Source organism: Myodes glareolus, chromosome 20 (genome assembly GCF_982192425.1).
Source record: "Myodes glareolus chromosome 20, mMyoGla1.1, whole genome shotgun sequence".
Taxonomy (NCBI): Eukaryota; Metazoa; Chordata; class Mammalia; order Rodentia; family Cricetidae; genus Myodes; species Myodes glareolus.
Genome location: NC_142045.1, coordinates 9475988 through 9620166, shown reverse-complemented (window position 1 = coordinate 9620166; position 144179 = coordinate 9475988). Strand labels below are relative to the sequence as shown.

Sequence of the window (144179 nt, the reverse complement as noted above, 5' to 3'; positions counted from 1 at the left end):
AGTCCAGCTGGGGCAGAACGGTGAGTCCAGCAGTCAGGCTGTGCTAACTACTAGTTGGGGTGGTGTTCATGAGGAGAAAAGCCAGATGTTTCTGCTGCTACCACCCCACCTTGCCTCCTAGTTCTGAAGTGAAAAGTTGTGTTCTACCATAAGCTCCACAGGCTCAAAGGCAAGGCAACCATGATAAAGGAAAACAATTCTAAACTGTGACAGGAAGTATATTTATTCTCCTTACAGACTGACAGTCTTGGGTGTTTGCTGCTGTAACAGAAGGCTACCCACCACGCTGTTGATATCTATCTAATATACCGAGTTGTCAAGCAGTTCATAGCTATTTTGTATTTATAGCTTTGTCTTCTTTTTAAAAAAGCACTTAGCTTCCATGGAACTGGATCAAGGTCCAGCTTTTGTGGTGGTCTGTCCTGCTTAGGTCAGCAGTCTTCTCCTAGATTTATCAAATTCTTATTGAGTGATCTCTGCTTTACACTGTTTTTTAAAAGTTTCCTCCAATATTGCTAATCTATGTTTCAAGGTGACAGAGTGACACACATGTCCCAACATCTAAACATATATTTTATGACATTGCTATTTCCCTTCAAATTGGATTTTATCTTACTTGTGTGTATTCACATACATACTCATAGTTTAATTTTAAAATTCATAAAATTTCATGTACAACACATGACAAAATATTTCATTATAAAAAGAATGCCAGAACTTTCATGATTATACTGAAATACACTGAACTTATTTGTCATTTATTTAACTGATTCATGATTGGTAAGTAGTTAAATAGTTCTCAAATTTCACTGCAGAAATAAATGGGCATCCTTCACTTGCTTCATCAATTGTGTGTGTGATTTTTCTGAGGATAAATCACTACGAGTGTAGCATCTCCACTGGTGACATAAATGCACATTTGAACAACTTAAAATTTCACCCAACTGGGCATGAGAGGCAGCTACCTACTTCCTCCACACTAGGCTGTTCTGAGAGTCACAATACTGCCGCTTAGAGCAGTGGTTCTCAACCTTCCCCATGCTGTGACCATTTAATACAGTTCCTCATGTTGTGGTGATCCCCAACCATAATATTATTTCGTTGCTACTTCATAACTGTAATTTTCCTACTCTTATGATGATGCGGGAGAATTATCTGTATTCTGTCAATCATATTTTAATAAAACGCTGATTGGCCAGGCAGGCAGTATAGGCGGGAAAGCCAGACAGGAAGTAGGAGTGGAGCAAAGAGACTTGGAGTATTCTGGGACACAGGAAGCTCTCTAGCCACTGCTGCGCAGACCACCGAAGAGGTAGCATGTAACTTGCTCAGCTGAGAAAGGTACGGAGCCATGTGCTAACATAGATAATGATAATGAATTAATGTAAGTTCCAAGGACTAATAAGGAGCCTGACCTAATGGGCCAATCAGCTTTATAACTTATAGAGATCTCTGTGTGATTGATTTTCCTTGGGAGTTGTCGGTTGTGGGGTACTGGGCGGGACAGAAACCCCAACAAGCTGGCCCTCATGTTACATTATGAACCTTAATGTAAATATCTGATACACAGGACATCTGATATGCGACCCTGTGAAAGGGTTGAAATCCACACCTTGAGAACTGCTGACTTGGAGTGTTCCCAAGAAGTTTGCTACACGTGTTTTTCATTATTTAATGTGTTTTGAAGTTTTAAACATTGTATATTGCCTTGTTTGCCTATGAAAGCTCCTCATATGTACTACAGACTATAACCATAAATGTTTTGCCACTTATATTCATGAGAATCATTTATATTACATGGGCATGAATTCTACGTTATTAAATCCATTCATGTTTCCCTTTGTGGCTCTCTGTGCTGTGTGATGTATGTATAAAGAACATCTCCATCCCTGGACTTTAAATATTAATCAACATGTTTTTAAATGTTAGGAATTTGGGAAACTGAAGTGTTTACACATTAATTCCTACATAATTATCTAGTTATGTAGCCCCATCCATTATTACAACTTCCTTCAATCTTAAATCATGTGTTATAAGAAATGTTTTATCTGTCTTCCAAGCAGCAACCCTGGTCAGCTCATAAGCACTGTTCCTCCTATGTTCACGCATTGTAACCCCATGGCTGCCACTGTGAAGAAGAAAAAATCCGAAGCTTTTCTCACAGGGATACTCTTCTGCTGAGCAGATCTGCTTTGAAAGATATCTGGCAAAATTATGGGATTTTAGCCAAGAATATGTACAAGATCTTTTTTTCTCTGATGATCTGCCTTACTTATGGATTCATGTAAGATAAACTTGGTGTCTGTATGGAAGGTTGGAGATGAGGAAGAATCCCGACACAGCACTGACTACAAATTCTGATGCATTTCCTTGTTGAGATCAGTGTTGGAAGTGAGTGTGTGTGTGTGTGTGTGTGTGTGTGTGTGTGTGTGTGTGTGTTCTCTGTGGTGTATATGTGGAAGTCAGTGGACTGCTTCTTTGAGTCAGTTCTTTTCTTCCAGCCTCGGAGTTTGGGGGATTAAATTGAGATCAACAGTAGTGCCCATTCCCATACAGCTGTCTTGCTCAATGACCTCAGTCCAGTTTCTGAAGTCTCATGAGCGGAAAATATTCATCAATTGGGACAGAAGTTTTCAAATATTTGATGATCAATACACTTTTATAACAGTAAAATTATCAACACTCCAAAGAGTAATAAATTATATAAATTATACTTATTTATTACAGTTTAACTTAAGATAAGTAGACTTTAAATGTACTTATTTCACAGAAATATAATAATAGCAATACAGACCACAAGATCTAATACATATAAATAACTTTTGAACTCTGCTCTGATAGAGTCCACTGGCCTATAAACAAGTGGTTCATTAATTTGCACATCTGTTGTATGGTGTATCGGTCATGCGGAAAATATCAATCCCCTGATTATATGGGCCATGAAAAAGCTGGTATGTCTCATCATACACATTTAAGCAAAGAATATAAATAAATTTCCTAAACTTTAAAAATAAACATTACTTGGTGTCTGTATTGTTTTGTCTCTCCCCGCCTCCAAGAGGCCAATACTATAATATTTCTTTCCTGTTGGAGTACCATGTGATAATAGCCTTTAAATGCTTATTGAAGCACTGTATTCTTCCTCTTTCTCTCTGTCTTTGTCTCTGTCTATCTCTCTCTTCCTCTCCCACCTCCACCTTACTCTTCATCTCTGCACCCCCTCTCTCCCTGCCTTATTCCATCTGTCTCAAGGTTCATGAATCAAGTTCCCTGAGGAGGATGCTTAATTCGTGATCAGGTTAAGAGTTACTCTAAATAAGGGGCATGGTAACATTTTCCCTGAATATCAAGTTCATTGCATCACTTTCTTATTTTTGCGGAAGAACTAAAAGATTGTCTTGGTTTAGCCATGACTTTCAATATGGGACTAGAGCTGTTCTTCTGCTTTCATGGACATCTCACCTTTGCCTTCTGGATAGATTTGTGTGTGGTGAGCAGCATCAGGGTCAGAACCACTGTGGATCTTAGCATTACTTTACAAAGACAAGAAAGAAGAGGCTGTATATTTAGTTAGTGTATGCATTGCACAGGGGAGGGAGGACATCCCAGCCCTAGGGTAGCTTTATTTCTTCCAGGATGAATTGGCCCTGCTCCATGTAGCACACTAGGATGCAACAATTATCCTTGTGCCTCGAGTCATGCTCTATACTACGTCCTAGGATTAAAGAGGTAGATAACCTGGTTTAAGTCTAGACCCGTGTCCCTCAGAAAAAATGCTTCAGAATCTTAAAGATGAGTTCCATGTTTCTATTTTTACATTTTGCTAAACATTCTTCCTCCTGAGGGAATATAGTGTCAAAAGTATTAAACTTGTTCATTGAACTTAAAATTTGAGGACTTCAAATATCTATAAACAGAAGGAGAAACATTTTCCCTTGATTTATGAAATGTAACATTTCTTGGCAGGCCCAGGAGCGGATGATCACCAATTCTGAGGGAAGGAGTGGCTGCATAATGGTAGTTTCAAAAATATTCACAGATCATGGAAGTCGGTTTTTTGAAGTATAAGCAATCAATCATTACTTTCACTAAAGTAATGGTCCCACCACAAGCCTTTTGATTATGAGACTCAGGAACCATAAATATTATTTATAGTAAAAACACGTAGGAAATAGAACTCAACATTCACATAGTGGTTCTCTTTGAAGAATTCAAGTCTCCCAGTAAACAGACCAACAGACAATGATTTATATTAGGAATTAATAATTAGGTATATTCTCTGCACCTATAATGAGATCAACTCCGCACTGGTTGGTTCTCCGGGATACATAATACAAGTACTAGGCACTTGGCTATAACTTAGAAAACTATACAGCATCACAGAGTGAGATGAATATCATTCGCAGGCACTTTGCCAGACACACGAATGTTTTGAGTCTGGCATTCTACGTACAAAATCGATTTTTTTTTTTGCAAAAAATTGCTTCCTTTAACTAAACTGCATCATCTTTTGAGATAGATGTCTCCATATGTTGAGTTCATTAAATAAACTCTGCCCAAATTCCTTCCAGCTTGGATAAATGTGCAGTTTCACACAGACATGAACTGTGAAAGTTATGAAATCTCTGAGACGGTGAGGAGCGAATAGCAATACAATGACTCCACTTCCCCCCTTGTATGTGTTTTGTTGACTCTGCTGTCTGACTTCTATATTCTGCTTATACCCACATGTGCACATCCACTCTGGCTTAGAACTCTGAAGTCCCCCTTTAAACTAGCAGTGTACTTTGTCCCCACTGGTTGACAGATCAACATTCTCTATAAGGCCCAGAACTGTCCTCTGTTAGACTTCAGTTAGTAGCCAATTTCATTCTGGAGGAAGTGATCTACTCATGTGGTTTGCTGAAGTTGCCATGAGAGACTGAAGTGGTAATCATGTTATAGAAACAGAATTGAGGCCACCACTTAACTCTCCCCAATCTTTGGACTTTGTGATACTCTCTTCTTTAAATAAGTCCATATATCAAGTAAAATTCTTTACCTAACTTAAGAGTGTCAAGTTAAAGCTAAACCTCTTTTCTTGGCTCTTAAATCTTCCCAGAATCCTAGGGCATTTGCCAGCTTGCTTAATCATGATGATCTCTGCAATTCTAAGCCCACATACTATATATACTCAGAGATATACTGAATTGTGTCTTTAGGCCTTGTATGCGTCTGATTTTTCCTTCATGGTACATTTATAATATGTTGGGAGAAGGTAACTTTGGGTTTTCTTTCCAGAGACAGGTTGGCACAAAGGTAGGCCAGGGAAATCTGCCCAGAAAGGAATGTGCTGATTACAGAAAACCACGCTGTGTTAAGATGTGACAGAATTATCAGTGACAAGTCTCTAGTGCCAGCTAGAGACTTTCTTCTTCATTTAGATAAAGCAAAAGAAAAGAAATAGTCAAGACAAACTCTTCTATCTACTACAGAAAGTAAATTAATTCAACCTCACAAGTCACTTTTGCAAAGGGGCAACTCTCAATTTTTCCAAAATTTAATAAAATAATAAATATAGAAATATAAAAAAGGAGAGACCATTAAAATTCTAAATATTGTAAATGTTATGTTTTCTATGGCACTTGAAACTGTTGAGATAAAAATAGTAACTATTCAACATTGAAAGAGAAAAAAATTGTTCCTTTAAGTTTGGATGTAACCAATAGATAGCATCCTCTTCATTTCAATATAATGCATGCCAGAGGGCCTAAGAGGATGAATGGCCCTTTACTTCTCTTCATGTATGTGAAATTGTACTATGTTGGGAAAGCAAAGAGTATGTGTCCTTTCCCAAAGAGTGAACTGAAGGAAATGAAGTTTAAATAAAGGGAAAAACAAAGTCAGTCAGACATAAGATATCTCGAGGAGAAGAGCCATTCACGGTGACACAGTTGTCATGCGAAGTCTTTTTTTTTTTTTTCTTCCCTGAAGATTGGAAAACTTTGCCTTTGTTTCTTAGCATAATATTCTGGAGCTTTGTCCTAACATTTTGAGGTTCCATTTTGCTTCCCTTGTGTTTTTTAACAACACTTTCTTAAAAATCTTTAAAATTTCCTGTTCTAAGAATTTGATATTTTCTCAAGAAAAAAAATGAATCCTATCTAATGCATAATGTTGCTTTGGGTCATGGCCTTTCATCACAGCAATAGGAACCCGAACACACAGCTTTCATCTGCCTAGGCAAGCATAAGATGCCAGCATCCAACCCTGTATCACAAAGAAGTTCATAATGACCATATTTCCCACATTCATCCCACATAAAGCGAAATTCCAAATTCAAGGAAAGGAATGTATCTTACCATGGTGAAATAATTTTTTCTGACTCTGGATAGTGAGCATGCTTCCTCTCGTTAGACATTTTGGCTGATGTCTGTGCTGCTAAACTGGTCAACTCATATTCCCGACTTTTTCTTCCTTTATTGCTTATATTTCAGCCGTATTATGGATTAACATAATCAAAATAAAAGCTGCTTCCATGGCTGGCGAAGAACTGTGCTCATTTTCCCTGACCATCTTCTCCTATCATCTCGCCCCCTCACCCTGCTAGTTACCAGCGGAGTAAACACATCAAGACTCTCCTCCACTGGAACCTTTGTGTTTCTGGGTATTACAAAGTTCTGCCAGAGATGACCTGTCCCCACTTCTTCATCCATCTTATTGCTTTTTGCTTATTATAGCTCACCTTCATCTAGGTTACTGCCTTGCTCAGTCCACCCATTACGGCATCTATTTCTCATTGCTCTGTCATAGCCCCCTAGGAGTCAGTGCTAACAGACCAATGGATGATTCTGTTCTTTCTTTGATATGTTTGTGGATTGCTGACTCTTTGTTGATGGAAGATTCATAAGGGCAAATATCCTTCCAGTCTCTATCATGATCCTTCCCAGTAGAGTAATAGCTGCGAGTCGGTAAGTATGAACTATTGCAGGACCACAAACCATTGGTTGCCACCTGCCATTTCCACTAAGCAGAGAAACAACTAAATTTGTTTTGCCTCCAATGCTTATCGTGTTAGTTGGAATGCCATCTGACTTTTCTAGAAAGGGGATGTGCAGTAAACATAGAAAAGACAGAAAAAAAAACCCTCAAATTGCACGGCTTATTTTCTCAGAGGACCTTCATGTTTGTGATCTCGACCTTCCTCACATGCAGGACATTCGTTAAAGAAATTTAGAATTTAATAAAATGCGCAGTCCTTCAGCTGTCTGGGTTAAATTTGAATTCGCTAGAACACGCATTTTCATTTCCATTCAATTTCATCGGGTTTTAAAGTCAGATTCATACCCAAATCCTTTCCAATTTAAGGTGCTTTTCCTGTCTTGGAAACTGTAAACCATTCAAAGGGAAATAAAAGAATTCAAGCATCATCAGATTACTATAATAACAATATCGGCATGGACAAATGTGGCTCAAATCAAATGCACTCTATCTTTCTTATTACAGATCCTGTACTTGTGAATCTCGGCACATGAAATTTACCTGCAGCCAGCAAGTCAGTGCTTATAAGCACATCTATGGCTGTTAGCAGATAGAATCAGAGGATAATGAGTTGCCACCCACATGTTTCCAGCTGAACAAGGGATACTCCACCTTTGTCTCTTAGCTCTCCCATCAAAACAAGTGCCGCTTTGGAGCCCTATTGGATACCATTCTTCTTGATAGAGATTTTGCTCTTTACTGTGAAGCTCAAAGGGCTCAAGCGCTCTGGAGCTCTGCTGAGCACAGGAAGGCCTGTGCGTAAAACAACCTATACACGACTGAGGTCGCTCCCTTCAGCCCTTTGTTACAGGGAATTTGGAAGCTGAACATGCTTTCAAGAATGAACTATGTCTGTTTTTTTGCCAAGGGGAAGTTTGAGACAGGGCTTCTCTATGTATCCCAGGTGTCCTGGAATTAGACTTTTAGACCAGGCTGTCCTCAAATTCAGGGATCCACCTGCCCCTGCTTCATGAGTGCTGGGATTAAAGGCATGTGCCACCACATCAGGATAAGAACTAACTATGTATATTCAATTAGGTGTTTGTAGTCAAAACCAAAAACAATTCTCTCTACTGACTGTGAATGAACACACGGCCAGAAGCTCCTGGGAAGCTGTTTCCCCTAAGGGATTATTCATTGTTACCTAAGTTTGTGACTTTAAATTGAGACTCAACTACAGGAAGCTGTTGGGGGACAGGTATTAGACTTCTCTCAACAGTTATGCAAAAACCCTGATCTCACCCATAGCTCTATCATTTGAAAACATACCAACTAATAAACCCCTCTGAATGCCATCAGAAAAATAACTATTTGATTATTATTTTTCTATACTTTCTCATAGACAATGAAGTATCATTTATGTGGCTAGTACCCCTTTGCACTCAGAATGTCTGAGCTGAAAGATACCCTTCATCACCACCAATGCCAAGAATAAGACAATTAAGATATTAAGAAACTAAATCAGATATTAGTGTAAATCTATACTTTTTCCTTCAACAAGTTTTTTGTATTTGCTATTGGGTATTTTTATTTGATCACTGCCCCATACCTGTTAAAGAACCCATGGCAATTTAATCTGTCCTAATTTTAGAACTGAAATGCTAGAAATAAAACTCATAAGTATCTTTACATGGAAAATTCAAAAGTCATATCCCAAATACAAAATATCGTACCCACATATATCATATACAAGCACACAAAAGATGACAAAATGTTGCTGGTCTATATAGTCTCCCAACACAATGAGGTAGCAAAGACTGAAAGCAGTGAATACATGGTTTTATACAACTATTGCAAAAAATGATAAGAAAAATAACCAACCGAAGTAATGACCCAAAAGAACAAAATGAGAATGACAGTGAGTGATGATCAAAAAATCCCGTGTTATTTTTCATATTTTTCTGGACTGTCTGTTGCCTTGTTTTAAAGTTCCATTATTGCTTTCTGTGTTGTTTTCATCACTACTTACAATGACATCTTGCTAAACCCCCAGATCATTACATTGATCACCCCTCATCAGAGAAGCTTTTGCAATAGATGGTAATGAACACAGAGACCCACAAATGCACACTATACAGAGAATGAGAGACTTCAGAATGCACGCTCTGAAAGAGATGTCAATGTCAAACCCCTTCCCTTAAGCCTCGGGATCTATGTGGGGAAGGAAGGGAATAGAAAAAAACATACAAGCCAGAAGTGGTGCATGATTTTATGGCAACAGCATTTTCCCAGATACAACAGGATTGATGAACATGGGAATACACCACTTACAAAGCCATGTTAACCCATTGCATGCAGTTACACACATGTGATAAATATCAGGACTTCAGAGGACAAGAACAGAGCATTGGGAGCCAGCCAGAGATACCCAGCCCGTTCCAGGCCACTGTGAGCTATGCAGTAAGACCCTGTCTCTAAAAACAGTTAGAAAACAGCAATAAAAGTAAGGCTTTGTTCTTCCCAACAGTTTCTCCAGGGTTTTATACTTTAAGATAGTTTTATTTATATACTAATTATGGGAAACACTTCATCCATAAATTCTGTTCTGCAGAAACAATTAAGAACTCTTTTTTCTTTTTAAAGGAAATCACACAATGTATTTAAAAGGCAGCAGAACTCCCCGTTCTGAATCATAGCTGGGCTGTAAAGGGAGGAGAGTTTGTTGGGCCAGGAGTAATAACTTGGAAGTGTGCATTCATCAAAGCAGAAATAATAAGGTAGTACAGCAGCAACATTATTCAATCCCATCCTCAACGTCCACACCTGCCGATCGGAAGGGTGGCAGCAGGTTAGGCAGCCCAACATAATTCAGCTGCAATGCATACAGCTATTACACTACTGAACAGAAATACTAAATCAAAATAAAAGAGATTGAGGTTGTCCTGGGACATGCTAGCACCTTGCAATATCTTCCACCTCAATAACCCTAATAAAGAAACCACCCTACTGCAAGGATACACGCAGGCTGTGCATAGGAAGTCAGTGATGAATATGAAGGAGCTAGAAAAATCAGCTGGCTAAGCTTTTTAAAACTTAACCCTAAATCCAGTATTAGAATTGGTTAAATGTCTATTTATGTAGACAGACGAATGAATGTAACAGAATTTATTCTATTTCACAGTAGTGAAGACATTTGAAGGTATAATATAATCTGATAGATAACTGGTCTTTATTCAATTGTTTCTCTCATAGTAAATACATTGGAAAGGAGGACGAAAATGTTCAACATAGAAAACATAATAATCAAACAAGGAAAATGCACTTGCCCTATGTGAACAATTGCTAAATCTTTCTTAGATATTTCAGGGGGCATTGTTTTCAAACAGAACTCCTACAAAAAAAATGTATTTAAAAAATTCTTGCAAACTGTGAGGAGATAAAAGAGAAAAAAAGCAAAAATCAGAACTGTAGAACATCTGTAAACAGCGGGAAGCAAGTTGTTCTTTTCCAGAGTCTAAGGAGATGGAATTTTAGCCTAGATGTCAAAAACTGGGGAAGTCTTCAATCATGTTCGAAAGATAATAAGACCTGAGGCCCACAGAGCTCAGAACATTTTGTTCATATAAACTCACTTACGGGTGACTTGTACATAAACACATAGAGGAAAAGGGAGGAGGAAAAGGAGGAACAGCAGAAAAAACAACAAACTCTGAAGAAAAGTTTGTAAATCAGAAGAAAAGAATTCTAAGTTGTCCTAGAACACATGGCTCAAAGAATAATAAATTCAAATATTAGGTAACAGAACTCACGGAAATTTTGGTCAGTCATAGACAGATGCAAAGATTTTCTAGAGAACTTCTAAGAGATAAACTCACACAAAGTCAAGAGATCAATAAAATGCCAAGAAACTCTTAGATGTTTTAAAAAAAAATATTGTGGATAGATGTCAAAAAAAGAACTCAGTGGTATTGGTGTTTTTGAAGACTTTTTGTCTCACATTGCTTTGCTTTACTGAGGTCTTGCTTATTTATTGTGGTTTCTGATTTGACACTTTTAGACATTTTTATAGTGCATGTGTGTGTGTTTCTTGTGCTTTTTAAAAATTTTTGTTCTTATTTTTTCTTACTCTTGTTTGTTTGGCTTTTGTTTGTTTGCCTGCTTGTGTTCCAAAGAACTGGAGAAGGAAGCTGTGGAGTCAAGTTGGCGGGGTGGTGGGAAGAATCTGAAAGAAGTTTGAGGAGGGAATACCTTGATCAGAAAATATTTAGAAAAATATTTTCAATTAATAAAATGAAAGAAATGAATTAAAATTTTTGTGAAAATTATAAAACCTATACTAAAGTATAGATAAAAGAAAAAACTATATCCAAATGAACTCTTTCGAATTAGGACATTATTGATCTTGAAGAAAAAAAACTGAACACATTTTATGAAATAAAAATGTCAATGAGTAAGAAGAAAATATAAATGACATCATGAGGAAGATATGTATTGGTGATCTCATTAAAATAATATCTGTATATAACACATATGGTAGAATATACATAGACATACACATGTATAAAATCATTTTAGGCATATTTATTCTGACAAAGAAAACTGAATTTAAAACATACTAAGAAACATTTCAGTAAATAAATGTATTTTCAACAACAGAAAGACCATGTCGCCCATTGGTAGCTATTCACGCACCTGGATTGCATCAGGCACAAATGAAGCTTTCAGAAAAGTAGAGACTGTAAGCCAGCTATGTGAGAAGTGTTCCCATGGGTGAATAGGTGGTAAAACCATATAGTGGATGAAAGGATGTGACAGTTTCGAACATTAGGAAAATGTTGTAAAATCAAGAAACCCAAATATTATGATATTTCTTTCTACAGTGAATAATAACACTGTAGGTATGCGTGATTATAAACAACACTGGTCTCACAGCTGTTGTGTAAGCCTGTAAATAAGATAGGCTCGTATTGAACTGGCTAACCATAAACATGAAGCAGCATAGTCTCAAACTTTACTTTTTAAGTAATATATATATTTACTTAAAGTACTAATCTTTTCGAATAAAGCAAACTTTATTTAAATAATATATCTAAAAACCCCCAAATCCTATCAACTCAGAAAGCACACAATTGTCAGATAATCTACAACTGTAAAACAAGAAATATGGTTTCCAAAATATTATTAACTGTAATAGAAAGCATCAGACAGGACAAAATCAACAATATCATTGTGTTATTATTACCAGCTATTAGACAACTGGGTGAGGAGTTTTCTGTAGTCTCTTTGTTGTGCTTCTAGTTTTAAATAAGTATATAGAATATTAAAGTATATAGTGGAGAATAAAATCTCCACAAGTAAATAAAAGGTGTGCTTCTTTGAAGTAATAACATTGGAAAAGTACTCCAAATCAAAGGAAAAATAGTAAGACCAGAGAAAATTAACGAATAAGTTTTTATTGGCAGGCGAAGATATCTACTGTGGACATCACTGGTGGTCACAAGCACAGAGCTCCCTTCAGGGAATCAGGGTCACTCTTCTCGTCTTTGGAGGGTGAGCGCCTGATTTGAGAAATGACAGGCTGGCTAAACTGATGCTGTCCTCACCGAAGGAAAGCAGTAAATTGCTGAATGTGAAGCTAGCTAGTGCCACATATCCATACTATCTGATATAACTAAGAGGAAATGATACAATAGAAAAATTTCAGGAGTATTAATAAAAATGGGACAAAGACCTTAATAAAATATTTTCTTAAGTATGAATGTGTACTGAGCATGAAAACAATCATGTTGTAAATTAAAATCAGGATTATGAGTTATCAAATATATAAAAGATTCTCTTATTTTAGCAGTGATGTTGATTGAGGATCAAGTAGACCAGTAGTTTTCCAGTCTGTTGGTGGTATCACTGTTGGCAGGATTCCCTGAGTGTGTATCAGAAACCTTTAATAAAACATTTCATGGCTTTTGTTCCAATAACTATAATACACTCATCAGAGTCAGGAAAATACAGAAGAATTTTAATCTGCATCAATATCTTATTCAGATATTCTAAAATATCTGAAGAATGGTAAAGATAAAAATGTTTAAGTCCTTTATCAAGATAAATATTATGAAACAATGAAGATTAAATTTGCAAAAAATTTTAATATCACCAACTGTAGTTCACATATACAGTATGTACAAAAATATCTGGGAAACATTTATCAATAGTTATAAGTAATTCCTCTTTAGGTCAAATTATTCATATTGTTCTCTGTGTGGACAAATTTCCTGTTTAAGATTTTATTATTATAACTAGGCTAGGAAGAATGTTTCAATGAGAACCACAGGAGATTTTCTTTTTTTTTTTCTTTTTTTCTTTCTTTTTTTTTTTTTTTTTGATTTTTCGAGACAGGGTTTCTCTGTAGTTTTTGGTGCCTGTCCTGGAACTAGCTCTTGTAGACCAGGCTGGCCTCGAACTCACAGGGATTCGCCTGCCTCTGCCTCCCGAGTGCTGGGATTTTCATGTCAACTTTGGAATGACCAGTGCTAGAGAGATGGTGCAGCAGTTAAGGGCTCCGATTGCTACTTCAGATGGCCTGGGTTTGATTCCCAGCATCCACATGGCAGTTCACAACCAGATGTAGCTCCAGTTCCAGTGGATCTGCACCTTTAAACCCATCAAGCACCAGGAGCATAAGAGGTAGGCAGACATGCATGTAGGCAAAACAGTCATACACAAAAAAAATTCAACAAATCTTTAAAACTATTTTAATTAAATAGTCTCACTGAGTGGAGGGGGAAATGAAGCCTATTTTGTTCATAAAATATATTGTTCAAGCTTTTGTGTTTCTAACTCTACTGATAAAAGCATATTTTACTCTGCCTTCAGGAAAAACCCTTCCTAGCTCCATAAAACTACGTACTCAAATATAAACAGATGACTACAGCCTTGTGGAAACTGAATGTAATATACTGTTTTAACTTACACTGAAAGAGAAAAATAGTTTTCCATTTTAATGCCCATGGAAAGACAGTACAAAGACTCACTTCCAGACCCTTGCTCACTTTCATCCTGGCCACTAAGGCCACGTGACACTCAGTTCCATAAAACAAAGCAGTTAAAGATTCACAGGTTTTCCTGATATTGGGCCCAAACTACACTCTTCTTGCCAGGAACCATAATATAGGCTGAAGACTTTTACTGCTACACGTAGCAATGTGGCATTTTCTCTAGTGTTCCGGTGGAAATTTCCTTTCTCCAATCTATAGCCCCTTATTGGGACATTTTAGAGAGCGGCGGTTTCGAGACAAAAGGGACAGCAAACTTCACATTCGCGGATGAAGCCGTGAGTTTCTGAGATCATTTCCAATCATTTGTCACATATGCACTGCGCTCTTTAAATATAATATTGTGAGCACATGCAGATCGCTACACTGAATTAACTTCAAAGTGATGCTCAGAAACCAAGTCATAATCACAACCCATTACTTAAACTTGATACGGGTTAGGGAATATGCAAAACCAAGAGCCCATTTAAGTGGTAATGGTTCTGTGACATGAGCCAAAAAACATAATAAAATTTTCTATTTATCCCTCAGGGCTCAACTAATGTTCAAAATGTGACACACTCTTTTATTGATCTGAGACCTTGCAACATAAAAGCCCAATTTATGATAACTGCACTCCTTGGGAAACAAATATCTTGCATAACTTTACATTCCTTTGACTGTAATAGAGCTCTGATCTTGTTTATCTCTCAATTCGACATTTCTTTGCTTTTAACTGTTTGAGAAATTATTTAATTAAGAAGAAAATCTGACAGATTTCAAGTCAAAAATTAGAATTTTTATATGCATGACAATTGTCTAACCTTTTGAGGAACAATGAAGCTGGTTTTTTTTTGTTCTCTATGCATAACAAATAAATTAAAATGATTTGTTTTCAATCAAAAATCCAAATGGGGTGGATAGGAAATAAATGTACAGGCAGTTTTATCTCTTTACACAGCTACAAGTGGGAAAATTCTTTCTAAGCAAAACAGAAAGTCCATATAGAATAGAACAATTTCTAATTCTAATATGTGCAAATTAAAATTAATATACTCATAAAAATTTAAACTAAAATAATGATTCATAAGAAGATTTAAAAACAGAGAGCTAAATAAAAGGATCTCAAAGTGTATTTTACTTTAATGTATGCAATGTAATAAATGGACAGCACACTCCAAGCATACACTGAACAACACTATGATAAGAGGTGTGCATACTTAATAGAAAAACACACATACACCCACACAGAGCAGTGCAAATGAAACCTTCCTGTCTTAAAATAATAATAGACGCGATCTCCTGAGTAAATTGGGATCATGGTGACCACGAGAGAGAGTTGAAGGGGAGGGGAGAGGAAGGGAGAGGAGCAGAGAAAAATGTACAGCTTAATAAAATCAATAAAAATTGTGTAAAGAAACAGCAAAGGTAGCATTTTAAGAGGTTTATCTAAAATACAAAGAGGCAGGAAGTAGAAAGAGAAACCTCTGTACATTGTAGGTAGGGTTCTACATTGATGTCTTATTTTAAAAACTAGCAAAATGCTAATGCTAATCCTATTTGCCTACAATTTTTTATGCTCATAACTGCCTGCAATTCTCTCTGCAGATAATTAAAATAGACAGGGGGATAAGAGAACATAGGTTGGTGGTTGGCATGGGATCACCACACGCAAGACCCTGAGTTCTCCTCTCAGCACACATAAACGATGTCTTTCAAATAACTCGACAGGAAAAGAAGAAGATTCATCAACAAAACACAGGCCGAATAGCATCACTCTGAGCAGTAAGGACAAGGGCAACAAGCTGTGCTACTAAAGAAGAGCTCTGGCGTATGTTGGACAAGACGTGATCAAATTCAGAACGCTGTACCATTTCTTCCTATGTCTAGAAGCTTCTGATAGTGATTACCTCGGACAAGTAGGTGGGTCGGATGGAAGAATCAATATGACTACATCTTTTTTGTAGTGCTCTAAAATTATGCATGAGTAACTTTGAACATAATTTTCAGCATATTTGTAATAATTCTTTGGGCATTTCATATATTCATAGAATATGCTCTGATCATATTCTCCCCCTCCTCCCTCAATTCCTCACAAACTCCACCTGTCTTTTTTTCCATAGGGGCTACACATTTCAGTTTGCATTGCTCTGTAGGGCCACTTCCCCTCACCTTCATTAAAATTCTCTCCTTCTTTCCCTCACAGAGTCAAGTCTGTATTACCCTTAACCTCATGGGTGTGAGCACAACCATTGCAGTGTGTTTGGCAGACCAAGGGCCATAACTTTAAAGAATTTGATCATCCTTCCCCTAGAAGACAAGCACAGCTGGGAATTTATGAGTGCGGCCATCCTGTCATGGCAAGAATACACTGTATATCTTCACTTCTCCTCATCTCTTCCATATTCTCCAAGCCTTGCTGTAAATGCCTATAATATCAAAATTCAAAAGTACTGTATAGCTTAAATTTATCTTGCCGAATACACCAGCCATCAGCATCCTACAGGTTGTGGATTTTTAGGAGAGAACAAAATGAACCTGGCTTGTGACTACTGCCTTTCTGTTAATGGGAATCTAGTTTTTTCATCTTTGGTCCTTAAATGCATTAATGATAGAAGGGTAAGTGAATGGTGCCAACTTATATTTTAAATTATACACAATTTTCAGCTCTTTTTACTTATCTTTTGAACGATAAAGAGAGATGAGGGTGAGGGACATGCCAAAACTTTCCAGAATGTACATAGTCACCAGTTTTCTTAAAAATGTTAAAAAAGAAATAATCTTTGTTTCTGATAAAATGAACTCATTTGTAACAAATTTGTCTGGATATTTATTTTATCCCTGAATATCCCTAATAGTATTATCAGGTATGACAATGGAATTGAACATTATCTTACACAGAATAAGATAATGTAAACGTCATGTATTACACCATGAAACTGCTAATTGCAATGAAGTCTGTTTTTGCCTGAATTCAAAGCCTTTGACTCTTCAAACTGCATTTCATTTAGACAATTTTAATGTAATTTATTTAGTAAGAGAAAGACGAGAAATTGATAATATTCCTGTTTTTGCAAAGGGTTGAGACATCTTAATCTTATGATATATACTAAGAATATGGATTTTTAATATTGTGATGTGTGATATATAATATAGGGATGGGGACAGTCCTCAGTGTCACCAACTCTAATTTGTGATCTCTCTCATCTAATAATAATCTGCCCTTTATTTAAAGTGGTTCCTGGGGTTGATTTTCTTATTTTTCATTGCTGCCAAGTAGCATTTGTTCTGCTTGTGTATCCAAGCTCTATGAAAAAATATCAATACAACATTTTGTGTTTCTAATTAGCAAGTGAGCATCAAAGAGATTCACTACAGGAAGTAATAATAAAACTTTATTATTTTGTGTATATTTTAGACCAAATTCAGCCGTTGAGGTTTTTGAATGAATCTTCAAAGCAGCCCTGTAATGAATGCTCTCCTTGTACAGAAATGGAAACTGAGACACCATCAAGCAACTTGTTTCAGGCACAGAACACGAATGCATTTCCAAGTGTACCTGTGTCTTAAGTTGTGAGGTAAACAAACTAGTGTTTATTACTTAATTATCATGGAAGAAACCCTTTCACATTTTTGTTTAAGATGTTACCCTTGACTTACTTCTCAGATAGAAACCTCAAGATATAATGAACTTTTCTTGCAAATAATTAAAATAATATGCTTTCTTGATAACTCTTGAATTGTAGTTTATAATCCTAAAATATTCTCTGTCTATATAAAATATCTGTAAGGACATATAAACTAAATAATAAAACTTTGAAAAAGAATGAGTTAAATTATGAATTTTGAAATAACTCAGAGGCTGTAAAGCAGTCATCATCATTCACATAAATTAAAAGACTGGAATTTATCATTTTGCAAAATGTCAAATACATTCCACAGAAAGAAGATAATGTTAGTGAAGAAAAATTTAGATATAACAAAAATGTATTTATCAAGAACAGCTAATGAATCTGTCTCTCTGACACACACTCTCTCTCACACACACATGCACACATAAATATATTTCTAAACACACCACTTTTCTTTGTCAGTCTCACATACAAAGAAGTACTATTACAGAAACTATTTCTGTGATAATTGGATTACTGCAAACAAATAGCCCCATTAAATACATGTAATTCCCAGAAAATAACAGACACAAAACTCTTGATAATTACGTCTACATTGTTTCAAATTACCCCTGAGAAATTCTATTTAACAATGTCTCCAGAGTGACCAAATTCTCCCTATAATGTAATCTTATTTTTCATAATGAAATTATTCATTGTATTCTCCTAAAAACTCTCCCTCAAAAAATTTTCTCAAAGTTGGTTTTGTAGCAGTAGAACATCATCTTAATCCTACTACTTCAGAGGCTGAGTCAGGAGGATGTCAAATTTGAGGACAGTCTGGACTTATTATCAAGACAGTGACTTTAATAAAATAATAATTTTTAATGACTCAAAATCTTGGAGAATTATCAACAATTTTTTAAAACATTCTTATGACGTTAGGATTCTAAGTTTTAGGAAAATGATTTAAAATAAATTTCCATTTAAACATTTTCATTGTTAAATTTTGTAATTATTTAAAATTTAAAATACCCTTGTTTATTTATTAGTTAGATTGCTGTTCAGTGAATGTTAATAAACAGAACCACCTCATTAGTGTCAACACAAACTGAAATTTAGACGGTTTCTGGTTCTTTTGAGATAAACCCCACTGTCATTTATCAACCAGCTGTGGAATGTCTGCACCTGACAAGCCCATGATGCCACATTGCCTGAGATATGATTAAAAACTTTTCTGTTGCTATGGTATCTCCAATTTTCAAGGTCATATTTTTCCCATCCAAAGCACCTCACGCTGTGCTTTTCTGAAGAGGTATAACCACTCCCTCCCTTGCCTTATTTTCCTTCTGGACATAGTATGTCATTATTGTGTTATATCAAAATTAGTATTGCAATCATAATTCATGCTTTTGGAGAAGTTCAAGGCCAGTACAGATGATTCATCATGGAAAAGTCCCAAGTGAAGCACACATCAAATCAAAGTAAGGGTTAAAGTAACCACAGAGGGAGGGAAGGAAGAAATGCAGAGAGTTCATCCCTACAGCCCTGCCTGGTAACCAAGTTCTAGTGCACTGAGGTTTGTCTCCTTTCTCATCGTGATCTAGGTTTCTGCACTTTAAATTTGGTATTTGTAATATACATCAGAAGACATATTTATTGCTCTGGAAATGTTTGTTTCATTCTGACTATACTACTCACCTATAAGAAATGAAATCAATATAATCACATGGTTGATGTTGTCCCTGCCACAATGGAAGTCACACCAGAGGAATCAGAACAGATACTAAATTAGAAAGAGAACTCTGGCAAAGGGTTAATTCAGCCAAAAAAAAATATTGGGCTAAAAAAAAACTTATCTAATATCAAATTATATTATCCAAACTTCCATGCTGAACATAGAAATGAATGATGCATTCTTTATTTGTTTATGTAAGTGAAGAATTATATAATAAATATATATAATTTTTATTTAAACCCACAGGTAGCTTTTGGGTTGTTTAAACCTACTTGTCTCATGTCAATCAGTAAAATCCATGTATTTAGAAAGATTAGACTAAATATTTATAGTACAGGGATATTTTCTGAGGCTTGCTGAGATTTTAAATAGAGTAACAGTATCAGAGACTCACAAAAGAAGTGCCACACATTTGAAAGCAATCTTAACAAAGAGAGGAAAGCACCATAACATGAAGGTGCCCTATTCACATTACATTAGGCAGAAAAAATTTAGAATATGCCTCAGTCCTACCTAGTTTGTGCTCATATTTTGAATATTGAAATAACTACAAAGAACAAAGAATTTAATGGTGTGTAGGGCTAAATAGATTGCACAAGACTAAAAATTAAATTTCTGAAGAAGACTCCAAACAGTAAAAATAATAAAAATATGCATTGTTTTGACATAGAGATGACATATTTTTAGACTTCAAGGTATAGAAACATTAAAATATCTTAAGAAAATTTTTATCTTTAAATCTCTTTTAAAAATTACCCTAGTTTTTCCCCAGCTGTAGTGGTTATACTCACCTGGAGACAATTATAAATTTTATCATACTAAATTGTAAAACAGCCCTTAGGTTTAATCTGTACATTAGAAGTAAACACTTTAGACTGTTTGTCTAATTAATATGCTAATGTGAAAAATGAAATACAACAGTAAGTTAATATACACAAAAGAAATATCAATATAAATAAAATAAGAAAAATCAAAATAACTAGAAGCTATCTCAAATATAAACTATATGCACAAAGAAAACAAAAAGTCATATCCACAAAGTGACCACAATATACTCACACAGGTACACACACACACACACACACACACACACACACACACACACAGCTAATAGAGTAATTGGTCTAAAACAAGAAATTATTCCCATAATATCTCATTTCTAGATGTTTTCTAAATGGTACAATTTTTTTAATTCTGAACATTTAACTAAATTTTTTCACTAAAAGAAAGAACACAAAAATTATTCTGTGTAAGAACATAGATATTATAGGAGAAAGAGTTAATGAGATAATGTAAGAATAGCATCCATTTTCTTGAAAATTACTAAACCCTGTCTCAAAAAACTTTGCATTTGCATGAAACTTAAATAATGATCACTTTTGAAATATTATCTTTGAGCTCAAAAATCTCAATTTCCCATTTCCTGAAAGGGACACAACATTATAAGAGGTTCGATAATTATTAAACTTACTGGAGATAATATCAGAAATTTTATCTAAAAATTGTTAGTAAAAATCCTTAATTTTTCAACTGAATTCATAGAAAGAACCAGTATAAGAAAAAATAATAATATTTATTGAGCGACCTATAAACCCCAGTCAATGCTCATCTCTAATACAAGATTAAAAGAAGAGAGAGAGAGAGAGAGAGAGAGAGAGAGAGAGAGAGAGAGAGAGAGAGAGAAAACAAGAACAGTTCCTCATCTTAATTTAGAGTCAATGCCCTTTGTAGAATGTCCCCTGCGATTAGCTGTGTCTGCCGAGCTTTCTTATAGTGTCTGAAACACTGAACTAATTAGCCAATAGCTGCTCTTGCCCTTACAGCTGTCAAGACTACAGGTAGTTAGAAAGTTGGAAGGGCTTCTTACTCCCTAGAAGCCAGAGGACCAGAGAGCTGAATGAATCAGCATCCAGTTGTCACGGTCCCAGTGCAGTGACCTGGCCCTTCACAGGGTAGCTGTGAAACAGAAAAGCTCTCTGAGGCTTGAGTCAGCAGACTGAAGCAGCTAGGTATCAAATGGGAATCAATACAGATGCATGGTACAGTTTCACGCCATGATTTTTTTTTACATATTTATTCTCTGTCAGCCGCCCCAAATATGTCTATTTTGATCAATTACAATCTTATTTCTGGAAATTCCTTTGAAAAGTAAAGTACAAAAGTTTCAATACCAGCAATTCAATAATAAATTAATTATTCTGATATAAATAGGCTACTTCTTTCATCTAATGTTTTAGTTGGATAAAATAGTACTTAAAAGACCAATAATGTGTTGTTCCTAGTTTATGTTCATTTTATTCATACCATAATTTCTTACCATAACAGCATCCAAGTTAGTTCTGGTTTCTTTAAAATCTTTCATATTAAATTTAATGATGCTGTTTTTGTATATTTCTCAAGGCAAATAGATATATGTGATAGTCTGAGTAACTAATTACTATGTACATCCTATAATTAAAATTATATATACACACATATGTCCCAAACACACAGGATTCCTTCTAGGTATAGTGTAATAAAGGCTAGTAAACATTAAACAATTTGATGAACACAGATATACAATCTCAATAATGCAGGACTAAAATCCGGTGATAGAAAAGACACCTCAGAACCAATTTCTTGTAAAATTAAGGCTTAAAATCTAACACACACACACACACACACACACACACACACACACACGCACACACATATGCATGCACACATGTGTGTAGGTGCATGTAAAATGATTTTAGAGTTCTTTCTTTTAAGAGATTTTCTAATTCAGGCAATTCCTAAGTGTCTTTGTGAATCAAGTTTACAAAATATAAAGAATTTTCTTTTTGAAAAATAAGCTCCAAAGCAATCTATTTCTTAAAGCAGGCACCGAATGCTGTTTCCGAGCACAGCATTTCCGTTAGTTATTCCCATTTATATTTTGTTTACATCCTTTTCTGTTTCTCTAAGTAGATTCATCTCTGGGGTCTTGGAAGGTACTCAGTGTGTGCAGCAGGTCTGTGGAGAACAATTTTTTCTCCAACATCTCCATCTGCTGGCTTAGAGAAAAAGTAAAATTTCAATTGCTATTTCTTTAAAGGTGATTTTTAATTTTTTAAAAAATGTATGCTGCTTTATAGTTAAAATATAAAATTCTTAAATTATTGCAGCTATACAAATGCTTATTTACCATAATCATTCATTAAGATAAATAAAAACAGATTATTATGTGTTAATTTAATATTTACTCTTTAATCCCCAAACCCTGGGAGATAAGATAGTCATGTGTATAACCTATTTAGAAAGTTTCTCTTTTAATGTTTTTCTAATTATTGCCACATTAAATTTAGCTAAATTTTACTAAACTCATAATATCTAATTCTTCCCTAAAAATCCCTGTTGTTTTTGTTAGCTATAGAAGTAACAAAATCAACTTATTATTTCCTCTACATCGAGATTTTCTAATATCAAGATGAATTGTTTGTGGCGAATTGCTAGAGTCCCTTTCCATGCACACACTGATCCACTCTGACAAGACTTCAGAGGCTGCTCCCTAAAAAAAGCATAGCATTTCCAAGGCTTCAAAACCTTTACAAAGACCACTGACATCAATGATCAGAAAACAACTGCAATTTGGAACACGTTTTCTGACCACTGAAAGGCACTGGGGACATGGTGCTGGATGAATGAATGAATGAATGAATGAATGAATGACTTTGGAGGGACCTCACTCCTTCCAACCCCTGCTCAGATGATAATCTCAATTTTCTCTCCTCTTTTCACCTTTGCATTTTCTTATAGCAAAGGCCTGTTTAAACATTCATTTGAAAGATTATCTTAGTACCACTTCTAGACAAAAGGAAAGGAAAGAAACGGGGAAAAGAAAGGAAGGGTGTGGGGAAAAGAAAGGAAGGGTGTGAAAAAGAAAGAAAGTGACAGAGAGGGAGAGGAAGGGAAGTGGAAGGGAAGGAGGGAGGAGGAGGAGGAGGCAAGGATGGAGGGAAGGAGGAAAGAAGGAAAGAAAACGAAAAAAAACACCCACAGCTACTGGGAATCTGTCTTGATCTCCTCTGGTATCCATGGAAACCAATGGGAACAAACAGGTACTTCCACTATCCTTCTGTGACTGAAAGGTGTGGGAGCTGAGTGCAGCAGAGCTATTCCTGATCAGAATAAGATGACTTCCTTTCCTTTAACTCAAACCATCCTGAAGACTTAGATCTTTAACACCATGTCAGCCTCAACATTCCTACGTCCACCCACCTCACACAGTTCAGTTGCTAAGCAGATCCTTTTCTCCATCAAAACGGCACCACTAAATGCTAACATTTTGCTTTCTTGACAAATGCATTCAATGGTGTTGGTTATTCTTTTTGCATTGACTAAGATAAAGAATAAGGTAGTGCAGAAGCAGCAATGCATGATACATGTAACACATTGGCATTAGAGACCTCCTTAGGGTTCTGGAGAAAATGGGGACAAGACATTTTGATCTTATTTGTCCATGTCCCTAAAGCTGTTGCATCCTTCCTATGAAGGAACCTGATTAAATACAGCACGCCAGCAAACAGTCTGTATTGGAGTAAAATCCAGAGCAGAATTTTCATGATCATGTTGAGCCTCATACATCCGACAGCAGAGATTCCTATTTATTTAACCGTGGAAGTCATGGTTGTGTGCTTGCACTTCATACATACTCCTCCTATCTCCTTTCCCTTTAAAGGGTTAGTTTTACAATTTCTGTTGTCTTTAACAAAAAAAGGGGGGGAAGAAAATAAAGGAAAAAAAAGAAAAATGTTGAAAATATTGCAGGTTTTGAAATTTTTAAAGGGATAAAATGAATTTTAAAATATGTAAATTGACTTTGTTTGCTCCACTTGTCAATGCGGATTCTAGAAAATTCTGTCTACAGAACTTGGTTTCTGTAATTGTGCCATACGAGTTGTATGTAGCAGTCAGGAAGCTCGCAGCACGGGGGTCACAAAAGTCAAGGTTCTAGATCCTCCCAGTGCTGTCTTTCTACTTGATCCTCCATGTTGTTTTGGTGCCTGGTATAACGATCTGTCTGTAGGGAAGTCTTATGATCTGGGAAAGGACATTTTAAAATTGTTGCTTCGTTTTATTTTTTTTTAAGAAAAAGAAGAAATATATAGAAAAAATAAGACTTGAGTATACTGGATTCTCAGAACTATATGGTCAGATATATGAAATTCAGTAGTTAAATGAAAATCGTGCATTTGTTCCATGTGTATGTACTCTTATCACATCTTATTTCAATTCAATTCATTCTAGAAATAAACCCACTTAACAACATTGGACCTGAGGTACACACCACACAAACTACAATCTCTGACCCTTAAAGAACCCCAGGAGAGTGGCTTAACACCTGTTGGAATTGAGAAACATTAATTTAGTTTGTGGATGTATCTGTTATTTTCCCAATAAGTTTGCCTCTTGATTTTACCAATATTCAGCTTTCTGATTATTAACTATTTTCACAATGTCTTGTCAGTATCTCAGAATCTATGTACACACCTGCTTTGCAATAGGATGTGTCATGATGCTGTGTTAAAATGCTCAACACACGGGCATGTCAAAACTGCAACTCATAAAAAACACACACTTCTTGATAAAACACAAACAACCTGATTCAGTAGATCCATCGGTCAAATATGGACCCCTTCGACATTTGCTTAAACAGTTTCTTTGCAATTGCTATGTAATAACATGTATTAAATTGTGATACCCTTCTATGATATTCTACTACATTTTAATTATTTATTCACTTATTTATTTGGAGGGGGGCATGTTGAGATCAGAAGACAACTTTCAGGTGTCATTTGTCTCCTCTGGTGTCAGGTGCCGAGGGAGTAAACTCAGGTTCTCAGGCTTAATGAAAAAAAAATACAAAACCGCTTTTATCCACTGAGCTACCTGGCGTCCCTGCTATGAGCAAATCCTTCTTCTATCATTTCTATCCGGAACTCTATTTCTCTGTCGTTTCTGTTTCTATCGCTATGTGCCTTTCTTTAATATTAACATTTTAGGAGAACTATCTTCTTAAGTTGATCCTTCAGAAAAGCTAGAATTCTGGTCAAGTAAATGACTACAATCACATTACCCTAAGCTACTATTTATTTATTTATTTCCACTTATCCATGGACAGGAGTTGTGACCTGGCCTGCTAATGTCCCCGGTGTTACAACGCTAAAGCTCAGAATACATGACAGGCTTCTCAGGGGGAGGTGGGTGGGATGGTAACCCGCTGCGGGACTACTGATTTGGGCATTTCCTCTGGTGATTTTCCGCTCTGTCTGTTACATGGGAGTTAAAGTGGGAGGTGAGCCACCTGCAAACCTTCCCCAAATTGATATCTATGGAATAGGAGCTGAGAACATCAAGGCAGGAAACATCTGCCAGCCTGGAGGCCGGAAATGGTGGCGGCTGGGAGCATGCAGGATGCTGCCTCAGCGCAGGGACCCGGCCGCCGGCCTCGGGCGACCTCGCACTTGCCGGACCACTGGGCTCGGATCATTCTGCCCAGAAGCTTTGCCAGAACATCCCCGCGAGTTCCCGAGCCCTGCGCAGAGGACAGGGGCTGATACTGAGAACTGCAAAGGGTAAAATGGCTGATCTGCGACTTCTTCAGATTTTAAAACTCAGCCGGATGCAATCGCTTCCGAGTCATCCTCATTCTCCAGTCGCCTTTGCCCAAGCCTGAAAACCTGGAACAAAGCACGCGCGGCCAGCAAGTGCTCTCACCATCCTGGGTTCCATTTAAGCAGGAGCTTAAGTGAGTTGAGAACGGACCTAGCTTCTGGTTCTCGCCTTCCTCATCCCCATTCTGCTGGCGACCTGGTTGTGGTTTGTATCCCCCAAGCTGGCAGACATCCATCACCATCCTCATCCCCCACTGCCTGCATCCTCATCCCTTCTGGGTCCCTATCCGCTTAGCATCCCTTCCCCTCCTGTTCACACCAACCCAGTCAGGGCCTGCGTCAGCCTCGTGCCCGCGCCCCTCGGGTGGGCGTTATGTAACAGCCCTGGTCCCAACTCCACAACCATTGTAACAACTTGTCCCATGCAATAGAAGGACGTGGTGCTCACGGAGACTGCAGGTCGGAGCTGCCCTGCCAGGCTACAGAACTAAGGCAGTCCCCCCATGGGATCTGTCCAACAGTCCCACAGCACGCCCTGGGGAACAACGTGTTCTCTGTTGGTAGGATGCCAATAGGCGCACAAGAGAGAAGGGGTGGGAGAGTCTCTTTGGAGGCTCCAGAATCAAGCAAGAACCCCCCCTAAACCCGAGAAAGACCGGTAGGAGTCCAACCCCCACCCAACTTCTTAGTGCGCACACTGGTACACTGTTCAGTGCCTTTCTTCCCCTCTCCACTGCCTGCCGGCCAGTGGGGGTCCCCAAGATTACAGTCACCTTCTTTCTGCACCCTCACACGCACGCGCGTGTGCAGTCACTCCCACCCACACATGACATGCCAGCAATACACACACACACACACACACACACACACACCATCCCACACTCGCATTCAGTAGCTTGCTTTCCCTGTGCAGCACTGAAAATACATGAATATTCATTACTTACAAGCATTGGTGACTGCGAAACTGTTGGCTACCTCCAAATTGTCGATATGGGGTGTCAGTCTGAACTCCGAAGTGGAAAACTGAACCATCCCTACCCGAAATGCACTGTATTCTTGATCAGCGCCCCTTGGAAATAGCCCCCCTGCAAAGAATAAACAGCAAGCAAGAGAACCATGTCAGAGCCCTGGAGAGATAAGAGTGGAGCCGCTAGCATCCAGCAACCCTAGAGCCTTTTATTCACGCTACCCGCTGGGATCAACACAATCACTGAGTTGGGCAGCAAGCATTGGACATCCAAAAGGTGTTCAACGCGCCTAGACACGGAGGAGAGTCTGAGGGCCAGAAATGTTCTCCCTCTTCTTAATTGCAAGCTTTGCGTTTGTATCCCCCAGAAAATCTGAGCACTCTACAAGATGCCTTCAAGGCAGAAGTAACGCAGTCCGGGGGTCAGAAATGAGCAGATCTTTCCCTCTATTGTGTCCAAATGCATAATCATTTCTTTTTGCTTCAGCCTAAGAAAATCATGTATATTCTAGGTAGTTTAAATCTGGAATGCAGTCAAGGTATGACATAAGTCTACATGACATGAATTAATTTGCCCACTGTGAACAAAGATTACCAACAAATTATGCACAATTCAAAGGCATAACAAAAAAGGTACCTACCTATCTGTATGCTGTTAGAAGACACACCAAAAATCAGTCCCCATAAAACAGGAGAAAGGAGGACAGAAATATGCATAATCTTTTGCATTTCCAAGAAAAGTAGAGCATCCACAAAATACCCCCTCTTTTCCCTTTTCCTCCTTTTCCTTCTTTTGCCGTTTTCCTTAACAAATTAGATCCTCTGCATTTTGAGATCGAAATTGAGCAAGGAGCTGCTAAAAACACGAAGTGGAGGCAGAAGAATCCTTATTTCCTGGGTCTTGCTGGTGGCTGTTGATGCCTGGCGTCCTGTACCCTCTCCTGAAGTCCCGAGGACTGGCTGAATGCAGTTTTCAGCTGAGCTGCCGCTGTGGTCCCGGTGTCTGGGAATATTCAGCACCCTCCCATGCGCTCACACAATCACCCTCTTTCGAGCTCTCTTCTCCTTCTCTCCTCTCTCTCACACGCGCGCGCGCACACATACACACACATACACACACACATACACACACACACGCACACACACACACAGAGGAAAGTCACAGAGAGGAGCAGGCAGTCCCCGGCGCGCGTGCGCGACTCGTGGCAGGCGGCGGGATCGCGCACCCACCCCTCCCCCGCACAATGCCCCGCACCCCGCACAGCCCTGGCAGCTCCTGCGAGGTGCCTGCCGTGAAAGCGCGGCTCAAAACAGGGCAGCCTGGTGTCTCTTAGAGACCTCCAGTCTCGCGCATCTGAATTTTAGCACCGAGGACAGCGCTTCTGTCTGCGCCTTGGGGCTGAGGTTGCAGGGCTTTCGGTAGCCGCAGAGAAGCTCCAGCCAGATCCAAAGGCTGCAAAACTGATTTCCGGTTGCTATGCCTAGGAAACCGAACTGCTAATTGCTGTTGGCGGTGGCGCTTTCTTCCGTCGGGCCCTGTTGTTTTACATTAAACAAAACGATTATGATTTGATCGCCTGAAAATCCACTTAGCGATATCGACACACTGTCTTCTGCGTTACCCGATCCAGCTAAGAGGCAAAGGAAATACTCCCCTAAGAGAAGATTGCCAAAATTGTGAACTTTAGCTTTATATGATGTAGACATAATCCTGGGGAAACCCCAAATTCTATCCTTAACTATAAGAGATGAAAAAAAATGTGTCTGGATTGAACCTTTGAAGGATTTTGTGTGGAAACATATCTTTGGAGTATGTCCTTTGGGGTTGTGGTATGATTTGTTCAAGCCACACTGCCTGGGGATTGCTCTTGTACTTCAGTGCTGACTCCCTCCTACTGTAGGGTCATGTAGACTTGGTTCTTAGATGTCCTTTCTTTATATGGATTGAAAGGAATCGTAGTTTCCTGGGAGGGGAAAAAAATAGACGAAGCTAGTCTAGAAAGACTGCGAGGCTGCAAAACCTTTCCAGACACTTAGTTCCACAGAGGATACCCCATCACGTTTTGGGTTTAAGTTAAAAAGGTAAGCATTACATCATGAAAAGAGGTTACCTCACTACAGCAAGCCTGCTTGAGCCGCTGGGAAATAAAGAACAGGCTAGAAATTAAAGTTTGTGGGAAGGAGATCGGTAGAGAGTACTGGAGATTGTATACGCCTGTGAAATTCATGATCAAGATCCTACTGCGTGCCAAGCCAGTACCTGCTGCTCACAAGTCTGTCTGCTGCCTCAGGAATTGAACAAATTGTATGTGTTCTGTTTTACATAGAGAAGTAAAGACTCAGTTCGAAAATACTGTTGCCAGGAGACTGCAGCCGACAACATCGGAGGAGGAGTCCACCGATGGTCCAAAGTGCATGAGAGTTCTTCGCGGATAGATCTTGTAGACAAAATGTGACTTTAATATCACACACGGTGGTATTCCCTGACCGCATTAATGCACACTTTTCCCTTGATCACACTGGACTTCAAATTTTCCATTTATTAAAATATATTTTTAATAAAAGACACATCGCCAGCATAAAAATGAGAAGGGATGAATGAAAGCAAGAAGCACGGTGATCCCTGCGGCCCTTTAAACCCTGTAAGCTTGTGATTTCATTATGATCTCTCCCACTCTCTCTCTTGTTCTCACTCTTTCTCGGCCGCTCTGTCTCTTTGTGTCTTCATCTGTCTGTCTCTCTCCTTCTGTGTGTATGTGTTCCTAAGGCAAAAGTGTGGAACGTATATAAAATTTACTGAGCTTCCATACCATAGGTGAAAATACCATCTTTCTGTAAACAACAATTTCTTTCACATGTGAATCAAAAACTCCATGAAAATATTAAGTCAGTCCTCTGAATAAAAAGAGATGAAGCATAAGAGAAAGTCAATGAGAATAAACTTGTAGGCAGAACAAAAATTATAACTATCCCAACGTGTTACATAAAGAAAAATAAAATTTCATACACGCTTTCATTTCTACTTCCAGTGCCAAACACAGGAGTTGTTTGACGTTTATAAACTAGAGGAGCGTGTCAAGAGATAGAGCAAATAAAGAATCTCTTCAGTCACATTCTTCTTTTGCTTGCCATTCAATATTTTCCACCAAAGCATCTTGAGTCTCATCCAAAGTGCTTTGGAATGGTGAAATGGGAGTTGGAAATAACGGGAACACAGCTGAAGTGCGCGGTGGGGGGGGGGAGGGGATTGCAATATGTCACGTGTCTCTGAAGCAAATTAAAATTAAAAAGAAAAGGCTTTTCAAAAACTGCTTTTATCTTAACCTCTTTGAAACTCAAGGGCAGATAGGAACTCAAAGTTGACTGGATTATATTCTATATCACGGATTTGCTGAATCGTAGTACATCCTCCCCAGGAAATATGCACAACTGTAGCAAATATTACCTTCTGGTAATAAGCTGCAATTTTAAATACGATCTATAAAATTTTACCAGCCATTATTTGTAATTCAAAAGAAACTGTAGTAATCTGTGTTCATAATTTAGGTAAACAGCTGACCTTCACACACCTACAAACATTTCCTACTAAAATACAGCATAATTATATTTAAATGATCTTCCATGAAGCTTTTCCATACAGCACATTAGGTAGTAAATATTGCTTTTCACCACAGAATGCTAATAGTACAATGAAGTTAAACCGAATGGAATAAATAGTTATACAAATAAATGGAAAAATACTGATGTTTCATTTTCATATTCTAAGATTCACCTTTAAAGTCACAATGCTTTGTGTTTTTGATTACTTAACTTAAACTTATCAATATTGAAATCAATTTTAAATATTGCAAGAAAGTTAAGTAGAGCAGTAAGCTCCAAGGGCCAAGTTGCTCTTTTCTGCCCTCTGCTGTTCATTCCTGGAAACTATGTACCTTAAACATTTTTTCAGCTGCAAAATACCATACAAAAAGAAAAGAAATCATAAAATATTATTTTCCTCATTAATTGTTTCAGTGATAGATTGGTGCTGTTCCTTTTAGCATGTAATAATATTTAAATATAACTTCTTAGTGTGAAAGCTGCAAATAAGAGTTATATATAAATTTGGTAATCTATACCTTAGTCCACCTTTATTTAAATAACAATTTTCTTTTAATTTTTAAAGTAAATTTTCATAAACTATTTAAAGAATTTAAATGTTTGTCAAGTCTTCAGATTTTTATAGTCATATTATGCAATGCAAATAATTTTCATAGTGAAATTTTTCATGTGTGGTGAGAGGGCTAGTGGTAATTTTGAATAGACTGGAATCAAACTGCTGGCTGTATTCCTAGTCAAAAAAAATTGTATTACAAGCACAGGTGATGTAGTTTATACTGATAAAGTCTGACCATGTGGAAATCATCACCCTGAAAGGCTTTGCTGCAAGTCAGCAAAAGAAAAGAATCGGATTGCATTCTGTGCACAGGAAGTGTCTGAAAGACCCGTCACTGCAGATGGAACAGAGTTACGGAAGTCTGATCACAAGACCCCACTTCCTAAGACACCAGAAATAAGTAAAAAAAAAAAAAGAGTCTTGAGGATCTACATATAAAGAGAAATACATTCTGAGGTTCTTTCTCAATCAAGAAAAATATAGTAACATAAATAGTCAGATTTAGGCAATATTGTTCATACAGTTGTTTTGCCATTTTTTTAAATTATTGACCCAGCATTCAGATTCAAGGCTCAAGAATACATATCTAAAATGGGCTTAATAAGCATTGTAAGTGTGCAAGTATCAATATATGTTTGTGTGTGTGCATATGCATATGATATTTAAAGGATAGTGTCCTAAAATAGGAAAACATACTGTTCATTTTAGGTTTAAAGGTTTGGATGACATGAATTTTAATTTTGGCATCTATAGAGAGCAAGGAACTAACTAATTATCTGTCATAATTAATGCTGTAAATAAAAGGATTAAAGTCGTGTGACGAGGAATTGATGAACCCGAAAGCTAAACAAGTGGTCTGTGAAATGTGAGGATGGCAGTACTGATGGATAATCGTGGTTCTGAACTTAACAGGCACAGAAGAGGGAATTTCAACTGAACAATTACCACCATTAGACAGATCTCTGGGCATAGCTGTGTGGCATTACCTTAATTGCTAATTAATGCAAAAGGGCTAAGTCCACACTGAGCAGTGCAATACCTGGGCAGGTGGACCTGATTTGTATAAGAAAGATCACTGAGCAAGCCAGGGAGCAAGCTCAGTAAGAAGCCTCCCTCTGGTGTTTCCTATTTCAAGCACTTTGCTTGACTTCCTCCCTTGCCTTTCTTCAGTGATGGATGGAACAGTAAGCTGAAGTAAATCCTGTCCTCTTGAACTTGCTTTTGTCTATCAGAGAAACAGAAAGCAAACTAACAGTAGTCAAATACCCACAATGCCAACTCTATCTTGGATTTCAAGGGGAGAAACATGTCATCAACTGCTCACACCTGGACTGAGCCAAGCAGCGCTTAGCTATGGAAAGGATAGCACTTTGTCGAGGAAGGCAATTCATAGAGAGCCAATGACATCAGCAAGAACACGGGCACGTGCTGAGAATTACAAGTGGTTCAGTGTTTCTAGGATAAGGAATGTGAGGATAAGGTCCAGAAACAAGCAAGACTTTGGCTTAAATTATATATAGTAAATAAAGATGTATATATCACACATGTATATTTTATAAACATATGTGAATATTTTATATGCATATACAATGTATACATATTTATGCTTTGTATTGCAGGGGAAAGAGACATTCTGTAGATCACAGGGAGATATAAGGTCTTAAGACTTGCTTTTAAGGCTATTTTAGAAGCATTGTTTAAGTAGAAGCCTATTAAATATAGGAAAATGTGGTATGATTCTGTTTTTTGGAAGAGATTACAAGGCACTGAACTAATAGCGTCACAGTAGAGATAGGAAGAAAATGTTGAATTGAAAAATATTTAGGTAGGTGGGCAGTGTTGGCACACACCTTTAATCGCAGCACTTGGGAGGCAGAGGCAGGTGGATCTCTGTGAGTTTGAGGCCAGCCTGGTCTATAGAGCTAGTTCCCGGACAGACAGGGATACATAGAGAAACCCTGTCTCTAAAAACCAAAACACCACCACCACCAACAACAACAGCAACAACAAACTTAGGTAGACCCTTATGAGGTTCTGCCAGTAGACTGTGTGTGATGGAGGTAAAGGTGATGGAGAGATAAAGATGACTCCCATGGAAGCAGCCAGGGCCAAACTGAGCATGGTGTCACCAGTGACTGAGGAAAATGTCGGAAAATCAGAAATGCACACAGAAAGGTGGTGCTTTCCATGGGTCAGAAAGAGTGATGGGAGCTAACACAACAGCAGCAGCAATGGCTCCTGATGCTCGTTTTGCTCTTGGAAAAAGAGGCATCACGTGGAAGCTAACTTGGAGAGTCATTCCTTTATCGTGTTGCATCTGATAGTTTCAACCCATTGAAAAACTGGCCAATAAAGCAACATGAAAGAGCAACAATCATATTATGAAGATAAAAATGAAATGTCGGAAGCTTTAAAATCCTGCCTTTTGTTGATAGACCTGCAGTCATTTCCTCCTCTCATCTTAAATATCTAAGGTTGTACTTGAACATTGGCCCATCGAGCACTTTCTTGTTTTTGGTTTTTGCAAATAGGATGCTAATGATGTTTGTAAGGGCTGCAAAGACAGCTCCGCAGATCAGAGTACATACCGCTCTTGCAGAGGACCTGAGTTCGGGTCTCAGCACCCACATTAGGTGACCCACAACTACTGGTATAACTCCAGCTCAAGGGAATCAGCCATCTTCTTCTGGCCTCGATGGATACCTACACTCAAGTCAATATACCCCTCATACACAAGCATAATCACAAAGATAATAAAATAACTCACAAAAAGAAAATGTTTATGAAACAATCTGAACACTATGTGTGGTACTGACAAGATATAGAATTGCCTAAGACACAAATCTGTGGGTTTGTCTAGGAAAGGGTTTCTAGTTGGGGTAAACTAAGGTGGGAGAATATACCTTAAATGTTCCTAGTGCCAAATCCTGGGCTGGAGCTATAAATTAAATAAAATTTAAACTGCAAAATGAGCACAAACATGCATCTCTCTCTGTTTCCCAAACTGTAAATGCAATGTGACCAGCTGTCACAACCCTCCATGGCCATGACTCCTTCATCATGATGGACTATAATACTAAACGGTGAGCCAAAACAACGCATTCTTCGTTTCGTAGGTGTTTTTTTTGTCTTCATATGCTTTGTCCCTATGATGTGAAAGTAAGTAATATACATGAGTAAATGTTTAACAAATAAATGTTTAATTTAATAAATAAATAAATGAATAGATAATATACACAAAAATGTCTGGTGTTTTATAAAAAGCTTTGCTCATGCTAAAGATCACATTTTTTTTTCATCTCCTTGATCATTCATCTTTCCCAGAAAGCTCAGCATGGTTTTCAACAGCTTTGCTTCCAGATGCTATTGATGTACATGTAATTCTAATTACATTGTATTTCCAAGCTCTCCAATTCTACTATTGTTCCAAAAGACCTCCTTATAAAGCTTTGGTTTTCACTACACACATGACAATTGAGAAGACACGTGTGTCAAGTGGTATTTTTCTATAATATTAATGGAAAAATGGGGTGAGGGTTAACACCAAGTAGCATAAAACCTAGCTGCCACCGATTCTATGTCTATACCTGATTGACGATTTAAATGATAACCACGGACAATAACGTTAGCAAGATGTTAAAGGAAAGGGCTTTGTTATCTGTACTGATCAAACAATACACAGATCTTTTTCCTTGGTGAATCATTTAAAAAGTACTTATGAGTTTAGAAACAACCACACTGAAATCAGGAGGAAGATTTGAGACTCCTTACTATCACCTCATGTATGGCACAATACCACTGAGTCTGGAGTAAAACCCTAGCTCCAGCTTCCTGCTGGCAAGAAAGAGAGCTGGGGCAAATACGATTTCTCCAGGTGCTTGTCAGGTGCCCGGCTTATGTTGGGGAGTACTGGCATGGACTTAGACTTTGTTAGTCTCTTAGGAATGGTAGTGAACAAAGATGATAGTGTAATCAGCTTTGGAACTTCACATGGGGAGAACAAACGGTGAAATTCCTTCACCTCAGGGAGGCCAATACATAGCCAACATTCCAACTCCTTCAGTTGCTGTGGGGGAAATGGCTCCGATCTCATCGACTGGTGAACAGATGACCGAGAAAACTAGAACTTTGTGAATTCTATGAACAAAGTCAATAGTCTGGGGTAATATAAAGGATCAAAAGCTTAATGAATCTTTGACCAGGTTTATTGGTGAAATTTTACCTTGTACACAACCAGGTGTATTGGTGATAATTTACCACGTACACAAATAACCAGGTTTATTGGTGAGATTTTACCTTGTACACAGACAACCAGGTTTATTGGTGATAATTTACCATGTACACAGACAACCAGGTTTATTGGTGAGATTTTTTACCATGTGCACACACAACCAGATTGATTGGTTAGATTTTACCATGTACATGGCTAATCAGAGGAACCTGGGGGAGATTATTTTAAAAAAAAAAATACACAAATGCCACTTAAAAGGGCAATTAAAAACATGAAGTGGAAAACAAACATAATCCAAACAAAAGAAGAGTATAAAACAGTGAAAACTGTCGAAGTAGAAGGGAAATACATAAGTAACTCACAAATGATGAAAAATAGCAGTTGTAAAAGTGCCTGAGATCAGAAAATCACTGTCAAAATGAGAATTTTAACTGAAACAGAAAATGGGAAAGGAGATAGTCTGGAAACCAATAAAAGAGTAAGTGAGTTGTAAGAATCTAGTGGAGGTAGGAACAGTGAGCGAACAAAAAAAGGAAGGTTACTTCAGAAGTCATTTCAAGTTACCCATGAGAGGACAAAAGGAAGAAGAATGTAAAAGAATGAAGATGGATTAAGACCTCTTGGGAAAGAATCAAGAGAAACTTTCTCTGGCAGCCAGGTGAGGAAAGTCAAGGAAGACGTAAACCAGGAACCTCAGTATGAAACATAATTCTTGAAATCTTCCCAGGTCTCAGAAAGGAAACTGAGATTCAAACACAAAAAGGTCAAGAAAACATAAATAAAAAATTCAAAAGAACACCTAGGCAAGTTATATACAAATTTTCAAAACCCAGAGAAAAAGCAAAGTTTTAAAAACTAAATAATAAAATAAAACTGCTGTGTAAAGGGAACTCTACAAGACCATTTGTGTACTATTCAGCATAGATGTTATAACCATAAATAAGTGGAATGATATTCTCACATAGATAAAGGGGAAAAGAAAGGAAAAATAAACCAATTAACCACTACCACTTTTCTACTTAGACTGTATCTCATAAAGGAGAGTATTTTACTTCTTGAAAAAAATATGGCTGATGCAGTATTAGTTACCTTTTTTAATCAATAAAATAAAGTCTTCAATTTGGAAGAAATGAACCGTCAATAGCACTCATAGATCTGTGTTTAGCCCCGTTGTAATCAGAGAGCTCCCTCCTGCAGATGATGGAAGCAGACGCAAAGACCCACAAGCAAACATTAGGCAAAGTTTGGTGAACCCTGCAGAAGAAAGGAACAAGGAATTCTAAGAGCCAGAGGGATGGAGAATACCAGAAGAACTTGGCCCACAGAATCAAATAAGCAGGGCTCTTTCCATCTAACAGAGACGGAAGCAACAGTCACAGAGTCTGCACAAGTTTACCCTACATCCTCCATGGATATGCTGTGGTTGTAGAGCTTGGGGTGCTTGTGGAACTCCTAAGAGTGGAGTGAGGATGTCTTTGACTCTTTTGACTGCTCTTGGGGCCCTTTCTCCTCCTACTGGGTTTACTTGTGCAGCTGTGAGGGTTTGTGCCTTTGTCTTATTTGCTTTTATGGTGTGTTTGATTGATATCACTGGCAAGTCTGTTCTTTTCTGAAAGGAAAGGGAGATGCAGTGAATCTGGTGGAGAGGGGAGGGGAGGTGGATGGGAGAGGAGAGGGAAACCTGAGAGAAATGAAAGCAGAGGAGGTTGTGTATGTGATGTACTTTATGAGGGAATAAATAAAAGAAAAAATAATAAAATATAAATAAGCCCTAAATAGCAATGAAAATAAAACTGATTGGCAAAGGTAAATATGTAAATAAATACAAAATATTCTTGTAATAGCAATATAATTTTTAACATAAATATAAAGATAAGCTACTAACTATAGTAAATGTGCTAAGAGATTCAGAGCATCAATGCAAATTTTGATATCAGCAATATGAAATGGGGAGAGATACAAGTGCAGTTTTTATGGACAATTATAATTGTTATCATCTTAGTATGTACATAGTGCACTAGATAATTTTTTACAATTCTCATGATAACCCTAAGGAAAATATCCAAGAAATTGAGTTACTAGCCAAAGTATATCAATCAAGTAAACATAGAGGAAAATAAAAGGAAAGATTTTTTTTTAGAAAATTGTAAGACATGTAAAAATATTACAAAATATAAGCAAACTTCTCTAGGAAAAACAACATTAGAGGTAAGCATATTATGCTTATTAATAGAGAAGTGTGGAGTGGCTGAATATATTAAAGCATAGAGTACTCATACTCTAAGCACTTATTTTAGACTTAAAAACACACAAAGCCTGAGGTTAAAGCATGAATGTAATATATAAAAATAGAGAAGAGGAGGAAGGGAACATAGCTGGGGTTGTGAAGAAACTGAACACTTGAATATTGTCAACAGGAAAGTAAATGATGCTGTCCTTATGAGAAACAGTGTGGAACTTTCTCAACAAACCAAAGTAGAACAATAACCTCCTTTGGATCTATAGCCAGAAAAATAATAGAGTCAGTATCTCAAAGAAATAACACTCTCTGTTTACTGTAACTATGCTGATAATAGAAAAGTTATAAAGTTATAAGAAAACAAGTGACAGATGAATGAATAAAAACGGCACAGACACACAATGAAATAGCATCCTGCTTTTAATAAGTAAAAATGGAACCTAAACGCAAGAAGAGTGGGTAGCCGCTAAGGTCACATGTCATAAAGTATGTTATCTATAACAGAGACCAAATACTGCATTCTTCTACCAATCTGAGGGATTCTCAGATATTCCAGCATGTAGAAGCACAGAGTAGAATGGTGTACCACAGAAGCTCAGGGTGTGGAAAATGGAGACATTGTTATAACTCTGTAGTCTAAACTATCCAAAGTAAGTTATTTCTAGAGATTGGATGTGCAACATTGTCCCTCGAGCCAATGACACAGAGTTGTGTAACTCAGAAAGTTAAAATGTTTTGTCTCCTTTGTTCTGGTGTAGGAAGTCCTTCTGTCTAGGTTTTGCTTTTATAGGTTAATGAATAAAGCTGCTTTCAGCAAATGGCTCAATAGAGTAAAACCAGGCTGAAAGAGATAGAGAGAGAGTAAGCAGAGACAGTGAGATGCCATGGAGTCACAAGAGAACAAAGATGTGCTCCACCAGCTAGAATCCTGCTGGTAGGCCACAAGCCTCGTGGTAAAATTTAAAATAATAGGAATGGGTTAGTATAAAATATAAGAGCTAGCTAGAAATACGTTTGAGTATTCCAAGTCGTGATTTAAATAATATAGTTTCTGTGTGATTATTTTGAGTCAGGGCGGTCAGAAATGAACTAACAGCATCCATCAATGTTGATTGGTGTACCAATGTATGTTGACTACAACCACACAAAACCTGAGAAAACTTAAAAAGAAATTCTAGACACAAAAGAACAGAGTTAAGTACAGCTTTTTGGTAACAGCATCTTCTTGGGTGGGCTCTTTTTGCTAGAAGCAAGCAGAGGTGATGTGCAATTCTTTTAAGAGAAGGCTTCCTGACTCAGTGGTAGCAGCAAAACCTTCACGTGTTCTTTAAAAGGGCTTCCTAGTTCATGCTAATTGCACAAACAACTCTGACTCTTTCTGGAGGTCTGGCTACAGAGCATTTAAATGGGGTCTGTAGAAGTATGCTGCAAGTTACTTGGTGGTAGCATTGGCCAACTACTTGCCACAGTTGTGGTAGTAAGCATGGTTCTCTTCCAGCAGTCCCTGAGCTGGTGTTAATGGTACCTCCTCTGCCAAACTGAAAGACAGAGAGAGGCAGTGCCAGCATCCAGGGCTGACAAAACCATAATGCTTACCCTAGAGTTCTCTTGGTCAGAAAATAACTACAGATATACCATAAAGACAGATTCAGATCAAAACAGACCTCTAAATCAGTCACAGTGGTGGATAAATATATGTAGGCTTGGGAGAGAGAAGAAAAGGAGTATAGAGAGCTATAAAAAGAAGTAAACTATTTTAAAAAACCAGTCTTTAAAGATATAGAGTACAGACAGTCATAGATTAAAAATATGTTTAATCATAGACTATTTGGTCATAGAAGAAAAATAAGTTGCATAAAGATGGAAAATACACAGAGAGTCTGGATTATATATATTGTTGTGTTTTCTTTGAAATTTTTGACTGTGAAGGGGCTAAAGACAAAGACACATTTCATTGTATGGGCTGCTAAGCTAAACAAATGTATGTTTTAAAGGTATTTTGACTTCAAAATTTGGGTCTAAGGATTTGTTGTTCTGAAAATGAGGTTCTGCTTTTGTTTCCACAGAAGATGAGAACCTGTGGATTCCTTTCAGACTAATGTGGTTTGATGGACCAAGACCTCCAAAAGATTGCCATGAACACCCCCCCAAAATTATTTTGCCCAACAAAAAGCAGGAAGTAGTTTGGAGAGAAGTATGCCCAAATTCCCAAACATTGTTTATAAATATTTGTTTACATTTAAAGGGAGATATGCTATTGAGATGTATACTTTGCATTGGTATGGATCTTGGTTTATTTATACAAATTTATGTCAATTTTGTTATATATATATATATATTTCTGTTCTTGATTAAGATATTGTGTTCATACAGCTCATTTAAAGATGTAATGTATAATTAAGAAATGTAGATTAATAAATAATCATCTATAATGGTGAAGCTTGTAGTCATGTTGGTTGGGTTTTCTGGGTATATAGAGATATATTTCAGTTAGATATGTATTTTTCAAGTCTTTCAGAGACCTTCAGAATATAGCATTGGAAATGTTTTAAGAACTTAGGATTTTTCATGACTGTAAGACACATGTGCTCCTAGCAGCACCATTATACATCAAGAGGATGATGGGCATTGAAGTGGATCCTCCTCATGATCCTCTCCTACAACAGCCAATATCTTTCACATTCATTGCCAAGTAAAGGTCTGTGTAGATGTCATCTACTTTGAATTATTAGTAACACACACACACACACACACACATACACACACACATAATCATCTGTACACAATCCCAGCCTGAACTATCAGGAGACCAGGAACTGTACTGTGAATCAGGGTATATGAGAGAGACTAGGTCTGCAGGAAAATGCACTTAGGCCGTCTTCTAATGTGATTTATTTTCTGTCATACACACAAGCAAATTTTCAGCTCCACATATATGATTTCCATTTTGCAGGAATACTTCTGTGCATGTCTAATTTTATGGTCCACTGAATAGAGTAATATCTGTTTTCTATGGATCAAAGATCATTTTGCAGAAGCTTTTGGTATCACTGGAGAAAAGCTCAGTATACAACAAGGCCCAGAAACTACTTTTGAAATGGATCCATGCTGTCAGTTGAGTTCCATCCTAACTAAACACTACATTCTTTTGCTTTGACTCCAAATATCAGTCTTATAGAGTGTCTAAGGAATATAACTAAACATATATATACATATATATGCACCTGTGTATATATACATTATATATATGTATTGTAATGTATTTTGCACCATAAAGTAGCTTGCCTTATAAGCATCAAATCTTGGATTCAGTTCCCTCCAATGAACAAACAATAAAAGAAAATAAATGTTTTCATTTTGACTCCACAGATTAGGAAGGCCTGAGCAACATACTTGGACTGTTGCCTGGAGACAGTTTTGTGGGGTCAGTTACCCTTCATCTATGACCTAAAGTACAAGTTTTTCTGACTTCCTGGATGTTTTCTATATTGCTTTGTTCATAGCCAAGCAATCTTAGCTTATTAGGTAGAAATAACCCATGATTGGTGAGCCTAGCCTTTAACGGTTGAGTCATGAGAAATGGCTCAGTGGTTAAGAGCACTGCCTGCTCCTCCAAAGGTCCTGAATTCAGTTCCCAGAAACCACATGATGGCTCACAAGATCTGGTGCCCTCTTGAGGAAGAGAGCTGATCAATCGTCCTCATCAAGCTATACCACGAAACCCAATGTGGGCGAATGCAACAGAACCGCTATACGGGTTACCCATGAATGCTTCAGCATTGCCAGGGTGGCATAAATTTCATTCATTTTTTTTCACCCATGATCGAGGATATAGAAAAATAAGACAAATTCCTATATATATGAAAAAAGGCTTACCAAGAGTTGCTTCCTTCCCTGTTGGGTTAAGTACAGCTAGAGTCAGCTGTCCCTGACTGCCAAGCAGTTTATCTACTATGCTCAGCCCCATATACTTTTACAAAGGCTTTTAAGGGGATTCCAACTTCTTGTATAGTTATCCAAATGGACATGGTGTCATCAAAAAAATGCACCGACTTAACCCTGTGCCAGGTCAGTCTTCATTCCTCTCTTTGTGAATGAATACAACTGTTACAAGGGAGGGATATTATAGAGGGGAATAACTGGTTGACTTTTGGAAATCAATTTTGTTTTTTTATTTATTTATTTGAGTAAGAGGTTTTCTCAAAAAGTTGAAGGATTAACTTCTGCTTGAGCAGAACTTTGAGGGAATTTGGTGTTCCAGAGTGCTCAGACTCATGTAGGCCTTTATAACACCTTTATTATATTTATTACAGTTCCACTCCTTAACACTGCTGTAGCTAAACTAGAAATACATAGCAGAACATGTTATTGGTACTACAAAATTTGGTTACCTAAAGTCCACATGTCACAAATTCCTTGCTGCAACAGGTCAGGAAGAACCACTTCCTAATGATGTGTTCATAAGATTTAACTTCCCATTTCTGCAACCTGGTCCTCAAACCAGAAAATAAGTTTAACACCACCAACGTTTGAATCCATTACTACTTTTTTTTTTTTAACAATTACAAGTAGTGTGATATCTCTCCAGTTTCTCTCCATAATGAAATGAAAATGCTTTTAGCCGTCATAATGCCAGCATCTGACAATAATAATTATCTTGCTTCCATCACTCCTTTCTGCAAAAGCTCATTTGGTGATGTTTAACTGCAAGAGCATTCGGTCCTGAAACTTGCCACGCCGCTTCTTATCTCAGAGCCACCATGGTACCACCTGTCCTGTATCTGGATTAGTGGAGAAACAGGCAGCACATTCCAGCAGGATGACGTGGGCATGCCTTGTTTACAAAGCTCTTGGATTGACGACGTCCTTAGAGTGAGTTTTATCATGCAGCAGAACTGATGTTATTCTTAGGCCAAGAAATAAGTCAAGCTGCTGAATACAGGAAGAGTCATACAAGGGGTGTCACCTGGAAAAATGCAATGCTCCTTGGCTGCATGGCTAGGATTGTTTGAGGGCCTTCTTAGGAAGAAATTCTGGCCCCTGACTTTCTTCTTGCCCAAATATACAGGCTGCTGGTTAAAGTCAGCTGAGGGCATCAACAACCAAGGTCGCTCATACAGGTCAGCTGCTGAGAGCTTAGATCTCTTTGTAGAGAAGAGATAATGAACAAGAGGATTACGTGGAAATTCATCCAGGTCGTATTGGCCTTCTCTTTTAAAACACTAATCAAAGTTCAGATAAATGTTGAGATAAGAGATAAACTTCTGGGTAACCATCAGGAATCAGGATGCATAACAAGTCTGGTATGCCTAGGATTTACTCATTATCAGTGGTTCCTGTGTAAATTGCTTGGTTGTTTGACTTTGTAAGCACTGCTGAAGGAAAGGCAAAGAAAGAAAGGAGGGCGTGGAATCTACCTTCCCTGGATCTACCCATCAAACCTTTACAGAGCAAGGCAGATATGACCCATACATTACAAGAATCTGTATATGATAGTATGGAAGGTTCTAGTGTTTGGATGTTTGTCCTCACAGATCTGCTGATACTATGATGAGACAATGTCAGAATGGCAAGGCAAGAAATTTGACTCTACTTCAGCAGCTTCAGTTTTAACATGGTCAGGGGGTGGGGAGTGGAGACTTTATAAACTACAAAAATGTTCTCATATTTATCAGAGGCAAGAGGCAGAGATAGTATGGCCAGGAAAGGCTTTGTAGCCATTGGCTAGTTTGGAAGGAATCAAGATTATAAAATCTTGGAGAAGCCAGAGACGCAAATCTCAAGACTCATAGCAAAGGGACTGCAAATAGGAAGTGCGCTGTGTATTTGGAGGGCATAACAGCTTAGTGAACATTTAAGATTATTATTAAAATTGCTCACCGGGGGTTGAAAAGTTTGTCTCCTAGTAAAGCGACTTGTCTCATAAGCATGGGGTCTTGGATTCAGCCCCCATCCCAAAAAACATATAACAAAGGAAAATAAAAATTTCTCATTTTGGTCCCAGAGATTGGGAAGGTCGGAGCAATGTACTTAGACTGTTGCTTGGAGAGAGTTTCATGGGGTCAGTTACCCTTCATCCATGACCTAAAGTACAAGTCTTTCTAATGTTTGGAATGTTTTCTATGTTGCTTTGTTCATCGTCAAGCAGTCTTAGCTTATTAGGTAGAAATCACCCACGATTGGTGATGTAGACAAATAAGACCAATGCCCATTTACTAGGAATTCCCATTGTTTTTGGTACAGGTCAAGAGTATGTATAAAAAAAATCTGTATATTGAATTTTCTGCTGGAATATATAACAGATAATTTGCATGGAAACTTTCGTTGTTTTTGGGTTTTTTCAGATAATGCTTTCCTGTATTAACCCTGGCTTCCCTTGAACTCACTTTATAGACCAGGGTGGCCTGGAACTCAGAGATCACCACCTGCCTCTGCTTTCTGAGTGCTGGGATTTGAGGTGTTTACCACCATGCCTTGCCAGAAATAAATCTCTAATGGAAATGTTTCTTAAGGGTTTATAAAAGAATCAAGCCAAATACAATAAGAGTAAAGACATAATATTCAAAAATTTAGACAGAAATGTTCTATTTCTAATAAGGATCTTATATGTATATGTGGGGTATTTGCATACCCATGTATTTGTGCATGTGTGCAGGTGTGTGTTGAAACCAGAAATCAAAGTCATAAGTCCTTCTTTACTCTTCTCTACCTTATTTTCCGAAACAGGGTCTCTCCCTGCTTCCAGGGAGCTGAAGAGACAAGCCTCCAGGCCTTACAGTGTCAAGCTACCATGTACTGCTTTTGATGTGAGTGCTGGGGACCTGAACTCAGGTCCTTACTTTTCCAGCAAGCCCTTAACTGACTTAGCACTCCTCCATCCTGCTAGGCTTCCTTAGCCTCCTTATTCCCCAGGGAAAGGTGAATGCGCTATCCGCCAGTTCTGCAGCCTCACAACGCAGGACAATCAGATACGATTGGGAGTCAAGTCAAAACAGGAACTCAGTTTAATATTGTGATCTTCAGCTTATATAGGTTAAGTGACATCCCGTTATATGTGAGTACCTCCGGCCAATGAAAGACAGCCAAGCCTTCCCTCTGGCTGGAGAGGTGTCTACCTAGTTTTTGCTGTCTCATCCTCAGTTGGTTCCCTCAAACTCGAGCCAAACTTTTCTCTGTCTTAGGAGACTCGAGGTACAGGCCCTGAGATCATTTTGGCCCAATACATCCCCTCTAGCAATAATAATGAATAAGTTAACATTCCTAGTGATGGTGGCACACTCCTTTAATCCCTGAGGCAGACAGATGTTTATGAGTTCGAGGTCAGCCAGGTCTACAGAATGAGTTCCAGAACAGCCAGAGATACACAGAAAAGCCCTGTCTTGAAAAACAAAACAAAACAAAACAAAACAAACAAATAAGCAAATAAAAATAAGTTTACAAAGTTAACATAATTCTTGGATAAAACCATGCTACTGCCTATGACTTTAAGTCAAATTATGTCCCTTATGTAATCAATTTAAATTTTTATTTTTATATTAGCTTTATCAATTCAACCAACATTTATTGACTATTTCCATACAAAGTAGCAGAGAAAAGTTTTTTTCTAACAGAGTTCACATTCTAGTAAGACAGAGAAAGTTTCTTTAAAAAAAAGGGCTACCATCTTCTACAAAATTACTTCTGCTCCAAAGAGAAGTAGCTTGCTTCAAATGGCAGAGGAAAATCAGCTCCACCTTTCCACAAAATTACAGAAGAACAAAATAAGCAAGAATTTGATGTTAAGGTCTTTGTCAGTTTAGACTATACCAAAGAATGACTTCAGCTTGGCCTGTAACATACTTAATAAAACTTACCAAGGAGTTCTTGGAAGCCCCAAGATGTACCTATAGATATATTTTTAAAAAGATAGAGCTAGGATACACTACGGAGAACATCTCAGGTGTCCACGTACTTAGTAGACTTACATAGGAAAACATTTGAGTTCAAACATTGAGTCTCCCACACCAGCCTGGAAGCCAGAGCAAATAGTAACATAATGAGCCTAATCTCTAGAAAGGGGCAGGGAGAGGGGGAAGGAAAACAAAACAAGAAGAAGCCTTGAAGCTAGAGAGGTACAGAGGGTGAGTGATACAGACAACACGGACTAGCAGAAAGTCTGGCTTCCACGGAAAAGGTGCTCAGCAACTCGGGGGGAAAAAGGGCATAGGCTACTCATTGAAAAGGTGGTGGTCATTGGAGCACTGGACTGAGCCCCCAAGGTCCAAATGAAGAGCAGAAGGAGGGAGAACATGAAAAAGGAAGTCAGGACCGCGAAGGATGCGTTCACACACTGATACAAGGGGACTGATCGAATGAGAGCTCACCAAGGCCAGCTGGACTGGGACTGAACGAGCATGTGATCAAACTGGATTCTCGGAATGTGGCTGACATGGGGGCTGACTGAGAAGCCATTGACAATGGCACTGGGTCTTGTTTCGTCTGCATGGACTGGCTTTTTGGGATCATGGCCTGTTTGGATGCTCACCTTCCTGGAACTGGAGGGAGGGGGGAGGAACTTGGACTTCCCACAGGGCAGGAAACCCTGACTGCTCTTGGGACTGGAGAGGGAAGAGGAGAGGGAATGAGGGGAGCGGGAGGGTATTGGGAGGAGGGGAGGAAGTGGAAATTCTTATAAATAAATAAATAAGGAAAAAAATTTAAAAAAAAAAAAGAAAGAAAAGGTGGTGGTCTAACACCGAAGCTGAGGCCCAGGATTTGCTCTGCTCTTTGCCGAAACCTTCAGGATAACTTCATCAGTCTCAAAGGTTGCTTTTTCTACTTCAGCGACAGCAAAGAGAAGCTACTTGCTGAAAGGAATTGAAATATTAAGATAATATCACCTAATTCCACAGGCCCACACGTATTTTAATAAACTTATTTTCAAGGAGGGGATGCCATATACGTATATAAATTATGAAAACTAAAAAATCACTATGAACTATCATCAGCTAAAAAAGTCAGTTTATTTGAACTTGACAACATGGAAAACTGCCCCCAGTCTGATGTTACAAGAATGCGTTGACAGACAGAACTCCTTGTCAATGTTGTGGAAGGATTTGTTTGAGCTCACTGACCACTCTTGTTTTCCTAGACTTGGGATTAATCTAAGCCTGTGGTTGATTCCTCATATGTTTGTAGATACTGGTTTGTTCTCTTCTGCTGGAGAAAATGTCCTGTGCCGTGTTCAGATGTCTCGCTGTTTATCCTAATTTGCCTATCTAGGTCACATGACCCACTTTAACTAAGTACCTATATGTATGGAGAAAGCAATTCATTGTTTTTATTTGGAAATCATCATGGGAGCTAGGGAACAATGGAAGTTGGGTATTGTTAAAACGTTGAGAAACTGTTGAGAATTGTTAAAAGATGGAGGAAGGCAAGCTGAGGCCAAAATGATAGGATTTACACTCAGGCAGGTAGATACGTGTTCTAAGAATAATAAAGAGGAAATTACATAGCATTATACAGGAAAGCCTTCTCAGAACTTAGAAGAATTTAAATCTCCTCTAAATGTGATATTCTATTGTTCCCAGGCTGTGCCCTCAACAGTCTGAACACAGTGAGTCACTAGGAACAGCATTGTCTGCTACTGTGTACACAGCCTGAGAGACACTCAAATCATAAAGCATCTTGAGGTACAAATAAACCCCAATTATACTAAACACCCACTTCACTCTGGAGTTTCATAAGTTATAAAGATTTGTGCATCTGTAACGCCAATGAGTCCGTAAAGCAATATAACCCCTGGCATCATTGTCCAACAATACCCTCAACCATGGAAACTTTCGTGTGATAATACACGTAACGGCTGGACACAATTTTTAAAGTACGCCATGTTTGGAGGACATTTAAAGACACAGACAGCATTTTACCCAATCATTAAAAAAAGGCATGGGGTTCTGTTTTACTGTTTTTCTTTATTATGTTGTCTTCCTTTGTTTCATTCTTTCTCCTTGTTCACATTTTCTGTTGGTTTCTTGGTGATAAAGTAGCAAAGTCGTGGCTGGTATACTACTGAGAGACTTTTGTTAACTTACATTATGTGTGAGGAAAACTTTAAATTTACAGCTAACCCAATATCCTTAGTGGTGGCATCAGGGTCACAAGCCTACTTTAAGTACATTGTGTTGCTTCAAATTGGCTTATTTAAATAAAGAAGAAAGAACAAAACAAAAACACAAATAAATCTCACCCAAAATGCAATGCTCTGAAAAGTTAATTGTACATGCACACAATCCTACAACTCGCCTTTAATTTTAGAAAAAAAAAATACTCTTGTTGGACAACACAGAGAAGCCTGATTTGGAAATGCTGTTAAAGTTCTGGTACACTGGAATGCATTTCAAAGCACAGTTCAGGGAGGGGAACGTCCTGGTACCATTAGCAGCAACATAATTTACAGATGCAATTTATGCTGTGATTTTCCTCTACTAAAGAGGGTATAAGAACTGCTTTCTTTCTAGTATGAACCCTTTTTTAAATACTTGGCTGTCCTTTGTGTTCTGAAGGCAGAGGGATTCCATTGTCCTCCAAATGTAAGTGACTAAAGAAGAAAAAACACTTGAGTCCAGGAGTTGATATCAGCCTGGAATCCTTAGCAACCCAGGTAGACCCCGTCTCAGGAAAAGAAAAATTAAAAATAGTTGTTGGGGTTGGGATTAAAGCAAAACCAAAGAAGATATAAATAAAAATGAAAAGGTAGGGAGGGTGTTTGAATTTATAGATGACCTTCCAGGGCCCCCGGGGCATAGCTCAGCTCGAGAAGTGGAGAAACAGACACACACAGCTGGATCCCACAGAGAAGGCGGTCAGCGCGATCTTGAGAAAGAAGACATGTATTTTGAGAAAGAAGATATGTATTCCTTCTTTAACGTAGACAGCTGTTTACAGCTGTGGGAGGATTTGAGTTCTCCTTTGTCCATGCCTTCAGGGATACTTGATTTACAAAGCTGACTTCCACTTTTGCACCAGCAGGGTGAACCTGCTAGATTCTTATCATACTGAAGTAAATTTGTCCTCTGTGGGTTCAGAGAGCATGCTTCTCAAGTAGTTAGTAGAATATTAAAAGTCAATGCATTCAAGTTTTTAGAAACTGTCTTTGGAATGAAGGTCAGTAAGGTCTCTTTTGTCTACCTCATACTTTGGCTTGTTTGTTTTGTGAGTGTTATAAGGATGAGATCCTCCAAAAGACACCCTGATGAATTTGAAAGCCAGAAGAGTAGATGATGGACTAGCCTTTGGGAATAGGAATGACAGGGAGCCTGGACTTCTCTAGATGGGACACATGATTCCAAAATTGAAGCTCTCTTCAAAATTTGGCAGTAGCGCAGAATATTTCTGTATTTTGTGAGAATTGCTACGTCCTGAGGTTTATTATGTAACCCTAAGAGAGAAACAGGTTCTCAAAACCCCACCAAATTGAACTTCTCACCACCCTAGGAAACGAGAGAGCACTGAACCACTTAGTAAAATGAGGGTACAATGATCTGCCTTGTAATTATGGGTGGAAATCACACCCTCCATTCATGACTCTACCTTTGATCAGTATTACAGTACTACTGCCCCAGTGACTAAAGCTCCCTATCAGTAGGCACACTCCTGAATACTAAAATGATATCCTTTCAATTTTAAGTATTAGAGAGAAAAGTAAAAACTGCATAGCCAACATGTTTCTATAAATACTCCTTTAATAGAAAATTAAATGAGATGAAATTTCAAGTTTTTAGTGTCTATTATCTGATCATGTGATGCAATCTATTACATTTCAAATTACAGCTATATATATATTCTGTTGGTTCTATTTCTCTAGAAAACTCTTAGTACAGTTGTCAATCAGCATCCTATGTCTTTAAATGTGAAAACTCTTAAAATAAGAGTTGTAAGAATACAATTGAAGACTTTTTTTGAAAAATTGAAAATAGATTCTTGAATCACAGACTCCATCCTAACCACAGTTTCCCCTCCCTGCACTTCCAGCTCTCACAAACACGTACGGATTTGTGGCTCTAGAACGTGTTTTAGAACTCACAAACAAGAAAAATGTGATATTTGTCTTTCACTGTTTGACTTACTTATTTTTTCTTTTTAAAATTTTATTATCATTTTGTATTCCTTCTGCCAATAACCTTGAAGGGACTGGCCAACTTTGGGCGTGGTCACATGTACTATATATACAGATGTAAAAACGTGTGTTGGGGGTGTGGCTGCTGGATTCGGTTCCTGTTCCCTACTCATGCAGAGGACTGCTGATCTGTGAGTCTACCCCTAAATAAAGAAACCTTTATTATACTCCATTCTGGGCTAGTGTGGGATTATTTTATTATAATCGGCAACATATGTATGTGTACGTTCATTACGGCAGGCAATACACATGCCACAGGGCACTTATGTAGTCCAGAGGACAACTTTGTGGAATTGTTTCTCTCTCCCTTCATGTGTGACAGACAGATGGAACTCTCTATGCCTGCCTGTGCAGCGAGCACTTTAACTTCTGAGTCAGCTGACTGTTATCTCAAGCTTTCTTTAATATGAGCATGAGCACTTGCACACTTTTTCTCCCAAATAACAGAGTCCATTGGATACAACTATGAAAGAAATTATGTTGCGTATGTGAACCACATCTTATCTACTCATCTGCTGAGACAGAGTAGGCTGGTTCCACATCCTCACTATTTTGGGGCAATAAGCAAGGGTGTGCAGGAGTCTCTGCGGTTTGTTATCCCAGAGCTAAGGTTGACTGATGTATGAGCTTTATTCTTATTTTTTATTTTTATGTTTTGGCACCTCCATACAGATTTCCACAGTGGCTGGATCAATTTAAATTTCCAAGAGTTCTGTACAGTGCTCTTTTATCCCAACATCCTCCCCAACAATTCTTTCTTGTGTTTTATTGATGATAGAAATTTGGCTCTATGTTGGGGGTAGGAATAGACAACATCACTAGTGTCACCTTGTTATGAATTCTACGAATTATAATACTAACCTGCTAAAAAAGATATGCACACTTGTTATATGTTATAACACAGTATATTGTTATATGTTATATATGACTATTATAAGAATATCTAACTGCCTTCTGATTGGGTTTGAAGCTATTTTACATTGAAGTGAGGAATCTACTGCAAACCTGTTTAATAGACCATGATAAAGGAGGTTATAAGCCTGAAAGCAGAACTTAATTACATTTTTAGCCAAATTAGCATACTGGTAAACTACGTCCTCAAATATATGTGTGTGTGTCTATGTATATGTGCATGTGTATATGTATATGTTAATTCTGTTGACTAGCCAACTTGACATTATGGTTAACCATCATCTCGATAAAATATATGTTTGTGCCTACAGAAAATTACCAGTCTGTCACAATCAGAAAGTCTTTCTTTCTAGTAAACTGCAGTAAATGCAAACACTGAGCATACAAAGTGCTGTGGATAAATCATAGTTAAGTAGGATAGGTAGGGAGATGATTATATAAAAGTAGGAGAGAATGGAAGGATCTAGAGCTTAAAACACATCATATTCATGTATGAAATTACCAAAGAAACTATTAAACTTAAAAATCACGTGCCAATAGATGTGTCGGTTCACTTCTAGTTTATGTATCCTATTCCACTGATCCATAAGAATGTTTTTTTATGAAAATAATAAGATTTTCTATTTGTTTGGCTGATTATTTGTTTGTCTTGTGTAGAATAACTGAGAACTATGGAATGTTACATGTCCCACATTTTTCCTTGGCTGTCTAGAGTCATTTATGTGTTCATATGAATTTGGGGGTTCTTTCCAGTATTTCTATAAAGTGTTATTAGAAATTGTATGGGTATTGTGTTACATCTGTATGTTACTTGTGGGAAGAAGACCATTTTCATGATATTGATTCTATTGGTCCATGAGCATTGTAGGTTTATCTTCTAGTGTCTTCTTGAATTTCCTAATTTTTTAATGTTTTGAAAATTTCACGGTAGAGGTCATTCTTTCTTGCTTACATTAATTCTGGGTTGTTGTTTTTTTTTTTAAAAAAAACTACTATAATTGGGAATATTTTCCGATCTTTTAACTCTCATATTAGAGCCAAGATTTCATTATTTAGATAATGTTCTGTGTTCAAATTAAGGAGCATAATTAAAAATAACTGTAGCGGTCATAACTATTTGATTCTATTTATCCACATGATATATAAAATGAAACTAGAGTTTGCTTCGCCATTCAAAAACAACTATGTTGTTAAATGCTTACTGTGCTTTCAAAAAGTAGATACTTGAAAATTTTACATAATTTTTAACTCAGATTAGCTCTGTTAAGCTTAAAATTGTAGCTAATAACAAGACTATGTCATTAACAACATTAAACTAGTGTTAGACATAAATATAAATATATATAAATAATATCTAAATCATATGCAATCCAGAGTTCATCATGCATTTAACAAAGAAATGTACAATAAAAGTGTAAAGATGAAGACAAGTTATGATTAAAAGTTTCTAAAAAACATGTGTACAACCTTGTAGGCCAGCCTTTCTCATAGATACCCTTTCCTCTAATTTCATTAATCATTTATATTATAATTGCTTAATTCCTCTGCAAGCTGAACAACAGACCATGGGAAATACAATAATAAACAACCTAAATGTGGTCCCTGTTCTTACAATAATTTTATTTAGTGTTTTCTTAAATTAGAAGATCACCAATAAAACATTAGTACAAATGCTAAAGTTTTTATAACTTATAATAATTAATAAGGAGAAATAAATAGAGGTATTATCATAGAAAGCAGAATTGCTTTTTAGAAATGTAATTATTATTTTTTAAATTAGCTTACAAAGCACTAGGTTTCCACATTCGATTCTCATATTCTGTTTTGGTTGGTTCTTCCCTCCATCTTTCTGCCTTCACCCATCTTCTTGCTGGTCTTCTTCTCCGATGATATTCTCCTTTCTATTTTGTACTGCTGTCTTTCTCATCCCCTCCTTACTCCCTTAAAAGCTTTCTATTTTATCCAGACACATAAGTCCTCCCCAGTTTCCCTAGCCTTTATCCATATTTACTCGTATCTGGATATGGATATTTAACTGTTAGAAGCTTGTGTACACACAGCGCGCAAGAAAGAAAGCACAGTATTCGTGTTTCTGAGTCTAGGTTATTATTTTTATGTGCCTTTCATTTCCTTCTATCTTTTCACAAATGTCATGAGTTCATTTTTCTTCACCGCTGAAGGAAGTCAGAGGAGGGGGCTGTTTCCTGTAGAACTAATTACAACCTTATAAGCCTCATGTGGATGCTGGGAACTGAACCGAAGTTTTCCGCAAGAGAAACAAGTGCTCTTAACCACTGAGTCATCTCTCTAGCACTTTATTGGGACTTTTAAAAAAAAATAGCTATTGAGAAGTCAATTTGAAATTTGCCAAGAATACAAGGGTCACATCTTTGATACACTTACCTTTAATTCAACTTAAATGATCATAGTAAGAAAGAGGAATAAGCCATAAAATGGTTTTAACTTTAGGAGAAATCCCAGATTCATCTCAATGCCTGTGGCTATCTATAATACGTGACCCGAGAGTGATTGAATTTGCGTCCTTTCACACAGCCAGCACCTGGGTTCAGGCTACCCAGGGTCAGAAACCAGGGTAGCAATGATGTCATGCCAGACATTATGACAGCTCTGTAGGTTAGTTCTTAACTTGATTGTCTTTAATAAAGTGCTTAATTGAAATGAATGTTATATGCAAAAGAGATAAGAACTGAGTTTCAGAAGGGATAGACCCTGTTTGCCTTCCGTGAAATTTAAAGTGTGTGGGGATTTCTAAACCACTTGGACACTACCCAGGAGGAAACTCAGAAAACGACGAAAATCAAGCAGGACAGAATATATGGAGCCACTTAATGCTGGTTGATTTCCTTCTGCCAGCCATTGTGCCTGCATTCAATATGCCCAATGAGAGGCAAAGATACATCTGTGAGAGACAGTAGGAGGACGTCGCAAGAAATATAAACAGCCGTAAATCAGATCTGTCTCTTGAAGGTAGCAGGGTCCTCTTATACTATGACCACATTGGTCTTTGAGTGCCTGGGTAGTTGAGCACAGTGAAGCAAATCAACAACTTCCCAGTTAACGCTGTGTGAGCAGCAGACCTAGGAGGTGCTCTCCACTTAAGGGACAATCTTCTATATGGTTTACTCTTCGGCTGCCCCGAGCTTGTGTTGTGTGGAGTCTGGACAATTCCTGAGATGCCCTCAAGGTCTTTTCCCGTTATCTCTGAAGCTGCTTGATTTTCTTTAAATGGCAAAAATCTATTTAAAGTCATGACTTCCATAGTCCAAACTCTGAATTCTTTACTGATCAAAGGACAAGCATTTCAAATCTTTCTGCTGCATATTTGCTTCGAGATGTCTAAAATAAACACATCATGGCCCGAAGGATGAACTGTTTCAAATTTTTTCCCACTAGATCAGTTAGTTTGTCACTTTTAATCTAACACTCTTATAAGTCTCAGGTTACACAAAAATACAGACAAGTTCTTCAGCAGAATGTAACAAAAACTGACTTGTCTCCACTTCCCAGTACTGTCCTTATTTCCCTCTGAAACCTCATAAGTATTCTCTTCTGAGCCCACACCAGAATTACTATTAACAGGAACTTCCGATACTTCAGGGTTTTCTGTTGTTCACTTCAGACAGAGAGATGATCTCCAAAATATACAAATAATCTCAAGGAATTGGTCATCAAAAGAACAAATAATCCAATAAAAATGGGGTACAGACCTAAACAGAGATCTCTCAACACAGGAATCTAAATAGCTAAAAGACAGCCTTAACTGTCAGAGAAATGGTAATCAAAGCAATTATGAAATTCCATCTTACACCTGTAAGATGTAAGAATGGCCAAGATCAAAAACACTGATGACAACTTATGTTTGAAAGAATGTGGGGTAAAGAAAACACTTCTGCATTGCTGGTGGGAGTGCAAACTAGTGCAGCTGCTTTGGATATCAGTATGGCGATTTCTCAGGAAATTAGGAATCAACCTACCTCAAGACGCAGCAATACCACTTTTGGGTATATTCCCAAAGGATCTTCAATCATACCACAAGGACATGTTGTCAACTATGTTTATAGCAGCATTGTTTGTCATAGCCAGAACCTGGAAACAGCCTAAATGCCCCTCGACCGAAGAATGAATAAGGAAAATGTGGTACATTTACACAATGGAGTACCACAGCAGAAAAAAAAAAATGACATCTTGAAATTTGCAGGTAAATGGATGAATCTAGAAAACATCATATTCAGTGAGGTAACCCAGACCCAGAAAGACAGATATATTTACTCACTCATAAGCAGCTTTAGACATAAAGCAAAAACAAACAAACAAACAAACAAACAAACAACAACAACAACAACAAAATCAGTCTACAATTCAAAATTCCAGAGAACCTAGACAACAGTGAGGACCCACATACATGGATCTAATCTACATGGGAAGCAGAAAAAGACAAGACCTCCGGAGTAAATTGGGAGCATGAGGATCATGAGAAAGGGTAGACGGGAAGGGGAGAGGAAGGGAGGGGAGTAGGGGAAAACATATACCTCAATGAAAATAATTTAAAAAAATAGATGACCTTAATAAGAAATCCCCTTTGCAGGAAGCATAATTGCATTTTTTCCACATAAAGGCCTCATGAATCACAAGCTCTTGGTCACCTTTGTTGTCTCATTTAGTTCCATGATAATAGCCGTGTCTGCCTTAATTTTCCTATCCAGAGAGAGGGGTGGCAATACCAGCTAGTCTGCTGATTTCCTCCTCACACTACTCCTAAGTAGATGTAGTAGGATATGACAGATAAAAAAAATCCAAGAATTGTCTGTCCTGTTTGGTAATTTTGTAATTTGTGACACATTCAAACCTCAAATTCTACCTCCAGGGCGCACTTTCTCCAACAAGGCCATACCTCCCAATCCTTCCTAAAATAATCCACCACCTGGGGTCCAATGTTCAAATATATTATCCTTTGGGCCATTCTAATTTAAACCACCAGAACTAAATTTATCAATGAATGGGACTATAATAAAAATAGACAATATTAATTATAAATCCTAGAGTGTGTATTTGTAAAAGGTTCATCCATATGAGCCAAAATTTCAATTTATCAGGAAAACTAAGTGTAGGTTTGAGGATACAATTCATTTCAAAAAGATTTATAATGGATTATAGAAAATTACAATATTACTTAAAGCTGAGAAAGATGAGCAAATTTACAGTGTGTTACTTTGACACAAAGCCTTGTTGGAAACTCAGTTACAACTAATAGGACACGCTGATGTTATAGGCTAGATATGACCAGTAATTTACTGTACATTGAGTCTCTACCGTAGTTGTTCTGACTCTGTCTGTATTATAGAGCATGGCTTCTGTTAGGAAAGAATGCAATTGGTACTGTCATTTTCTGGTATATGAAAGTGTGATATCCCATAAACCCTTTCATCTGCTACAGCTCTACCTCTCTGCTCTCTGGTGGTCAACATAGCCACCACAAAGGAATGTATCCTCAAAGTATGAATCAAAACAAGCCCTCCCTTCCTTAAATTACTATCTATGATAGGTAGCAAAAGACGCATAGGCCAATAATTAAAATAAAATAAAAGTCATATTTATTACAACCGGGCGGTGTGGCACATACCTTTAATCCCAGCACTTGGGAGGCAGAGGCAGGCAGATCTCTGTGAGTTTGAGGCTAGCCTGGGCTACAGAGCAAATTCCGGGAGAGGTTCTAATGCTACACAGAGAAACCTTGTCTCAAAAAAACCAAAAAAAAAGAGAGAGAGAGAGAAAGAAAGAAAAAAAGAAAAAGAAAGAGAAAGAGAAAGAAAGAAAGAAAGAAAGAAAGAAAGAAAAGAAAGAAAGAAAGGGCACACTTATGGATAATGATCTCCATTTGGGGAAAATATTTTGAAAAGCAAATTAAAAACACAAATGATTTTAATCCTCTTCCATAAGGAATTTTCCAGTTTAAAAAAAAATACATTTTCTCCTGAAACTACTGAAAATGCCTTTGTCAACACATGTAACACATGTTGTTTGTTTTTAAGAAGTCCAAATGGTGTAGTTAATAGAGCTAGCAAAAAAAAAAATCAAAGAAAAGAAATATGGACTCAGTCCACATGCTCTATAGAAAGAATTCTTTTTACACATGTAAGGGTTCATGTCCCGGAGGTCAAATGGCTCTGGAGCTACGTTTTTACTGAAGAAGAATTCAAAAAAAAAAAAAAGAAAGAAAGAAAAATCTCACACTAGCTCAGAATTGAGCAAAATAAGCTATTTATTTAGGGGTACCTCACAGATCACAATCCTCTACTGGAACCAGGAAGACAGGAACTGAATCTCGCAGGCAGGAAGCATGCTTTGCATCAGCATATAAGAGGCCACGCCCAAGTGGGCGGGTATCTTAAAGGCTACTGGGGGTAGGAATTCCTACAGCATTTTACTATGAAATAGTCCACAAAATGAATCATGAAAATGCATTGATATTTGAAATAAATATGCATCAAGGTGACTTTAGCTGAATGAATGGGTGAACTATGAAATTGAAGATTAATAGTAGATACAGGTAAACTCTCTGTCTTTGTGGAGAATGTTCAGATGAGCCTAGAAATGTCATCTATTTGTAAATATACTAATTAACAAGTTACCTGGCAAACACTCTGGTATCAAGAGTTCTTATTTTTGGAACGCCCTGCAGAGGATAGAAACTAGTCTACCTAGGAAAGCTGGAAGGATTGGAGTGTGAAAGGGAAGTGTTTCCATGGCTCTGATGGCTCTCTGTCGGCGAGATGGGATTTAGGACAGTACAGGAGATACATCGCTGGGTGTGCCCACGAGTGTGTTTACTGACAGGCTTGACTGATGCTGGAAGACTCGCCCTGAACTCGGACAGCACCATTGCCTGGGCCAGGATCCCAGTCTAAGCAGAAGGAGAAAATGAATGGAGAATGGGCAGTCCCCTCTCTGCACTCCAGCTCCTGACATCGCCATCAGGAAGAAATGTATCTTCAAAACATGAATCGAACAAGCCCTTCCTTCCTTCTTTGCAGAAAACACAGAGCCAGCATCAACATAAATGGAGAGAAACTCAAAGTATTTCCTGGTATTATCAAACTCAGGAACAAGACAAGGTTGTCTACTCTCTATATATGTATTTGATGTATTACTAGAAGTCGTTTTTTTTTCTCTTTTATTTTTTCTTTAATTTTTTTTTTCATTTTACATGTCAACCCAAGTTAGCGCTTCTCCCCTTCTCCTAATTCCTTTGTCTTCCACCTATCACACCCCCATCCACTCCTCAGAAAGCTAAGGCCTCCCTTGGGGAGTCAATAAAGGCTGGCATACCAAGCTGAGGGAGAACCAAGCCCCTCCCCAGTGCACCAAGGATAAGTGATGAATCCCACTGCACGAAATAGGTTCCAACAAGCTAGTTTTGCAGCTGGGATAAGTCTCCTGATCCTTCTGCCAGGGGTTATCAAGCACATCAGCCACCTAACTGTCACCCACATTCAGCGGTCGAGTTCGGTCCCGTGCAGATTCCACAGCTGAGAGTGCAGAGACCATGAGCTCTCACTAGCTCAGATCAGTTGTCTCTGTGGTTTTCCCCATCCTGATCGTGAAACCCTTGCTCATGTGATCCCTCCTCTGTCTCTTCAACTCAACTCCAGGAGCTCAGCCTATTGCTTAGCTGGGGGCCATTGCAGCTGCTTCCATTAGTTACTGGATGTATTTTCTATGATGACAATTAGGATAGTCATTAATCTGATTATTAGGGGAAGGTTCTTTGAGACACCCTCTCCACTATTGATGAGAGTATTAGCTGGGGTCATCACTGTGGATTCCTGGAAATTTTTCTAGCTCCAGGATTCTCCCTATCTCCATAACGTCTCCCTCTATCAAGATATCTCTTTCATTGCTCTTCCTCTCCATCACTCCCTGAACTTGGCCATCTCAATCCCTCATGCTCCCATTGCCTATCCTCTCCCTTCTACCTCTCCCTCCTAGTTTACCCAGGAAATCTTGACTACTTCCTCTTCCTGTGGAACTCCATGCCTGTCTCTCTTAAGGTCCTCCTTTTTACCTAACTTCCCTGGGTTTGGGAACTGTAGCCTGGTTACCCTTTGCTTTGCATCTAATATCCATTTATGAGTACATACCATGTTTGTTTTCCTGGGTCTGGGTTACCTCACTCAGGATGATTTTTTTTAGCTTCATTCATTTGAGCAATAAGTCGAATCAAGGAAATCAAGGGTATATAATACAAAGGAAGAAAGTATTTCTACTTACAGATGATCTCATGTTACAAATGAAAAGCATTATAATCTCCAACAGAAAACTTTTACAGTTGACAAATACTTTCAGCAAAGGAGCCAGCTATAATATTAGCACACAGACAAAAAAATTGATAGCCTTCCTGTATACAAATGATAGACACTGAGAAACAAATAAGAGAAACAGTACTTTCACAATAGATCAAGAAAAGTAATAAAAATATCTTGAGATAACTCTAGCCAAGCAAGGGAAAGGCTTATATAATAAAAACTTTAAGGCACTGAAGAAAAAAACTGAAGAAGACAGCAGAAGATGAAAAGATTTCCCATAACTATGAAAAAGCAATTTACAGACTCAGTGTAATCACCAGCACAAGGTTCCACAAAAATAAAGCAAAACAAAACAATCATCTGGTTTATACAGGAACACACACACACACACACACACACACACATCCAGAGAGAGAGAGGGAAAGCGAGAGAGAGAGAGAGAGAGAGAGAGAGAGAGAGAGAGAGAGATCAATTTTGCATAATAAGGGAACTGCTGGAGGTATCACCATCCCTGAAATCAAAATGTATTAAAGAGCTATCATAATAAAAGCAGTACGTATTATCATAAAAACAGGTTTGAAAGTCCAGTAAACTGTTAGAAATGGCAGGCTAAATAAAAATGTATCAATCAAAATTTAGAATATCAAGGAAAAATAATACATTATTTTGAGACAAAGCATTCTGAGACAAAAAACAAACCAAAAAAACACACAAAGAACTACATTGACGCATCTCCTCAGAATCATTGTGCTAGAGAACACAGCACTTCTTAAAACAAATTAAAAAGAAAAAAAATCTTCTAGCCATATCAATTAGGCAAAAGAAGTAATACAAAGAAATGGAATTTGAAAGAAGTTAAATTTACCTTATTGAAACATGATTTGATCAATAGAGAAAAAAATCAATAGAGAAAAAAAATTTCCAAAAGACACAAATAATCTTGCTGGTATAGATACCATTTATGTTATTCTTCATTGTTATTGTTGAGGATTTAGTACAATGATTCTTTTTGTTTTTATTTTTAAATCACATTTTACTAATTTCCCCTAATTACTCCCAGATCCACCCCTTTCCATACTCACCAGTAAGTACAGTTTGTCCTGCTCACATACTCTTGGGTGTGTGGTCTCCTACTAGAGCATTGAACTCCCAGGAGCCACATACTTAAGGATGACTCTTATCTTCCTGGAAGTTACCAGTTGTCAATATTTCCTTAGTTAAAAGTGAGCATTTGTGCCCAGTTCCCCTTTCCATGTTGACATTTTGTTAGGGTTGAGCCTATGTAGGTCACATGCATGCTATCTCAACTGCTAGCCATTAAATTTGCTACTGCTTTCTGTATTTATAAAAGACTGTATTCATGTAATCATACAGTCATACATCACCTGTTGCTTTTATAATTGTTTCACCCTATCTTTATGAATAATTCCTGAACTTTAAGGGAAGGGAGACGCTATAGATGTCCAATGTACGACTAAGTACTCTGCAATCCCTCAATCTCTGTATGTTTGCCAGATGTGGGTCTCTGTTATAGTCCTGAATAACCAGTCTGCCTCTATCCTGGGCTTAAAAGCAACTTATACTAACAATAAACTAGGTTCCTTCCTGTTTATGATTGAAAATCTGTTTCTCCAGGATTATATAATGTCCTATCTATAATATTAAATACAAATAGTTCTGTCCTTCCCGTTCTAGGAATGGTGCTGTGAAACAATTGTCTTGTACCCTGTCACTTGTGTTGTTTTAATAAAATGCTGATTGACCAGTAGCTGGGCAGGAAGTACAGGTGGGGCAACCAGGCAGGAAGTAGAGGCAGGCCAGCCGGAATAGGAAAATTCTGGAAAGAGGAAACATTCAGTCTGCAGTCATCACCCATACACAGAGGAAGCAAGATGAGAATGCCTCACTGATAAAAGGTACCAAGCCACATGGCTGACATAGACAAGAATTATGGGCTAATGTAGGATGTAAGAATTAATAAAAAGCCAGAGCTAATAGGCCAAAAAGTTTGTGATTAATGTAGACCTCTGTGTATTTCTTTGTGACAGAATGAATGCCAGACTGGGTAGGACAGAAACCTCTGTCAACAAATGAAGTGATGTGAAAAACTCATCCACTTAAAACCTGAGAGAGTTTGGGGAGTAAGTATAGACACAACAGAACAGAGTTAAGAATGGCTTCTTGGCAGCAGCATTTTCTTAAGTGGACTCTGTTTGCTTAAATGAGAGCAAGTGCATCTCATTTAAGAGAGGCTTCCTGACTCAGCTTTGGTTGCAAAAACCTTGCAGCTGTTTTAAGAGGCCCTGCCACAATACACTTAAAAGGTGTTTATGACTAGCTGTCAGTTTCTTGGTGGTGGCAGAGACCTGGAAACCCCACAGAATTGTGGCAATAAACATGGATACTACCAGTACCTCTGTCATGAAGCTAGACTCTCAGAAAGCTAAGAAATGGGGTGGATCTAGCCAGCAAAGCTATGGATTTAATCCTAGCCACATTGCTTAGCAAATTAAAGATTCATGTGGTCAGAAAAAGAGATATACAGTAAAGATAAATTCAGATGAAGAAAACTTCTAAACAGTTTAGAGTGTGTTTAAAAATATGTGTAAGCTTGGGAGAGAAAAGAAAAAGGATAAAGTCTGAGAGAGAGAGAGAGAGAGAGAGAGAGAGAGAGAGAGAGAGAGAGAGAAGTTGGGTGTAGTGGCACACACCTTTAATCCCAGCACTTAGGAAACAGAGGCAGATGGATCTCTGTGCATTCATGGATAGCCTGGTCTACAGAGTGAGTTCCAGGACAGCCAAAGATACACAGAGAAACCCTGTCTCAAAAAAACAAAAATTAAAAATAAAAATAAAAGAGATAGAATTTAAAATAAAGCCATGTAAAAATTGGATAATACACAGAGAGTCTGGATAGGGTATGCAATTGTGCTAAAAGACATTTGATTACAAATGCTCCTGGATTAATTCAACATATTTATTTTGAAAATGCCTTGACTTCAAAATTTAAGTCAAAAGATATGTTACTTTGACGAAGAGGTTTCCCCCTACACATACACAGGAAATGAGAAGCTGTGATTCATTCTGGGTTAAGAAAAATCAGGTTTGATCAAGGAAGGCCACCTGAAAAATCTCCAATAGAAATAGATGGCCCAGATGATCCAACATTTCAGAGGAACTCTGTTGAAGTTTCCTCTGAGTTCTACATCCAGAACAGCCTCAAGACTGCTGGCTGAGATAATTAAACCTAACAGAATATTCCAGTCATGACTTGACCATAATCCTAAATTTTCTTTAGGTTCCCATAAAATTATCAGTGCCTCCCAATCAGCAGGAAATAGCCTAGAAAATTATGCTCACATTCTCAAAAATGAATTATGGATATTTGCCTTTGTTTAGAATGTTGGTTACAAGTTGTTATGGATAATGGTCAGGAAAAAAGCTAAACAAAGGAGGTTCGATTCAGAGTTCTTGTTTTAAAATGGGGGGGGGATGCTGTGAGACAATTGTTTTGTACCCTATCACTTGTATTTTTTTAATAAAAAGCTGATTGGCCAGAATCCATGCATTTAGTATAGGTGGGGCAACCAGGCAGAAAGTATAGGTGGACCAACCAGAATAGAAAAATTATGGGAAGAGGATAGGTTCAGTATGCAATGCAGTTGTCACCCAGACACAGAGGAAGCAAGATGAGAATGCCTCGCTGATAAAAGGTACCAAGCCACGTGGCTGACACAGACAAGAATTTTGGGTTAATGTAGGGTATAAGAGCTAATAAGAATTCTGAGCTAATAGGAAAACAAGTTTATGATTAATGTAGACCTCTGTATGTTTCTTTGGTACAGAATTATTGCGGGACCGGGCAGGATGGAAACCTCTGTGAACAGAATAGCAATCATGTCTTTGTTTCAAAATATTATTGACTATTTTGCAGTCCTACCTTTGCTTCAGAAGGATTGTTATGGCTGCATTGTTCTGACTGCCTGTAGTTATATCCACGTTGCTATCATGACTTTGTTTTAGGGAGTTGTTATGATTAATCTTGTTATGCTTATGTTCTCCTCCTGTAATTCCATTTATTCCGCCCTTCAAAGTCCCCATATGTAAAACCCCTATCCCTGATTTATAAAGGCCTTGTCTTGCTAATATCTAATGCTGACATTTCAAATCACACCTTAGGAGGAGGTAGGCTGTGTACTAGAATTAAAAAGCTTGCTTTAATTAGAAGCTTACTTTCATTAATTGGACCAAGATGATTTGAGTCAGTGGTCTTTTTCCTCCCCTCCTTGGGAGTAATAGTCCCTCATAATACAGAAAGAAGCTTCTCCGATGATGGTTGAGGGATTATTACTCTATGGACATAACAATAACTCATTGGGAGTTGGCTCAGTATTATGCCCATTTCACAAAACCAACAACAAAAAAAATTTAGTAAGTTCTTCCCTAAGTGCTGTGACTTGTCTGTTCACAGGCTCAAGCACCTAGTGGTAGTTCCAAACACAAGTTTCCACTTGTGGAGCTGGTTTCAAGCCCAATCAGAAAATAGCTGGCTATTCCCACTCCATTTGTGTCATCTTTGCACCTGTGGGCATATCTTGCCAGTTCAGTTGCTATTGTAGCCCTCGAGGTATACAGCTGGTTAAGACTGATTGATGATTTCCTTATCTCCTCCTGTAGCAGGTTAAGCACTTCCAGCACTCTAACTTGCCATTATGACTGAAGCTTCCTGGAATCCAACTTGATTTCTCTCTGTTCCTTTGACTCAAATATGCGGGTTCTTCGGTAATAGCATCTCACTGTCATGTTCTGGAAAATAACCAAGATCACAAGCAATAGCTTGTAATGTTTGCAGGCTTAGTGGAAATTCCTTGTCCAACAACTCCAAAGAGATAACAAGAAAGGCCTGGCACTGAACTTTCTGTTGATTAGACTGTGGTGTCTAAATACAATGTACATATGTGTGGTGTGTATGCATATATTTTATGGAGCTTCTATAGTAGTATGTAGGACATTTTTGGAGTGTCTTTGATGTTAGTTCTCTCTCCCTGTGTTTCCTCCTATACATTTCCCTTCCATACTCCAACTACATGCCAATTAAAAAAATCAAACCTTATGCAGTTTTAAATATGGCTCAGTTGTTAATAACATTGGATGCTCTTGCAGAGAACTGGAGTTTGATTCCCAGAATCTACATTGGAGCGTATACAACAGTATGTAAGTCAACCTCCAGGTGATCTGACATCCCCTCTGGCTTCTGTGGGCACTTGCAAGAAGGTGCACAAACTCACACACAGACACAGACACAGACACACACACACACACACACACACACACACACACACACAGACACACACACACACACATTTAATTAAAGACAAAATAAATCTTAAAAATTAATTAAGTAATAAATAAATTAATCAAAATCTTAAGGGATGAAAAACAGACAAAAGACCTGTACACTAAAATTTATGAAGCATTAATAAAGGAAATTACAATTTCCTTTATTAATGGAGACACAAATTAAAGGAAACACAAATAATGGAACTGTATTCTGTGTGCATGTGTTCAAATAATTTATATCATTAACTATTCATATTGTCCTATTTTCAGCATTCAGTAACGTACCTAGCACAGAACCAATGATATTTTCATGAAAAAAATTATGGACAAGCCACAAAATCCTCTGAGGAGCAAATGTAATCTTGAGAATAAGAAAAAGGTAACAAGAGCCATATTTCTTTACTTTCAAAACACACTGAAAAGATGCAATAATCAAAACAGATTCCAATGAAATGAATACAGACCCCTAGGCCAATGGACAGAAGAGGGAGCCCAAAACTGAACCCTTGAGTGTATCATTGATTGGCTTCTGGCAATGTTACCAAGAAGAAGGAAAAAAAGAGTATTATGAAAATCAAATATGTGCTTGAAAAATAATGAAATTAGATCATTATTTTTTCACATATATAAAAAGTGGCTTCAAATAGATTAATGTTTTAAATAAGAATGGAAACTGTGAAGTTCTTGAAGCAAACAAAGAAAATTTTTATGATGCTTTTTTAGGACAATGAGTTTTTAGATATGATCCCTAAAGTACAGTAAAGGAAAATGAAAATGCAAAAGTGGAGTTAACTCAAACCAAATTTTCTGGACAGCAAGAAAAACAAGCATACAGGAAAAGAAAGCATATAGAAGAAACAGCCTATTTACAGTCAGTGCATATAAAGAGTTGCCATTCAAAACACACACACACACACACACACACACACACAAATCATTAGAGCGGAAACAAATACCCTAGCTTTAAAACTTACAAACAGCCTGGTTTGATATTTCTCAAAGGAATAAAAATGAATGACCAAGAGGCTTGTGAATCGGTTACTAAACGTCTTCAGTCATCAAACAAATACCAATGGACACTAAGGATTTCAAAGCGAGGTCAGAATCATAAATATCCTCCCTTTTACCTTAATGACACAAAGACAGTTTCATTTCATAAAAACTCAAAAAAATTCAGGGAAATTTTAATCCCAGGCTTCTCTAATTTCTGCCACAGTGACTAAGACACAAGAAGCTACACAAGCCATGAGTCTCATGGGATTACAATGCACGTTTAGAATTTAGGTGGCATAAAAATATGACTGGCCAATCACATTTCTGAAAAATACAATAAGTTTATCTCTAATGTGGTTGTACTAAATATAAAAGGATTATGCTAAAGTACAACTTTGAAAAACAGCCTTCTCCATTAGTTCCCTTCTTCGCTCATTCTCATTTTCTTCCCCTTTTCTCTCATACTCACACTCAATGTCTGGAGGCATAACATGGCGCCATCTTCAACAGACAAAGGGTTTGCATGGGTGGAGCAGGAATCCATGAACATTAAATAGGAAACACGACAAAAACTCCAAGATGCACAGGTGAGTCCACAGTGAGAGAAAAGGGCAGAGCCAGTTGGCATTCAACACATGGGATGTCTATCCCATAGTTTAAAGTGTAACTTGAACAATTGTGGAAAGTTGTAGCTACACACAAATGAGGCTGAAGGAGCAATGGAATACATCAGCATTTGGGAGTGCAGAACACTATGCAGACACTGAAGAGAGTACTAATAAAAACAAACAGGAAGCGGGAAATAAAAGACTTGGTTCCAGAAAGTGGAAAAGAGTTGGGGGACACATATTGTAATAAGGCCAACATAGAAAACTCCACCAGGTCCCCAAGACCCTGGATGACAGGGATGACATGGGCTATGTGGAAGGAGTTAAAATTACTGGAATTCTGTGCAAGTCTAACTAGACTAGGAACTAGACTAGGAGTCTGGAGAAGAAAATAAGTTGGATTCCTACCAGAACCAAGTGGCATATAGGAAATGGGAGTTGTTTTGGTGTATAGAAGAGGGTGAGGGTACACTTCATTTTATGAGGTGCAGAAGAATGAGCCTGGGGTACATTCAAGAATGGCAACTCTTTTTAAATGAATAAACATACAAATAAGTAAATGGAACAATCTGTTGAGACTAAGCCTTTCCTTGTGGGCCATCTGGTTCGTATCAATTAGCACACACTTATTTTATTTGATCTTTTAGTAGGCAAGCTGGTCAAAGGCTTCTAATGCAACTATAATGTGAAACTGTTTTGGAACATACATAAAAATGTATACCCTGCAGAACTTAAAAGGGGAAAAATTATAGCAGTCTTGTGAATACAGGACTAATTAGTGCAGTCATTTGTATGTGTATTTACATACCTGTACCAAGATATGCAGTGTGTCTGCTACATCTATAAGTATCCGGAATATATTATTTACAAATATATTCTTCTGTAAAAATATGTGTGTATTTGTGTGTTCACTGACAATATCCTAAATGATGTCATGGATAAGTCAGGGGAACAAGTGATCTATCTATTTATTGCTCAAAAGCATACACCATGTTTATGCTTAAAAGTTCTTAAGAACTGAAAACACAATAGTCAATGGCATTTCCTATGGTGAAGAAAAATGATCTCTTTGCTGTTTTTGAAATTCTTCATTTGAAGTGGTTAACTTCTGCCTAGCAAGTCTATACTTCATACCACTTCCATTAATAATTCTCCCATATTTAAAGCTTCTTCCAATTTTTCTTAAGTAATTTCGACATTTAATCTCAGATCCTTTTCACCTAAGTTTAACTTTGTTAAAAAAATATTGAAATCTTTAGAAGATTTTTTAAGAACCAGTATATAATGATTGGCTGGGTTTTCAACCACTCGGGTCCTTTTCTTGGAGTGACGGCTCCTCCACTGCTCCTTCAAATTGCTCCAGAGCTGACACCAGGGCTGGCGTTAGTTGACTTCAGCTTGTACCCAGTCATACACTTCCATCTGTCAAGAGTTTAAGAAGTTCTTCAGTGAATGGATAGATATGGTGGCTTTAATACAGCATATTGTGTCAAGGGGAGTTCAACATGATTTCATAAGTTGGAATTTTGCCTCATACACTTAAAGACAAGTTCAGAACATGAAACATTATCATTTGTTCAGAATCATATTAATTTCCTATATTGATTGATTGAGAATTACTGTTCTATTTAGTAATGGGATTATCTAAGTTCAAAGCACAGGAATATAATAAAATACATTAATATTGCCATCTATGGCACATAATTTAAAATTCTTTTTATGTTTCAGAAATTAATTCAGACTCATAGTTTTCCAGGACAACCATTATGAGAATCAATTATCATATATATATTATATAATTACACACAAGAAATTGAGCTCAATTTGTACAGCTTCTCTAATAGATGCGGGAAATGTGCCCTCTTTCTTTGTAACATTCAGAATCCCTCTCATTTCCTCATATCCTTCATTTAATGGGGTAGAAAGTTTGTGTACCTTGAAGTCCTGGCATTAGGATATTGTTCTTTCATACACACAGCTTGACTCATAAATGTGATCTCCAGATTAAAATTCCAACATCCAGGAAGATCTAATTTTGTAATTTATAGTCCCTTCTGCCACACCAATGTTTTTATTCAGCCAAACAATGAATTTGATAAGGAGTTTTTTTTAAAAAAAATTATAGACTTGGCTATTCCCAAATATTTGCTTTTTTAGCCACCAAAAATTACAAATGTACTTATTCTTAGAGATTCCTAGATAATTATTTATCCCTTTTTAAAAATAGGGTAACTGAAGGAGAGGTTCTTTGAAAAAATCTAGATTGACAGTGCACTGAGGTGCCAGCCTTTCAGATCAAAACCTTGTTCAAACACTTTCTCCTCTACCCTGGGACATGATACTGGACATTGAAATTAATTCACCTAAAATTTCAAAACTTCCAAGACACCAACACACTGAGTGGAAACCCGTGATTTTCGAATGAAAGAGCTTTTGAGCCTAGGAATGAATGAACAGGAAACATGCAGCTGTGTTTAGAAAGAGGCTTTATGTTAATCCAAAGCAGAATTTATTATGTTATTCCCTCTTAATGAGTCCCATATAATATGCTTCCAGTTAATAAACTAAAGGTATCTTCTCAGGTGTCAAGCTGACTGGCTCTGAAACTGACTGACACTACCACTGGACAACCTGAGTCAAGCTAGCAGATAAGACCCATGATTTAGGAGGAAATTTCCATACATTGTGTGGCACACGGTTGTACCCTTCAACGAATAAGCATAATTGTGGTCGCGGGATGCATGGTTTCTCCTGCAAAGCAACATTTACAATCCTAAATTAGGATGGACACATCAAAGTGAAGGGGCTTGACCTCTTCATCTTGCCAACAATTTCACACAAGGTGTTTCCACGGTGACTTGAGTGAGGCAATAGTAATCTGTCAATAATATTTACATTTGGAGGTATTTGGCAGAATACCTGCAGATACACTTAGGGTCTTAGTAAGTCATTGGACTGGGACATGGTCTACTATCCTGCTCTTCCCTTACCAAGGACTGAATGCCTTGAACTACAACTGCCTCCTACTGAAAACTGAGGATTACTGAAAATCATTTCAAGTTATAGGATTGAGAGTATATGCTGGTTTTTGCTAAAAAAAATACACATCAGGTAGAGACACTTACACAATCAAAAAAAGAAAACTCACCTGTTGTTCTCCCAAACATTCTTGATATTTTTTTGACTGAATTGTTGTTGCATATTGTGATTTGCAATTATTCTTTGGGTTAGCATCTACTTAAAAATTTTATAATACATTATTAAACAATCTTGAGTTAGCCACATTCTTTTTTAAATTATACTTATTGGTGCATGTGTGTGTGTGTGTGTGCTGTGGGACAATGGTCTTTTATCCTGTCACTTGTATTATTTTAATAAAATGTTGAATGGTCACTAGGCAGGCATGAAGTATATGTGGGGCTACCAGGCAGGAAGTAGAGGCAGGGCAAGGAGAACTGGAGAATTCTGGGAAGAGGAAAGAGTCAGTCTGCAGTCATCACCCAGATGCAGAAGATGCAAGATGAGAATGTCTCACTGATAAAGGTACCAAGCCATGTGGCTGACATAGACAAGAATTATGGGCTAATATAAGATGTAAGAATTACTTAATAAGAAGCCTGAGCTAATAGGCCAACCAGTTTATGATCAACGTAGACCTGTGTGTCTTTCTTTGGGTCTGAACGGCTGCAGGACCAGGAGGGACAGAAATCTCTGTCAACAGATGTGTGTGCCATGATATTTATGTGGAGATGAGAGGACAGCTTGTTGACGTCTACTCTCTCCTGTTGTGTGGGTCTCAGAGATCCTACTTAGAGCTCTTGTCTTGGCTGCAAACATCTTATCAGCTAAGGCACTTCACTTACTATCTTCTTCATCCCTGAGAGCTCTCTTTCCCTAACACAAATGACTTAAATATTTCTTATGTTTGATAATACGCTTTGTTTTTTAAATGTATTACAGTGACTGAGATATATAAAATTCATACACTGTTGACTGCTGTGTGGCATTCATTATTAAAGGGAGCTCGGCTTTATTCAATCCAACAGTTTTGGACTCACACAATCCCTTAGCAAAGTAAAGTTGCTACACATTTATTAATTTAAAAAATACTGGGGAAAACCACGTGATATCTATGAAACTTAAAAATATCCAAGAGTGCAAAATCTTTATTTTGAATTCCTAAAAAGGAGTTGAGAATAAAGAAAGTTGAACAGACCTTATGGACGTCTGCAATATTCTTACTGGGGAAAGAGACAATAAAATGATATACATGTTAAGTATCTACAGAGAAAATGTTAAATGCATCAAAATATAAGGGTCTGGTTTATGCATGCAGAAACACAAGGGGTATAACTAACCTTAAATGTGACTTGCATAGAGTTTCCATTAATGCTAATTACATAAATGTCTTTAAAATATTCTTATTCCTTTGGTGATGTAGCTGACATTTTCCAAAAGCTTGATTTTTATCCCACAGAAGGTTAACACTAGCTTTATTGTAAAACAAAGCAAGCTTGTGAATGTTAATTCATTGTTATACTGCATAAATATGCAATCAATTTGATAAAGTGATTTGAATAACCCTTACTTCCTAAACAAGGTAACACTGTGCATGAATATATTTAGTAAAGGTTACAGCAAAGATGGCAAACTATTTGACATTTTAGGCCTAGTTGCTTAAATTTCACATCCACTGTGCATATGGACAGAAATCCTCAGTATTATAAATAATGATAAATTGAGTGGGCTTTAGAGCCACTTAATTTGAGCACTGCTTCTCCAGAGGAAAATATTTGAGCTTCATTAATCACCAGAGAGGAAATTGTATGAATGAAAAACACTTACATCGGAATGAAATACATATGACTTAAAAGGAGTGTTTGCAGCCATGACATCCAGGGTCAGTCTACTTCAGAAAAACAATAAAACATTAAATTAAACATTTACCTAAAATTGGATGCCTGAATTTTGCAATTTAATTAAATCTAAATATGAGGGAAAATGGTCAAAATCTATCAGGGTATAAATAACTTTATGATAATTTTATACAAGAATGTTTTGTTTAATTTAGAGGCCCAAAATAAGGCATTGATTATATCTGAATGGAGAGTGGCATAGTCAGTTTTAAAAATATTTTTATTTATGAGTGAGTGTGAATTCCACAATGGGTGGCCTGCAGAGGTCAAAAGAGGGAGTCAGATTCTCTGGAGTTGGGGCAACAAGTGGCCGTGAGCTATGGCACATGAATGCTAAAAACTGAACTAGGATCCTTTCACAAGACTGGAAAACATTCTTACACACTCAGTGTCTTTCCACCCCTCAGTAATGTTAAAGAAATTGATGCCATGGCAATTAAATGAAACACGCGGTTTGGATTGGCTCGTGAAGGAGACGAACAAGAAATGAGAGGCAGCTTGAAGAATGAGTTTTATCAGTGCTCATTTCCTGGGGCAGACTCATTCTGTCACTGCGGTCAGGAAAGGAAAGATCACTGCAATTTGGAAAACACAAGCTGTACAGGTCAAAGGACATCCTATCTGCCCTTTACAGCCTTAAAAGGCAGCCTCTTTTGCACACAGAGTGATGAGAGAGAAACAAAGCATATTTGAGAATAGAGGATTTGCAGAATTTAGATCAGTGGGATACAGAAATTCTTTGTAATTCTTCAAGTTCTTTGAAACATTCTTGATGTGGGAGGTCCTTCTGCATATGTGTTGCTTTGATTGGTTGATGAATAAAGCTGTTTTGGTCAATGGCTTAGCAGAGTAAAGTCAGGTGGGAAATTTGAACAGAGATATATAGAGAAAAAAAACGGCAGAGTCAAAGAGATTCCATGAAGGTGCTGAAGGAGAAAGATGCCAGAACCTTACTGGTATGCCACAGCTTCATGTTGATACACAGATGAATAGAAATGGGTTAATGTAAGATGTAAGAGCAGGCTAGGAATATGCCTAAGCCATTGGCCAAACAGTGTTGTAATTAATACAGGTTTTGTGTGATTATCAGGGTCTGGGCGGCTAGAAAACAAAAGTGCCGTCTCCAAGAACATTCTGGAACCATGTCAAGTGAAAAAAAAATTAAAAGAAGTATGTCAATGACATTAAATTTGGTAGGAACTGGATCTGTGGGAGTATTGAGCCTGTTATGGTGTAAATACATAGTAGTATCTTTTATAGAAACATGTGTGGAAACGCCAATTTTTACACGTTTGTTTTCCAAGTCAGCAACTTCGCTTTGGGCTTCCACCTCTTATCTAGCCACATTTGTACACAAATAACTGTAGGGATACTGTTTTGTATTAGAAAAGGAGTCACATTAGACATATAACTGTAAGTGTGCCTCCACCTGCAGGAGTCACGCCAGACATGTGACTGTGTGTCTCCACCTGGAAAGAATTCTATACATATGTGATAAATCCAAATAATGGAAGGTTAAATACCATTTAGTTTGTATACTGTTATGCTAAATTAATTTTTATATTCAAGTCAGACAGAGGTTGGAAACACCTGAAATCAGGTCTGGGTTGGGATCCTACCACACTGTCCCCTGGGGGAAAGCAAAAAGAGAAAGAGGCAAGTATAGCAATCCTATTTACCTGTCCTAGGCAGATGTGTGTGACTGGTAAGACATCAACACATTTAGCTTAAAAATAAATAGTGGAGAGAGACTGTAGATTGAAGGTAGGATCTGGTACTAGGACACTATCATATTGTATTGCATTAAAAAAATCATTTCCCACTACTTTCACCAATATAGTTCTATATAATGATACTGCCTTCACTATAAGACATCTTTTAAAATCCTATATCACAGTCCCTAATATGAAACCAAGTTATAAAAGCTATTGTAAGATAGTATAATTACAAACAGAGTTTTTAAAAATGGTACACATCCAAGGTAGTATTGTCTCCATTGCCATCCCATTAAACTAATATGTCTCCTTGATCTTGGTAGAATCCTGAAATCCATTAGCATTTTATTTGTGACATATTAAAATTATTCAGATGGCCATGCTAAATTATTCATATGGTCATAACTGGACTGCCCTGAAAGACTACAGAGTCTATATACCACTGACAAGAACTTTTTAACTACTGAGGATATTTTAAGTAAAAACAATCTTCAATAAATCAAATGGCAGTGAACTGCATATGGTAATTGCACAAGTAATAATTTTAATGCATTACATCATGAATTGGCCACACAAATCACCAGCAAGAACAAAAGGACTCCAAAGAATGTAAAATACTTTCCTGGTCTTATGTTTACAACGTTAGTTACCAGTAGCTCCAATTTTAGCTGAGACATAAATAATTACACTGTGACACTGTCAGACAGCTGGGTCTTGGAAGATGGGACTTAGGAGTTGTTTTCAGATAAGAACAAGATAAAGTCAGTCAGCCCCAATGTCTAGACCTTCAGCAAGAAGAAAAAGTTAAGTCTAGAATTTAAATAAAAGTCACTGTTTACTAAATCGCTGTTTTGTAACATATCCAAATACATTCAGATAAATTAAAAAACAAATTCCCCAAAGAGTTGACTATTACTTGAAATATAGAAGCTTCTTAATAAAACAAACAAGCTAAATTCTTCATGTTTCTCAGTTACTACGACTTCTCCAGTTCAAGTTCATGGTCGCAATTCCTCTCGAAGCCGGACAGTAATGCGGATCCACCTGTCACTGCTCCCTGCAGACTGGAGACATGTGCAACTCTTCTTAAGGCTTATGCTTAATGCTCTCCATATCAGACAATGAAAGGCATGAAAATAGATTTAGATTTTAATTACTTGGATTAAATCATTTATTTTATCCAAAATATTGAATTACTACATCTATCATTTATTTGTTTGTACTTTGTCATATGCCAGAATGCAGTATGTCTTTAAACTAGCCCAGATTTCTCTTTTCTTCAAAAATGCTTACTATTCTATTATCTGGCATTTTGACAACACAAGCACACTTAAAAATAAGCTGATTTTACAAATGTATAATTTTGGTTCTTTCTCTCAATGAGCCTGCATAACTATTACTGCTCTACCTCTTTAAAAAATCTTTAAACAATATGTCATACAATCTTGCTTAATCTGTGATAATACTATTGATAATTATGTAAGGAGAAGATGGCTTTCTTGGACAGTTACTAGGAGGGGAAGATAAGACACTACATACATTAGAAGGGTCACCATACTGGGAGTCAGCGTGCACACCATGTTTTCATCAGTGTTATCGGAAGTATTTGCAGGTACAGAGTTACAGTAGCTTAAGAGTACATTATGGAGAATATGTAGTATGCCTGCTTTTCATTGATTCCTAAAATACTATGCTGAGTATACATACATTTATCTATCTAGCTCATGTGTGGAGCAGAGACATTACAGGATCATGCTGCCATTCAAAAGTAAGGTGCTGTATTTTATGATAATTAAGTGGCATCCAGAGTGCAATATATTGCTATGACAATGCAAAGCTTTCACAGATCAGCAATTATGAATTGCATTGGTCACAATGAAATGGTATTGTATTTCATACAAATGGAAATTTTTATCATAAATATATAGACCAATATATAACATTGAAGAACAAGAAACAGAAAGGAAATAATGCTCTTGCATAAAGGTCAATGCGTTTGGCTGCTGTTGGGATGACAGGCTTGGGAGGTGGAGGCTTCTTGTTGTTCTTAGCCTGGGATTTCCCAAGTCCATTGTTGACTTCAATGGGTTTTCCATAGCAGTCATAATTGGATAATTCAAAATCTCTTGGCAAGCTTCCAACAATGCTGAAGTCATTGGATCTCAGGTCAGACTTGGAAGTACAAACTTTTTTGCATCGGGTCTCACCAACCTAAGCATAAAAATGAAATATGGTGTAATAGAATTTTTAGAATTATAAATACATATCTCTATAAAAAGATATATTTTTAAATAAAGTTTAAAAATTAGCAGGAAGAAAAGTCAACTGATGAATCCACTGGATTAAATTAAACATTTTAAATTATTAAACATTTCATAGGGCTTTGATATTTTGCCCAAATAACAGGGATCATACCATGAAATGTGCTTTTTTATCATTTTATACTTAGAAATAAATAAAGCATGAAGCCATGTCAATTTAGGTTACTATCGGGGTTGTAAGACTTTCCTCAGTTTAAATACTAAAATATAATAATCTTTCCTTGATCTAATATGATGTATGTGTACAGACAATAAACTCTAAGTGTTAATTCAGAACCTTCATCTCTGCTTTCCTGTCTCTGAACAGAATTGCTGATTAATAAAACAGTGGGGCACTAAGACTGTTAGCCTCTGAATCATAGCCACAAAATGCCCAGATGACTTAAATACCTGATCACATCAGTAAGAAAAGCATAACTTCACTATCGCAACACTCACATAAAAAGGATTCCCAGAAGTTGCTGCTTTTTTAAAATTCATTGAAAACTCTCTGACATTTTGCATGGCTTCCGTGTTCAACACTAGTGCATGGGTGCTACATGTGCACCAGAAAAGGCATCCATGATGATACAACTGAAGATGGAGTACGAATAGGCTCCCTTCTGTGAAGACTCCTCCAAGTTCCTCCAACAAGTCATGAGTCACCCACTAGTTGGAGGGTCTCTTTCTGTTTCAATAATCAGAGATTTACACAAACTTTCTTTGTTGTTTTTAACTTATTAATAAATAAAATGCATATAGGACAAGAGAAAATATTTCATAAAAAGATGTCAGCTGCAGCCATTACTAATTTACCAGTAAGAAAATGAACCACCTAAGTAAGATAGCAATTTTACTCGACGCATTCCCAATGTGGCTGTTGGAACCCTAAGTTCATCACTTTTCCATTGTTTCTGTCCACAAATGTCATCTATTCTCATTACACACACTGTCACTCCTGCAAAGTGCTGATAACAGAAATGAGGCAGCATAAAGAGAAAGTTGTCAAGAATAACAACAAAAAACTGAGATAAAACTCTAATATTTTCAAATTTAAACTCTCAGATTTTCTTTGTGTTTCATGTAAAACCAAACAATTTTGCATAAACCTCTAGAATGAAAGATAAGATGTCTTCTACAGATGATAAAAAGATGTCCAGAAGAAACAATTTGGAGAGATTTCACTGAATCACAATCAATTCTAATCTTCAAAGCATGGCTTTACCATAAAGAAACAGCTCCCATGATCAAGTATTAGCTTTTGTTTATTAAATTATGGAAAATTTTGAGCATTGGGTCTATTTGTTTTTATTCATAAAATCTCTGTGTATTACAAGTGCTAGGTATGAGGAAAATGATGGTGGTAACGAGAACTGTTGTGTAGCTATTTTATGAATAAAAAGAAAAACATAATTGAAATATAAATTAATACCAAAATACGGAAAACCGATTAAGACAGCACCATCTTTTTGTTTTTTATGATGAGGAGCCTTAAGCCAGATATATAGCTGAAAACATACTGTTGCATAATGATCAAAATCATATTTCCTGAAAACTTGAATGCTGAAAACTGCACTCTAGTATTTTGATTTCAATCAGATATTTACTTAGTAAGCATCCTTTTTTAAAAAAATTAATCTTTAGATATTCTATAATTCAAATATTTTATCTTTCTATTGTTATTTAGACTAAAAATCAATGACAAATCATCTGAGTGAAATTATTTGGAAATTTGTTGTGCTTTGAAAAGTAAAATATTTTGAAACAAGTAGATTATGACTCTGAAGCCATAATTACATATGTATTTTTTCATAGAAATAGAGTTCAAAAGGTAAGCGTTAACACTTTTCTATTTTCATTTTATTTCATGTGTTAATACGTACCAAATTTGTGACCTACCAAGCTATGCATTACTGTGAACCTGGTGGGAATATTAACAGTAACTTATTTTGGATCACATGTTACCAACAGAGGGATGGCAAGGGAATGGGAGGATGCTCAACACTGACAGAGGGATGACCATGGAATGGCGGGATGCTCAACACTGACAGTGGGATGACAACAAAATGACGGGATGCTCAACACTGACAGAGGGATGACCATAGAATGGCGGGATGTTCAACACTGACAGAGCGATGACCATGGAATGGCAGGACACTCAGCATTGACAGAGGGATGTTAATGACAGGAGGTTTAACAGGGACAGAAAGCTGACAGCCGAAGGCAGTTGACTGGGGTTTGAAAATGCTATGTGACTATCTCCCCACGGTACAGGAGGCCCAGTGCTCCTGCTTGCATTCCTGGAATTGAGAAATAAATCTATTCTGCATGAATCAACGGAGCTTTAAGTCTTCCTGACAGAGATCTCAATGTGCAGAAACATACCCTACAGTCTCCTAACTCTGCTCAGTGCCAGGTGCTTCTGAGCCTTTGATAACAACAGAGACAAAGGTTAAATGCTGGGGAAAGGAGCTGCAGTTTCTCTGAAGAAAGTTTTCTTGGTGCAAAAAGAGAGTAAGCAAAGCTCAAAAGCCAGCATTGAATCCTAAGTCTATAAACAGAGCTCTCAGGAGACTAAATTCACGGCCACATGGGAAAACGTAGACCAACGGGGGACAAACAAAAAGTGAAGAAAGAAAAATAAAGAGAAAGAAAAGAAAAACAGAGAAGTTCATTGATGTTAATCTTTAATCATTGGAGTCAGGTGAGTTGCAGGAAAAATGGTTTGGAAAAACACAATGGCCCGCTGCTTCCAGAATGAGAAGCATTATTAGTCTTCTCTTCCTCCCACTCAGCCCATGGAAACCCTGAGATTTATATCCAAAAGATCTTAAGAGAAGCAGCAGCAGGAGGCAGAGAAATGACTGGGAGTCTGGAAATGACTGGGAGTCTGGAAATGACTGGGAGTCTGGAAAGGACGGGACATACTTAAAGAAAGAAGGAGAAGAGGAAGGACAAGGAAAGAAGAAGTGAGGAGCAGGAGGATGAGGAGAGAAGGAGAAGGAAGAAGAATATCATGAAAGGACCACTATCAATGGTCAGGGTAGGAGTGGGAGCCTGAGCCTCTAAATATCCGGAGGCCCCATGGTGACAAATTCTTTCATTTTCTTTTCCTTACACTTTTCTGATTTGGAGTTGGAGATGGTGAGATCTATAAATACTAACAGAAATACAAAAAGTCTCCAAGGGAGTCTGCTCCGTCTAAACAAATGAGAAAGGAATAATCCAGCAATGCAGAAAATGTTGAACCAATGACCTATCACCTGTTCCAGCCAAGTGCCACAGAAATATCTTTTCTAGACACACCAACAAAAGATGCGGGAGGACTGGAACCGCCATCTTCAGAGGCTGTAATTGGAAGGCCCACATCCCCACAACACCATTGACAGCCAGGACTCTCTTCTCTGCATGTCAGTAACACAGTGAACGGCCCGTTCAGATGCTGACTGTCAGGGAGCATATGTCCCACTTGGCAGAGTTCCATAATATGAAATGTCTAGGATTTAGCAGCCATTCTAGGGGATATTACAAATTGAATTTAAAAAATGTAAATATCAAATTCAAGATGTCAAATCATAAAATATTGGGACTAATACTAAAGCATCAATGATAAAAAAAAACTTCAGAAAGCTATTACCAATATGAGTGAAAATCTAGACTATTTACTAATAAATAGGAATTTCCATAAGAAAACACATATATACCTAACAAGAGGAATTTTGAATCTGAAAAGGGAGTGACAAGCCATAAAAGTCATGGCTGAATAAAAGGAAAAATGCAAGGAAGGGCAGAAGAAAAAAAAATCCATGAAGGGTAAAGTCTAAAGAAGACTCTACTTTCTAGTTCTAAAGAAGGCAATCTTATTGAAATCTAGTTTCATTACCTACAGGAAACAGAATCAGAATGTTGAGTTCCCATGGTAAAGCATAGAAGCAGAAGAAAATGTCATCATGCTCGTTAGGTGCTCAATGAAATTAACTGTTACCTACAGTCCTATAACCATAGACAACAGCCACCAGGAATAAAGACGAAAACAAAGGACTCGCAGACAGAAGAAGACAGAGTTCACCAGCACACCACCCAAAACAGAAAGTAAAGGAATTTTGTAGAAAAAGGAAAACAATAAAGCATAATCCAGGAACACTGAGGGTGAGAAAAAAAATATGATAAAAGCACAATATACATGCAAACACATGTGCACACACAGATACATAGATGTGCATGCACATGTGTACATACGCACACAGATACACACACACACAAACACATACACATTAGCAATGGGGAATTGCAGAGTCAGAGGATAGGACTGGCAAACAGTGAAGTCTAAAGAAGATATTACCCAATCTGAACAACAACGGAAAATCTTGAAAATCATAGCAGAGCCCCAGGTACATAGACTTCTACCAATGTGCCCCACATTTGTGTTACTGCCCTCCATATTTATACACACACACACACACACACATATGTATATATATACATATATATATTCTTTATCACATTGCTTTTATAAATTATATCTGAAAAGAAATCAAATAATCATAATTCTATTATCCATAATTCTAAGTGAATGTTAAAGATGTGTGGATTTATGAATACAAGCTGATAGAGGGATGCAAAGGGACCTAATATTTCATATATCACACAAACTAGCAAGATGATGTCACCTTTAGATCATAATAAGTTGTTTCCTCATAGCATAATATCTAAAGAAGTCATTAAAACCATAATACAATATCTAAACCTATTACAAATGGTTACACATAAAATATAGAAAGCCCAAGATGGAATTCTATAACTTTTCAAGGATCCCATGTGAGTGTAGGAAGCAGAAAACAGAACAAAACTCTGTAACAGGAAGTAAAAACGAATGAATACTGAGGTCTCAAAGTATCAACAAATATAATAAAAATACAACATGTCAATAGAACCAATTAAAATACGAGAGATTGATGGAGTAAAATCTGGATGACAATTCTGCCTCTACAAAAAACTTGCTTGAGGTGTGTTATAGACATGTTTGACAGAGAAGAAGAGAGAGTTCCAGCAAAGAATGACCTAGTCATGGCACTGCATGGATGAAGCCCTTCTCCCTCAGGAGCAGTAATCCAGCCTAAGAAGGTCACATCACATAGAGAAGCTTCTCTCAGTGTGGAAGCTGTGGATAGGGGCTGGAGCTTTAAGCTTTGAAAATTAGTGCAATGACTTAAAAAGACAAAAACAAAAAAGGGTATGAAATATAGGAAGAATTAATTTACTCATCTGTCCACAAATCCACGTGTAGCATGTTTTCTAGAATTCCAGGTAGACAGGCAGTGGGGATCAACACATAGAGCATCATGGGCTCAGAGCATGTGCAGAGAAGGCATAATGTCACAGCTGTGGGATGGCTAGACCTATTGCTCTCCTGTCGAGGCTATAGCCTTTTCCTCCACGTGAAGGGCCTTCTGGCTGACTTTTCTTCCAAACATCAAGCAGGACTCCGTGGGTAAATGCACAGCTAATTTGTTAAGCATCAAGCATCAATGAACAGCTAATTTGTTAAGCAGCCAGTTGTTCTGGGACTGGGTCTTAAGCCCTTGATATGTGACAAGGTAGAAAGCCTCTCCAGTCCTTAGCAGCCATGCTGGCTGTGCTATCCAGACCCTTAGCAGTGTGAAGACATGCCCTCCGGGCCAGCCAGCCATCCTGTAAGAGACTTGCTGACGACTATCAGAAGCTGCCTCACTCAGTAGGAACATGAGAGTGACTGACCAACAGCAAGGCTCTTCAAGACTCAGAGCTAAATAAAGGTCTGCAAGCCCCATAAGCCCCTTGGCTTCTCACTAAAGCTGATCCAATGAGAATCAATAGGGATGCATACATTCCGGAAACATCTCCCCATTCAGTGATGAGCATCACAGTGAAGCTGCGATTTTAAACTCAGGGGAAAGCTTTCAAAATTTTAAGATATTATATTATCCTAGGTAGTCTTTGACATGTTTTATATGTTTTCTGAAAATAATTTCAAGATTACGTTGAACTTGGTTCCTTTTCATTTACAGAGAGCAAGTGCCAGCTCCACCATTTACTTCACACAGTGTCTCTGCCCGGGAACAGAAGGGGATGGGTGGTTCACTTCCATGGTTTCCTCCCCTTACCTGCAAAGTGCTGATATGGACAGGAGTCCCCGTGCCATTCACGGTATTCTTCTTGGCTGCATTCCCACCTTTTCCATCTGCCTGCTCAGCCTTGGCAATTCTGGCCTTTTCGGCTTCCACCCTTTTGGGATTGTTCAGCATCACCTGGACAACAGCATACTCCACCAGGGAAGCAAATCCGAAGAGCAGACACGCAATGAGCCACACATCCAAGGCCTTCACATAAGACACTTTAGGAAGCTCAGCTGCAAGAGTGGTGCACTCTGAGGCCAAACTGAGCACCGAGAAGATGCCTGGCAACAGAAGGAGATGTGTTACACCTGGAAAATGTGTTACTGGTCATTGATTAAAATCACTCTCGTAGGACTGTCAACAGCCAGCAAGCAATCCTTAGGTGTCTTTAAAGACAGAAGACTGGAAGAAATATATGGTACTATGTGAAGGAGTCATTGTGGTCATTTTAGAAATTAATAAACGTAAGTCAAGATTTGGAAGCACAGTGTGGATCTGATTTGAGGATCAATGATGTCAGGAGCCATTTAACAGTGAGGGAATGACAGAGCTCTCTGATTGGACTCCTTGTTTGATTTCTCAGGTTTTTTAAAGAGGGAGTTTATTTGTATGAGTAATTGGTGCCCATGAAGAAGACCAGAGCACATAAATTTGATAAGTTTTTTGGTTGGTGGTTGTCCTTGTTGTTTTGTTAACAATATAATGTCTAAAAGACAACGGACAGAGCGTTTCTGTTCATCTCAGAAAGAAAATCTCAGAAAAGGACTACTAAAGGCATGCTATAGGTAAAGCTAGCAACGCTAACGTTAGATAGAAAGAAGAATTGCACAGAACACACGTGCAGTCAAGATATGATAACTACATGTTATCATAATATATGGAATATATACCAGTGGGAGCAAGCATAGAACAAGGAAGATATATTGCTGCAATTGCATCTCTTTCTCCTCCTCTCCCTCTCTCTTTCTACCATCAGGAGGAATGTGGTGAAATACCATTTTCTGTGACTAAAAATCCTCCAGTGATGTCCACAGAGACATGCTCATCCTCACTGGGCACAGTGAGCCCCCCTATTGGGTGTATTTTTTTTTCTTAGATCATCACCACATTTGGAACAATTACTCGATTGATATTCAACTTACTATTTCAGGCCAAGTACTTGTGAGTTGTACATTTAGCAGTCAGCATATGATTTAAGGTTTTTTACCTCTGAGTAGAATAATAGCAAGCAAGACTAGGACATTGTAGGATATTATCGAATATTGCCCTAGATGATTGTCAGTTGTCCCCACAAGCTCTCCTAACTGCTCTCCCCGTTTCTACCTTTCCCTCATCCGTCAGTCCACAATAAGTTGGGCAGTGATTAAAGTTATAAATAATCAAAACTAGAGACTAATCATAAGAAGCGTTCAAAGAGCTTCCTTCTTGACTTGGTAAGAACCTTAACAACAGAGTGCATAGGAGGTGTCCAGGGGTCCAGACCTCTCTATTACTAGTGACCAAGACTCAAGTCCACATTTTCCTCTCTCCTAGACAACAACATGAATTACTTTCATTTCTTCCCTTTCTTTAGACAGAATTATTCTTCTGAAGACTTTTTTCCTGAAAAGCATGTGTTCTCCCGCATATCACTACCTTATGTATTATATATCATACTTATTTGGTGTCTGCTTCTTTGCAAGGAGACATAAATTCATTAAAGCTAACATGTTTTAATCTCCTACTAACAATCGCTATTCATGTTAATGACTAAATCGCCACCTTCCTGATTAATACCCAACAAACAGTCACCACAAAACAAATACATGTTGTAAATTTAAATATCCAAAAGTATCTTGTCGGCAGTATAACAATATATAGTTAGTAACTGCAGTGCATATGTATAATATAACATATACAAATGTAACACTAATATACTAAATGTAAAGATATTGTACATATTATGTTACATATATATAACCTTTAGGTTATTTATATACATATATATATATGTATATTTATATACATATGTATATGAAAGAGAGAGCATGCACAGGCATACATATATGACAGTGTGTATGTGTGTGTGTATATGTGTATAAAACTTGGTATTTCATTCATTCCTTTTAATAATTTCTGAATGAGTTACACACAAAAGTTTTGTGAAAGAAAAACAAAACTAAAATTAGCAGGCCATCACTTGCTGGGAGGCCATGTATACCAGAGTTTTTCCTATGGTGAGGTCCTGGTGAGATTCTGAAAACACAGAAAATGAGATCTTCCCAAACATTCCTAGTCAAACCCTGTTGGCACTTCTGTTTAATTTTTGACATTTACCGACTTTCTTTGCAGTAAGAGTTCTTGCTTATTTTCTCATGAAGCACTGTTTCATGAAGGAGACGCAGAGGTTACCAGGGATGGAAGCCAGGACTTCACATATGCATGGCATGGTCTTTACCAGGGAGCTTCATCGCAGGCTGATGCAAATACTTATGAATTATTAAACTAACACAACGTTCAAATGACTGCACAACGGTCTTTCTTTGTCAACAGTCTTAGAAATAGTAAATTGTAGGATATGAGCATTAAATGGAAAGAGAAACAGTACTTGAATGGCACTACATAGTGGTGTTTTAGGAACAGATCATATTAGGACACTTGTATGCCATTTAAAGATGAAAATATGCTTGGAGAAATGTATTATCGATTTACCTTGTCACTGTGTGAACATCAGAGTGCACCCACACAAATTTATATTGAAAGCCTGCTATACATGTAGGCTATGTGGTACACACCATATGCATGTAGGCTATGTGGTACACACCATATACATGTAGGCTATGTGGTACACACCAGCATGCATGCAGCCATTACTGATGAAATATAAAGTATGATTTCATCGCCTCTGTGTCTGAGATGCATATTATTTACAATAATTTCCAACAAAGTGATTATTTGTCTTTAACTTTAGCATTACTGAAAATTTTATATTTTATTGGTGCATGATTACATCCAGTCAATAAGTACTTACTGGAAAAAAATAGAATAAATCAACTCTTGCAAAATTCTCAGACTAGGAAAAGAAAAACTTAATTACCAACTGCATAAACACTGAGAAAATATAGATCAGTGTGCATCCAATACTGACAGATGCCTCCCTCAAAATAACAGGCAATCCTCACTTCATGGGAGTTGGTAATGCACTCAGCATATAAAGGCACAGTTTAGTGTTTCTCTTTTGAAATGCTCTGACCGTAAGAGCTTCCAATTTCAGAGTTTTCATACTTTTAAATATTTGTATATAGTTTATAGATTCTTAAGGATAGGAATACTCATTTATATTTCATATTCATGCACACCTTAAATGCAAAGCCTGAGGGTAGTTTATATGTTTTTAACACATGGTGTTTTTACTGCACTCTCCCAGGAAGTGAAAGTGTGTAATTTTCTACTTGTTGCATTTGGAACATTTAGAGCCTCACATTTTCAGGACGGGGTCCTCAACCAGTCACGGTGACAGAGGAGCAAGGAGGCTTACCCAGGGGTACCCTGGCAGCACTAGCATCAGGGTTGATCCAGAAGGAAAGCCAGGAAAGGACCACAATCAGCAGGGTTGGTGCATAAACACCCATCATGTAGAACCCAACCTGTCTTCGCAGGGTGAAGATGACCTCCACGCAAGTGTAGTAGCCTGTCAATCAGAGAAGTGACAGGTGTGAGGGTCATGCCTACACAGAATCGTAAGTCAGAAGGATCTGCAAGGCACAGGACACTTCTACCTCCGGAAATTTCACAAAGTAAACACTGTGAAGCATTCTCCTTTCTTTGGTGACATTTTGAAAGAGGGTGATGGGACATGCTTTCCCTGACCTCCACCGCCTCACCGTGATACCGAGGAGCGGAGCTCACATGCTGCTCTGTGGTAGAGCTAGCACTACATCTGTGTGAGAGTCTGCAACCCCCAACTTTCCCTCTGAAGTGACATTAGCACGGGAAGAGTAACCAGTGATACATGAGCGCTGAATCAAAGCAGCAGGCTAAGTCTAAGAGGAAATGCTCTTGGACTGAGTCTTCTTCAGCCATGTGAACCCTTCCTCTGGAGAAGGGATGCCTATGGCAAGAGCTCACAGGCATGGCTAACCCTGGGAACTTAGGCCACAGGGAGAGCAAGGACCAAAGCTCCCTGTGATGGCCCCATGGCTGTGAAAGGGAAGGCAGGTGGGAAGTGCCCTTTCGCCCCTTTTCCTCCTGCACCCAACAGCTCACAAATTTCTACCTGGGACAGGACATCTGTTTTCCTCGTGCTAGGACAAATGCAGAAACTGCTATAGAATATCATTCTAGAGCTTCCAAACGCCAAGGAGCTCCGAAATTTATTCATGAGTCCTGGCAGTCTGGCTGGATGATGGCTTGTGTTGTCTTGAGGGATAAATGGAGAGGAAGGAGAGGGGTACAGAAAAATTCTTACAATATTCCAAAAGAAAACACACTCTCATGGAAGGGATTGTTTTTCAAATATTTTGGTCCTTTTGGTAAACAGTTTATATATAATGCTTACCTCTTAAAAGGCTTAATTGTTTAGAGCAAGGAGTTCTATATAGACCACGTTAAACTCAAAGTTGTGATCCTTCTGTTCGAGTGTTCTGGAATTACAAGCATGCACCTCCACACCCAATGAAAATACTTTATTTAAATAAAGACTGGCATCTACCATTTAATAAAAGTAAGGTTGTGTATAACACCAAAGGTTAAAAGATCTCCAGTTGTGTTTAGTTGACACTGTGCACACTTACTTTAAAATGTTGAAACAAATGAATAATCCATGAGTGAAACCATTGGGGCTAGAAGGGTAATGCGACGTCCCACTGCCTTATAGTTTAAAAATTCTATCTACCTAGTCACTCTAATCGGAAATAAACAAACATGTTTCACACACTAATATAACCTATTTGGCAGGATTTGCACACACAGAATCTTAAATCGTAACTAAAAAGGATATTCACGTAAGTTACATGGGAAAGTCGCTCCGTGCACATTATGAATTAAACCTAATCCTGTCTCAGGGAGACTAGGAAGGTGGCAACATCAGCATGGAGCAGAAACAATTAGCGGGTAGAAACGGGAGCAAATGCCAACCAACGTGTCAGCAACAAGATGTACACTTTTCTAATTTTAGATTCATTCATTAAAAGCAATATGGCATCTTGTTCACAGGCTTTATAAGATGAGGGAGAAACGAACAGAATGCCCCTTCCTTATCTCAGAAGCCATCTTAACATCCTCCTCAATACCAAGAGCACATGATTATCGCCAACAATCATTTCCAATATTTTAAAAGGATAACTTCTCATAAGAACAAGACATATTTCCTACTCAATAAGTATTCTACTTAATAAAAATGATAGAATTCAAAAGGCTCACAGTGCTTCCTAAAATATGGTGCACAAAGGACCTCACTTTTCACCAGTGCCCCTTACACAGGGAGCTCTTTCATGTACCGACTGCACATGGAATGAAGAGCAACGCATGTGTGCCTCTAAGCAAATTCTGTACGTATCCTTTATGCGTGTGTGTGCAAAGCTTCTCTGGTCACTATATGCACGGTATACATACTACATTGGTATATACACTACACAGTAGTATACAGTTCCTAAAAAGTAGTATAACTTAAAATGAAAATTTACATTCTGCCCCACAGTGTTTAAAGGTTGCCTGACTAGATGCCGTACGTCATGAGTTTTAAGTTCCACCATGTCCTTTCATAAACGCACTCACTAGGGGACTGCATGAGCTGTCGATGTATCTAGCAGGAAAAGGCATGTTGGGTATTACAGTGATTTGCTTCGTAAACTTTTATGAGAAACATTTCTTGATCCTGTTTGATCTTTCTCTAGTCTGTTATATTTATGAGAGGCAGGTGGGCAGTTAATTGATATAAATGTGCATTTGGAAATTTCAATTTACTTTCTATTTCCTGTGTCATTTTCTTTCATTACTCACTTAGGCACCCGATTTAGCTCCTTTCATTTGTGTCCCCATAGCCTTTGCCTGCACTCTCTGTTAATCACGGAACAATAGCATTTCAGTAAAGTAAATGCCAGGTCAAAATTTCATTACATATTAAAGTTCTGCTACTACAGTGTGTGCATGTGTTTTATACAAATATGCATGTTTAGTGCCACATATATTTTGAGCTATCTAATTTTAGAAAGTTTCATAAATATTATCCAAACAATATATTTTCTTCTGATATATATATATATATATATATATATATATGTATATATATATATATAAATGTCGATACAAAAATCTGATAAATACTTTGGTAAATGCCCAAAATATTTAGCTATAAACTTATGCTGTCTTCTGTAGATAATAGGATTGTAAGTTTGTATTCATGATTCATAAAAGAAATAAAACCTCTTGGAGAACTTCACAGGACCTCTCTAGCAATTCTCTATATCAATCATTCTCAACCTGTGGGTTGTGAACCCTTTGGGAGTCTAATGACCCTTTCACATGGGGCACCTAAGACCATCAGAAAACAGAGATATATTTATTTATATTATAATTCATAACAATAGCAACATTGCAGTTATGGAGTAGCAACCAAAATAATTTTATGGCCGAGGGTCACCAACACATGAGAAGCTGTATTAAAAGCTGAAGCATTAGGAAGGTTGAGAACCACTGCTATAATTTTCTCTTTGCAGAATATGCTTTTATTTCCTTCTAAGAAATAAAAAATAATCAATTATTTGATTTTTAAATCCAGGAACTATTTACTATTGTATTTATAATGTTCTTATATTTTACTTTAAGTCTACCCATAAAAGTATATAATCTTATCAGTATACTTGATGGTGGACAACAGATGTACTCAACAGCAACCAGAAATTAAATTACGTTTACCACCAAATTTCCTAGTCTTGTATGTATTCATTATAGGACTGTGTATATACGGTTTGTTATATTTACTCTGATTTTTATTTTTCCCTTTGATGATATCCTAATAGTGGACTTTTACATAATATAAATTCTTCTAAAAAACATAAACTCAGCTCCCATCTAGTTCCAGATACCTTTGCTGTGACTTCCTTTCCAATACAGAATTACAGGCAGCTTATACGTTGAAATGATCACTGTCAATAATGCCACAATTAAGTTTCTGTGTTGTTTAATTTTATACTGTGAAGTGAAATGTACTAATACTGCCGAACCTGCTCAGTGGCCTCCAGCTGATAATGTTGCTGCCATGGCTGAGCACTACATATTACGAGAGTGGAGGACTGACTTCTGTAGTTTCTTCAAGAGTTCATTGTAATTTAATGACTGAGGCTGGTTTGTTTTGCTGTTTAAAATTAGTTATTGCATGACCTGGACAAATAACACTACATAGGGAATATTCACAGCTGTTGAAGTATCTCACACTCTTACTGCTTCCCATGTACACCAAGTTCAATGATTTTAGAACTAACAAGACAGAAAAACTGCCACATAAATAAAACTGACCACCAGACAGCAGACAAACACAGACGGATTATACTGTACTATAGCAACTGTTTAGTGTCAAAGGCGAGCTTGTCAAAATTTGTCAACATCTAAGAAAACCATTTCCTGGACGAGTCTGGTTCATTACTATATTCATTACCATATTTCATTGCTATAATGAAATATTGACAACTTCTCACCCACAGAATTACATGGAGAAAACCCGATCGATTCCATTATTATAAGTCATCTATGTGAATGTGGTTGTGGAAAAGATTTTAGTGCGCGGTTATGAGAATACATTTCTTACAATTAGCTTATTTTTATCATCACTCCTTAGTCTATATTAAAGCTAAAACAAAACCTCAAAATCTGCATTACTTTTATTTCCTAAAATATCACTTACCAGTGCCTTTATAGTATTTCGTACAGTTGCCGTACTCGATGTCTTCCTTTTTAATATCAAATTGAGGTAAAGCAATTTTTTCCAACTGCACAGGATCTCCCGACTGCCAGATAAATCTCAAATCATCGGTTGTATAACCAACTATAATAAATACATGAACACTTCTGATTGAAATATACTTATCAATGCTTTCTTGTTATTTTAATAATCATATTACACATAAAAAAGGTGGGAAAGCCTGGTATGCTGCTATGGAATTGTAATTTAAAGTCCATAGCACTTGACTCTATGGTCATGCACAAAATATCAGCTTAACAATAACATGTCATCATTGTAAAAAAAAAAAGAATAAGGTTGGATAATCATCAAAAACAGATATAATCCAAGATCACCAAGTATAGAAAATCTCCTCTCTGATCAGCGTTCACAACCGTTATCAATGGGTGATAAATAATGTGCTAACTCTGCCTAAGTCCATTTTCAATCATTAACTATGTGCCTAAAGTGATTTTTATTTTAAACTTTGTTTTTGATTTTACTGATTTTTTTTGTGAATTTTACATCATGCATTCTGATCCCACTTTTCTCCCTAGCATCCCTAGAAACCTCATCCCTAGCATCCACCCTGTCCCTTGTAACCTCACCCCAAAACAAAACAAAATTTAAAAGGAAAACCAAAAACAACAAAACAAAGCTAAAATTTTAAAACAGGTATGATTTTAAATAGATCACTACAATGTTTCCTGAAGGAACTACACCACCACCACCACCACAACAACAACAACAAAAAAAAAACAGTAAGACTGTACCCAAGCCAACATCATTATAGCTTCCTTAAAGTAACCAGGAGTCCATGGCCTGGATCTACGATATGTGTCGACAACTCAGGACTACATCCTACATTAACCTACCATTGGATCTCAAAGACCATCAGTTTGTAAAATCCTACACAGTGTATCAAATGAGAACATTGAGTAAATATGTACTTAATTAAATCTGTATTAAATATATTCTGGTATGTATGCATATATGGTACTGAAACTTTGCATAGACTTACAAAGCATAATATGATTACTAGAAAGAAAGAAATGTCGTTAAAAGTTAGGATTTATTTTTATGTATTAATAAAACCATGAAACATATACTCAAACAAACATACAAGTATATTTTACAAAGTTATTAATAGAAATAGCTTAATCTTTAACCATCCATGCTAAAGATTCCTTATAAGATCACTATTCATTTTTCAAGGTTTATGATTTATTATTTTATAAAGACAATTATCATAGAAAATTAATTAATATATTTACAGAAAATTACAGTTAATAACATTTAATATGTCTTTTATACACTGTAAAATACAATCATAGGAACATAAGACAAGCAATTTATAAAATGTAATTTTTCTATACTTCCCTAAGAAAGGCACTTGGTTAGGTTTAAGTGTATTTCAATGGTCTCTTTTATGATGAGAATATTAACATCAGAGAAATTATGTTGTTAGAAGATCATAATTTGTATATACTTTCTGCATTACTAATCCAACTAAGTCTAGCCTTCAGAATAAGAAGTACACTGACCAATGTCAACTCTCTAAAAAGCCAGCAACAGAAAGATTTGTCATCTCTTAGATTACCATAGTTAGTATGGTACTAACATGACCAAAAGCATTATGGTTTTCACAGTTATATAACACCAACGAATAGAATATATCGTCTAGATATAAGGATTTATGGCCTCATTTACATACAGCTTTCAAGTTGCATCTTGCAGCGTTGTGTATCCATGGGAAACAGGGTTAAATCCAGAGGGCATGAGAGAGTAATAGACAACCTGAAGTAAGAGGCAGAGAAATTGGAATCATTGAATATGCATTTCTGTGGCACACTGATTTGATCAAAAAAATAAATAAATAAATAAACAAACAAACACAGGAATTACATATAAAAGGGTACCTCATGCTCACAAGGACATCTCCGTCACGGAAAATAAACAGAAGGATGTTTTCTTGGGTTACATCATGAAAATTGGCACTTTTTTCGTTGGCAAAGAACAAGTCAGGCTTCCACAGACACTTGTACATTGTGGGATCTACAGTCAGCGCATCGGAACCTCTGAAGTCACTAGGGAGCTTGAGCCTGGGGTCGTTCCATTTCTGTCTCAGGAAAATGTTCACTCTGTAGTCCTGGGGGGGAAAGCATGTCACATGCTTTTATATATATATATATTACACACACACACACACACACATATATATATATCTGCTTAAAATTAAAACAAGTGCATGTATGTGTATGTTTATAGCTCTTCTCAACAACAAAAGCATTTGTACTGTTAGCAGCTAACAAGCAATTCCACTTGGCCAGGTGATAGCATTATCTAAACATGAGAACTTCTAAACATTCCAGTCATTCTTTCCCTGCTCCCAAAGTAGGGTGAAACTAAGAAGAGATAAGAAGCAGAGGAAAAACAGTTCTATTTGTCTTTCGTTAAGTAGAAAGGTAAACAATAAAATGACAAATGTATGTAGGTTCATACAAATATACAATAACTCTACAGACCCCATTGTGCCTTGATACTTACTAGTAATGATTTCCAAGACTTCATGTGGATCTCAGAATCTCTATATGAAATGGCTTAGAATTTGCAAACAGCCTATGCAATCCTATATACATTTAAACCATTAGTTATAACAGTGAATACTCTGCAAATGTCACATGAAGAGCTGTTATAAATTGTGGCTTATGGAATAGTGAACAGAACATTGAGTAACTACTTACTAAAACAGCTGGGACAACCCCAAACTTCCAGGAGACACATGATGCTTCTAACAAAACTTTGTAGATATCGACTCCCCACACTCATTCATGACTTCCTCTTCATGACTAAGACACTTCATGCTAAGATTATTTCCCATATAATTTTGGCCATGGTACTTCACCGTAGCACAGGATGGGATTCAACTTGAAGTCATATTAAGCACACAAAGACGATCCATCTTAATTTGTTGGCCATCCCTGACATTATCTGCCCAAATCATTGATGTTATAAAGTTCTATATTCAAAGACGATTTTAATCACCTTCTCTAAGAGCTGTGCTTTGCTAAGGAACACCATCACATCAATATGTATTCAAACTCATAAACTTAAATTTGTATTCCCCGTCTTATAGATAAAGCATTCTTAACCAGGATTGATACAAGAAATACTACAGTCCCGTCTTCAGTCTATGACACTACTATGAAACTACCCCAGATGGAGTCTTCATTACTTAGAGATTTATTTTTTAATTGGTATACCACTACAACATCCTTTGCTAGTTATTTCCTATGCAGAAAGCAAATTTAGTGAAGCACACTACAGTACAAGAATATACGCCTAATCATTAGAGATCTTAAAGGCCTCCTTTTGCGCGAGAGTAATGTTTAAGTGTCTCGTTCTGCTTTGCCCTTCTGTCTGGAGGCTAGGGAACTGAGAACTCACCTCATAGCCGCCTGCACTCCTATCTCCTGTCTCATCCCTTGCTACAATTACAGTCTGGCTTCAGTTGTTTTCCTCTACTTTTATTACTATTTTACACATCAAATCATTGCCAGAAGTGGGATGAATAAAAAATTGAAAAATAACATTTAGATCACCATGTACAGACAGAGTCTCCTATCGTCTTTTGTGTAGAGCATCAGGAACTTCCCTAGCAGGTTTCCAGAGTAGGGAAGCTCTATTTTATTTTAATATTAGATTTTTCTGTTTTAATAGGCTAGTACATATACATAAAGAGATAGCAATTCTAAAAACCTATTAGCATTCTTTACACTAAAACAATTACCTTCTGGGATATGTCTGCCAATTTGCTTGCCGCTAATTAATTTTTAGGATATTATATCAATATTTCATAATAGCATTCAATATAATATCTTGGAGGGATTAAGGTAATGCTAACCTTTAATTAACTTCAGCATACTTTGCATAATTACAGAGTAAGCTCCCTCTAATATTCTGGGGTAAAGTTCAAGATTTATTATGCATTATATTTTAATTTACACATGCAAACTGATACTTCTGAAATCACATTTTATATCCTACCTGTTTCCAAAGCTGTAGGGCTAATTTATGCAAAATTAACCTTTTAAGGAGCAACTACACCAGTTTCAAAAGTGTTTCTCCTTGTTATTTCTATCAGCAGACACTGGCAAAGTACAGGGGAAATTCCCACAAAGTGTCAGGAGTCATGAAAAAACAAAACCCTCCTGTTAGGAAAATCAGGTATCAGTCAAGGCTTGCTCTCCACAAACAACTTTTCAAAATTTACACTAATTTGGAAGCAGAAGGTAGCAAGTGACACCCAGACACTGACTGATAGAATCTCTGTGGAATACACTGGGGACAGTTGGAGAGCAGCTAGCATATGAGGTGGGTGATGCAGGTAAACACTCTTTCAGTATTAAAGAAAGACAGAAAGTTTTGAGCTGGAGGAGAGCAAGATCCTTATGGTTCCTTAGTCTGCAACGAGGAGGTAGACAGCATTCAAGTGGAGACAGTTGGAAGCACAGCTTAAAACGGAGAAGAGCCTCAGTAAATTCAATCCTGACTCTCAGAACCAGATAATTCCTAAAGAAGAGTGTTGAAGGCTAGTGCAAGAGGCAAATTCTCATGGCAGCCAAAGCAACAGGGAGGGAGAGGAGAGACCAAAGGAAAATGAAATAAAGACACAGAAGCATTGGTTACACCATCACTGAGCAGGCTTCTGCACAGACAGGGATTTTGAGGTCTACACAACATCTAAGAGGCAGGAAAAATATCTCTTCTTGATATCTGATCAGAGGAAAGACAAGAGGAAGTTTCATAAAGACCCGTGTTGAGTCCACAGGTAGGTGGTTGTAGGAGAAAGGGTCCCTCTTCTCCCTGCTTGGGCCACTCTGAGGATCCAGACACTACTCTGAGAGTGACCTGCAGAATGTATCTCTCCTAAATAGAAATGAAACTGAGTCAGAACTATGCAGAATTCCACAGCGGGAATCTCATCTGAACCACAGAATAGAGTGTGACTCATCAGCTTCTTATGAGAAAAGAAGAATACTGACAAGTGCTTAAATGGAAAAGCATCAAAAACGTACAAATGGAAAGCTTGGCATGGGCCCTTCTAGTATCTAGAGGTTGGAAGATGATGATAGTGATACTCACACTGTCCATGCCATGGCCTGAACTCTCTAGGTGCCGCACAGCAACACAGAGACCAATGCAGAGAGAGTGACACTGAGAAGCTGCTTCTCTTATTGGAAGATGTTGCAAGGAGTGAGCTGCTTCTTTCTCCCGCTGCCCAACTAGCTTAAAATCAAAATAATCACACAGAAACTGTATTAATTAAATAACAGCTTGGCCCACTAGCTCTAGCTTCTTATTGGCTAACTCTTATTAATTTAACCCATTTCTATTAACCTGTATGTCACCACGAGGTCACGGTCTACCAGCAAATTTTCAGCAAAACGTCTATCTCTGCTTTCCTTCTTTTAGCATTCAGTCCGGTTTTCCCTGCCTACCTAAGTTTTGCCCTATCAACAGGCCAAGGCAGTTTCTTTATTCATTGACCAATAAAAGCAACACATAGACAAAAGGACCTCCCATGCCAGGAAGACAAATGCACAGATAATTAAAACAAAGACAGCATGGAAATAAGATCTGCACTTCTGCAGAGTGACCAAACAGAGAGGAGTCTGCACTTGCCAGCCAGGTGATTTACAGAGACATTGTACGCCTATGGCTATCAACACCTGTGATCAGACAGTTAATTACCAAGATTCTACACCAAGCAATCATGTTGCTTCCTAAGGAACAGTCTACACCTGCGCCCAAGCAATGGCTCACATACAGAGAGCACTACCTCTACACAGAGGAGTAACCACAGAAACAGACTCTGACATCGGAATCCAAGTCCAAGTGGATAAAATATCTCAACATAAAACCAGACAAATTGAACGTCATAGAAGAGAATGTGGGGACTAGCCTTGAACTCTTTGGCACAGGAGTCTGCTTCCTGAACAAAACACCTTATAGCACAGGCACTAAGATCAACAATTGATTAATGGGACCTCAGGAGACTGAAAAAGCTTTTGTCAGGCAAATGACACTATCAATCAATCAAAGTGGCACCTATGGAATGAAAAAAATCATTTTACTAATTCCACATCTGATAGAGGACTAATATCCAAAATCTATAAAAACTCAAAAAACTAGATATTAAGAAAACAAACCACCACATTAAAAATGGGGTACAGATCTGAGCAGAGAATTCTTAACAGAGGAAACTCAAAATGGGTGAGAAACACTTAAAGAAAGCTTTAACATCCTTAGTCATCAGGGAAATGCAAATGAAAACTACTTGGGATTCTAGCTTACACCTGTCCGAATGACTAATTCTGATGCAAGTGATGGCTCATGCTGACAAGGATGTTGAGTAATAGCGACATTCCTCCACTGCCACTGGGAGAGCAAACTTTTGAAAATCAATATGGTTGTTTTTGGAACATTTATGATGGTTCCTAAGAAAACTGAGATTGTATCTATTTCAAGAACCTTCTATACCACTCACTCTTAAGCATATACCAAAAAAAACCCCACTACACCCTACCACAAAGACACTTCCTCAACCATGCTTGTTTCAGTTTTACTGATAATAACCAGAAAGTGGAAACAGCCTAGATGTCCCCCAACAGAACAGATAAACAAAATACGGTACATTTACACAATGGAGAATTACTCAACTGTTAATAAAAAACCTGGCAGCATGAAATTTTCAGGCAAATGAATGAAACTAGAAATAAAACAAAATGAATTTCTCAAGTGAGTTTACCTATATTCAGAAAGATAAATAAAATAAGTATTTGCTTATAAGTGGCTATTAGCTGTTAAGTAAAAAGGAAATGATGAATTCAAGCTATAATCCACAGACCAGGAGAGGTGAGGAGAAGAGGAGGGGTCTAAGGGGAGGCATGGATCAAAAGGAGAAATAGATTTTACAGGCTAAATGGGGACAGGTAGGGAAAGGAGGGGAGTTCAGGTACGGAGGAGAATGTGGAGAGAGACAACTGGAACTGGGGGCATTTGGTGAGCAGTGTGGAAACTTAGAGCCCTGAAAACTTCCTGGAATGTCTGAACATGATCCTCCGGAGGACTCCTAGTGATGGGGAGCAACGGAGATACAGGGTATCAACGGGCCATCTCTTGTCACCAGGCAGGGCTTCCATTAGCAGAACTGGGTTGCACTCAATTTTGTTGTTGGCCAAGGGATTTCCACAGATATTTCCAAACAACCCAGGCTATTCGTAAGACCCTAAGACAAAGGACTGTCTTCTGTAAACTGACAGTGGGGTCCCATTGCCAAGGACAATATGTGCACAATTCATTGAACTTGGGAAAGTCAAGTAGGTGCTTATATTGAGCCTCACCCCTATGTTCTAGTCTCTGGTGCTGGAAGTTTTTCTGCAGCCTACTAAAAAAAAAAACACAGACACCAGCCCAGTCACAAAACCTTTGACTTACAATTTATCCCTGCCTGAAAAAATATGCTGGGACAATGGTGGCATTTAACTTGTAGGACTGGCCCACCAATATCTTATTTGACTGAAGTTCCACTCCATGAAATGGAACCCAAACCTGGCATTGCATGGGTAAGCAAGAACTAGACACTAGCTAGCCCAGAGTAACCCAAAAACTACTGGTTGAAAAATGTGTCAATAAAATGATCCTTAATGCATTGTGTTATACTCATAGATCACTGCCTTATTCAGTCATCGTGGAGGAGAGAGGCTTCCTCCAGTAGCAGATGGAGACAGAAGCAGAGACCCACAGCCAGACATTACGCACAGAGAGGGAGTCTAAATTGGAGGTCTCTGTTAAATCCTTTCCCCTAGAACACAGGAAAACCCACAGAAGAGTAAGGAGGTAGGGTGGTTGTAAGAGTCAGAGGGCATGGAGGACATCAGGAGAACACAGTCCTCTGAATCAACTAAGCAAGGCACATATAAGCTCACAGAGACTGAAGCAGCAAGCACAGGGCTTACATGGGTCTGCACCAGGTCTTCTGTGTATTAGTAGCTTAGCATTTATGGCACTCACTCCAGATTGTGAGAATGAGGGGGTCTCTGATTCTTGTGCCTTCTCTTGGGGCTCTTTTCTTCTTGTTGGGTTGCCTTGCCCAGCCAGGACAGAATGGTTTTGCTTTATCTTATTATATTTTCTTTTATCATCCTTTGTTATGTCTTAGAAGCCTGTTCTTTTCTAATGACAGATGTAGGGAAGTAGATAAAGAGGGTAGGGAAAGAGGTGAGAAACTGGAAGGAGAAACTATATTCAGGATATATTGGATGAGAAAAGAATCTATTTTCAATTAAGAAAAGAATTTAATTTTATAGATGACTTTGTCCAAATGTGGCTTTAACCTCTCATTATATTAATAAGATTTCCCACAAAATAATAGAAATGAGAGTGTTGGGAGCAGAAAGGGGCTAAAAAGAGGAGTTATATGGGTGAGAATGGGACAGATACAGTGAAACACATGACTTTTTGAATGAAAATGTCTTTATGAAACTTTCAACATACACAATGAAGATACACCAGAAATAATTTTGTTGCTCTAATTGATAAGCCTGAGGACTATGGAACCATAGATTTGTAAAGGCAAAGTTCCTGATTCAAATCTCAATTCTCTATCATAAATCCTTTGACCACAAGCTAGTTTCTTAACCTTCTAATCTTAGTCTCCTTTACTTCAGACAAACGTCTGTATACAGTGCACCTCATTCAGTTTGTGCTAGAGTGTGTTCACTGGTCTACATGTCTTAAGGGCACCTTATTTCTAGGTGACAAATATCAACACTCTGCTAACACATTTTCTTAGCACCTCCTGTACCTTCTTTCCTGAAGCTCAATTACGGTGAGTTCAATCTATTACATAAGCTTTAGATTTCATGGATGATTCCTTTGTATGTGCATATGTGTAGTTGTGAGCGTGGGTTCATGTGAATCCGTGTGCATGTAGCAATCAAAGGTCAGCCACAAGCATCAATCCTCTGAGCCATCACCCTGTTAATATTTTTTTTGTTTGCTTGTTTTGTTTAGGGCTGTTTCCCATACATCTGGAGCTCACCAAGGAGATGACAGTGGCAAACTCCAGGGATTCATCTGTCTCCACCTCCCGATGCTGAGATTGCAAATCATGGCCATCTTTGTTAACCCCGGGTTCTGCAGATCAGACTCAGGTACTCATGTGTCCCTGAAAAGCATTTCACCAACTAAACTATTCTTTATTGGCTACTTTATTGTCCATTAAAATAATAACCCAATGAACAACTCCCTGAACTAGAAGTTTCTATTTCATTGTGTCAGTCACTGTATCATTTATTATTATTATGTTTTATTTTGAAAGAACTTCAATAACACTTTCTGATTAATTATATAACTATTTATTATTGGGTTTCGGTATATGCTGCAGCAAGATCATATATCTTTTAAAAAACATTTTAAATTTGAGGATTCAAATGAAGAGTTTGGTTCAACACTCACTAGAAAATAAAAATTCATTAGTTATTATCATTTGGTTAATGTTTAACGCAAAACTAGTTATTGGCCTTTGAAATGCTCTACCAACTTTCTCTGAAATTGATCATTTTTTATTTTTTAATTGCTCCATCACAATAATTATAGTGCTATCGCTTATTTTGCTATAAACTAATTCCCATCAGAAACAATGCATGTTATCCGTGAGGAATGACTTGATTGTTTGCAAAGCACTTGCTGACAAATAGTACTCATTGCTCGTTCTAAGTAACTCACTATTATTCATTATTTGGAAAATGGATGTTCTACAAATTCTCAGTACCAATTAACACTCAAATTAAACTGTTTCTCTAAGGCAATAAAACATTTCACAATGAGACACTAAAGCCAGTTATGTTTCATTCATGATATGTTAGTAGTAAGAACCATTTATCTTCATTTCAGAAAATTTAGGAGGCAATCTCTTTTGTGATTCCCTTTTACCTGGTTCCCATATAAGTAATCGTTAAGTCATTTCCTTTCTTTACATTGTGATGAAAAATAAAATTAGTATGCAAGGAAATAAAAAGACCAACACTTGCAGCATCTGGCAGCATTATAATTAAGGCTCTGTCAATGATTGCTCAGAAACATAATCCGCAGTGATGCCAAATATAGGGTTCTGTGAGACTGGAAGTTTCCTATGAGACTTGTTGGGTTATAAAAATACTAATTAAATGCTCCTAATTCATACTTCACTGATTTTTCTCAAAAATACCAGTTTTTAAAGTCTGTTAGTAAGTTCTATTGAACTTTTTATTTTAATTTTATTAGTATGTACATTTTTCCAGACCTACACCAATTCCCTGCTTGTATTTGCAATTCTTCACTAAGACTACTAACATCAGCCTAAAAACCTCTTGAGATTAGCACCTTTATCCATTCCTATTGTAAGAGCATGATACTTTATGCAATTTCTAAGGAATAGACGTGTACTGTACACAGTTCTGAGATTGGAAGTCAGATAAAGGTCTGTTCATCAAAGCAACTTCTTGATTTGTCTGATTCACAAATGGACAAAAGGACAAAATGGAATGGGAAAACAGGCTCCCTCTGGTCCCCTTCAGTGGATATGGCTGTCATTATTGAGGGCTCCACCTTAAGTCTTTTTCAGTCCCCAAAAGCCCTACCTCTTAATGTGATTGCACTGGTGTTTAGTTTACATACATGAGTTTTGGAAGGACCTGAAGAGCCGGAAGATGGCAAGCAGAAACCTGCTGGGACTGTGTGTTCAGAAAGCGCTCAGTATATTTCTATTAAATACAGGAGAGAAGAAGCAAACCCTGTGATGGTTTGACAGGCCCTAAAGTTTAACAGGTTTCAAGTGTCAAACTTAACTTCCTTCCTATGAACTGAGAATGATGACTTACTAGAAAGAGAAAACCAAACTTAAACCATAAAAACGAACTTACTCCTTCAACCTTTTACACTAAAAGAGCGACTTTGCCATAGAGATACTGTAATTTTAAAGATTTATATTTAAATAGATCCCCTTTCACGTCTTAGTATGATTTACTTTAAGGATCTATTTTAGAAATTACTCAGTATAAATCAAGGGACATACTTGGCACATCTAGAGTCAGATATCATTGGATAAGCCTCTAGCAGGACAAGGAATAAGTTTTGTTTGATCACATAGTCCTCCTGCAGGATTTACGTCCATGAAAGTATTATTTACAAACATTCAAAAACATATGTATTAATGTCCTATTTGCTGTCATAACAAAATAAACAAAAATGTGGTGGAGTGAAATATCGTAAGTTCAATGTCTTAGACAGAAGACCAAAATAACCACATGAAACTCTAGCTTTCTCTCCACCAGGCTGGTTTTGTCTCAGGAGTTGAGGACATGATTCCTTTTCCCTTCTTTCAGCTTTACTATATACCTAGAGTTTTAGGTCATGGTCCTTCCACGTGGCTTTCCAATCCATGTTTCCTCCACTACAGTTCTGATCCATGCTCTGATCTTCCTATCTCCTTTATCGTATCTCTCACGGGAACAAGTGACCACTACAATGAACTGGCCACTCGTTTTCTTAAGAGCATGAATTTAACAGTATCTGCCACGGCTCCTTGTCCATTGGCACCACCGGAGCCTCTTTCCTGTCATGAGGACAGGGACAGCAATGGTACACCACAGGGGAAACCTTGAAGATTAAAAACTTGAGATGAAACAAGGGAGTTGGGATATGGTTCAGCAGGCAGAGGCTCTTGTCCCCAAGCCTGCTGACTTGAGTTCATTCACTGGAAACCCCATGGTCAAAGGAAAAAGCCAACTCCTTCATAATTTCTTCTGGTCTCCAAAGACATGGTGTAGCATGTGCATGCACACACACACACACATACACACACACACACAGAGAGAGAGAGAGAGAGAGAGAGAGAGACAGAGAGAGACAGAGAGAGAGAGAGACAGAGAGAGACACAGAGAGAGAGAGAGAAGGAGAGAGAGAGAGAGAGAGAGAAAAGAAGAGAAAGAAAGAAAGAGAGGGGGTAATTTGTTTTAAACAGAAATCAGTAGGAAAACTATTTATCACTTCTGATTTTGCACCTAATGTGAAAACAAAATTAATCAGGATAGAAAAGTAAAGACAAATTGAAACAGATGTGTCTAATATTTTAAAAATATAAAACTATGTTGGAAAACCAGTAACAAAATATAAAGAATAGTACAGTGAGATGGATTTTGAAGAATGGATTTAAAAATAGATTTTAAATCTATATGAACAAGAAAAGATAAAATCAAATAACAAAGATGAGCAATTGGAAGGAATTAGAAATAAGCTCTTTAAGTCAATCCCAAACATGATTTTCCTTTTCTTGACAAGCAGCACAGCTGTGTTGCCCCGGATGATTTGAAGTCTATTATTAAAAGCACGGAAAGTCATGCAGCAGAATGGCATAGGAAACCTGACAGGACCATGAATTGTAGCATAGCAATAATTCAACATAATTACAAAGAAAGCCTAAAGACAGAACATGGATTGTATACGCAGGCTTTTATTTCCATGAAGGAGCTCTTGTGTGTTTCTGATGAGACACAGTGCTCGTGCGTGGACTATTGCAATCAGCTACGATACCCAATTTTCCACAGTGGATAATGGCTCACTTTTTATTTAAGAAAGCCCCCTGTCTTAAGTAAACAGCAGGAAACAAACAGAGAAATCAACAAGTATCAACAGTGTGACTGCAGGGCACATGTTTCCTAGATAATCTTCTCAGGGCTTTGAGGGCTCTCACTTCATTTGTTACAAGCAGTGCCACAGAAGGTGGTGAAGCAGAATCTGTTCTTTCTGGCAATCTCACATTGGGGTGGTAATGTTTATTTGTTGCTCTGTGTGATGTCGCTATTAATGTCTACGGCATCATCGGTAATGGCAGCTTAGGACAATGTAAGGTAGCAGCAAACAAACCACACAGACACTGGAAGTGGGTATAAAGAGACACAGAGCGAGACCAAAGAACAGGCCAGAAAGGTACAGCTTCACAGAGATAAGAACAGGACAGGAACAACTGATATGGTTATGGTGCTGCCTCCCCTGCACAGCTATGATTTGCAAAGATACTGTGATGACTTAGTTTACGCAGCAACATCCAAAATAAAAACAAATGAATGAACAACCCGGGAGAAGTACCCCCACCCCCGCTTCACCTCCTTACTGCTAAGAGCATTTGACAAAGGTTGCTATGCGAATTTCATGCACTGGAGGGAAGAGCTGCCACCCTCCTTTCAGAAGCTGCCCCCACATCTGTCTGCCACTTGACTAGTGACTATTAATGTCCTATCCAGACCCCAGCTCCGCGTCTTGCACTGAGATTTGAATAAGCAACTGCCTGTCTATCCTGAAAAAAACCCAAAGTGAGTGAAATGTTGGACTTCCAAAATGTTAAGTCTTCTATTGTTCCAGCAGATTCTGGAAGGGAAGGTTCTAGTTCATTAATTGACAAAACTGCAAATGCCCATCGAAACTAATGCATGCTCTTTAGCACCTGTTTTAGGTACTTGTTAAGAGTGAGACAAGCAGCAAGTGATCATCACTGCAACTTTAGGAGGCTTGCAAAAACACTGCCACTCTGTATTTTAGTCTCCCTGTTTGCAAGGTGCAACCCGACGAGGACACGAGAGGCTCCAGTTCAAGTCTTTTGGTTACAACTCAAATATTCTGCAGCACACTGTCGTGAATATGCAAGCAACACGATAGTGAAGCTAATCTTTCTGCTTTCCCAGCTTCTTGCTTGGGGAGAATTGTGGTTTTATTAGCTTGCTTTCACTAAACAGCCATCACTGTCACCCCTAACACGCTGTCACTCCTGCCCATGTATGAATTCCTGCTGAATGACTCTAGAGTCAGCTCTATCTTTTATGATCACTGTTTATGATAAAAAACAAAACGGCTGGTTTGTCTAGTTCCAATTTTTCTTAGAAGACATTTTCATGTGTGTGTGTGTGTGTGTGTGTGTGTGTGTGTGTGTATGTGTGTATGTGTGTGTTTATGTGTGTGTGTGGGGGGTGTATGTCTAGTTCCAATTTTTCTTAGAAGACATTTTCATGTGTGTGTGTGTGTGTGTGTGTGTGTGTGTGTGTGTGTGTGTATGTATGTGTTTATGTGTGTGGGGGGTGTATCTTTTCCTGATAAGTAACTATACTTTACAAATGTCCAGAGAAGGGATATAAAATATGACATTCTCAAAAGACATACCTCTAAAATGTTGTAGGTACATAAGAAGCCAATGCTGCTAAGAGCAAACTGAGAGAGTAGAACAAATCTACTTGATAAGTGTGTCTCAGAGTCAAACACTTGGGTTATGTCACATACATGAAAAAAATCAACGAACAAAAACAGACTATTTAATTATCTGCCCCCAGATTTTATAGACCTCTTTTTGGATATGAGATGGACAATAAGAAAAGTCAGAGAATTTCCAAGAGAAGGCCAACTCTTGAGAGCAGTGTTTCATAATTAGTTTCAGAGGCCAAGGAAGAGCTAAGGTACAGGGATGGAGTGCAGAGACCAAGGACACCAAACAAAACCCTCAAACTTTCACCTTCACAAACCATCTCTTACTCTTGGGGAATGAAGAGGTTGTGATGATGAAACACCTTTGAAATGAATTAAGCACTACACCTTTCTCCTAAGTGACAAATGACAGTATATTTCAGAGTTGTATAAAACGCTGTGTTTTAGTGACCTATAATGTATATCTATGCCATTTAATCCCCAAGTCTTTTAAATAACTGTCTTCCTCCCTCTCACTCTCCTTACACATATACACATGTGTGTGTTTATCCAACATATATATAATATCTAACTATGGCTATCAACTGCTCAGGAGCTTATATATGTTGAAATATGAACTTCCACCAGAACAAACCCATCACAGTTGCTACTAAAGCTCTTAGAAAGTAAACACAACACACAATTGTTCTATTATACCAAAATACTACAGTTCTGCAGCTAAAAATAAAGCAGTGACCACTTTAGATCATTCGTTCCACAGCCTGAGCCTGAGACATTCTGGAAGATTATAGAATATTGTAGTAGCTCTACTACCATTATAATCCAACCTGCCAGCATCACTTAAAAATATACGTATCTCAAGAAATAAAACAATAAGGAGAGTTTTATTCCTCCAACTTAATCAGTATCACTTCAGTATTTTGCTTGTTCAAAAGGGAGGATTCCACCCAAACACCTGCTCATCTGAGAGCAGGAACATAGTGTAGATTTTGTTGAAGGGCTTTTTAAGATGTGTGTAGGGGTCGCCAATTATAATACTCATAGTTGAGAGAATCTACAACTTCTGTTTTCTTCAGGATCACAGTGTTCCCCCTTCATCCTCTGTGCTTGTTCCTCTGCCAGGAATTCCAGGCATGTTTTATGAAAGTTATTTTTCCCACATTGTGCATCCCCGTTCTCTCAAAATTAGCATAAAAAACAAGACTCCTCCCAGAAACTTAAAACATTACCTACAAATTTGCACCTCTAAAAACTAAAAGGAAAGAGTGCTTTCTGGGAACTTTCTTTACTTCATATAGACTGGAGAGTGGCTCAACCGGCATCTCTTTCGAATGGCTCCTTGGGTGGGGTGGTCTGGGGCAATGGCTCACTCTATAAAGTGTTCGTAATGAACGCAAAGGCTTGAGTTCAGATCCTGAAAAACCCACATAAGAAGCCAGCAGACAATGGTCCACATCTGTAATCCCAGAACTAGGGAGGTGGACATGGAAGGGTGCCTGGGGCTTGCTGCTCAGCCTATCTAGCTGAATCGGTGGGCTTCAGGTTCAGTGGGAAACTTGTCTCAGAAAATAAGGAGGAGAAAGGGGAAATGGTTGCAGAAGCCAACGGACATATGCAAGTGTGCACTCACAGAGGAAAGGGGGCTGGAAGAGGGAGAAGAGAGAGAGAAAGAGAGGGAGAGGGAGGAGAGAGGGAGAGGGAAAGAGGAAGGGGAGAGGGGAAGAGGAGGAGAGGGAAGGAAGAGAGAAGGAAAGGGAGAGGGGGTGTTTAGGTACATAAAACCTTTCCCCAGACAGCACACAGTTTTTCAGAGTGAATACATATTTCTTAACTCTGAAAGTTTCAAGGCTAAATTTGAATTGCAAAATTACATAGGTGTTGAAAGGTCTTGTTTCACACAACTTGGAAATTTGTATTTTTCCATGCTAGGCTGCGCGCATTTTTCTCCACAGTCACTCCATATTTTTCAGTTTTAGTGTTCTCCACTGTCGTCTGACCGGAGGCCAGAGGATTGTAACTGCGAAATTATCATCTTACCATTGTTGTTTCTTGAATGGATCCAAAACTATTAATAAAAATGTTGACTACTACATCAACAGGAATACCTAAGAATAAAAATTAAGGATAAATTTAGTAGTTGCAAAAACTTTGGTGATAATTGTTATAATATGGTATACATATTAAATTTTTGTATTTTTAAAGATACATTTACATGCAAAAACTTTGTTCTTAATATAACATGTTCACAATTGCTATTGATTTCATTTTCTGAATATAAATTGTAAGACAAATGAAACCTAACTTCAGTTATATTTATTGACATGCATTATTCAGAAATATTTCTCTTTTAAGTTGCATAAACTCAGTAATACATGTTTTGAGCCCTGTATAACTTAATACTTAGCAAATTACTTACTAAATTAGTATACTAAACTAAATACTTACTAAATTAATCTGTAAAATTCACTTTTTAAATGGTTTGCTTTTCTTGCATTTTCTAATCTTTAAATTAATTGCTATCACAGTATTCAAGGAATTTTACTGACAACTGCCAGATTTTCATTTTATTTCATCAAAGCACAAATCAGACTTAAAATGGAGTCATTATAAAGATTTCTTTCTGACCTGCTAGAAAATAATTTGGAAGTTCATGGAGTGAGAACCTAGGTATAATGTTGCAATTTTCTTTCTTTTCTAACTCATGGTGCCTATCAAAGGGAACACGTGAATTTAGCCTTTAGCCTCATAAGCAGGGCTGATGAGAAACAGGTGTGAAGCCATGCGCGGTAGGCATGTGACAGCCAAGGCTGCGGCTGCTAGGGAGAGTGACTGAATAGGCTCCGGTAATGAACGAAATCCCTGTTTTTACAACATAGCTGCAGAACGCTAGTTGACTAGAAGCAGCTGCAGACATTTTTTTTTTTTTTTTCTGCAAAGGGGGAAAAATATGAAGCCTTATAATGCTAATCTGATGTCTGGCCTTTCCCAACAACAAGGATTATGGTCTTCCAGAGGGCATGCTTCACGCAGAGTTTCTGAATTTACCCAGAAGATTTCTTGAAAGCTTTGTAGCAAAAATGCAACAAGGTCATAAAGCTTTTTATTTTAAGCATGGCTTTATTTTTCCTTAAAACTGTGATAAGTGGAATGCTTTGCTGAAATAATAACTTCTGTTCTGGAGATTTGCATTCACAAAGTTAATGTATTTTTAAAAACATACTGGCCATCTTTCTTTCAGCAAAAAAAAAGTGTTTTTATAAATATTAAATACTAATAAAAGAACTTACATACAATCATAACTGTTCGTTTTCCCTGAGTAAATGGCTATTGTACAAATTGCTAACTGTTACGTCAATTAACAAACATTAGAATGATCTTTAAATCACTAAGGTTAGGAACACATAGTACTTATAAAATCCATCTTAGAGAGCAGCCTTTTAATTCACAGGACATACCTTTTCACCTTTTCACCTGCTAACTATATAAAATTATTAGAATTACGGTTTTCTTAATAGCAAAATGTATTTTAAGCATTAAGTATTTCTGATGCTAAGCACCCTTCCGGTCAGTTGAATGCTAACATGAAATCCTATTCCTTCGCGTATTAGCAACACGGTGTTAGATAGGTGGAACCAAGTTTTAAAGCATCAGATCGAAGCGGGTTGTCCCCGCAGAGAGATAACAAACCTTTGAAGTTCGGTCTTATCCTGGGGTCATAACTGACCAGCAGCCTGTTCAAGATATTGCTGGTGGAGTTGGGGGGCACACGTGCAAGGTCCTCTGGCGACTGCTGACTAATGAGAGAACACAGAGAAAACACTGGTAAGTAATAAATAGCACACAAAAGCTCCATTTTCCTCAGGAGGCCTGGCTCTCTCGACAAACACACAACTCCACCAGGGCTTTCCCAAATAGAAGTAAAGAAAGGGTTACAAACACTGTCGGAGCCCAAGTCCTTGGTATAAAGATGATAAGAAAAAGAAAATCCTGGCATTAATTTACTAGCTGAATGAAGCAGCATTCAGAAAAGCACAGGCTGCCATGTTTTCTATTTTACTGTTAACTAACTATCCATTGTATGCCATTTTGCTATTATTTCTGAATACTGTGTCATGACTAAATTGATAGTTCAAGTCCACATTTTATCAAAGGAACTTCCTTGGTAGCCATGGGGAAATATGTTTCTGGGTTTTTGTTTTTGTTTATGTTTTTTTCTGTTTGTTTTGCTGTACCACCCATGAAATTTTATCAAAAAAAAAATCTTCTAACCCAATAACAAAAACAAAACAAAACTCCATAACGACCACAAGATAGATTAAAAGGAGACACCCTCTGGTGTTGTCTAAATACGCACTAAAATGGCGATGGATCACATTAATTTATGGGAAGCAAACTTGGATGCAATTTGTTTAACTTTTTATCACAACTTCAACACCTGTGAGCCCTCTCTGCTCTGACACAGGAGTTCACTAGAGAGGCGAGGCAACACAAGTTTACAAAAGAGCTAAAAGGACTATGAATTGCTGGAAACAACGCTTTCAGACAGAAATCCTTCCAAGTGCAGCATATTCAGCCACAGATGAAAACCAATTAGTTAAATTTCCCAAAGTGCAAGAGATTGCAGAGATTTCTTAAATTGCTTTGCAGTGGTCTTATCAACTCCAATATCACACCTCCAGGAATCTGAGCACTGGTAAGGTAATGAGATTTTCTATTTCACTGCAAGTAAAATGTAACCGCCTTAGAGTCGACTGTCACCCCTTATCAAGAGATCCGACGCCCTCAGGAGAATGAGGCTGTGAGGAGAAATTGGATATTAGGATGCAAATCAGTGTTCAATCCTATCTATGGATTTTCTCATTCAAGGAGGGAAAATGGAATTAATTATGAAATATACCTTTATTGAATCAATTAAGGGATGCTATTATTGTGTCTCTTGATATAAATCCTTTGCAATTACATTCCTTCAGAGCAAAGAAAACAGGGCAGAAAGACAATTAACTCTAATTGCATAGTTTGGAACTTTCAGGACATCTTGTTTTTTCTTCCTCACAAACTGGGTCAGTCAAATCCAAATTCCAGCTCTGCCACTATCAAACTGTGCCCTTCTCCTATCCACTCATACGGAATCAGTCCTGCCACTCTGCATGGTAACTCTTCTTTCTAATTGCACCAATCTAAACCTACATCGTCTTTAAAAGCGCCTGAACCTTCATTCCCCTTTGTAGACATTTGCCTCGACCATCCAATCATATTCCAGGTAATACAAATGAGCAAAGGCATCATTTGATGACAAGTCCGTCACTTCCTTCCATACCTGTTTATAGAGTACCAACTAGACACAACACAGAAACCATGATTACTAATAATCAGCTTATTACTAATTAATTATTACTAATTACTAATAATACAGCTTATTCCTTGTTCAACCATTAGACAAACAGGACCGAACACTTCCCACCAGTCCTAACTGGCTCAGATCCATGTTCTAGTATAGGATAGGTAGTGGAGAGTGGACACATGTGTCCATTTCAGTCTCTAAACTGACTAACATAAGATTGGTTGATTAAACAAAATAGGTCGTTATCTAAGCAGAAGGCTATTTTTCAGTTGAGAGAGAGAGAGAGAGAAAGAAAAGATTGGTGTTGGTTGGGCCAATTTAACGTGGTAAGCAACTTTGATTATAGTTTATCAGCACCTCAAAAAAACAATAATGATAATAATGAAGACAGTATTACGATATATAAGTAGATACTGAAAATGTAAAGCTTGGACAAGTTTTTTAGCTGAATTTTCATCCCATATAAAGCCTGGCAGAGTGTAGGTGGAATATTATCTACCTTCTCATTACCATTGTCCAAGCCAAATGACTACATTGGACTTTAATACTGCGAATGCTCACACGTTCAAGTACAGAACCAGGAGGAACCTCTCTTCATGAAACGCAACATTACCAACCAACCCACACAAGAAGTTAGTTTTATAAACAAATACATAGTCCAAACCAGGCACGGTGGCTCACACTTGTGATCTCAATAGTAGGGAAACTGAGTTAGAAGGATCACCTTGAGTTTGAAGCTAGACTGAACAACAAAATCCCAGGTCAGGGCTGTCTATAGCTCCTGCTCCAGGGAGAGAGAGAGAGAGAAAACAAACAAAAAGATACAATGCCAACTGGTCGCAGGCTGTGGTTACTTTCTTTGTTAAGAGACACAAAAACAGAAGCAAGAAAAAGAACTCCTTAATATCGGGTTACTTTGGGCAGCCCTGCTGTGTAAGAAGGCAGAGGGACCCCACAGTCATGCCAACTAAAACTGGTCATGGAAGGAAGCTGGCAGTGACTTCTGCAATCCTGATTCCGTCAAAGGTGAAACATGCCTCAGAGCTTTGGCTTTGTAGTGTGGGTTTAGTCTGCACGGAATCACTCTGATGTTTTCACTGGGGCAAAGAAACACCCTGCTCTAACGTCTGCGAGCACCATCCACACTTCAGAGTACATATGCTCCACCACGGTTCTATTGCTCTTGCTACAGTCATTTTTCTAAACTGATACTAAAAATAAGACTCTAAAAGTTAGCCTATTCTGCATTTATGAGTGTCGTACTGTATCTATTCCCAATTACTTTCATTTCCCCTTATAATTTAAAAAAATTGCTATATTGTAACAAATGACATCAATATCAGTTGGAAAAAATCAAGTATAAACACACACACACACACACACACAAACACACACACACGTAGGAATATACCAAAACTTTTTCAGCCCTGCTGTTTTCGTTACTTGTGTCAATACAACCTGACCTGAATATTTAATAAGGAGTTCATCTTTCCTATGCTAGGAATTCAGAAACTTTTTTAAATGTAAAAGAATCATGAGTAGTTTATATTCGCAGGTGTAAATTCAGGGAATTTTCTCCCACATATAAAATAGTAATCATATGTTTTAGCTTACCAATATGAAAATCACATAAAAATATTCTCTATTAATTTGGGGGGATTGGGTGACTGCAGCGACTTTCTCCAAAAGACAAAATGAAATATGTATGCAGCATATTTGATTGTTTACATAGAAACACACACATGCATACACACACACACAATTTGTAAAGTGTGTTATTTGTGATCTTAAACGGAACACAATTAGTAACTGTTTTCATAACAGAGTGTTAAGGCTTTGAATGTTTTACCTATTCAGTCTATCACAAAACAGGGCTTATTTGGTTAGAAATATGATATTAAGAAAATAACTCACTCAGGCAAAGAGATCAAATAAGTAGGAAAATGCTTTCTTATATAACAAGAATTTTTACAACCATCACTACATTGTTCACTAGCCTAAACTTAAACCAAAGTCATGACTAAGAGGGAAAGTTATGCAAAGAATGTTTCCTGACAGACTATATGGCTGTATGATGTAATGCTTTTCAGCACACAAAGAAAAACACAGACGTCTCTTTGTAAAGAGAAGCTCCTCGTACCGCTAATGTAGAATAATCTTCTCATTACATGGCCACTCTGAATGGTCAATCTAAAACAGATACGCAAGAGCATACTGCCTCAGTTTTCCTCAAACTGCAACTCTCTTTCCAAAGGGTTGCCTAATTTTTTCATAGTATAAAAAACACAGCAAAATGGTACAGGGTTTCTCAGGCAGAAAGCATGGTCAGAGTGAGGAACCTGCACATGTCCTAACTCCTGCACAAAAGCACACATATGAAGGAAGAAGAAAGCACAGGAAGGCACAGGCCGTGGTGTTTCTTCATTGGGTAAGATGCTCATGAAAATCTGATGAAAGGAAGCTACATACTTCTGAAAATGGTAGACAAGCAGAGTTTGGGGGTCTCGAACCTGTGGAACATAGGCTAAAAGACCCTCGGTTACAGAATCTGATGAGATCCTCGAGCCGCATGCAGCAAGGAATTCCACCTCCCGGGCTTGGATTTTTTTCCATCCAAGCACAAGGACCAGGAGCTGGAAGACAACCAACAGCCTGTCTTTCCAGAAAAGCCGTCACCTAATTCCCCGTCCCAGGGCGATCCTTGTGTCCCTCTTAGGAAGGAGGGATGGGAGGGAGAACTGAGGTTGGTATGTAAAATGAAAAAAAAAGATAAAATAAATCATAAAAAATCATATCAAAGGTAATGATGCAAGTGCAAACAGTGACAACAGTGACATTGGTCAGGTTTTAAGGCCATTTTCTCTTATAGATTGATGGGAGATTTCTTCAAAGGGAGTAAGTGTTGCAGAAAGTGAGGAAAGACTTACAAACAACCGCTAAACTAACAAGGATGAAAACCTGTTCAATCTGCAGAGCCATCAAACAGGGCTACCAATGGTCAGGCTGGGGTGATCTGGCAAAATAGGGCAGTCTACTACTTCCTGATTCACCAAGTGAGCTCCCTCCCCACCTCCACCACCCACCTGCTCCAAAATTTCTGCTGTTTGTCTCATCGATGGCAAATAGGCAATCAGTGCAGGATAAATGAAAAAGACTGCCCAATCCTTAGCTTTTAGCTTCGAAATTATGAACTAAATAAAATCTTCTTTTCTAAGATATTAAGGATTCTCAAGTAGGTTGTACTAGCAGCAGGAAAAATAGAAGCACTAATATACTACAATTCCTAACAGAAAAACAACTTAAATTTCTAAGTATACAGCAACCGAAATGATAAATTTCCTTTACGTTCATTATTCTTTATTTCATTTAATAATTTTTGAGTATTTGCTCTGTGCTGTGTGCATTACTCTATACTGGTTTTGCCTTTTGAGAACTGAACATACACGTTCCTTATTCTGATTTGAAAATGCAATTCAAAACTGTAGTTTCTGATAAACTTATGCAATAATTCTGTGTTGACCACACCCTGAATCCAAACAGCATCTCACAACATTGATGCCTTAATAAGAGAAGGTAAAGTCAACAACTCAAAGGATAATCTGGTCCAGAAGGGTGTGGCTTCAACAGCACTCACACAAAAAGATTTTGCAGCAGAGTTTGCTAAAATGGCCAGATGGCACCGAGAGAGGTTATGATGAGAAATGAAGGGTTCACACAGGATTTAATGAGACCTGTGTTTCAGCTGAGAGGCTGGGCCAAGATGGGCACAGACAGAACAGTATGTGGTGAGAAGATGGGATTAAGTAGGGCATCTAACGACTGGGACATTTTAGTGGTACCAGGAGGGTGAAATAGGAGTTATGTGGCCTTAAGGGCAGAAGTGGACTCAAGATATGGGTCTTTGGAGCCATGGAATTGACTGATACAGGTGTGCTCCTCACAGGATGCAGCTAAGCCTGAGCATCCTGGTAGTCTCCTTGGATGGGGATGAAAAAGTTGAGGTGAGAACGGCACTGGAGAGTGATCCTCCCAGACCTGCGTAGCGAGCCTCCTATATCTTCACACTACAATAACATACCCAGAGAACAGACAGCTTCACTCTATCAGGTGGGGAGCCAGAGAAATAGGGATGTACCTTCCTCCTCACAACCCTGGAAGTGAGATGGAACAAGGTTTTCAAAGGCAATCTATAGCAATTCAAGTTTTCAGGTGACAATGACCTAGTTACCCACTTGGCAGAGGCTGAGACAGACATGGCCTCAACACAGAGACATGATGTTATGGTGTCAATAAAAAAGTTCGTCATCCAGCATCATCGTACACTTGGATCTTGTATTAATTTCTATTCTGTTGCTGGGTGGTGGTGGTGCACACCTTTAATCCCACCACTTGGAAGGCAGAGGCAGGTCAAACGAGTTTGAGGCCAGCCTGGTCTATAAGAGCTACTTTCAGGACTGGCTCCAAAGCAACACAGAGAAACCCTGTCTTGAAAAACAAAAAACAAAACAAAACAAAAATTCTATTCTGTTACTCTGATAAAACACCATGACCAAGACAGTTTATAGAAGAAAGGGTTTATTTGGGGTTCTGATTCCAGAGAGATAGCAGGAAGGTAAAGCAGCTAGTGGCAGACCTGGTAGCAGGAACAGGAGGCTAAGAAATTACATCAGGTAGAAGAGATTGTGCTGGAAGGGGCTGTACACTTTTAAACACCAGCCCCAGTGGCAAACTTTCCTCTTAACCTCTCCAAACAGTACCAACTAGGGACCAAGTGTTACAAAGCCTGAGTCTATGAGGGCATTTCTCATTTCTTGAAAACACTGACATAGTGTTTAAGCAGCTGTAGAAATAACGTCAAGCTCAGAATGGAAGAGCAAAGTTTAGGTATTTAAGAGAGTATTTAGTGTTTATTGGGAACAATGAAGCAGGAAACTCAGGGGTTAAGAAATTTGCAAGTGCTTGAGATGCAAATGAAAAGCCCCAACAGCTGGGATTTGTTAATGGAGGAAGCTTGACCCTTACAGAGAGATGCCTCATCCAGTTACAGAATGGCTGGAAATTTTCAGCCAGTTGTTGAAAGACTTACTGGGGGAAAAAAAGTCTGAGTACCCCTAAACCAAGTCCTGCAACTTCAGAGAAATGACCTCTCTACAGAAACTGTGTCAGGACAAAAATGAGTTGATCAATTTCTTGACATGATGTCCATCCGATTTAGTCAGAGGAAAAAGGGGCCATCAATAATCAGCTGGGCTCACCGACTTCAGGGGAGCAACTTTTGATACACTATCTGCAAAATTAATTTCTGGCATCTTTAGACCGAGTCAATAATCAACATGACAATCTGTGGCATCATACTGACACTCTGGGCAAGGTAAAGAAAGTAACTGGTATTGTCTCTAAAACTGCTAAATGTCTTGAACTGCTGTGACCAATGGTGTTCATGATCTCCAAATATTTTAATCCGAAATATTTAAAAAAAAGCCTCTGCATTAAAAATCAAAGATATTAAAAGAAAGACAGAGACCTATCTGGTAGACTTTTGATCAATGTGCCAAGATGGAACGGGACCCACATGATAAGGCTGTGACCAGTCAGGGCTCATGTAAGAAGAACTGTTGATGTGGGAGGTTTTTCTGTCTATATGTTGCTTTTATTGGCTAATGAATACAGAATCTACATTGGTCTGTGCAGGGCCGAACAGTGGTATGTGGGGAAAAGTAAACTGAATGCTGGGATAAAGAAGAGTCAGTGAGAAGCCATGTAGCCCTGCCAGAGACAGATGCTGGAACTTTACGGAGTAAGCCACAGCCTCGTGGTGATACAAAGATTAATGGAGATGGGTTAATTTAAATATGAGTTAGTCAGAAATACGCTTAAGCTATTGGTCAAACAGTATTGTAAATTATATGGTTTCCGTGTGATTATTTTGGGGCTGAGCAGCTGGGAATAAACAAACAGCTTCCTACAACAAACTGTCCCTCTTCAGTTGTCAGTATCCCATTCAGAAATTAGGAATAGGGAGACATGATGTGTTGGCCCCAATGGTTAACACACATATAAAGATCTTCAAGAGACAAAGAGTGTGAAGTTACCATTGCACCTGGTTCTTCTGCAGGATTCTGCCACATGAAAGCACTAAGAGTTACTAAGGAAGTACCCATTGGCCATCATTCCACACACTCTTATAAATGTCACACTCTGGGAAACAAAGCTACCAAATGACACACACCCACATGGAAGACTTCTCCAAGAAAAAGAAACAAATGCAGACAGCTACAGGTTAAGTCTCTCCACCAACACAGCAACCTAAACCAAGCTAATTAAGAATTACAAGTCTAAGTTTATTGGTAAAATACTCCCAGATGGTCTTCCAGCTCCCAGAGAGGAGAAAGGGGGAAGATAACCATACAGCCAATCTCCACAGTGCAGTTTAAATGTCATGTAGGCGTGGTCAGGGGCATTTCTGTGGTTGAGGTTTTTGGAGACAGGGCAGGGTTTGGACAGAGAAAGAGATGGGTGGAGGGGAGGTGAAGCGTGCAACTGAGCAGATGATAGTTTGCTAACAAGGAATGGTACAGTGAAACGGTTCAGAGAACAGAGGTACTTGCTTCTCAAGCCTGGTGACATGAGTTCAAATCCTAGAATCCACATAGAGGTGGAAGGATGTAATTTATTCAACAAAATTGTCCCCTGCCTTTTACACATGTGTTGTGGCATGCAACCCCCCCCCACACACATACATTCTGAGAACACACAATGATGAAAAATAAGTTTTTAAATTAAAAGACTGGAGAGTCTTCACTGGGGACTTCCCATTTTATAAAGCGAAGGATACGAAGTTATTCTCCACACCATCTATTGCCTAAGGATAGCCACCAAGAAATGCTTTCACAAATATTCAGGGTAAAATACGGTCTCAAAGCATATGAGAACTGTTTAAAGGGTAAGACAGTGTGAGCTGACATGGCTACACTCAGACATTAACCTGGTTTTCTTCAGAACAAATGTAAGATGCCCTTTTAAATCGAGGAGATAATTCAGCCCCTGGCAGGCAGTTATCCTCCATGTCTCCCTGAGAACGTCAGGTTTAAATGTCAGTAGCTCTCATTATCCATCTAGCCAAAGTGATTATTCACACTATTTGATCATCAGCTAAAAGTTGAAGGAACCCTGATGCTGAGAAAATAATTTTTCTGTCTATTTTTTTCATGAACTACTTGAAAAGACCTTATTTAATGAAAAGAACTGGATTAGATTTGTGTGTATGTGTATGTGTATGTGTGTGTATGTATGTGTGTGTATGTATGTGTGTGTGCATGTGTGTAGTATGTGCATGTGTGCAGATGCACATGCCCATGCATGCACACATGTGGAGATAAGATGTTAACAATGGATATCTCCTGGTACCATTTTCCAACTATACACACAGAGAGAGGAGGCAGGAGAGATAGAGGGAGAGAAAGAGACAGAGAGGGAGAGAGAGAGTCTCAGTAAATCTAAAGAAAAGCAATGGATTAGGGTGCCTGGCAGTGAGGCCTCACAATACTCCTGTCTTTGTCTCCAAGCTTTGGTATTACAGGCTAATGTTACCACATGTATATTTTTTTAAATGTTGGTTTTAGAGATTTGAACTCAGGTTCTTGCCTATTTCTACACTATAAACAATCGTGTTTAGGAAAGGGTCCTAAAATGTGACAGCATCATCACTGTTATCAGATCAGCAGCTTCTTCAGCTCTCCATACCTAAATACTACTATGCTGGAGAGATGGCTCAGTGATTCAGAGCACTGCCTGCTCTTCCAAAGGTCCTGAGTTCAATTCCCACAAATATATGGTGGCTCAAACTATTTGTAATGAGATCTGGTGCCCTCTTCAGGAAGAGACCTGGTCAGTCATCCTCATCAGCTTAGCCCATGAAACCCAATATGTACAAGTTCAATGGAACCACCATCTACGGGCTGTCCATGCATGCTTCAGCATTGCCAGGGCAGAAATTTCATCAATTTTTCATTTCATGAGATAATAACGTAGACATATAGTGTATACTTTTTCAGATAAGTAAAATGGTTACAGGCAGCATATTTTCACATAAAGTATGAAACTACTCTCATCACAAATGGTCCTGCAAAAATAATTTCTCTTATTTATAGCTGTTGTTTATATATTTCCAACAAAGAGAGTTCTGCTTTTTTGTTTGGTTTTAAAGCATGAAAATTTTTGATTTTATTCTATTGTTTTTTGAGATGGGGCTCTCACTCTGTTGCCTCAGAGCTGTTGCCTTGAACTCACAATTCCTCTCTCTTACCCATCCACCCAGCTACCATAATAGGCATACACCATGTGCCCACGTAACAAGAAGAAGTGCCCACGTAACAAGAAGAAGCCTGGCTTCTCCTTCCCCCTGTGAACATAAAGGTTCATGCAACCAGACAAACTCTGAAACTAGCTGAGGTTCTCCTGCATCTCACGTCACTGAGAAATCATCCACAATGTATCTAGCAGGAAAGCGAGAGAGATACTTTCATACCATAGTCCTCATCCTAGCACACAGTCAGCAGGAAATTCCCAAGTAAGCATCTCCCTGGGAGGCAAAGGAATTAGACCAGGTAGCTGGTGCCCTGATTTGTTCATGTGCTACCCCCAGATCCTGATGCTTTCTCTTGGAGAGCTGTGGGTCCCTGCATAGGGTAATTTCTTCGCATGTAAACTCTCTCCATAACTCAGAACAGCAGAAGCAATCAAGCCCACACTTGGCCTTCATCTCAGCAGGGAACATCTGAATCACACATCGAGCCACATAATTTCTGGAGCTCCCAAAGGACTAGATTTAAGTCATCTGCCTCAAGCACTGACAAGGTCCAGCATTCCTAAATCACTGAAGGTTGTGGAGGACAAAGTGGACATTTGAACAAGAGACAAGACTAAACACCAGACCTCCCTTAACTCAACATAGCACAAACAAATAAAAACCATGAGCTCAATTCATCCAAGGTAGGAAGGACACAGATTCAGCTTTCACACTCTTCTAAGAGGAACAAGTTTCTGGCCCGCCTATCACAGAAGGCAACGAGAGCATAATCTACTTGGCAAGCACAGAGAGAAAACACCATGGTTTTGCACTACCATGACTTTTTTATACCTGCAGAATAGTAGACAAGTTGACTGAACAAGGTCCTCTCTTGCAAGAGGACAGCAAACAAAGCAGGGAAGGGTCGAGGCATTTTCTACTACACAAATACCAAAGAGATTCATGTGACCCATTTAAAAGAACAGGATAAAACTCCCTGAATAAGGGTTATGAAAATATACATAAATATCAATTATCTGATAGAGAAAAAGCACAAAAGAAACCAAGAGTGAGCAGAAATAAATAAAATAGAGAATATAAAACTAAATAAAAAATGGAAAAATATGAAAACAATGATTTGAAAACCATAATCAAAACTGAAATATCTGTAGAATAACAAAGAAATAAAAACAAAATAAATGAATAAATGAAGTCAGACATGAAAGGAGAGACATTAAAACTGAGGCTGATAAAAGATGTTGATGAACCACTAAATGTCCACGGATGGGTTAACTCAGTACATTCTAAGGCTTTCTGATAAAGAAATACAAATGTGAAATGATCTTTAACTCATAAAGGGGATTATTTAGCAAATAATAATAAAATCCAGGAAGAGATGACTTCACTGGCAAATTCTACTGAACTGCTAAAAACAAATTAAAGCCAGTACTTGTCAAAATCTGCCCAAACGATGAAAGGAGGAACACTTCCAAGGACTTTGTGAGGACAGCGTGACCCTGACACTAAAGCCAGACAAGACACATAAGAAACTACAGGCCAGTGTCCCTCATAAGCAAGCATCCTTACCAAAGACAGGAAAACAACTTCAGTAGCGCCTTCAACAGCTGCTCGCCACAGCCCAGTGGAGCATGCATCTGAGGTCTGAGGAGAGCTCAGCACTGGAAAATTCCTGTTATACATCACTCTTCCTCAACAGAAATATAGGTAAAATCCATAGAACCATAGAAAAGGGTGCATAAAAGAAAATCTGAAATAATTGAACATTCCCTCTGGATTAAAGAAATTTCAAGAAACTAGAAATAGACAGGAAACAATCTGTCTATGGCAGAGGCCGTAGAGAAACAGTTCACACCTAACATCGCAGTTGGCGATGAAAAGCTGGAAGGTGCTACGCGAAGATGAAGAACCCAGCAAGACATCCTCTCTTACCACGTCGACTCAGGATATACCAGAACTCCCTGACAGTCAGTCAAATGGATCCCAACTGCAGAAGTGCATGTCTCTGTTTTTAGCTAACTTGATCCTGTGTATAGAATTCATTAGCGTCTGTACATTGGCACACACTTGCACAGACATCCCTATTAGAACTAGCAGACTAACACTGCAGGAAACAGCATTGACTGAAGAAATCACTTACATATATACATGTCTGTAGATAATCAACTATAAAATGAAAATTTGGATAATTACTCTATTGGCAACAGCATCAAAGAGAGCAAGATATTTATGAATAACCTTAGCCCTGAGGAAGGGAATGAAGCATTTCTACAATAACAACTGTAAAAAAAAATTCAATTATCAAAGACAGCAACAAATAGAAAGATAGCTAAGTTTATGGGTTAGAAAACAATCCTGTTAAAATATCCACCCTACCCATAGATATGTAAGGTGAAAAGCAATCACCTATCAAAATCTTCATGACAGAGGTTTGGGTGATAGCTCATTCTGGGTTCAATTTTCAGCACTGCAAAAACAGGACACAGTGGCATAATCCACACAATCTTCAAATTTGGGAAGGGCAGACAGAAGGATCTAAAATTCCTGTTTATTTTGGACTACATATCAAGTGTGAGGCCAGTAAAGAATATATGAGATAGATCCTATCTCAAAAATAAGCAAAAGAAAAAAATCTAAAAACCTGAGGAAAATGATTACAGGACTAAATCCCAAACAGTTCACAATTATTGAGGAATCAATAAAGACTCTGACTCTGAGACAAACACCTAAATGACACAGGTTAAAAAGAAAGATTTCTCTAAACTCAAAGGTTCATTAGTTTCAGAAGACCATGATATGTAGGGTGCGCAGAGTTGTCTAGAAAGCCAAGGAAGAGAGGACATCTTGCAATAGCCCCTTTCCTCCCTCTGTCTTGCCAATTATTCTTTCAAGACACCTGGGCTTTGGGACTCAATTGCCCACATGCAGAGAACAACATCCTCATTTATTGACTCCGTTCTGAAAACATTCTCAAAGACAGACCCACAGATGTGCTTCATGGATCTAAGCCACTCACAGTCCAAAGTATCCAGGAATTAAGACAGCATCAAAACACAAAACAATCAAACAAGTTATAGAAAGGTCATATTTAAGAAAGTATATGTTTCCTAACTTAAAAATACATTGCAAAGCAAAAGGTGTATTAAAGAAATAGATTATGGATAACCGCATGGAGATAGCCTATAAAAGCTGGCCGATTTCCACTGTCATTAGCTATAGTATGAAAATTTTCATAGTCATTAATGCCTTTTTTTATTTTAAGGTCTGGTTCCCATCAAAGAATATTTCATATTTCATATCCATTTTACCAGAGGCTTCTCTTATTAAAACACTTCAATAATTTGATATATACCAACCTGAACCTTCTCAATCTAATATTCTCACTGCTGTATCTAGAGAGTGATCCTGTGTGTGTCTATGTGTTTCTCCTAAAACATATACTGAAGTTTCAGTAGTTAAAATAGTATAGGCCAATGCAAGTGAAGAGAACCAGAAATAAATACAGCGCAAATGGCCAACTGATCCTCAGTAAGTCAGCCAGGAAGCATGCACAATGAGCAGAAACCATGGCATTTAACAAATGGTGTAAAGAAAGCCGGACATCTGCAAGGAAAAGAAAGAAACCGGACGTGTTTCTTCTGGCACACACACACACACACACACACACACACACACAAAACCTCAAAATTCATTAAAGGCTTAAATATGCAATCTCAGACTTCAAAAGAAAACACAGAAGAATGTCCTCATGACATTGTTCCTGGCAACGATTTCACAGACACCACAAGTGCAGGCTGCAGGAGTCAAAACTGGGTAGTGAGGGATCGCAGAGCAAATGTGTGCCAAGAAGCAACAAAGTTTCTACAAAAATAAACCAAAACAGACAATCCTCCTGGTCTGAGAGTAGAGGAAAATAATGTATAGTATGCAGAGGCATCAACAGGGAAAGAAATAAAAAAGAAACCAGTCGTTCTTAAAAAAAAAAAAAAAAAAAAGTTCTTCGGTGGCTAGTACCAAAACTAATGCACTAAAATGCTTACAAGAGCGTGGTTAGCAAGAAACTCATACAGTGTTGACAAAGGTGTTAGTATACACATTATGGAAAAGATTTTATAGAGCCCTTTAAAAATAATATATTTATCGTATGGTCCAGCAGTTCCAACATATATACCCAAGGGAAATAAAATCACTTTATCAAAGAGATACTGGCAGCCCCATCTATACTATATACAGCAGTCAAGTTCCAAGATCCATCCAGGTAATTTTCAATCGAAGAATAAAGAAGGCAGTGTGTATATAATGTGCACATATGTACACATAAATAATATCTATAAGATGTACATGTGATATAATATTATTCACCTAAAAGGAAAGAATGAATTCTTATCCCTTCGAGCAATTCTGGCTGAACTGGAGATCACTGTGTTAAATGAAATGCGCCAGGAATTTAAAGACCAGGAGCACATTTTCTCACTCCTTCATAAAACCTGAACAGCAGCTCCTAGAGAGGTAAGCAGTGGAGTGGTGGGCACTGAAACCCGCGAAGGGCTAAATGGAAGAAAGCTTGCCAAGGCCCATCAAACCCAGTTAGAAAAGCTTACTTAGTTCCCACTCTCTACAGAGAAACATTGCACTTACTGCTTACACTAAATTACACTCTATCTCTGCATAACCAGAAGGAAAGCTGCCAAGACAGAAACATGAAGGAGGACTGACTCAGGTTATGGCTGTCTACCCACTGCACACATTCATCATGGTGCTCTGATCCCTATGAAGATACAAAATAGTCTCTCAGAAGAATAGACCAGGAGAAGAATTGATCTACATGAGTCCGTGCGCTCTTCAAATGAAATGTGTCTTCAAATGTTTCTTCAGAAAGTAACAAGGTTGTCCTGGAGAGGAGGCTCAGAGCAGAAGACATGAAGACCTGAAATCATCGGAACACACATAAAGCCAGGTGCAAACCCACTGAAATATCAGAATTCCCAGGAAGGGGGACTCGTACGTATCTAAATGTACCATCATTTTCTGCACCGTACTTTTCTGCATGCTTTGCTGATTACCATAACTAGGCTCTGAAACACTGAAAGGATTAATCAGACAAATTTTGGCACCAAACTGCACAGTCTATCAAAACCTGAACCTGGAGAGACGGCACTGGCTGTCCTTCCAGATCACTCAGGTATGGTTCCCAAAACTGACCCGGAGGCTCACAGTCATTTGTACCTCCAGTCCCAGGGGATGCGATGCCCTCTGTGGGCTCCTGCATTGACACGGTGCACAGACACACACAGAAGATGCCATATACACCTAAAACACATATAAATTGATCTCTGAATGTAGAGTCACTAACTATATAATTTGAAAGCTAATATTTGTAATATACATGCAATGTGTATTATATAAAAAAAATAACAGGAATGTCACTGTTCAATTCTCCTCCTAGGTAACACATGTTTACTGTTTCTTTTTAAATTGCATGTGGTTACCTATTGAGCTTTATAGCATGCATATCATTCTGAGATTTCCTAATTGTACCTCAAAGGAAAGATTGTTCTGTATTCTGATGGAAAAAAATAAAACAGAGAAGCCAAGTATGGTGACCGGCTTGCCATCCCAGCACCTGAGAGTCAGGGGTAAGATAATGGTGAACTCAGCCCAGTCTAGGCTTTTAGCTGCACTCGGATCAAGAAGTAGGAGACAGAGAAAGGACTGAGGACTCCAAAGGCTCTCATTCTGCACCTCGCCCATCTCTGTTTAGGGGAGGGAAGGGTAAGGGAGGAGAAGGAAGGATGGAAGAGGAGAAGACAGGAGGAAGGGAGGGATAGAGAGGAGAGGGGAGGACCAAGGGAGGAGAAACAAAACAGAAAATCACTCTAGAGCTGTACTTCCTACTTGGTCAAGCAGGCCTGGCTGGCTAAACTGGGGACCCGACTTACAGTGGATATGGCCCACATCTCTAGACACTTGGTATCTGCCTCTGGGAGTCTCTCTGTAGGCAGAGAAGATGACTGCAGAAAACCAGTTCACCAAAGACCTATCTCTAGAAAGAACTGTGGCCACATAAATAAAGTGCCTAGATCAGTCATGGTGCTGTACGACGGAGAACTCCCAGGAGCCTATTTTGTGTCGTGGGGAAAGGGAAAGAGAGCAACAGCTGTTTGGAAAACGACAGACATTCACAATTTACTCCCAACTACAAGAAAGTCCCGGGCATGTGATTTACTTACAGCAAGTTTCCCTTCTTATGTAAACGCATGATATATACGCACAAATCTTCTTTTCCCCAAATCCCCACTCTAATTCCACTATTCTCTAAAAATTGATGGGGCTGAGTTTTGAAAGGAAATATTTTCTTTGCCACTACAAACCAATTTTTAAAAGAACTAAAGCGGGGAAATTGAGAAATAAATACTTTAAACTTCAAAGCACTGTGAGGACGTCACTCCAGGGTCACCACAAGTCATTTAGATGAAGGGGCTTTTGTTCCTTGTTGGGAACCCAGTGGAGACGCTCAAGGCCACCCCTAGCACCTAACCGGGTTCTGTTACCATGGCTTGGTCACTTTCCCTTATGCAAGATCCTACATGCAAATAATTTGTTATCAGAGACAAGAAAAGGATTTCTTTTGAATTACAGCCTTCATTATACCCCTGCAGGCTTATGCAAACAATGATGTACCAACCCCATTATGGGGCGGGAAAGCAAATACAGATATTATCCTGAACACTGGATCACCTATCCTTCTTCAGTACAGAAAAGGAAAGATTGCCCTTCCTGTCCCTATGAACTATTGCTTAGAAACCAGCTACTTCAGATTGAATAAACTAACATCCACAGGCCTCCTCACGAAGAGCCTCTACTGCTCCATACCGTACCCTAATAGCTTTGTGTCGTAGTGCTCTCCGGGACAGAATCTCCAGCAGCTTTTCTAATATTTTCAGCCACCTTCCGAGAATGAAAACTGCCTTCAGCCACTGTCCTACCACTCAAAATTGTCACGGCGTATGGGACCCGTCTAGTCCTGCTAGCAAAACTAGATGCTTTGTGAAAAACCCCAAACTTCCTGCTTCCCCAGAGGAAGGGAAGAGCATTGGGCCAGGTTTGCCGCCTCTGACTTACTAATCTGCACTTTCTTTGTGGATGTCTCATATCCTCTCTTTGAAGATTCTGTCTGCTTGTTTGCTTGTTTGATGTTTTCTCGTGACAGGATTCCACTGCGCAGCCCAGGCTGACCTCAAGCCCAGAGCGATTCTTCTGTATCAGCTTCCAAGGAAGGGTCTGACTGTTCTCCAGCTTCAGCTCCTGCTTGCCCCCAGGCCACGAGTCACATGGGCGCTGTGGGACTCTAGCCCCCTCCTAGGTTCTTCTTGTCAAAAATTGCTTGTTTCCTTCTCTAAACCCACCCTCCACGTTCTCTCCAGCTTTCTCTGCTCTCTTCTCCCTCCTATGAACCACATCTGAGCAAGAGTAAATACTCGGTATTCCCCTTCACATCAGAAATCCTCCCCAGTCCACACAATCCCTTTCTCTGTTCCATGGTCCCCAGGCCTCAGCCACGGCTGCCTCTTGAGCTCTCATCAAGAACTGATAGCAGTCTACCATGAGCCTCCAAGACACCAGGAGGCGGCATAGTTTTTTCTTCATGTCCCTCTCACGGTGTCAAAAGACAGCTCCATGGTCACACCATACTGATACAGTGACACTCAGGGCTTTCATGAACAACGTCTCCCCTAGTCTCCTCAGCACTAACAAAGCCCAAAGGGAAGATTCTGAGTGAAAGCCACCAAGCCAGGCTTCCTTTCCTTTTAGACAATGCTCACAGAAGAGACCTGATTCCTAGCATTGCTATGCAGGGTCTGAGATCCGTTGCTTTGCTCCCGGTCGTTAGGGCTTTAGGCATAACTAACACTCCCACATTTATTTTTTTGAAACACTTTTCATTAATTTGATAGCTTTTAAGTGCCCTCCATAGAATTTCTGATAGAAAATACAAATGTTCCCTTGTGTTAAATAATTTGTGTTAATATAAAGGCTAATATTTAATTAAAATGAAATAAAAGTAATTGCATTAATGTACTAATATGTTCTTTTATTATAAACATAGTTGAATCTGAGTACTTTATAAAGAAAAGAAGCTCATTTATCTTTTATATTTTGTGGTTCAAGAAAAGAATGCCAAACATGTCAAGACACTGAGAGAAATCATCAAGGGAAGACAGGCAGTCTTGCTTCTAGTAACTTGCTTGTCCTGAAAGCTAACTCTCTCATCAAAACTTGTCTTGCCTACTTCCTAGAGGACACCAGGACCCAATCACCTTTTATCAAGCAACATCTCTTAAAATACCGTCACCTCAAATCAGCACACTGGTGACCAAGCCTCAAGAACCTAAACTTATGGGAAGGTATGTCTAGGCAACAGCCACAAGTAAAGTGTTCCATAATATCAAATAACCAGCAAACATTCGTGAATGCTCTATCTTGGCAGGACATAAAGATCAAGACAAATAAACAAAGTTGACAGGCATTTTACAGCAAAAAGTTGAGAATGTTCATCTGAATCAACATTTAAATAAGCAATACATATTAAAATTTAGTAACTTGCTAATTAAAGTTTTATCCAGATCAATATTTTAAACACAAATTAGTAATTCATACAAGAATTTCCAAAAGACTCCTTCTATATCCAAATCTGTTCATCACTGCTAGGAGTCAATGTGGGTACCCATCAATGGAAAACCCACTAAAAAACGTATATATGAGTGTGTCTGTGTGGGTTGGTGTGCAGCACATAGTCCAGATGCCTACAGAGACCAGAAGAGAGAACTGGATTCCCTGGAATCAAAGTAAGAGGAAGTTATGGGTGCCCAATGTGGATGCTGAGAATCAAACCTGGATCTTTTGAAAGAGCGGCAAGTGAGCTTAACCGCGCAGCCATTCCGCCAGCCTATAGTAACTGGGTCTCATATAACAGATCATATGTCTGGGAGAAGGAATCTTGTAAACTGTACACTCAGCGAGTAACATTCTGTTATTCTTCTTAAACAGTTCACTGCACGTTAGAGTTCATTAATGACTTAAAGGAAACCCAGTAACTAAATTAAACAAAACCAACACAGCAATGATGAAGAATCCTGTTTCCATCTCCACAGGAGAAGCTAATTTATTTCATATAAAAATTGCAGAAAACATTTTATTCTAATAACCTATTTTACAGATCTGGCCAGTGAAAGCACATAAGCCAAAACAGAAATGGACTGTGTGTCACTTGAGTTTAGTGTTATCTGTTCTCTCAGAACTAACTCAACCAGTTTTACCTGGAACCTGCACTCATTAGCATTGTATCTTTAGGACTGAATTTTGTACAGGTTACAAGCTAGGCACTCTGAAGAATATGTGACTTTTGGTTGAAAGTAGTAAGATAAGCAGGGATGAAGCAAGTTAAGGGAAAGAAGCAGGGCGTATTTCAGGAAGAAGGGATAGAATGCGCCACAGTAAAGTGGCCGCTGAGTAGTAGATCCCAACAAAAGATGATGGCAACGGAGAGCAAAGCTAGAAGAAGGAAAGGCTGGCCAGAGCAGAGATGTGAACAGCTGCGTCTATCCCAAGCCTCACAGATGCCTGCACACTACTACAACAGTTCCCAGAGCCTGGCTCGACTCTTTGCAAATTGGCCACATCACAGACAAAACTATTTTCATAAAGCCAGTAACACATCATTTACTTTGCTAAATATTGACAATTGTGCTAACGGTAGGAAAGCAATGGTAGATAAAACCGCTTCAGCATTGGCAGAAATTAAGAAGACATTTAATTGTAATGTCAATGCATTCTTTACCCCCACACACTAGCAAAACCTAAGACCTCCACATACCATAACATAATCGCTTTGTTACCAAAACATAACAATACACATCACCAAATCATAGCGTTAAACATCACTACATAAACCCTGATGCCGCCAACATAAAACACTTCACATCAAAATATATAATATCACACACCACCACAACATGACACAGACTGCCAATGCATAACACCACACACCACTAACACATGAAGCCCCACAATCAATACATAATACCACATATCATCACAACACACCATACAGCATGAAAACAGATCACACACTACCAACATATACACCACACACGAAAACACAATACCACATACCACTAATACACAAACCTACACAAATTATACACAATACCACAAACATTAGAAATAAAGCAAACATCAGCAATGTAACAGCAACTGAAGGCTGTTTTTAAAGGTCCGCGCTCCAAAGTAATGTCTCTAAAGATACACAAAGAGGAACGGAACTTCACTGAATTGTAAAGCTTAAGTCAGCATTACCTCACATCGTACCTGACAATACAGGTTCATCTTCAGTGCTGTTATTAGAACCCAAACTGAACTGTTTCAGGAAAGAAAGCACGCGGCTGGTTTGACTTACTGACTAAATTAGATTCCTATTTTTCGTGGAAGATCATTCATTAATACCAGAGGGGGGGGAAAAAAAGCTATGGTAGTCCAGATGTGAATATTTGGGATTTTTTTTAAGGAAAGGTAAATAAAAAGATCATATAACTTTGTTCAAAATGGCTGTATTTGTCACTAATGACAAAAAAGTTTTCAAATATAAATCATAATCTTAGAAAAACCTTAGCTCCCATGAGTGCTTCCCAGTATTTATATATTTTATCCAGTAATGAAGAGAGTAACCCTAAGTGGAAGAGACTTTTGAATGCTCTGTAATGACATAATCAACCTCTGGAAAGTTTCCAAAGAAGACAACTGAGTATCTTCCAGCTGCTCTGTGTGTTGTTATAAAATCGTTTGTGAACAAAAGAGTCCATTCAACTTGCATGCCAGACCAGTGAATTGTAATGAAACAGAACAAAATGTTCACTGATCTGATTTTAGGTTTCACATAAAAACTCTCCCTTAAGTAGCTATCATTTATTAACTTTGGCACAACATTAAAGAACATCCACAATTGGGAAACGTTATTTAAGCACTCTTCCCTTTCCCAACTTCATGTCTGCATGTGGTCATTCCTTTTTCGCATACCTCAGCCAAATTAATATATCACTGAACCGAATGCAAATTTTTTGTTTGTCAGTTGTACTAGGGATTAAAATCAGGTCTTCAAATAAATATTGTGTGACTGAGCTTTGCCCAATGCATTTACAGTCTAGTACAGTAGAAAATGGAAAAATGAATGTCTGGCTATCACAAAATAAATACACCTAGAGATAAAGATGTAAGCACAACAATTCCTGATGATACACACACACACACACGCACACAACACCAATGAAATATTGGTGAATAAGAAGCTTGTAAGAACCAAGGATGACTATCAAAAAGAAAAAACCAACCAACCAACCAAAAAAGCCAGTGGTTAAGGACTCGGTGAAAGCAGCTTATGAGTTCTAGTGTCAGAAGGGTAGGTAGCAGAAAAAGGTAGGGGACAAAGATTCAGAAGTTGGAGATTCTAGAATCTAAGGATGAAATAAGTGGACACAGGGGTGTGCTGGGGTGTAGAGAAGAGCACATGGTTCTTATCAAGTAATAATGGTATCAAGGAAGTGACTAGGTTTCTTTAATAGGAAGGAAGTAATATCTAAGTCAAAAAGTAAAGTAGAGCTAAAACGGCACATTAACAAACAAATGACCAAGGGGAGGAGGTTGCTTATTAAGATACTATATGCCTTTGGTAACTTGTTTGGACAAAGAAGAACCAGCAGAGTGAAGCACAGAAAACAGGTCATTCTAGTTCAGGAAATGCAGCAATTAATAGATGGAAATGTTAATGAAATACAAATCCACTCCATATTTCTTTTCAGACAGTAGTTCCTTCAGTATGTTTTTAAATCCGTAAGGATAAAAGAAATAAGAGATAAATAAGATGAAGGGAGAGTGGTTTCAAGAGTGAAGGAGGAATAGGCATCAGGAGAGTCTACCAAAGAGCTCAATTCCTTTCCTCTATATCAAAAACTAAAGTGCCATGCTGGAACTGAACTGGCTGGGAGGAAATGCCGTGTGCTGGAGAAAGCGAGAAAGAGACTGAGAAGACTGACGGAGAGAAGTGGAGGATCTCTGGACCTCACAGTCCATCCAAAGGACACCAAGAGATAAGATACGAATCAGCACAGGACAAGTCATCAAAGACGCTTCAGCAAACAGTTGCTGATTTGTTATTTGTTTTCCAACGTGTTCTAGTAGTAATTTATTATTGAGCTCACTGTTATTTAAAGTAGGGCTCTATGAATTTTAATTTCATACGTACATTATTTCTCAGAGGGACCATGCGTATGTACATGAACTTAGATTACTTGCCCTCTGAGTTGTGAGTGTAAATTTCCATGAAATATAGCAGAGGGAGCAAATGTTTCTGTCAGGAGCTAGCATAGCAACAAAAGACACTTGTACAAACACTCCCAATTCCTTGCCACATTAAAGAAATTATTTACCTTCAAAGGAAGCAAAGAGGTCACATTTCTGAAAGTCGATTCCCTTAATTTGTGAAAGCATGAGAAACTGGTAACATAAATAATTCGGCTCCCACATGCGTTACTCGACTTCGAAATACTTGTATTATGATAAGACAAATCTAAAACTGGATCCATTTAGTACTAACTTGCTTTAGAAAATGAATTTTGTGTAGGTTTCTTTTTCTTTTTTGGCTTCATTATATCAAAGCTAATAAACAAAAACAATTTAAACAAATAAGTTAACCCTGAAAAGAAGGTTACAAACCAATCATAAAGCATAATATCATAAAAGATCAACTTGCCTCAAGTGAATAGATGTGTGTGCATGACTGAATAAAATCAAAATTCTTCACTGTACACATGGGAAAACTGAAACCCAATTCTAGGGACTTAGTGTTCTTCAGTATGTGCAATAATGTTCTTCTTGCTATGTCTTGCCCATCATTTGTGAGGAGATGTGCAAAGTGAATTCACCTTACCAATATCACTTCTAAATGCACAGTCATTAAACCATGGATATGTAAAAAGATTAACCGTGCACTCATTGGATTCGACTGCACTTTCAGGCACAAATGGAGCTCTTAGGCACAAAGCTTTGAAACCGCCATGTTCTAAAACTATATATGGCCACCTCCTCTTAACTGTTTGCAACATAAACTGTTAACACACACACGGTTTAACTAAAAAGTAAAAGACATCATCATATGAAGGATTCAATTGCGTCAACTGTCAAAATATATGATGTGAGAGAAAAAGGATTCTGGAAGAGGAAGGAGTTCAACACCAGCACCACACAGGCTTATGAAAATAAATGGAAATGCTATTATTGTCTACGTCACACTTAATTTTGGTTGTGCCTATTCTGGTTCAAAATCACTGTGGTGACAAAATAAAACAAAAAAAATCCTGCTTTAAAAAAAAAATCCATTTTCTCTTTGGAGCCATCCACAGCATCCTTTAATCTGTGTATCTCTTCTGCATGTCTCTCCTCAGTCTTGGCTTTGTAATTTGGCTTATCCAAAAGAGGCTAATCTATTTTATAAGAAAGGACCTTACTTAGAAGTTATTTATTCATCTATTCACCAAAGATAACAAACTAAAGTAAAACTCATCCAACAACACACAACAATTTAGGACCATGGAAGTGCCAGTTGGGACCCTCTGAGCAAGCTTCCATATTACAGGAGAGATGAAAATGGCGGCAGCAGGCACTCAGCACAGTACTACAGGTGAGCTAAAATCAGATGACGAATACTTTTCCCCCTTCTAACTGTTGAATTTCAACCAATTTTCAAGACATTACCTAGTCCCACTACTACAGAAGGCTGTTAGTTCACAGAACTCACCCCCCACCAAAAAATGAAAATTCTGACTATATAAAAACTCTGCCTATTAGGACAAAGTAATATTTACTCAGCTAAATCCTAAAGAACTGACAAAATCCGGTTAAAGAGAATGTTATGCTTCCAAATGTAGTAGTAGTGGTAGTGGTAGTGGTAGTGGTAGTAAGCAAGGAAAAGACAGGAATGGGGGTAGACTAAAACAAGATAGTACCTGCAACCAAAGTCAGGAATATTAATTCAAGAGCTTCTTGCAATCTAGGGCCAAAGGAAATAATATGCTCGACATTTGGGCATGAGCACTTGAGGGCTACTGACTAAAAGCCTAGAAAGTTGAAAATGAAAACAGTATGCTTTGTAGATGTACAACAACAAGGCGACTAAAGGAGGAAATACCACCACAGCTCTTTTGACAATAGTGGAAAGAGCAGATGCATCGAAAAGAAAGCTGAACGTGACGATAGAGGGGATCATTCCGAGGGAAGATGTGGGTTCCATTTCAGTTTCATGCCTGACTAGCTGGAGTAATGGAGACGCCAATTTTGAAAGCTGGAGAATTACTTGGAAAGACAAGATCGTTAATTCAAGTGATTGCAAAATAACAGTAGGCCCTCAAAGAGAAATTGCAAAGTAGGTGATATGAAAACATATAACCGAACCCAAGGGAAAAAAATATCCTGGTCCAGGTATAGAGTGATGACAATACGAGCAATTATCCTTTTCAATCAGCCTCTCATCTTGGGCCAACATTTTCATCTTGAACATTTCTACAAGGAAGCAAGGAACTGGAACTAAGTAAAGATCCATCCAGTCTGCTAATGAAATCTAGATAAAGGAAACTATGGAGACAAATGAGGACCATACAAATTAGCCTAAAGATGACGGCTTTTGATTTTCCATGTATCTCCCCCTCTCATCTGTATACACAACTGAAATGCATATATCCTAGCATTACACGTTGAAAGAGACAAAAGTTCTCACAGAAGATATCAAGTGCCTTTATATTTATACATAATATTTTTAGCTTATGAACAAGTTTGTAGAAATAACTCTCATTTTTTTTCACTGTGTGCACAGAATCAAAATAAACCTGAGTTACTTAGGTTGTGATTTTAACACTAGAGTTTTGAGGGCTTGAGAACATGTATTGAGGAGATGGGTTAATGCAGGTTGACATGATTGCACACCCATACAAGAGCTGCCTAAGTCACTAAAGGCTCCTTGGGAAGCTCCTTGGAGAGAAGACAGTGTGAGCCAAAAAACAAACAGAAGAAAGATTTTGTAGTGAACACTTAGATCAAAAATCTGAAAGCAAAATGGAGTGTTCCACAAGATGGTGGCAGTCCTGCTCAGTGTCCTGATACCAGAATTAGATAATGGCAGAAGTGAACACCTGAGTGTACCCAGAAAGGCCCTAGGCATGGGGAACCTATACTGATCATGAGGTTTGAGAAGACAAAACAAAGCTCAGAAGCACTACTAAAATCCAGGCTCCAAGTATCTTAGTACATGTTGGGCTCCAAAAAGTCCACAATACACATGAGACATGTACTGTAGCAAAATGGGTTCCTTCCAGTGATCATGTCTCCCATCAGAATCTCCTGGCGACCAAGTACAGCACCCTGACTGACCTAAGTAAGCGCAACTGGAGCCATGACTATCAGCATCCAGCGCTCTCAAGGAGCTTAGTTCTCAAGAAGCGTCTGTCGCAGAGCCAGCACCCACTCACAGACCTTCCCCGACCAGTGGACTGGTGGGGGGGGGGGGCTCCTGGCTTGCTGTGCACTAGGCAATCTGACTTTCAGCTTATTTTGCTGCCTCTCCTGACTGTCTGTGGGTGAACTCTCTCTCCAGACACTGGTTATGTCGCTGAGAGCTCCGTTGATTGTTAGCTGTGTTTGCTGTGAATTGTCCCCTACTTTTAAAGACAGGACTAATAAATGATGCATTTGAAAACCACACCAGATCGTCTGCCTCTCTGTGACACACACATCAGGTTCAAGACGGTTCTCTAATGCACTTCAAAAACACATTAGTTACACATACCATGAGCAGCTGCCACGTGTGTGAAATTCAGAGGCCTCGGCATAAGAATATGTACTGGTCACTCAGCAATGGCAAAACCAGTGATGCACAGCAGGACAGAGGCTGGGCAAGCCCAGGGCAAAGGAGCTACGCTGTCTCCTGCCAACAGAAGCTGCGATGAGCAACAATGTCCTTCTGTGTTTTAAAATTGTTTTCTTGTTGTTCTTGGAATTATTAAGTATATTTTTCAGCTTGATCCAGTTTCTACAATACACATGGGCATCTGACTGTGGAAGTGTTGATCATTTTCATTTGTCATCCTGCAGGCATTTCCTCAGAGGGGTGGCAGACTGGCTTATCCTTTCTGACTGGACTATGTCAGAGAAGGGATTTTTCTGGGTTTAAAGGACATTTTAAAACAACAACAAAAAACCTGATTATGAAATTTCAGAGGGAAATTAGGGTTTTGTTTTTGTTTCACTTGACTTATTGGGTTGGGGTTTTGAGACAGGGTCTCTGTATTTCTGGCTGAACTGGAATCTCTTATGTCGATATGGCTGGCTTTGAACTCACAGAGGTCCTCCAACCTCTCCCTCCTGCGTACTGGGATTAAAGGTGTGCATCACCAAACCTGGTTTAAAGGGAAATTTTGTTAATTAAGGTCTTCAGATTTTCATTACCAACTCAAGACAAAGTCATATGCATTTCATATACTAGAACTTTCCAAGTCAATCTGCCAAGAGTAAAGGCAGATTTATCTAACTGGCTCGAGATAAAATTTAAATCTGTAGAATGAAGACGTGATTTCCTATTGCTGTTAGATAATTAGATATAATGTTAGGGTTACAGAATTTTAAAATCTCGCAAGTTGAAACAGCCTTAAACACAACATATGGTCTACCTGGATATCCAATTTCAAACCCCTTAGCACAAGCCTGCCAAACAAGTCTCCCATGCCAGAATAGCTCTAATGACAAGAACTTCCCAACCCCGTCTCTAATCAATTATATCTCATCTCCTCTCTAACAGAAAGTTTTGACATGGGAGCCAAAATCTCACTCCCTACAACTTCGATTCATTAGCATGGCTTTTAGCTGATACCAAGTCATGAAGTATAGTTTCTTATTAACCTCAGAAATTTTCAAACATTTGAAAGCAACCTTCAATTATCTCAGTTCCTTTAGCATTTCCTAGTATAAAAAGATCTTAATTGCTTCTATCATTTCTCTGTCCTGGAAATACTGAGTAGAACAGTGCAGAAATGCCCATAAACTGTGCTTTAAATATCTTCAAAATTTGCTTTAAATATAGTGTCAAGTATAACTCTATATATGTAAATATATATATATATACATTTATATCATGATGATAATGCCATCAAACATTTTCCCAGTAGTCTATTTAATCCATACAGGCACAAATGATGGGTAAACCAAATGGTAACTCATTTCCCTACCTCATTTGGTTTTGTCCATCACTTTGTTTTTTTTATTTTGCTGTTGCTATCACATAAATTAATGGGTTTTATCATGATATTTTCTTACATGTGTATCATTGTGCATCATTCAAATTCACCCCCATACACGTTCTTTTCAGCCCTCCCTACTCTTACTGTTTTCTGGCTTCCTGCAAGATAGGCCCTTTTCACCTGCCCTGCCATTCGAATATATATGATTCTGCAAATAATATCAGTAAGCAAATCTCTTCTTTCTGAGTCTCAGTACCATAATTCAGTGCTTATACTTGACATCAATTCTGTCTCACATTGAATTTCCCAATGTTACAAACTTCAGTTTATATGAGTCTTTTTCTTTAAAGTTTCCTTCCAGTCACTGTTAAAATGTTGAATATGATGAAGTCAAAATGCCATCATATCCAAACATAAACTAGAGTAAAAATGTTCCACTCATCAACCTAGTTGTGACTTCATCCAGTTGTTCATCTGCTAAGACCATATCAACTGATGTAAAATCCAGACATAACAGAGCCAGTGAGAAGCAGACAAAGGTGTTCTGCTTTCCCTGCACTCATTAAAGAAATTTTCATTTTGTACCAAGCATTCTAGTGTTCGCTTTTAATGAGTCAAGGAAGGCACTGTTCTCTTGTGAATTTACAAAGAGCTGGGCAAGCACACAGTTTAACTGATAATCTCCAGGGAACGATCACCACGAAAGGCAAGTAGAGGGAGGGCTGTGGAGAGGGAAGAGATTGGGATGCCTCTCAACAGCATGGTGCCAGTCTCTCTCTCTCTCTCTCTCTCTCTCTCTCTCTCTCTCTCTCTCTCACACACACACACACACACACACACACACACACACACACACACTTCTCAGTATAGGTCATGGTTTTAAGATTGGTGGACAGACTGAGAATCAATAGTGTATAAGCGATAGTTACTGCCATGAATTTGGAGCAACAGCAGCGAGGTAGAGGTAGAAGTTCACTAACACAGGGAGAGCACTAGGTGCTCTATTGAGAAGAACACAGGCAGCGATGGGAAGGAGCAAGTGTGAATGGGAGTGACCCATGAGCGCTGTTTGTGGTCCAAGGACTGAGATGGAGAGGATGGCGATGAAGATGTTAAATTCTCGCCATCAAGAGTCTTCATGTAGAGCCATGAAATGTCAGCCATATGTAGCAAGCCACGGGGTTCCCGCAAGGTGTCTCAATGGTGGAATGACTTAATTAGACTGGAGACCTGGAAAAACTCTAGGGTCAGTGTGGCAAAGGAATGGTCAAGAAAAAAATAAATAAAAGCAAGAACAAAACAAAATGAGAAGTGGAAAGATTAGAACAAGCTGGATAAGAGATTTTAGGGAAAATAAGTCAAACAATATCTGTGGGGGTGAAAGTAAAGACTCTCCAGACATGGCAGAGAAGAGCTGCTGAGCTTCCGAGTCTTGGTGACTGTTGAATTGGGGAAACTAAGAAAGGTTAGACCAAGAGTGACCCTAGGAGGACAAGGAGGTGTTGGGGCCATTTGCCAGCCAAGGGGAACCGTGTTAGGAAAAGTGTGGAGGAGTTCTGAGTGCAAGTCCTTGCAGGTTAAGCTGAGCTTTGTAACGTGATGCAGAGGGTATGACCCTCTACACAGCTCTGAACGAGGAATGAAGACCTGGGAAGTACCAGTGAGTGACCTTAGTTGTACACATGGGCTTGCGGAAAATCTCACAGGCAGAACAGAGCATCACATTGAGATACCTCTTCAGCGCCTCTCCTGGATTTTAAAATGTATCCTCTCAGAATGGGATTCTCAGTAGGAGAAACTACTGCTCTAATGGAAACACAGGACTATTTAATTCTCGCTCCCTACAAATAGGCTGCTAGGCATCTATGCTCCCGTTGCTTATGAATGCCACTCTTCAAATGTTTAAATAAACAAGCGTTCACCAGGAAGAATCTTACAATATCAAGACGTTTTTATTTTCTATCCTCACCTTCTAAGATCTCTCACTTTAACTCTGCTGAGCAAAATACCTAACAAATTTACACACAAGAAACAATTTAGACTTCTAAACTACAAATCACTGAGTAAGATTATTTTACAGTACACGACTATGGCTGAGATTCTAGTCTAAGTTTTTAGAGAACTTTCAAATAACGGACCAAACTCCAGCCAGAGAAATGACTTCTGAATGTCTTAAGCTCTTGTTCTTAACCCAGATTTTCTATTTATTTTACTTCAGTTTTGTTTGCTTGTTTTTTAAACGAGGTCTCACTGTGTAGCCCAGAATGGCTTTGAACTCCCCACCCTCCTATCATCTGTTGGAATTATAGAATTGTATTCCTACACCAAGAGGTACTTATTTATAAGAAAAACATTTGGGGGCTGGAGAGATGGCTCAGAGGTTAAGAGCACTGACTGCTCTTCCAGAGTCCTGAGTTCAATTCCCAGCAACCACATGGTGGCTCACAACCATCTGTAATGAGATCTGGTGCCCTCTTCTGGTCTGCAGCATATATGTAGGGAAAACGCTGTGTACATAATTAATAAATAAATTTTAAAAAAAGAAAAGAAAAAACATTCAATCCAAAAATAAAGAACTGTAATTTCCTAGGGCACGTTTCCTTGAAATATATTGATTGATTGATTGATTGATTGATTGATTGTTATGATCATGTGTGTGTGCGCCTGTCACAGCATGCATATAGATGGGGGCTACACCTTTGGAAATTGGTTCTCTCCTTCCACTCTAGGGTTACAGAGAGCAAACTCAGGTCCTTATGATCACATCTTCACCTGCTGAGTCATCATCCCTGCCCTACTTGCACACAGGTGAGCTAGACATCCTAGTAACAGGATTACTACAACCGTCAGCAAAAGTTAGTCTCAAAATTATAAAAATAAAACAAAAAATTTAAGGCTATGGTAGAAACTAGCAAAGACTAACTCTGCTAGTTTGTATCAACAGGGAATATTCAGAACTTGAAAATGCATCTTTCATATAAGGAGAAGGCCCTCAAAGGTTAACCTCCTGATTAGGATACAAAAGTCATATCATTGAGGAATCCTGATGTCAGCAAGTGGTGGTTAAACATATGTCTGGGCCCTCATCACTCAACAGATACCCAAGGGTATAGAGGCCAAGGAGAAGCAGGCATAAAACTCAAGGCTGTCCTTTATGACTATCACCCCATAATTTGACCCTGGCATAATACTGTTAAATAAGTAGGATGTCAATGGTCAAATTAGGAGATGCCTCTTGACATGACATGAAACTTAGTTAATGTCAGACATTACTCTCCATAACACGATTTCAGACTTTCCATCTCTCACATCTGTACAAGTATCATCTTCAATATATCAAGTCTAAAGTCCTTGACTGACAAATTTTCTTCCTAAGACACTTGATGTTTCTTACAGACATCTATAAAACTACAATGGTTCACGATTCATCAGGTGCTGAAGTAAAACATCTGTGGTCAATATGACATCTCAACCATATTAACTAAAAAATGGCCTATCACAGCCAAGTAATTACAAATGCTGTACTATTGCCTAAAACACATTATAATATTTAGAAATCATTATAGAGCATTCATCTGATGGTTATTTTCAGCTTTTCTTGACCAGTGACATTAAGCCTTCCCAGAAAAGATCCCAAGCCGATAAACCTTGACTTTGGAGAGATTGTAGCTGAATTTTGTTTTTACGAGTCATTCTATATTTTATAACACACTCTTGGAGGGATACACTAAATTCCTTACAGATATAGAAAAAGAACTGTCATCTACCATGCAAATAAATTTGCTTCCATTGTGATATACCAATACAAATGTATTTCAAGATCGTAGTTTATATGTTTCTTAATGAATTTTCCTGTCAGACTATTTTTAAATCTAGTACTTTTTGTACTGGTGTTTTCTCAAAATATGGACTCTTAGTATCCAATTAAAGTTGCATATCTGGCCAAAGAAAGCAATAATAACTTGTTTCACTTTTGTAAATGATATGTAAAGATGTACGAACGAAGCCTCCTTCACCACTAGGAAGGGACCGTGGCACTCCAAACCTCTGTCTACCCTGGCGTTTTGCTAGCAGGACACAATGGGTCACAGCTGGATGTGAAAAGTGTCATGGTCGGGCATTTTAGTAGTCAGTCTGACTTTCTACCAACAGCAGCAACACGGCTCTGCAGAAGGATATAAGACATGAGGAACGTACGACGGGCACAGATATTGCTTCTTTTTCCCCTTTCCCTTCTTGGACGATTTTTCTTTTGAACAAGCTTCTTCAACCCACAAGGACAGGAAAATAAAAAAGGAGATTGCCAAGGAAAGCCTCATCTTGAGAATGGAAGAGTCGGCAGCTCAATCTAGAAGAGAAAACAAGAAGACATTCACACTAAGAAGTGTGTGACAAGCCTGTGGCTTCTTTTTAAGGGGCGTCCCCACGGCTACCCAACAAGTAAGTGTATTGTATCTCAAACCCTACATCATGGAACATGTAAGTTTCCTTTACATAGCAGTAAACCCTTTTGAATATCACCGTAAAACTCACTTCAGAAAAACATATGAGAAAAACAAGATTCCAATAAGATGCAATTGGAGACTGTCCACTTTCTAACTCTGGGGTTATATGAAATTAAAGTTTGGTATTAAACTGGAGAATATTCAAAAATAAGTTCAGGCAGATACCTGTAAGGATGTTTAACACACTGTTTGGATAATTCTCTCTGGCTAGTACATTCGATGTGTGTTTTTTTTTTTAAATCCACATTGTGTGAATTTTTGAATGCATTTTTTTTCAAAAATAACCATAGTACTTAATTCAAAGTATTAAGCAACTGATGGAGATAAAGGAAGATTATCATGAAAGAGTTTCACACTCTACATCCATTGGGTTTACCATATCATCAAACCTACATGCTGCTTTTTTTTTACTCTGAAAATTTATGCATTAATATAAGTTGGCTTGTTAGTTTTCCCATGGATGTGAGAACTCGGGGAACACTCCTCAACAAAAAGATTATTCTAGGTAAATAGCAAGAAAACAAAACTGGAAGTGTGCTCAAACTCTGCGGATAATCTTCCTACCTACATTTGAATATCACTGCCTATGCCCAGAAGAGACTATTCCTGCCATACTCCAATACCTAAAAAAAAAAAAAGTCAAGCATTTACTGACAGCCAAATAGTAAAAATCACTTCTCTGTGCTTCATTATAAGCCCATAAAACCTGAGACCCAAATACCCCATTCCCATCCCACTCTTGTATCTGCATTGCCAATGTCCTGTTTTTAACCCTCCCTCCCAGATTTTCCCCGTATTTATCCTCTACACCCTACAGCAGGCTCAAAGAGCATATTATTAGGTTCTTCACCCGCATCCACTACCACCTCCACGGAAGAGTCCCAGCACCGCAGTAGGGCTGTCCCCCTCGGCAGGAGCCCCCTGCCCTCCCGGAGCGGTGCTGGCCACCACAGTCAGGCTCCCGTGCCCCAGTCCCCAACTCTAGGTGGCTTTCCAGAGAGGCCAATGCAGGGCCAGGGGATGCCTCCCCCAAAGAACCCGTGGGCCCTGGCCGCCGCGTGTCCCCATCCCGGGCCACGGGCCCGTGCCCCACGGGCACTGGACTCTGCACCGTCCTCCGAGTCCGCCCTGGGTCCTTGCTCGGTCCCGCTGCAGTGCGCAGACCTGGAGCCCGCAGCGCGGAGACCTCGCCGCCAGGCCTTACCGTAGGCGCCCCGCAGCCCTCCGCCGAGGTGACGGCGGCGCCGGTGGCGGGGGCAGAGGCAGCTGCGTCCCGCCGGTCCCCGCCGCCGCCCGCGCCGCTGCCGCCGAGCCTGACGCGCCTGCTCCGCCCCCGAGCGTGCGCCGTGGCGCGCCGCGGACATCTGCGGGGACCGCGGGCGGAGGAGCGGGTCGCGGTCGGGAGGGAGCAGACTCCGCACCGAGGGGAGAGCGGCGGGGAAGACACCTAGGCCCTTGGCGGGGCACCGCGGGGCGGGTCAGAGGGAACCGTAGGGACCCCAGGGAGAGACAGTTGGGAGATAATGAGGTAAAGCCGGGTGGCAGAGCTTAAGGTCAGCATGTGACACAAGCTACACAAGGTGGGACAGCAGTTGGCCCTCCTGAACCAAACTGGACCAGGTTACTGTGGTTTCATCGCCTGCCTGTTCTGCAGGCTGCTCCATGTCAGAATGATAATTCCAATTTCGGAAGTGTGACCTATCTATGCAGGCTTCATCTAGACAGAATCATGACAGCAATATAGCACCCAGGGAACCCCGCTCTTAACATGGGATGCACAATTAACATTGTGCATGTGTAAAAAGGTCCCTGCATTCTCTGAGCTCACGTTGTTTCAGTTGGCCCTTAGTGTGCCTGGACACTATGATGTCTTACCCAGTTTTATAGATGGCGAACCTGAAGCTCAGGTCGCTAAGGGATTTACTTGGGGTTGCGGGTTAGAGATCTTAGAGAGGATTTACCAGAAACTCAACAATGATTTTGCAGAGCTACACCAGTTGATGTCTGCCTTTTGGTACTAAACTTCTCTAGCTTTCATTTCCACTGTTAGGAAGCAGCTTTGTGTGTGGGATGTAGACTCTTGGATGAAAGATAAGTTTTTTGGTGTGTGTGTGTGTGTGTGTGTGTGTGTGTGTGTGTGTGTGTGTGTTGAAACAGGACTCTCCCTATGTGGGTTGGCTTCAAACTCCGGATTGTCCTGCTTTTGTCAGGCTGCTGCTGGCAGTTTATACCTGTGCCACCATGCCCACCTGCTAGGAACTCACAGAAAGCCTAACTGACTTGAACCTAAGGGAGTATAGCCTAGCACTGTGTATGTGGAGGTACAGATGTGTCCGCTGCTGTATGTGCTGGCCTGCAACACATCACGAGACAGGCATGGTCCCTCTACTTTCATGTCACAAAGCACTCTGCTTCCCAGTGATCATTATTGGCCCTGCTCAGTCATGGTTGCTCCCTTTAAAGTCTGCACTAAATGAAATAGAACAAACTGTCCCAAAATATGGCCATGTACTTCACAGGCTTACGAAAAGGACAGCTATTCTATTACACAGATTTCATATCATGTAACATTTGGAGGACAGACCGTATGTAAGGAATCAGAAGTTAGTGTTCATGTAACCATATGAGTTATGAGTAGTGTGGAAACTGAGGAAAAGCTGGTTTCCCTGGAGTGGAGAGTCTGAAGTAATCAAGTAGACTTAGCTCTTGCATATGATTATACGGGGACATTTAGAACATCCATGCTTGAAATCTCCACAACCTGTTCAGTTTTCCTATCACTGACTGTAATATATCATATATGTATATATGTAATATATGTGTGCATGCACACATGCACATATAAAGTATTGTAGATAGCATGAGCCAGCGGTAGAAAACCAGAAGACCTGCGGCTCAGCTAACCTCACCACCGTTCCTCAGCTGTTACCACCCATGTGCCAGTAACATCCACATCTCAGGAAGAACTCTTTGTTGAGAACCATTTGTTGATCTCAAGACACACTGCTTGGCCTAAGCAAGCATCCTCCCCATGCCAACCCCAAAAAAGGAAATCACACATTTCTCAAGCCTGTCTTGCCCTGCACTTGTGTCTGTCCAGTTCTACCGACTTCTTTTGGTACCTAAGTCTACAAGACGATCCTAACTGAGCCTGTGTCCGCCCAACCCTACAAGAGCCCACAGCGTTGCCCACCTTCTCACAATTTCCCTTCTCGCGGGGAAAGTTGATGCCCTTGCTGCTGTGCCAATAAATGCCGTTAGAGCGCTTGAGGTCAGGCTGGTCTCTTTCCTGCCTTTTGTCCCATTTGTCTGCAACCCAAAATGTAACAATTATAAAGGGGAATGAGGCTATTCATTAAAATGTATCTAGTAGTAGTGCTGGATCCCTGAGGTTTTGTGCCCGAAGCTTGGAGAGTCAATGATCTAAGTGGGCGTCTATTAAGCAGGAGAAAAGTCACATTTACAATTTTGAATATTTTCATGAATATGATCAACTTATAGTAGTACAGTTGTTGAGTGTGATACCATGAAATAGTCTATCTACTGTAATCTGCCAAGTAGTGACTTACTTTTCTTGATTTTTCTTTCTCCATTTCAGGTCAACTCATCCATCAACATGTTTTTAAACTTCATATAGCTTATTCCTAAATTTCCTCATCAGACTAGACATCTTTCCAGAGTTTTAGATGCTTTCTATCCCATTGCTTTTTCAACATGAAAACTTTTACATGTAATACGCATGCTGTGTTAATTAATTTCCTCATCGTTATGAATAAATCCTCCACAAGAAACAACTTAAGAGAAAGAATTTGTTGGTTTACCATTCTGGGGATGCAGCCTATCATGGTGGGGAAGCTCTGGAGGCAGGTAACATCACCTCTAATGCCAGGAAGGAACCAGAGAACAATGAATGCTGACTCAAGCTTGCTTAGGCCTTTGTATTCAGTTTTGTTGAGAGCTCAGCCTTGTGCCACCCACATTATGGCCCATTTTCTCACTTCAGTTACCCTAGTATGAAAATATTCCCAGGTTTGTCTCCTAAATGAGTCTAAGCCCATTAAGACGGCAATCACTGTTACCCATTGCCCGCATCAGACTCAGCATGTTAAAAGCTAAACTTGGTTCTCTCCAAAACGGAGCCACAAGCAACCTTTCTCTACTCTGCAGATGAAAACTCGCCTTCTGGGTTTGCAAGACCCAAAACTGTGCAGCCATTCAAGATTTGTTTTTTTTCACATTTACCCTCAGTGCAGAAATCCTGGAATCCAACTCCTTTTGACATTATGTACTGCAGTCCCCTTAGAAGGGGTCCCCAGCAGCTACCCCTAAGCGGCCCTACCACAGTGGTATATCAGTTGTTCATCTACTGTTCTGTTTCTGAATCTTCTCAGCAGAGAGTTCAGAGGGACATCTTCAGAGTAGAATATGATTCGTGTTGTATTATGTTGTTCCTTCATTCAAAACCCAGCAATGTGACCCCAGGGCGTTATGAACCAAAGTGCATACAATCATCTTCAACATCTTTTCTATACTCTCCACCCCCGACACACACCTCTGTGACTGTTTCCTTCCCTCTTCCACTCTCTCTCCTTCTTAGCTGCTCTGATTTTGCCCATCCTTGTTCCACCTGGGTTTGGTGCCTCCAATTGTTCCCTGTGATTGAAATGCTCTTCCGACAGAGAGTCATGTATTAACCCTTTAGTGTCATTGTCTTCTATCTCAGATACCAGCACCTCATGGAAGCTCATTGAAAGTGAAAAGTGCCAAGGATTTATGATCACTTAGACCTCATTTTCCTTTTCTTTCTCGTGGTAAGTTTTCCATTCGGACATACTATAGAACACTCTACTGTTCATGCGCTCTCGCCTCTGGTTGAGCTGTAAACTTGATAAAGATAGATGCTTCTCTCACTTCTTCTCTACTGACAATGCTCAGGCAAAATGAAAATGACGATACGGAATTGGGAGAATTGCTCCAGGAATCACACCTGTTGCCTGGGGTTAAATACTTGAAAAAAAGAGGAGTAATAGTGAATAATTCTTCCCCCATTTATGTTTTTTTTTCTGTTTGCTTCATAGAATAGTAGACTTGTGAATTATGAAATCCAGTAAGATGTTACATTTGCTTTTTAGTTCTTTCATTTTCAACTAGCTGGAGATACTTTGTAAGCCCATTTCAAAACAATCCGTAGGAACCATACTTCCGGTGTCTACAGACCTGCCCTTAACTATGGTCAATCAGGTTTCCTGAACATGTAACTTCAATATAGTCATAAGTATCTTACATCAAATGTTGGCAGGCGACAGGTAATTATTATGATATCATTTGGTCTTTTGAGAAAGGTACCTTTTATTCTTATCCTTTCAACATCAATACAATATTAAGTATAAGTTCATTTCTTTATTGTTCTCTTACACTTGGCTCATTCTGTAATGATAGCCCAAATTATAATCATTTTTTGAAGGTTTCATCAATATTCCAGTCCATTTGGCTTTAT

At 38.4% G+C, this 144179-nt stretch overlaps 2 protein-coding genes across 7 annotated transcripts in view; both read right to left on the bottom strand.

Annotated features, from left to right (window-relative positions):
- Gria2 (glutamate ionotropic receptor AMPA type subunit 2) overlaps positions 1-28126 on the bottom strand; it is a 122662-nt gene extending 94536 nt beyond the window's left edge. For 3 of the 6 annotated variants that reach the window (XM_087899439.1, XM_087899437.1, XM_087899438.1), the window contains exons 1-2: positions 27581-28124; positions 26917-27057 (exon numbers count right to left, since the gene is read on the bottom strand). In XM_087899439.1, the coding sequence (XP_087755565.1) occupies positions 26917-27057; positions 27581-27668 (229 nt within the window). In that variant the 5' untranslated portion in view covers positions 27669-28124. Of the gene's footprint in view, positions 1-26916; positions 27058-27580 lie in introns of all 6 variants that reach the window. The other 3 variants (XM_087899443.1, XM_087899441.1, XM_087899442.1) reach the window with 2 other exon arrangements.
- Positions 28127-73057: 44931 nt separating this feature from the next.
- Glrb (glycine receptor beta) lies at positions 73058-140006 on the bottom strand. Its single transcript, XM_048424742.3, has 10 exons — positions 139887-140006; positions 138375-138525; positions 106886-106992; positions 105236-105303; positions 90823-91052; positions 90618-90700; positions 88868-89008; positions 84506-84658; positions 80977-81269; positions 73058-74744 (listed from the first exon to the last, which is right to left on the bottom strand). The coding sequence occupies exons 2-10, from the start codon at positions 138494-138496 to the stop codon at positions 74448-74450; spliced, it is 1494 nt and encodes a 497-aa protein (XP_048280699.3). The 5' UTR covers positions 138497-138525; positions 139887-140006; the 3' UTR covers positions 73058-74447.
- Positions 140007-144179: the final 4173 nt, after the last annotated feature.

Excerpts from the sequence above, each read along its gene's own strand:
- Glrb (XM_048424742.3), bottom strand. The coding sequence starts at position 138,496 with ATGAGGCTTTCCTTGGCAATCTCCTTTTTTATTTTCCTGTCCTTGTGG. Across the intron at positions 106,993-138,374 it reads AAGCAATATCTGTGCCCGTC|TCAGCAGTCGCCAGAGGACC; the intron begins GTACGTTCCTCA and ends TTCTCTCATTAG. Across the intron at positions 84,659-88,867 it reads GAAATACTATAAAGGCACTG|GCTACTACACTTGCGTGGAG; the intron begins GTAAGTGATATT and ends TCTGATTGACAG.